Source organism: Onychostoma macrolepis, chromosome 23 (genome assembly GCF_012432095.1).
Source record: "Onychostoma macrolepis isolate SWU-2019 chromosome 23, ASM1243209v1, whole genome shotgun sequence".
Lineage (NCBI taxonomy): Eukaryota > Metazoa > Chordata > Actinopteri > Cypriniformes > Cyprinidae > Onychostoma > Onychostoma macrolepis.
In genome coordinates, this window is record NC_081177.1 from 19,501,618 (window position 1) to 19,643,683 (window position 142,066).

A 142,066-nucleotide genomic window follows, 5' to 3' on the forward strand; every position below is an offset into this window, starting at 1 on the left:
CAAATCAAAGGACCAATCTGATGAGCCACTGAATTCGCGGCATCGCCAGAGGGAGGTCCGATTACCAAAAACACCGAACGGGACGGAGTGGTGGTAAGTAACGTTAGTAGTAAATGTAATGGATTTTACTCTCTGGGCGTCCGAATAGCTGGCGGCGCTACGTGCAAATGTGGAAATAGCTGCGCGCGATCTGGAAGTGTGGGTATAGCTAAAGATGGTTATGAATGTTGTATTGTATATTTTAAAGTTGTTTGCAACCTGTAACGCTAGTTGTTTCACTTGGTAGAATTTTTAAAGAACAAAAGCAAGGCTTCAAAAGGACAAACACCCGAGTGCTTAGTGATGTTTTTATATATAGGTTAAAAGTTTGCAAACGGCATTCGAGTTAAAAAAAAATACATTTATCACGTTACATTTACAAATACCGTTGACGATATAATTTTGTCAAGTTGTGTGCCTCACATAAAAACAATAAGTGTTCACATATTACACAAGGAAAATCTGTCATTATATAACTCTAATTTAAGAAATGTTGTACTTAAGATTATACTTAAAAATTGATTTCTGCAGGGTTTGAACGTATAACATGATAGATAAATAAACAATTGTTTACATACAGCAGTCATTTTAGCAGAACGTTTTATCACCGAACAGTAACATGTTTGTTAAGACATGATTTTCCGCTTCTTTGTTTCCCATGCAGTCTGTGTCCCACTGTGCAGTGTGGAGGAATGGCTGCTGGGAGGCCGCTCGCGCTTCATTGGCCCCTGCATCCTCCCTTTAAGATTTCGCGGCAAATCGAGGGGTGCGCGTGCGCGTGCACGGATGCGATTCTGAGAGATCTTATCTTTCAAAATGTCATTTAACTTTAGTTAAAAAATCGTATTCATCTGGGAGGATTTTGTGTCAAGAAGAAAATGATTTTGTTTGCTGCGTCCTTTTAAACTGATTTTTTTTTTTTTTTTTTTTTGATGGTTTGCATGAACAAACCCACATTTAGCGCATATAGTGGTCTGCGGGTACATTAAAATGTTACTTATTACTATACTCAAAACTATACTATTACTATGATTCAAAAGTTATATTAATGATGTTGTGAAGTTATTGCATACTTAATACTGTCTCTATGCGTGTATCATTGTTAGGGTACTTATCTGTAAACAATTATATTGTCAACGTTTTCAGACTACAGTGTCCACAGGTTTTCAGATTACAGTGTCTCCACAGGTTATGGGAAAATGGTGGTGAAAGTGAAGATTGGAGATGAGAAACACAATCTCAGTGAGCTGCTGGACTGGCTCAATGACATACTGCAAGCCACTTTCAGCCAAGTGGAGCACACCTGCTCAGGTATTTTTGTTACCAGGTTAATTGAAAATGTTGAATGTTAGATATTTTTCGCTAACACTTTTATGGTGTGTTTTTCCAGGTGCCGCCTTTTGTCAGTTGATGCACATCATTCACCCTGGATCTGTTGACATAAATAAAGTGAAGTTCACAGCAAAAGAGAATGCAGACATCTTGGATAATTACAATCTGCTACAGGAGGCTTTCAACAAGGCACATATCAAGAAAGTGAGCAATTAAAAAAAATCACTTTGAAAATGTTTGAAGCAATTAAATTAAAATTCAGATTATGTTGGTAAATTAATGCATCATATAAAATGTGTTTTATTTATATGGCTATGCAGTGATCAACATGCAGTATTTTTAACAGTGCATGTTTTTTCCTCTCTTTTTATAGGAACTAGAGCTGAAATTGTTGGTGAATGGAGACACCCTGAAAACATTAGATTTGCTTTCATGGTTCAAAGATCTTTATGATCTCAATTTTGCAAAGCAGAAGTATAACACTCAGGAGGGTTTTGTTGAACGGGAAGTGGTGTCATTGAAATCAAGCAGAGAGTTTGAAATCTGTAGGTGTTTACTTTTTGAGTTTTTATTATTGATATTGTGATTTTTGTCAATTTTATGACTTTTCCCCCTCTTTTTATTGATAGCTAAGAAGGAAGAACAATCTTCAAGACGCCACAGTCCTGTACAGACAAAGTTTCTAAACCAGAAAATGCTAAATTTTAAGAAGGGATCACATGAGTCTTTCTTCCGGAATCCAGCCACAATGTCTTTCATCAGAAAGTATGGCTCATCTACCTCACCTGATGCTGGATCAAACTTTGCCAGTAGCAAGGATAGTCTAATATTAGGCCAGAAAAGTCAGGAAGACATTACAGCCGTCTTCATTCAGACTCCATACTGCCTTTATTTATTCCATGGAGTAGAGCTTGAGGACGAGAACAAGGCCAGTGTGCTGCTTTTGGGCTTTTTTGACAAAGCTACTGGGGTAAACAAATTCAGACTGCTTGATGTTCTTCATCCAGAGGAAGAGACTGCTGATGCCATCTGCACCTGCATTGTGGAGATGCTGAAGAAGTTTAGAATACCTCTAATGAACATGGCAATATTTTATTCAAATTTCCCAGATCATGAAGATCTTCTCTCAGGTCTGAAGCTGCTGAAACCTGACATTGTGTCTTTATGTGGACTTACAGATATGGCAGGACGAGTGTGTCACAGTGGTGTTGAGAAAATGGAGATATCTGGCCCGATTGTGAATCTCATCACAGAGATCTACAAGCACTTTCCATCTTTTCCAGCTTCTCTACAAGCTTTGCTTGAATATTGTTCAAACATCAGTAATATCCTGACGTCGCAATGCTCTCTCTTCTGGAGAATCATCCAGAAAATGACTTTAGCTTGGTCAGATATTGAGAAATACTTTGAATCTCTGGATGCAGATGAAAAAGTGATCTGTCGTCTTCTTAGTGATCCCAAAATAAGACTCAACATCCTCTTTCTTAGCCATGCTTTGCAACCGCTTTGCGATTTTCAGGAGAATATTGACCGAGGTGTTAGTGTGACACAGCTCCTCCAAGATGCTTCTCAATTAGTGAGATTCTACACAGCGAGTTTCCTCAGACCAAAAGCAGCAGAGTTTTTTCTCAGAAGAGGGAAGACCTCGCTTATACAGGAAACAGTGGGACATTTACCTAGAGGAGAGGTTAAAGTTGGCAAACAGGCTGCTGAGTTTCTCCTGCGACGCTCTGAAGAGTTGACTGACTACTTGGAGACGTTCCACAGTTCTGTCATCTCCTTCTACACGACTGTGACTGTTAATATCGTTGAACATTTACCCTTCTCAGATTCCACCATGAGAAACTTGTCATTAGTGTTGTGTCCAGGAAAAAAGCTTGAAGTGACTGGCAAAATAGTTCAAGATTTAGGTGTCTGTTTTGGGGTTTGCTCAAGCCCTGAGAAAGTCAGCTTACTCACAGATGAGTTTTTGGAGTACCAGTTCATTGATGAAAGTGACACACACCCCGCCGACCAGTCAATGGAGGAGTACTGGAAGACAGAGCTGAGGATTATGGGAAGGACATCAAGTTTTGGGAAATTAATCGTTAGCTTGTTGGCATTGCCCAGAACATTGAAAAAAGAGATAATTTTTGAACAGGTGAGTCACTGAAGTATGAAGAGCTTGAGAGACCAAAATTTCATGTATCTGTGTAACAAGATATCATTTCTCACTTTTAATGTGACAGTGGTTATGAAAATTAATTTAGTTTGTATTTAGGGACCTCTGATGATGTTTAAAATGTCGAGAATATCTTGCGTCCATAGCAATTCACTCAACCGTCTAGAACATACTAGCATGACAGCAAGTTGTAAAAAGCAAACATCTAAAGGTTTGGTTTGTATTTGTGTGTGGTTGTCTGTATACCAGATGTTTCAACAAATTGACTATCTCAAGGAGATGAAAATGGAGGACTTTGAGGAGAAGGATATGGCTGAGGATGATGCTACAGACAGCAGCTCATATAAAAGTGCTCCATCACATCTCAGCCCAGAGACTCAAGGGAGCATCATATCTGGTAATAAGACATGCATATACTCCATAAGGTGCATGACATATTGAGGATCCGATCTGTACTTACTTTGCATCATGAATGCATTTGAATTTCAGATATCATTGACTTAACGGAAATAGATGATATGGCGCCAATAGACGTGGAGGACATTGCACCAATGGAAGTGGATGATATTGTGCCAATCTCTTCTGATTCAGACACAGAAAGCCAAAATAACACAGAAGGTTTCAGACCCTGTTCAGATATACCTACTATTGGTATTTTCTTCTACAGTTCTGCAACATTGAGACAGGTCTAAGTAAAACTTACTTTGCCCTTCTTTTTGCCAGGGGATCTTCCATATGTGTCTGTAATCTTGGATGATGATGATGATGACGATGAAATCACTGATGATGATGACGATTACAACTGTGATGCTGATGATGTCACATGGAATTACGCGGTAAATGTCTGCTCATTGGTTCAGTTCAGTTCTTGATATCTTGATTAAACATTTTGCTTCCTCTGCCAGAAAGGAAAGAAAATACGTCTTCTACACGAAACAATGAGAAAAAAAAATTTTATAATACTTCTGTGCATGTAATCAAAGCTGAAGTGTGAAATTTATGTGCTTTTAACTATTTCTTTAAGGTGAAACAGGATAAAAGTATTTTAACATCAGAAAATGTAGAGCAAGACTTTAGACTCTCCAGCCAATGAGAGCTGTGTTTCTCTTTTTAGGATGGTAGCACAGTGGGTGAGATGGTTTGGGGGCCAATTGAGGGTTTTGGTCTTTGGCCTGGACTGGTTCAGAACTGGGACAGCAAAAAGCCTTGTGGTTCCATGCGTAACGTGGTTTTCTTTGGGAACAGGATGCAATCAGAGGTACAAAAATGACTATGCAAAGTCTTATGTTCAAGCTTTTGGGTATTCTTTTACTTAAATATGTGTATATAACAAATGGTCTATTGCAGGTCCAAGCAGATGATCTCCTGCCCTTCTTTTCATTTGCCAAGTGCTTCTGTTCGAATTCCTTCGCTACAGTAATGGCATACAAAGATGCAATTTTCAGTTCTCTGCAGGTAAGACAAATTTTGTTATTAGTGCTTTATAGTCCATGTACTTGCATGCAGTTTGTAATTTACTCTATTACAGCCTGGAAAAACAGTTTTGGCAATCTAAGCCTAATTTCCAAATCTAAATTTGGAAAAATAAAACTTCCAAATGTTAGTTCAGAAACATCTTTGCCTCATGTGTCTCTAGGTGGCTTCCAGACGCAGTAGAATGTTTTTTTCTCCTGAGACGGACTCTAAGGATGAACTACTTAGAGTCATGTTGGACTGGGCTTTTGGAGGCTTTGAACCATTGGGTCCAGATGGACTTCAACCTCAATCAGAATGCAATAGTATGCAACAAGCACCGGAGGATGCTCTTTGACTTTAGTGCTTTATTCAAATGTGTATCATGTAGTATTGTATGCTCTATTCATTTACTATATGTATTTTTTTTCTTCTTAGACCAGATTTATATGCATCGATCAGTGAATAGGAACATGGCAAACCACAAAGACACTACAGGAAAGTTATTTAAATTAACTGTGTCTCTCAGCAAACTCCCTGAATCCCTGGACCTGCACAGTGGCTCGATAGACCTTGGGACAACAGAAGTTTATAGGAAACGCATGTATTCAAAATGGAATCAGAGATCCTGGCAGACTGTGAAGACCAGTAGAAAACAAAAATACACACAGCGGAATAAGCATCAAAATATTACCCCAAGCGTACATATCGAGTCCAGACAGAACAGCCAAAAAAGACGTATGTACATCATTAATATTTATTGTTGCTGTTAAAATTGTAATGGCAAAGCAAGAAAAAATCTGGTGTTTATTGAAATGTTTTTACAGATCAAATGGTGCATGAATTTCTGGAAAACAAGAGAAACATAGGAGGTAAGACACCCTTTCATAAACATTGCAGTAACTCTTGATAATGAGTGAAGTTCATCCTAACTTTATTTCTCCTCCTCCTCAGAGTTCTGCTTATCATGTGGGAGTACACCTGTCGAAATCATCCACCCACTCTTTGAAGGAAGGCTGTGTGCAAACTGCAAGGTACTAAATATAGTTACACAGCTGTAGTTCTCTCCTCACATGGGTTTTGGCTGTACCAGCAAAATACTAAATATACTAAAAATACTATTACTAAATGTTGCATAAAATCATGTATACAGTCTCATGCAGTACAATACAATCCTTCAGTGATGTGTCTGTTTATCAAATTGTAGTATAATTTCACGGAGACGCTGTTCAGATATGATGAAGATGGCTATCAGTCATACTGCACCGTTTGCTGTTCAGGCATGGAGGTCATTCTGTGTGGTCATGAGAGCTGTTGTCGGTGAGTGTTTATGATATTGGTGATACAAGGTCATGGGTTTGATTCCCAGGGAAAGCAAAATCTGATAAAATGTGTAGCTTGAATGACTTTAAATTTAAATTTGGTGGTCTTCACTTCTCTAGATCCTACTGTGTGGACTGTCTGGATATCCTAGTGGGTGAGGGGACATTTAACCGGCTGAAAAATGTGGACCCATGGACGTGTTACCTGTGTGCACCTGAGAGCAGCTCTGGAGCTTTGAAGCCCAGGCATGACTGGAGCATCCGTGTGCAGGAATTCTTTGCCAACAACAGCGCCATGGAGTTTGTTAGTGTTTGTTTTATGTAGTTCATCATCTTATAAAAATGTTGAATGATCTTTCTGATTTGTATTTGTATTGGTTCCTCCACTGACATTTGTCCTCCTCAGGAGCCCCATCGAGTTTACCCATCAATCCCTGCTAACCAGCGACGTCCAATCAGAGTGCTTTCCTTATTTGATGGTATAGCCACAGGTAAAACTTGACGAATTACTCAACCACTTGTAGTGTAATATACACTTATTATAGTCTGTTCTTGTACTGGTTATGTGGCTTATTTACATACATTTTTATGTTTCAGGATACCTTGTTCTGAGAGATCTTGGCTTTAAAGTGGAAAAATATGTGGCCTCAGAAGTTGATGAAGAATCCATCACCGTTTCTATGGTTAACCATGATGGAAAAATCACTCATGTTGATGATGTTAAGAACATTACGAAAAAGCATGTATGGTTACAAAATAATTTCTCATCTTTTTTTTTTTTTTTCTTGTCTTTAAAGTGTTGGTTTACCCCAAAATGAAAATTCTATAATTTACTCACGCTCGTGTCATTCCAAAACCACAAGACTTTTGGTAATAAAATATTTTTTATGAAATCTGAGAGATTTCTGTTCCTCCACTGACAGTCTCTTCACCCAAAATTCTGATGCTTCAAGATGCTTGTAAAGAGATAAAAAATAAATCCATATGAATGAAAAAATCCCAGTCTTCTGTAGAGAGACAATCACTTTATATGATGAACAGATTTAATTTGGGTTTTTATTCACGTATAAGCATTGATCAGTGAACGTAACCAGAAGCTCAACTATTCCTGCTTGACTAGTGAGACCAAACCTCATTGGTTCTTGTGGAAGTTCAAACCTGTTGGTGTGACCTGCAAGAAAGAACCTCATTTTATTTGAATGCTGTAAACATTCATATGGATTTATGTTTTGATCTGTTTATGAGTGTTTGGAAGCGTCAGAGTTTTGGGTGAATAGACTTAGTAGAGTGACAGAAATCTCTGAGATTTGATTAAAATGTTTTAAATGTTAAAAACCTCTCTATGCTAATTGAGATTTAATTACACATCTGAAGAAGACTCCTCAGCAGTCTGCCCATTGAATGTTTTTCTCTTTCATTGTTCAGATTGACAAATGGGGCCCATTTGATCTTCTCATTGGTGGAAGTCCTTGTAATGACTTGTCCATAGTCAATCCTGCCCGGAAAGGCTTGTATGGTAAGTCAAGATTTAAAGTTTTGTTAAACATGCTACTGCTGAGCAGGCTCAGTGCTTGCTCTCATGTAAAAACAGGTAACCGTTAACATCATTCATTGCATCTGAGATCCTCTTTACTCTCTGCAGAGGGCACAGGGCGGCTCTTTTTTGAATATTATCGGCTTCTGAATGTTATGAAACCGAAGGAAGATGACCCACAACCGTTCTTCTGGCTGTTTGAGAACGTGGTGTTCATGGAAACCCAGGTTAAAGCTAACATTTGCCGCTTTCTGGAAGTGAGTGTTCTTCTTGTTGGATAGAATTTTCATAAATACTCTTAAGCAGTTTACTGTAAATTTAAAAAGCTCTTATATTCTATTTAATATTTCTTGAATCATAGCCTCACATTTTAAAGGGGTCATGAACTGCCTTTGTTTTTTGTTTTTTACTGTTCTCTCAGATCCACTTATGTTATCAAAATTTTTACATTAAAAAACATCATAATTTAGAAGTAACAGGCTATTTCCTGTCCTGTTTTTGACCCCCCCTCATCAGAACGTTCTGTTTGAATAGGTGTGGCAGATTATAGACTCGGAAGTAAACGCCCACTGCTATGATTGGCTAACAGTTGTGTATGTTTGACAGCATACATTCATTCCTCACAGATGGACGCTGCTGTGATTTAGGTCAAAAATGCATAAATAACTCGATACATATCAAACGATCTGTTTAACAAAGCAATCATGACCACTTAAAGGCACAATATGTAAGATTTATTTTATTAAAATATCCCAAAATCACTAGAACTGTGTTATATACAGTATTTTGCTGACTTGTGTACTTGGATTATCCCAAATGTTTCGAAAAATGTTTAAATCCAGAGAAATGGCAATTTTAAATAGTGGCTCATCCCTGGTCATTTGTCGCCTGCCAATGACCTCATACACCCTCTATTTTGTTTTGTAGAAAACATGGAAACACCAAAGACGCTTTAATATGTTATGCGTTTTATTATACAGGTGACGACCGCACAGAGTAGCATTATAACAGAACTTTCAAATGTATCTAGTATGATAAAACAGCGCTGCTTTAAGCCACATACACATGACCGGAAGGAGCGGAAGCGGAAGCTCCACTGCTTTCGAGTCGTGTCACACTCGTTCAGTGGCCTCGTTTCGCTTCGATGGCTTTCAGCCTCACCCTGCTTCATACTACGACGTCAATAAATCTTGAATACATTATTAGCTCATCCATGAACATGATTTCTGCCCGAGTCCTGTCGGATTGCATCAGCTGTGGGGATGAAGACGACCACTCCCATGATTCCACACTCAGTCAGGCCGTCATCAAACTACGCCTTTGTTACTTTGATTGTTTTGAATACGCGCCCTCTAGCGGCAAAAACTTGCATATTGTGCTTTAAGTGTAACTGTTTTCATTAGTGTTGTGACATTACTGTCGGATCCGATATAGTTGGCACAGCATCCTCTTTTAGTTTCAAACTTTTTGAAAATCCTGCTTCGTATTGTCTTGTTTGTAAACAAATCTGCGGTAAAATTAAGTGAACAAAAGACCAAGTTTTTACTGATGGGGCTAAACCTTCTGCGGAGGCGGTGCTTATCCACACTATTGCATCATGGAATAGAACATTCCAAAAGCTGTTGTTTTGGCAGACTGCCTTCAATATAAGCTGTTTTGAGTTCTGAAACTTACAGGATGTATTTATATTACAATGACTTCTTATATGTCAAAAGATCAAGGGAATTTTGGTTTCTCAGTTCATGACCCCTTTAAAAAAAATACTTGGTCTCATGATGTAGTAAGTGTGTATGTGTTTTTTTTTTTTTAAGTGTAACCCTGTGCTTGTTGATGCTGTGAAAGTGAGTCCAGCTAACAGAGCAAGATACTTCTGGGGGAACATACCTGGCATGAACAGGTGCGTCAGTTATATTCATATGAATAACACACCCGCTTTTTTTTTTACCTGGAAAATACACTCAACTGTGTAAACTAAAGTAAATAAATATTTAATACATCATTAATTTTATTCTGTTTTGACCAGACCAATCATAGCATCTCAGAATGATAAACTAAGTCTTCAGGAATGTCTGGAGCCTGGCCGCACTGCAAAGGTTTGTAATGAGCTTCTAACCAAAGATATGCAGTATATAGTTATTGTAATGATATCACTAGTGATGAGTTCTGAAACTGTTATGTACTGTTTTGCTTGTTTTGCAGTATGAAAAAGTTCGCACCATCACCACACGACCAAACTCGCTGAAGCAGGGCACCAATGATGCCCATTTCCCCATCACCATGAACGGAAAAGATGACAATATATGGATCACAGAAATGGAGAAGTAAGTTTTAGTTCTACACTTAGCTATAAATAAAAACGAAAATACAAATATGTATTTTATTTATGCTGATTCTGACACTTTCACAGAATATTTGGATTTCCGAAGCATTACACAGATGTGAAAAATATGGGGCGTTTGCAGAGGCAAAGAGTGCTTGGGAAGTCCTGGAGCGTCCCTGTCATAAGACATCTTCTAGCACCTCTGAAGGATTACTTTGCTTGTGATGAGGTCCCCTTGAAATGAACACATTGATGATTTTAATCTTTTTCTGTCAGTGTGAAAAGACTCAGGGACATGAGAATTTGTTGCTTTTAATTGTTTTACCTTTTTTAAAACTAAAATGGTATACTAACTAAGTGAAGAATTGTTTGGAAAAATGGATGCTGGGATTCCATTTTATTGAATGTTGCATCAAATCACGTCACTTTTTAAAAATGTAAATTTCTTAATTTGCAATCATGTTTAGCTACAAATGGAGTAACATATTTGATGTGGGATTGAGCAAAATGAATAAACGTGATGAGCAAAATGAATAAATGTGTGCAGTGCCCTGTGAATTACCAAGATTACTATGGTGTATAAAATAAAGAAAATGATCAAATAAATTAAATGTTACAAAAACAGTAATTCTCCACAGGACATCTTTGCCCCCGCATTTTTAATTATCTGGGGCCGTATGTATAAAGCCGCTCCAGAGTAAAATTTTCGTCCTAAGTGTGTCAAAATTCTAAGAATGATGTAATTTTACTCTTATTCCTAGACTTAAGAATAAGAGTGATTCAAAAGGTTCTTAAGTGTTAAGACTAGGTATCAGCTCCTAAATTATTTAAGAGAGCTGAAGAGGTCTCCTAACCTAGTTAGGAGCAGCAAAGAGGAGGAGACAAACACTTTCCAATGAAAATATGACACATTGGACATTTTTTTTGGCTGGAAAATTGGACAAATGCAACAGTGCACCGGTGATGGCACTGTAAGCAGGGTCTTACATATTGTGGCACTAATCCCACCGAACACAACAGTGGCCAGAAGCGATGTGTGGATTTAAAAAAAAAAAATGTATGACCCCACATTTCACTTAAACCATTAAAATACAAAGGAAAAAAAAAAAACACTGTCCAGTGTTGCCAACTGCTTTCAATTGAAAGTAGCTAAAACTGGTCATTTAATGTTGCTAGATGACCTCATAAAGGTGAGTTCACTGATCTATATTTATATTTATTCAGATCAGTGAACTTGTCTTCATGACGTCATGGGAGAATCTAGGAATGTAAGGTTTGTCCAACAAATTGAAAAAAAAGTCTCTAAAGGAATGAGGAAGTCACTAAATCTAGTGACAAATCACTAAATTGGCCACATTGGCTCACTGACTACAACACAAGTTATTAGCATAATTTCTTTGTATGACAGCATGGCCAAAAATTACGGCCGCACAATTTGGCATGTTTCATTGCATTATCACAAATAAAACAACTGACTCTAAGAAACTATGCAATACGCTTACAAAATCCAGCACATTTTTTTTTTTTTTTTAATTAAAGGTGAAGATGTCAAATTTCTTAGGCCGGACATCACCTTGGCCACTACTATTATGGCAGTTTATTGACTTTCCAACTGACCGCCAAACCGTATTGCAAAAACAAGCCACTTTTATGAGGATTGTGGGCTTTCCTGGAGGTGTTAGAGCCATTGATATACAGTAACTCATGTTCACATCATTGCTCCAACTGTTAACGATGAGACATACCAATAGAAAACAAAGCATCAGTAATAATTTGTGAAAATTTTGCACAATGCAAAGCATTTTAAAAAATACATTTAAATATTAAAATATTTCAGTGTCTTAATGAAATGATTTTATTGTAGTTACATTAAATGATTGGTGTTGTGCTGCTGACTTCACATAAGCAGGCTCACTATTGGCTGATTCAGAGGTCGTGGGGGGCCATTTTGTGTTGACATCATTGTAGTCCTTAGTTCACAACACTTAAGTGTCTCCTCAATCAACACTTAAGAACCAGTCTTAGACTTTACTGAAAGTTGCTTTTAGCTTCTTTATAAAAGTCTCCTACTCTTAGAAAAGTCCCACTTTTTACTAAGAATTTTTTAACACTTAAGTCAAAGCTTAAGACTATTCATAAGAGCATTTCTGAGAAGTTTTATACATAGGGGCCCTGGAGCATTATGTCACTAAGTGGCATTTATGTCCTGATCCTTGGTCATTTTTAACCCTGATAATTATTATTGTACAATGCAATAACTAAAGTAAAAAAAAAAAAAAAAATGTTTAATCTTAGTTACTTATTCAGAGTTTTCAGATATTTTTAGTATTTAAAAAGCCTTATGTGAGTTACTAACTGGTACCAAATTAAACGAAAGTCAAAGCGACTTTTATTTTGAAACGCAAAGACAGAAGCGTATTTGGATGGACAGTCATGGCAAAGTCTTCCACTGTGTAAGTAGACCTTTAGTCATATTTTACAATATTAAGAAGAGAAGTAAGGGATAGCAGTATGTGTAAAGTGTTTACATAAATGTACCATGTGGAGGAATGTATGCTGTTGGAAGGCCGCTTTCGCTTCATTTGCAGCAGCATCCGTTTCCTCTGTTTTAAGTTTTCGCGGCAAATGTTTGAGGACCTGTGTGGATATGCACAGTAACGCATTCTCAAAATATTATTATCTTCCAAGTGTCACTATTAAATTGTAGACATACCAGTTGTAAAGACGTCTTCATTTGAGAGGGCCTCGTTCAAAAAGAGAACATCTTTTCGGTTTGTTACTTTTCCTTTCAGCATTTGATGTGGTGTGCGGGTTAACGTTTTCATAATTTCCGCACATTACACACTGACTGATGATAGTGTATACAGCGCTAATTGATCTAAGGTCAAAGTGCAAAAGCGTGAAATGACCAGATGTCCGACGTTTTAGCCTAGCCGAATATAGTAAAATAGGGTTCAGTGTAGTGAGAAGCACAACAATCGTACTTTCTCCTGTCATCCACAGAATACTTATAATTTAAAAATAACTGTACGTTAATTACTCTTAACCGGCTTACTAACATTAGTTTATCGATGTCTTTATCAAATAACTACTTAAATGTAACGTTATGGGACTAAATATGTGTTTGTGATTTCAGAGAGATTTTAGTTTTAGAATCCAGATCATATTTTGCAGACTAACATTACATACAATTTCTCTGCAGGCTATGGAAAAGTGTTGGTGAATGTAAATATTGGCACTTGCTCAGTCAAGTGGAGCTCACCTGCTCAGGTATTTTTATTTCCTAGCCAATCACTTTTTGAATTGCGTGAAGTTGGGTATGAAAGTTAAAAGATCTTCCACAAACATTAAAAAAAAAAAGGGGAAAAAAAGAGACCCATTTCATCTTAAATATGAAAGTCTACATGGTGTGTTTTCTCCGGTTCAGTCTGATGTGATTCCCCTTTGAATATGTTTATATAATTAAGACACTTTTGAGTTTTTATATATTTATATTATTATTATTATATTTATATTATTGATTTATAATGCAGTTTTTAAGAATAATTATAATATGCAGTGATCAATATAATTTTTTTAACCCCTGTGTTTGTACCTCTTTTTATAGGAATTGGAGCAGACGTTGGTGAATGGTAACATCCTGAAAACATTAGATTTGTTTGTGATCGCAGAGCTTAAAATGCGTAGGTGTTTACTTTGAGTCTATATTTGTTGATTAAGCATATTGAAAAATGAAATATGGTCATTGGTCTTGTAAACTTAATGCCATTTTTATGACTGTTTGTCATTCTTCTTATAGCTAAGAAGAGGAGACGTTCATCGAGGCTCAAACAGCCAAAGAATCCAAACCAGAACATGAAAAATGCTAAAAAGAAATCAGATAATTCTTTCTCCTGCAATCCAGCCACAATGTGTTTCATCAGAAAGTATGCCTCAGCTGATGCTGGATCAAACTTTGCCAGTGGCAAGGATTGTCTAGTATTAGGCCAGAAATACTGGGAAGACATTACAGCTTTCTGCAGTCAGACTCCATACTGCCTTTATTTATACCATGGAGTGGAGATTGAGGACAAGGAGGCCAGTGTGGTCTTGTTGGGCTTTTTTGACAAAGTGGCTGGAGAAACCAAGATCAGACTGCTTGATGTTCTTCATCCAGAGGAAGAGACTGCTGATGCCATCTGCACCTGCATTGTGGAGATGCTGAAGAAGTTTAGAATACCTCTAATGAACATGGCAATATTTTATTCAAATTTCCCAGATCATGAAGATCTTCTCTCAGGTCTGAAGCTGCTGAAACCTGAGATTGTGTCTTTATGTGGACTTACAGATATGGCAGGACGAGTGTGTCACAGTGGTGTTGAGAAAATGGAGATATCTGGCCCGATTGTGAATCTCATCACAGAGATCTACAAGCACTTTCCATCTTTTCCAGCTTCTCTACAAGCTTTGCTTGAATATTGTTCAAACATCAGTAATATCCTGACGTCGCAATGCTCTCTCTTCTGGAGAATCATCCAGAAAATGACTTTAGCTTGGTCAGATATTGAGAAATACTTTGAATCTCTGGATGCAGATGAAAAAGTGATCTGTCGTCTTCTTAGTGATCCCAAAATAAGACTCAACATCCTCTTTCTTAGCCATGCTTTGCAACCACTTTGCGATTTTCAGGAGAATATTGACCGAGGTGTTAGTGTGACACAGCTCCTCCAAGATGCTTCTCAATTAGTGAGATTCTACACAGCGAGTTTCCTCAGACCGAAAAAAGCAGAGTTTTTCCATAGGAGAGGAAATACCTCGCTTATACAGGAAACAGTGGGACATTTACCTAGAGGAGAGGTTAAAGTTGGCAAACAGGCTGCTGAGTTTCTCCTGCGACGCTCTGAAGAGTTGACTGACTACTTGGAGACGTTCCACAGTTCTGTCATCTCCTTCTACACGACTGTGACTGTTAATATCGTTGAACATTTACCCTTCTCAGATTCCACCATGAGAAACTTGTCATTAGTGTTGTGTCCAGGAAAAAAGCTTGAAGTGACTGGCAAAATAGTTCAAGATTTAGGTGTCTGTTTTGGGGTTTGCTCAAGCCCTGAGAAAGTCAGCTTACTCACAGATGAGTTTTTGGAGTACCAGTTCATTGATGAAAGTGACACACACCCCGCCGACCAGTCAATGGAGGAGTACTGGAAGACAGAGCTGAGGATTATGGGAAGGACATCAAGTTTTGGGAAATTAATTGTTTGCTTGTTGGCTTTGCCCAGAACATTGAAAAAAGAGATCATTTTTGAACAGGTGAGTCACTGAAGTCTGAAGAGCTTGAGAAACTAAAAATTTATCAGATATCTTTGTGACAAAATTTGATTTCTCCAACCACTTTTACCCACTAGAACACTTAGTCTGAGAAACTATGCTTGACTTCCTTTAAATGCTTGTAAAATGAACTTGTTCAGAACTTTTAATTTAAGTACATTTAGTGGTGTTTGTAGAGGCAAGAATTTTATCTGGCATACAAAAATGGGTGGAGAAAAAAAGCCTACCTATGAAAGTATGCAAATCCATATCTGTGAACCATAATATTGTGAGCTTGAGCTATTTTGACATGGACAAGTAAGGAACTAACTAGCAGTGACCTAGCAAATGGATAGCAACATGCTAACAATCACCCAGACCACCTTACCTCCATAGTAATGAACAAGCTTTACATAAACAAACATCTAAAAGTTAGTTTTTTGTGTTTGTGTGTGGCTGTCTGTATCTCAGATGTTCCCACAAACTGACTCAAATCTCAATGAGAGGAAAATGGAGGACTTGGAGGAGAAGGACATGGCTAACGATGATGTCACAGACAGCAGCTCATATAAAAGTGCTCCATCGCATCTCAGCCCAGAGACTCAAGGGAGCATCACATGCGGTAATGACACACAGGTTGTTGTAGCGACCTTTAAAGCTGAAAAACATGTTAGTTTAACTTAACCGTATCTCTGAATAAACTCCCTGAATCTCTGGACCTGCACAAAGGTTTGATAAACCTTGGGAAAACACGTTTACAGAAAATCCATGCATCTAAAATGGAATTGTAGCGACCTTTAAAGCTGAAAGACATGTTAGATCATTGGAACTTGACAACAAGGTTGTTAAAATACTATCGAGGAACTGATCTCCATCTGCTTTGCATCACATTCTAACAAATATGTTTGATTCTCAGATGGCATTGACTTATGGGACGTGGAAAATATTGTGGCAATGGAAGTGGAGGATACTGTGCCAATCTCTTCTGATTCAGACCCAGACAGTCAAAATAACACAAAAGGTTTTATGCCCTGCTCAGATATACCAGCTAGTGGGATTTTATCTATTCTGAAACTCTGGGACATGACCCAAATCAAACTCTGTCTTCGTTGCCAGGACATCATCCAAATGTGTCCATTGATGATGATGACGACGACGACGACAAGTACAGCAGCAGTGATGACGATGACGATTGCAGCAGCATTGATGATGATGTCGTATGGACTGAGGTAAATATGTAATTATTTGCAGAGAAGGGTGTTGTTTTGTTTCTGGATATCATGATTTGAACACACTGTTTATCTCTAGCAGAAAAGAAAAGGAATTATCTCGCATAACAATGAGAAAACAAACATTCCATACCAGGTAACTTCAACATTTATAAAATGAAAGAGATTTTAATTACATTTGTGCTTGCATTGTAGTAAAAGATTTCTGCACCGTAAATATCACCAAAGCATCATAAATGCATTATAACGTGTAGGCCATTTGACTTATTTACTGTGAAAGGATTTATAGTCATATGATAGCTTTATTATGAGATAGGAGAAAGTATGTTAACAAAAAAATACTCCCATCATCTTTATAGTAATCTGCTTTATTAGATTTCAGACTATGTCTAACAACTTCTGTGTTTTTAGGGGGTTACAGTGGGTGAGATTGTTTGGGGGCCCATTGAGGGTTTTGGTCTTTGGCCTGGACTGGTTCAGAGCTGGGACAGCGAGAAGCCTTGTGGCTCCATGCGTAAAGTGATTTTCTTTGGGAACAGGATGCTGTCAGAGGTACACATATGAGTATTCAGAGACTTTTGTGCGAGCTTTTGGGTTTTGCTTTTATTTACTCAATATGAAAGATCATGTGATGAATATTTTTCTGTTGTAGATCCAAGTAGATGATCTCCTGCCCTTTTTTTCCTTTGCCAAGTGCTTCTGTTCGAATTCCTTCGCTACAGTAGCGACATATAAAGATGCAATCTTCAATTCTCTGCAGGTAAAGCAAATTGTATTTTGCTAGTACCATTGTTTTTAGTGCTCTAAGATCCATTTACCTTGGTGCAGTTTAGTGTGACAGTGTTACAGTCTGGAAAACCAGTTCTTGGAAGCAGTCCCAGCATTTTGCTGTAATTTCAGATATAACATTTTTGTTTACTCTTTAAAAAATCTTGATTTCTGTTCCTAAAACTGCTAAGACCTAATAATTGTCCATGCAAGTATGTGAAGACACACACAAACACTTGTAGACATGTAAGAAATGGTTTATACATGTTATGGTCTAGGTGGCTTCCAGACGCAGTAGAATGTTTTTTTCTCCTGAGACGGACTCTTTGGATGAGTTGATTAGAGTCATGTTGGACTGGGCCTTTGGAGGTTTTAAGCCATCAGGTCCAGATGGACTTCGACCTCATTCAGAATACAATGGTATGCAACAGATTAGCACTGAAAGACACTCTTTTATGCACTGTTTTAGTGTGAGGACTGTAGTATTATACTTCAAATTTGTTGTGTATTTACTGTGTTCATCTTTTTTCCTTCCTTAGAACAGCCTTTTATGCCACGATCAGTGAATGGGAATGTTGGATCCTCTCCAAACTACAAAGACCATCGAGAAAAATTATTTAAATTAACTGTATCTCTGAATAAGCTCCCTGAATCTCTAGACCTGCACAAAGGTTCGATAAACCTTGGGAAAACACATGTTTACAGAAAATTCATGCATCCAAAATGGAATCGGAGATCCTCGCAGACTGTAAGGACTTGTCGAGAACAGAAATATACTTACAGGAATAACCGTCTAACTCACTACGAAAGTATGCAGGTTGAGTCCAGACAGAACAGCCAAAAAAGATGTATGTGCACCATTGATATTTATTAAAGCATTATGTAAACTTAAAAAAACAACAACAAAAACATCAGTTAACCTGGTGTTTATTTGAATGTTTTCACAGATGAAATGGTGCATAGATTTCTGGAAAACGAGATAGACATTCAAAGTAAGAAGCTTTTTCATAAACATTGCAGTATCTATTGATAATGAGTGAAGTTCATCATAATATAATTTCTTCTCACTTTCAGAGTTCTGCTTATCATGTGGGAGTACATTCGTTAACATCATCCACCCACTCTTCGAAGGCAGCCTGTGCTTAAAATGCAAGGTACAGTGAAATTGCACTGTTGTAGTTTTCAGTGATCCAGTCAGTGAAATTAGGATTGTCAAGTTTCTTACTGACAGACACCTGCTCTTTTTTTAAATGGTTTGGTTCTTTCAGCTAGTAACAGTTGTATAAAATCATCTGTATAAAACCATACCCAGCACTCTGCATAAAACTAAAATCCCTTTTAAGGCAAGTCAGTTCCCTCAGCAAGCTTTTTGGTGTGAGAACAGCTACTGCCTGAATCATAAAGTTCACTACTTTAGCTCAAAAAGCTAGTCCAACTAATGCTTATGTGCATGAATTAAGAGTTAACAAACAGGCAAATGGGTGTATGATTCTGATTCTGATGTGAACAGCATTACATAGGTAATAAACAAGTGAAGTGGGACCACAACTAAGCTTTACAGTTTTTCCAATTAATTTTTCTTAGATCTCTGACAAAGCTTTGTTTGTTTGTTTGTTTGTCAGTTTAATTTGACAGAGACATTGTACAGGTATGATGAAGATGGCTATCAGTCGTACTGCACCGTTTGCTGTTCTGGTATGGAGGTCATTCTGTGCGGCCATGGCAGTTGTTGTCGGTGAGTTTGTTTGTTGATCACAAAACAGTCTACAAAATTAAAAAGGACTTGTTTTAGGTTTTAAAACAAAGAATCATTATACATTTGAGATTCTGCACTATTTCTCTGACTCCAATCAGATAAGTAAATTTAATCATGTTTATGCATGTTAAATGGTGCTGTGATGCAGGTTAACTGCAAATTGGACTCAATCGATAATAAAATTTGCAAGGGAAAAATATAAAATTAGAAATACACAAAGTGTAATTATTTTCACAAGTTTTGACCCCAATCTAATTTGGTCTCATTCTCTAGCTGCTACTGTGTGGACTGTCTGGATATCCTAGTGGGTGAGGGGACATTTAACCGGCTGAAAAATGTGGACCCATGGACGTGTTACCTGTGTGCACCTGAGAGCAGCTCTGGAGCTTTGAAGCCCAGGCATGACTGGAGCATCCGTGTGCAGGAATTCTTTGCCAACAACAGCGCCATGGAGTTTGTTAGTGTTTGTTTTATATAGTTCATCATCTTATAAAAATGTTGAATGATCTTTCTGATTTGTATTTGTATTGGTTCCTCCACTGACATTTGTCCTCCTCAGGAGCCCCATCGAGTTTACCCATCAATCCCTGCTAACCAGCGACGTCCAATCAGAGTGCTTTCCTTATTTGATGGTATAGCCACAGGTAAAACTTGACGAATTACTCAACCACTTGTAGTGTAATATACACTTATTATAGTCTGTTCTTGTACTGGTTATGTGGCTTATTTACATACATTTTTATGTTTCAGGATACCTTGTTCTGAGGGATCTTGGCTTTAAAGTGGAAAAATATGTGGCCTCAGAAGTTGATGAAGAGTCTGTTACAATTTCTATGGTTAACCATGAAGGAAAAATCACTTATGTGAATGATGTTAAGAACATTACGAAAAAGCATGTACGATTACAAAATCATTTTTTCATCCTCTTGTTTGTTTTCTGTTATTAAGTAATAAAATCTCTGTGCACATCTGAAGACGACGACTCACTCTCATTGAGTTTATTCTCTGTCTTTGTTCAGATTGACAAATGGGGCCCGTTTGATCTTCTCATTGGAGGGAGTCCTTGTAATGACCTGTGCACGGCCAATCCCAACAGAAAGGGCTTGTTTGGTAAGACACATCTGATGCATGTTCCACAAAAAATAATAAGCACTTTCTTGATCTGGCAAAGTATAATCTGATTGCCTGTCTTTATTGGCAAAAAGGTTGGCAAACCTTGTCTTTATGGAGCTGCATAAGCAAAAATTTGAATAATCAAAATGAACACATGGTTCACACGTCAAATGTAGGGATTTTGTTGAACTACTGAGCAGACTCAACTCTTGATCTCATGTTAAAACAGATAACACAATTTGTTGCATCTGAAATCCTCTTTACTCTCTGCAGAGGGTACAGGGCGGCTGTTTTTCGAATATTATCGGCTTCTGAATATTTTGAAGCCTAAGGAGGATGACCCACGGCCGTTCTTCTGGCTGTTTGAGAACGTGGTGTTAATGGAAAACAAGGTTAAAGCTGACATTTGCCGCTTTCTGGAAGTAAGTTTTCTTCTTTAGTATGTCGGATAGAGGTTTGCTAAAGGCTCTCAGCAATTCTTATAAATTTAAAAAGCTTGTATGTTAAGTCTATGAGATTTTTCTTGAAACTTGGGATCAGATTTTAAAAGAATGTTTAGTCTCATGGTGTAGTAAGTGTGTTTGGTTTGTTTTTAGTGTAACCCTGTGCTCATTGATGCTGTGAAAGTGAGTCCAGCTCGCAGAGCAAGATACTTCTGGGGGAACATACCTGGCATGAACAGGTGCGTTAGTCATTTCATATGACTATCACACTGACTTAAGGCATTCAACCATGTAAATTAATTAAATGTGATTTTATGATCTTGTTTTATTCTGTTTTGACCAGACCAATTGTAGCATCTCAGAAAGACAAACTGAGTCTTCAGGAATGTCTGGACCCTGGCCGCACTGCAAAGGTTTTCTCATGAGCTTCTAACCAAAGATATGCAGTACATTATAATTTCAATGGCATCATTACATTTGATTGTGAGTGTTGACGCCATGTAATTTTACCATTTTGCAGTATGAAAAAATTCGCACCATCACCACACGGCCAAACATACTAAAGCCGGGCACTGATGACCGGCATTACCCCATCATTATGAATGGGGAAGCTGATAGTCTGTGGATCACTGAATTGGAGAAGTAACTTTTACTACTTCTGCTATTTCAGCTTTATGTCTCATCAAATTCATTCCCAATTATGTTTGATTTATGCTGACTCTCACACTTGTCTTTGTCAGAATATTTGGATTTCCGAAGCATTACACAGATGTGAAAAATTTGGGGCGTATGCAGAGGCAGAGAGCATTGGGGAAGTCCTGGAGCATCCCTGTCATAAGACACCTTCTAGCACCTCTGAAGGATTACTTTGCTTGTGACTAGGTCCCCTTGAAATGAACTGAAGTTTATTGTGCATTTCTAATCTTTTTCTTTATGAGTAAAAAGACTCAGGGACACAACAGTTTGTCACTTTTCATTGTTTTAACTAAAATTTAGAAACCTGGTAAATGTGTGTAGTGCTCTGTGAAGTGCCAAGATAATAAATCCTGTTTAGCTTTGTTTTGATTTAAGAACTAAATATTAATGTTGACCAGTGACTGAAATGAAGAGTTTATTAATTCAGGCTTTTTAATTTAATTTGTTGTTTGTTTTTTGTTTGTTTAAGCTCCCTGGTTAGTTTAGTACTTATTTAAAATAAGTGAAGTGTCTATTTGTATCAAATGTTAGATAGGAGAATAAAAATAGCGGTCACCAAGGAACGTTTTTTTTTTAACTCCACAGTTTAAATATCTGCAGCATTTTGGCTCAGAAGTTATTCTTACAGGGCTGTTAATTGTGTTTATTGCAATCACCATGGTTTTAATAATATTTTGGTTTTTATTTTCAATAAAAAATTAGCTTATTTCGAGGGTATTTGAGAGTCTTTACTGGGGCTTTGAATGAGGACTTTTATTTTGATATGTGATTGGTAGAAGCGTGTTCTGGATGGACAGCCACAGCCATGGCAAATTCTTACCCGTTGTAAATTTACGATGTTTAGAGTACACGTTAAAAGTAGTTGTATTTGTGAACCGTTTACATAGTTAAAAGTAGACCCGTTTAGGTTGTTAAGAAACTAGGTATCTATCTTAATGTCAAAATTCGGTCAGTCAACACAATCTGAACACTTGTTGTGCTGTGCTATGCTTTAAGAGTTCTTATGAAGGCATTTCATTTAGAAATCATGCTTTTGTATACATTTCATCCCGTAACGTGTGTCATTATCAAAAATGTTGACCTCTCGACATAAATAAAATGTTACAGAAGTTTTGAATTAAGACCAATATTTTATAATAAAAACTGATGGTAAGTATTTAACAACATCGTGGAATTGTTACTAATCATAAGGACAATACGAATTGTTTTCTTTTGTTTAGGTTATTTGTATTATTTATTTCACAAAAAGTGACTTCTCATAAAATATTTATTTTCTAAGATTATGACCCCAGGATCTCAAAATAAATTAAACAGGATTTTAAGCCTGTGACCCTTGGGGAAATATTTTTCAGGGATTTAGTTCATTTTTGTATACGTGTGTGTGTTTGGAAAAGTCATGTTTGTCACCATATTTTGAAAATGACCTATCTGCCAAATACATAAATTAATTTCCATCTTAGTAGAACTTGTGTACACGAAAAGCATTGTGTAGCTTAAGCAATTTACAAGATGTTTACCTTTAAGTATTTTATAGGTAACACAAATCCATGTTGAAAACTGATTCGATCTTTGATCTCCCTGAGGTATTCTTTGCATGTATGCTGCCTAATCCCCACTGAAAACTGAATAGTATTTATTAATAATTACAGATACTTTGATGCCAGATGCTGGAAAACAACTTGTGACAACAGCAATGTCCACAATTAAATGTGTGGTAGTTGGAGATGGAGCCGTGGGTAAAACCTGCCTTTTGGCTTCATTTACAAACAAGTTCCCATCAGAACCAACAGTAAGGATTTTTTACATTTATGCATGCAATAGTATTGCTCTCTTTGGTATGTTTATCTTGACTGGCTTAAGAAAGAAAAGAAAAAAATACAACCCATGTGCCTATTATCAGTGATAACTGCTGAATAGACAGTTACCCCATCCCAGAAATCCCATCACTTGCAACACATCGAATGTGTGAAATTCATCAGGGTAGTGTCAATTCAATTGCTTTGTCATGTTTTACTTTTCTTTTTCCTCTCAGGTGTTTGATAACCAAGCTGTGACTGTAATGGTTGATGGTGAACCGTATACCATTAGATTATTTGATGCTGCAGGTATGATAATACTATCCGTGAAGCATTGTCAACTTATTTAAATGCGTCTCAACATTTGGCACGAACTGATCCTGACACATCTAAATATATTTCAATATTTTGTAGGTCAGGATCAATTACGACCCTTATACTATCCCCAAACAGACGTCTTCCTAGTTTGTTTCTCTGTAGTTTCTCTGTCCTCCTTTGAAAATGTCAAACAAAAGGTGAGTCTTTCAATGATCTGTCAGTCATGTGGAATAACGTGTTTGTTGCTAACAACAGTTCTTTTGTAATGCAGTGGGTGCCTGAGATAACTTATCACTCTCCGAAAACCCCCTTTCTGCTGGTTGGAACTCAGATTGACCTTCGAGATGATCCTGTAACTATTGCAAGGCTTTCAAAAAACAAACAAAAGCCAATCAAACCAGAGACAGCTGAAAAACTAGCCAGAGACTTAAAGGCTGTGAAATATGTTGAATGCTCTGCTCTAACGCAGGTGGGTATGCTTGTCACTGTGCTCGGTTTATAAAGCCAAGTTTTAAATGTTTTTCTTTATTTGTATAACAAAGCAATTCACTTTTTTCCCCTTTGTTACAGAAAGGACTCAAGAACGTATTTGATGAGGCGATATTAGCAGCTCTAGAGCCTCCAGGATCCCAGAAGACATGCAAATGTGTGGCTTTATGAATTGGACAGAAGACAAATCTGGGTGTAAATTAATAGGATTGTTTTATTTTTGTACAGGTTTTTATCAGGAAAGTAACAGTAGCTTTTACTCAACAGGTTTTTTCCCCCTATCTTTTACCTTGGTACTCATATCACATAATGAGATGATATATGTGCAAATTTTACTATAGTGCCTTGAAGACTTTAATGACGCTTCACAACAAAGATATTCATATATGGTAGGGTAGAGTGGGTTAAGCTGTGCCACTTTTTTATTTAATTTGTCTAATAAGGAAGGAAAATTTTGAAGTAAATACTGTAATTTATGTCTGGATGTCTGTCATCAGCTTAATTTAGAAGACTTTACAGAGCCATGTGAATATGTCTTGTCCCACATTAGGGGTAAGTTGTGTTATGTCAAGTTGAGTCACTGGGGAATATCTGAGAGATTTGAGTTTTAAATAAAAATCTTCCTTTAAAAATATCTATATTATTTCAATGTGGTGAAAACAATATACATTGCCACTTTGCCAAAAAATATAGCCTATACCGTTTTAAATACCCAAGTGTATACATTTTTAGACTAAGATAAAGAGTGAATAAATGATCAAAATCACTTTTTCTAATGTTATTTCTCTAACATGTGCAGTTGTATAAGATTGGCTCTTTTTAAATATTTGGTCACATGATGAAAATTAATTAAGGGGGCCGATACGTCTTTCCCACTGCTACATTTTAGCTCACTCCCCCAATACTTTAGTTTTAAGCAATACTTTCAAACAGTAGCAGTTGCATATATGCATTTGAACATATTAAAATAAGCATTCAAAAACGATGACAATGTGGATAGAGATAAAGTCATGTTAGGGGAACATGTCTGAAGTTCTTAATGATGGCCCTCCTTATCAGTGTTGGGCACATTACTTTAAAAAGGTAATTAGTTATAGTTACTAGTTACTGCTCACAAATAGTAACTGAGTTACATCATTATAAAAGTAACATCATTATAAAAGTAACTAATTACCAGGGAAAGTAACTATTGCGTTACTTTTTTTAAAAAATGTTCAAATGTCAAATAACTTTGGATGCCCCCAATATTAAATACCGGTATGTTAAATTAATGAAATAGACATTGGACAAAAAGAATAAATTATTATTATAAAACATTGTACATTAATCTACACTATTTATCTACTGACACTTAGTATCAGTCAGTCAAGCATTATAATATAATATTATGATAATTTAATATTATATGATGATAGAACTTTAGTAATTAGAATAACCAAGTATGAATGCATATTTGTCATCAATATAAAACGTACTAAGGATTAATGAGCTGCTGGGTTCATGAATATTAATCACGCTCTCTGCGTTCGCTCGAATTGATTTGCTGAAATCAAAACAGGGACGATAATAGGTGAGCGCCAGCCAATGAGATTGTCGTTTGCGCATTAGTTCCGCCCACTACCACAGAACCCGGCAGTTCTTAAAAGCTGAAGGATTCCAAAGGAACTCCGTTATTTTGACAGGAAAATACAAGAAAGAATGTCGTTTACATGTAGCGCGTCAATTCTGTATGTTATGAAAGACTCTCTTGCTCTGTATGTTTCTTTGCGCGCGTGTATGTGAGAGAAAGCGACGGCGAGCCGTGCGCCTTCACACTAGAGTTTATGGTACATCAAATACAGCTGCACTGCGCATCCATTCAGATGAACTGAAAAATTAAATTCTAATAATATAATATTGTAACGCCACATTTTATTGTCAGTAACGGTAATTAATGACAGAATTTTTATTTTTGGGAGAACTATCCCTTCTCAGTGTAACACAATGTTTGAGCGATAATAAGGCATTGATAAATAAGAAAGGAGGGCCAAGAGGCCTTTTTAAATATAAATCAAGTTTTAGCTGTTTATATGTAGTCCAAAAATAAATACAAATACAGAATGATCATGATAGAGACTTCAAATCGCATGCAACACTGAGACTTAAGTTCAGTTACATATAGCAGCGTTTCTCATAGCAGAACAAATTCAGACAGTAAAACACTATCTCTCTTCAGCTGGACAGATCTCCACACTACTGTTAGTGACCCGTATCCCATACCAGCCTGCCCAAAACTGTGTATCCTTCCCACCATGAGTGAAACGGATAAACCGAACCCCAGGTCCATAATTCTTAAAGACATGCGTCATCTGAAATTAATAAAAAATATATATATGGTGAGAATGACACAGTTATTTTATGAAGTTTGATTGATCATTTTCTTTTCTTCTACTCACTTCACACCACTTCTGATCATTCCACTGTGGAAAGAAAACTGGTTCAGGGTCAAAGGTACTGATGGGTCTCTTCTTCTGATCAAGCAGCTCCACACAGATCTGATAGACACTTCCACAATCGCAGCGTGGTGCGTACCTGCACCACACAAAACATTCTCAAATTAAACTTTATTAACTGGCATGATATATTAACCACTGATACTGTATCATGAAATCAGAGTTTGAGTGAACACTCACCAGTCTGATATTTTGATATGAGGTTGCAGTTGATCCATGAAAGCAGCGCTATAGCCTTCTTTCCTCAAATCAATCAGCTGTTGCTTTAAACATAACCTGAGGACAAAGTTTATGGTTGACAAAGAAGGCCTCAGCTATTATCTCTTTGGTTTAATACATTTATTTTAGGTTTGACTTATCAACTGAAGAATAGGTTGTATCAAACTTACCAGTATGAAGTGACAAAGTATTTTGAGACTGTGCAATTTGGGATTTCTACCGAATTATCTTCTACTGTCCAGCAGTCACCACCATTCTGTACAATATTCCATCCACTGAACTCCTCTAATCAGACCAGCAGAGAGGAGCACATAATATAAATGGAGCAAGTGACACTGGCATTACATTTTCAGAAGGGAATAAGGTGGCAAACGAATAGTGTTAAAATTAATCATTTAAATACTGAGTGAATTTAGGGTAATTTCACTTCAAGTGGTCCAATGAACGCTGCTTGACCATTACCTCTGTGTATTGTTATTGCAATACCAGTATTTTTATTTCATTTTATTTTATGTGGTTTAACCACAGTGGCCATCATGGCCCACAACATTTGCAAATTGTTGATCAATATTGCTCAAGGTTCAACATTTAGTGTCAATTTACAATGGGAAGGATTTGAGTCTCAGTCATAAATAAGTATAGCATGCATGCAGAACATTTCAGTTTTTTTTTTTTTTTTTAATGGGAGTGAGAAAGTGTGGAAAAAGTGCAGTTTCTTAACATTTGGATGTTTGCAGAGGCCCCCTAGTGGTCCCTCTCTAGCCCCCTGCTTTAAAGCCACTGTTTCAGATCTCATTAACAAACAAAAGCTATGGTGTGTCGGTCAATCACCTCCATAATTACTGTAAAATACTGTTCATTTTTATTATTTGTTGTGTTCATATTACATTCCTATCTAACAGTACAGTACTGTAGGCTTTCCCCCAGATTTCTACTAGCTCTAGGTCTGTAACCAGCATAATCTCATACTCTTAATTTTTACAGCAGAATGCTATCATAGAGGAAATGTATCTGTGAAAATTTCAGCTTCCAGTTTGGTCCCCCACCAGAATTAATCAACTTGAGGGAAAATTGAGGGAAGTTTTTATAAAAATGGCACTTTCTCACACCTTTTTCTGTATTTTTTCTTATTATGTGCTGTAAAGATCTGTTTTTGTACTAATGAATTACAATCCTAAACTAAGATATTGAGGTTTGTGTAAACATCCCTGTAACCAAATTAGCTGTGGGCCAATAAACATGATGGTCACTGTGCTTAAACCAAGTTTTAAAAAAAAGGTCAAACCAAAAACTTTTATATATTAAAATGCACAGTATAAAAAAATTGGTATTCATTTTGAGATTTATGAAAGTTTAACGTTTTTATTTTGGGGTAACTATTTCTTTAAATGTCTTTTAAAAGTCTGGAAAATAGTATAGTAGAACATGTGAAGACGAAAAATAAAATGTTCTAAAAAATTCTACCACTGTGATTCCCAAAAGCCACCAATGGCTTCAATGATCAACTTAGGTTGGCGATGCTTCTGGGAAATGCAGTCCAGAATATGAAGTGTACTGCTTCTTTAAAATATTACACATTTTCAATTTTGTGGCTCACCTTCTGCTCTGGGATTCTTGAGCAAGTTACGTCGTTTCTTAGTTAAGAAGTAAAACAAGCGCCAGTCATCTGGTGGTCTGGAAGCATCACATGGCTGGATCCCCTCTCTCCGACAGCGCACTCTCCAGTGTGCAGCACTGTCCACCAGCTCCTTCCACTCATGACACACCAGACGACAGACTCGCACCACCTGATGAGCAGGCAGATTCAGGAGGATCTCCTCAACCACAGCTAGAGGAACATCTGCCTGCAGACCTGAGCACTGACCAAGGAAGAAAGATTCAGTTCTAATCCAGCTGTGGAACATGGGGCGAATTCCAAACAGAAGTGAGCATCCCTATGCCCTACTCCCTTCGAAGGGCAGAGCCCTTGAAGTGTGTTCTTTAAAGGGTGTAGGGCATTACTGTCTCGTATAAGCGTTTGGAACTCCCTTGGTATGTAAAGTCAAAATAAACCTCAACTTTGCTTTAAAATGCATCGCAAGATCTCCTAAGTGAAGATCACATGATCACAAACGGAAATCACTTCCGTGAAGTGACCATCGCATGCTCCCTTCACTAACGGACTTCTGGAAGGGCCCTTCGTGAAGGGAATCAGTTGCTCACTTTCGATTGGAACGTCCCTACACATGGCGTCCCCTTCCCGAAGTGCCCTTCAAGGCCGCAAAAAAGCCGTTTGGAATTCGCCCATGGTTGCAGGTTCTTAGCTGGTCATCAGCTACCATGTTCCACCCTGACCATTTTAATATGGTATGACCATCTGGTAGATTGCTGCTCCAAGATGATCTACCAATCACAAGACAAGTCAGTCCATTTCAACTAGCATTTAATTTCATGCTAATTCTATGACAAGTAAGGGATAATCAACGGCTAGCTGTGCATTAAACGATTTGAATGCAGGACGTGGAGGCGAAGAACCACCCGACGCGCAGCGGTTGCCTCCGCGAAGTGCAATCAAATCGTTTAATGCACAGCTAGCCGTTGATTATCCCGTACTTGTCACGTACTTATGCCATGGTCATTTGCCAGCATTCACATATTAAAGATGTTAATAATATTTGCGCTGCAATATTTGACCGGAAGGATAAAAATGACGGTTATTTTCGTCTGTATTACTATTTAACTGTAACTGTATGTTACTATGGTTACCAATGTTTATAGGAAGCGTATTAATATAGAACGTGATTAAACTGACGTGGAACTACCTGTGCAGTTCAACGAATTTAATCAACACCTGCCAGCCAATCAGAATCCAGTATTCAGACAGACCATGGCATAATTTTATGGCTATAAGTTAACTGAAGCCATGCAAGAGCTCGACAACTTACTGAGTCTGGTTTTAGTTTAAAGTCCATCGACGCAACATGAAGGTGTGCGCTCTCTGACTGACCCATCCTTGTTTTTGATATGGCATTTGATTGATATAACGTTAAGTCACTTTAGCACGTCTGGACCTGCGTGTGGAAACACGGAAGTTATGTCTCATAGTCTGACGATGTTGCAGTAAAAACCTGAAACACAAATAATGGTAGCTACCATCGCATTAATTATATGCCATAATACGTTCTTCTAAGCATTGATAATCACATGTTTACCGGGATCCCAAACCGAAAGTACTGTTACCGGAAGCGACGTGGCCCCGCCCATATTTGCACTCTGACCAATGCAATATGAGTGCAGCAAGAGAAGTGTTATGAGAAAATCACACACAAGACGAGTTACTATTACCTGTTTTGAGAAGATCCATTTGATAAACCGAATTACCTTTCTCTCTCTCAGTTGAAGATATAATGTGAACAAATATGAAAGACTATCGCTTTCCGAAAAATATTACTTCATTTTATTAAAAAAATAGGTTTCTGAAATCACATTGTAATAATGTTTGGAAATGAATTAAAATCATTTTGATAAGCAGTAAACACAGCTGTTTGATTTGTTTGTAAAGTATAATTTGCTGAAGAATTCTTGCTCTTTATTTTCTTTTTTTTTTTTTTTTCTATACACATTTTATCCATGTATATCGTTAAAATCAATTAGTAAAATGAATAGATATGTTTTGGAGTGAAGTCTGCAGAGGTGAGCTCTTATATAGAAGTCTCTTCGTGGAGGTACAATGTTATCACACTTCTGGCTGCAGAATAAACGAAACACATCACATGCACTTCTGTAAATATGGTATTTTTTTATTATGGCTTCAATGATTGGAAACATTTGCAAAGATCGCAAAAGCCCTTACAGTTTCATTCATTTCCTTTCCACTGTATACATTTCTTACATTCATTTACAACTGTTACAAATGCAAAATTTGTAGGCTATAGCAGATAAATGAAAAAAGGATATACAATAACTCATCTTATCAAATACTTTAAACATGTAATCTTACTGCAACACATTAAAATGAACTGCACCTCGAAGTCAGTAGGAAACCATAAACCTCTGGATTATTTGCTGCAGGTATGATGTTATCTGTACTGGTTCTGCTTAAACAAAGTCCTCAAGTGTACAATAATAGGTCTCTTTTAATACTTCTCTCTTTTAACCAAGCACCAAACCTTTAAGCTTCGTTTTTTAATTACGTTTCAAAGCTTCAGTGTTGAACATACCATCACTCACATGCAGTAATTTGGAATCATTTATTGCACTTATGTAAACTGATTATTCTATTAAGTGAAATCATTTCTAAAAGTGCATGTGTATGCCTGTATTTAGTTGCAGACTAATATATATATATATATATATATATAAACACTATCTCTCTTCAGCTGGACAGATCTCCACACTACTGTTAGTGACCCGTATCCCATACCAGCCTGCCCAAAACTGTGTATCCTTCCCACCATGAGTGAAACGGATAAACCGAACCCCAGGTCCATAATTCTTAAAGACATGGGTCATCTGAAATAAAGCAGAACAAATAAAGAGACAATGAAGCCTAGACTGTTAGTTTGATTGTAGGGGAATAACTTGACTGTCAGTATAATGCTACTCACTTGACACCACAGCTCATCATTCCACTGTTCAAAAAAAACTTTCTCAGGCTGAAAAGTACAGATAGGTTTTTTCCTCTGATCAAGCAACTCTACACCGATCTCATAATGACACCCGCAATCAAAGCGTGGTGCATACCTGCAGAGAAGGCATTACTTAAATGTGCTTTCATATTAGAACCTGTTTTGTAAGTAACACTAGTACTGCATTTAAAGGGACAGTTCATCCAAAAATGAAAATTCTGTCATCGTAACTGTGGAACACAAAAGAATATGTTCTGAAAGTCAACAGGGTCCAAATGACACTGGAGCACAGTCCAAAAACAAGACGGTTTTCAAAATATTCTTTATGTTCCAAAGAGGTTTTGGACATGTTTGGATTTTTTTTTAACAAAGTTACAATTTATGCAGATTCTTGCAATAATAATAATTATAATAAAACTATAGCAATAACATAAAAATTTAAATCTGAATATGATGACCTAGATGGAAGGCTCATTCACAGAAAATGTATTAAATTCATCACCAAAAGAATGAAATTCCCCTCCTAAGATACAGAAGCATGAAATGAGTTTGAGTGAATGCTCACCAGTCTGTTATTTTGATATGAGGTTGTAGTTGATCCATGAAAGCATCACTGTAGCCTTCTTTCTTCAAATTAATAAGTTGTTGCTTCAAACATAACCTGAGGACAAAGTTTATTGGTGATTCATGAGTGGATTGGCTTGCTGATTGATTGATAATCATCTATTGACCTAATAACTGAGCTAATAAATAAGCTCAAAACGTTCTTATAAGATTTAAAATATCAAATGCACCAATAAGATGTTACAAAACATTTTGTGACTGTCTCATCTGGAAATGGTTTCCTATTTTCCTCTGCCACCCAGCGGTCACCTCCATTCTCTACAATCTTCCATCCTTGAAGTTTATCTAATAAGAACATCAGAGAAGAGATGTTAACTAAAACAAAAATTCCCACGTTAATAAAGACATTACCTTAAATTATATGTCTGCACTATGTTTGTACTTTCTGTACTCCTGACACCAAGACAAATTCCTTGTGTGTTTAAACACACTTGGCAAATAAAGCTCTTTCTGAAGACACTTATTGTTCAAACGTATTTATGTAAATCAGGGTTATTATTAACTAACCCTAAAATTTAAACCATAAAAAAAATCATTACTTGATATATAACAAACATTAACTGAAATAAAATATAATATATATTTAAAAAAAAACATTTTATTTCAACTACTTGCAATGGCAACCTTTCTCATTTTCATTTAGTACTAAAATAAACTAAAACTGACATACTTAATAAAAACTGTACAGACATCAGAAAAACTTCTAATAATGACAAAAACACAGAACAAAATTAGTACAACTTCAACTAAAATAAAAGCAGTAAATATAAAAATAAAAATTCATTCAAAATATTTATAAAAACTACAATAGTATATCAGAGATATTGATAAGAATCACCTTCTGCTCTGGGATTCTTGAGCAAGTTACGTCGTTTCTTAGTTAAGAAGTAAAACAAGCGCCAGTCATCTGGTGGTCTGGAAGCATCACGTGGCTGGATCCCCTCTCTCCGACAGCGCACTCTCCAGTGTGCAGCACTGTCCACCAGCTCCTTCCACTCATGACACACCAGACGACAGACTCGCACCACCTGATGAGCAGGCAGATTCAGGAGGATCTCCTCAACCACAGCTAGAGGAACATCTGCCTGCAGACTTGAGCACTGACAGAGAAAGAACGATTACCTTTCAGTTCTAATCCTGTTGGAAAATCCAGCAATGGAACATGGTTGTTAATTTTTATCTAGTTGTCAACTACATTCTTCCTAAAAAAAAAAACATTTAATTATTTAAACATTTGATTAAACTGGAATTACCAGCTGGTAACTGGTTTATTGCTGGTCTACCAGCTTGAACCTATAGAAACCAGCTACCACGTTCTGCAGAATAAAATAAAAATAATAAATATAGCTAAATCCAGCATAGTTGGCTGGTTTAAGGTGGTCTCCCAGCCTGACCAGCTAAATAAGTGATCAAAACCCCTTTAAAACCAGCCTGCAAACCAGCTATGACCAGGCTAGGAGACCACCTTAAACCAGCCAATCTTAGGCTGGTTTCAGCTGTTTTTTTTTTTTTTTACCCCCTTCACATCTATTATCTTAAGATGGACTTTCTAGCTCCATAGAAAGTCTATTTCTACGTTAAATGTCTGGGCCAGTTTGATTATGACCATAAGCAACTTACTGCGTCTAATCTGGGTTTCTTTGAAAGGACATGAATATGCCCGCTCTCTGACCGACCCATTCTTGTTTTTTGACATATTTGTCTTTTATTAGACATGTTTCCGGGTCTGGACTTACGGGTGCAAACACGGAAGTTACGTTTCATAGTCTGACGCACGATATTACACTAATCCAACGGAAACACAAACAGTAGCTAACGTTACTTTGCGTTATATTTCAGACCCAGACATCGTTGTTTTATCAGTGATAACGACTCTAGCTGCGGCAGCACTCTAATCTGTTTCTGGTAAACCGGAATATGTCTGACAGTACGCGTCTTGACGGCTCACACCAGCATTTCCGTTACATACATACTTCTTTCCGGTTTAGAGATTCCATTAGTCTCACGTTTCTCAATATGCGTTCTTGTCTGTACTTGTGTTCTTGTGGACTTGTGAAACGTCATCAGTCGTCGCCCAAGTACTGTTCCAATTCAAAGTTCACATCGAGCCAAGTACAGTTCAAATCCCCGGATGTGTTCTTGCTCCGCCCCCTTTATCAAGGATGCATCCGGGGAGTTGGCAACACTGGGTTGTGACTGAGGCCAAGATGGACGGAAGTGGAGTAGAGTAGAGTCCGGAAATGATCTGGATTTGGAGGACATAGATGGCGGGGGAAATGAAAGGAACAGAAGTAGTAAGTGGACTTTAGTAGATAAGCGGAAGAGAAGAAAAGAGTGGAGCCAAACATCAGGAACAGAAAGTGAGAGAGAATGTCATCAGCTAAGAACAAGAAAGGATGAGTTTAAGGTACTGGTGAAGTTTATGTCGGAAGAAGCAAGTAATTTGAAACCTTTGAAATTGACTAAGTCACTGAAGGAAATGGTAGGGAATATTGAAAGTGCTAAGATGTTGCGAGATGGAAAAATGATAATATTCTGCAAAGACAGTAAACAACAAAAGGCTGCTCTTGGGATTAAGACTATATTAGGGCAAAAGGTATCTAGTCAGGTTTTGGGAGAAAAGAAATGGATGAGAGGAGTTATCACTGGAATACCAACGAATGTATCAGTAGATACGATTAAGACAAGCATTTCAGGAGCAAAAGTAATAGATGCGAGGAGGCTGAAATATACTCGAGACAAAGAGAGGATGGACAGTCTTTCTGAAATGTTACATTTTGATGAGGAAAAATTGCCGGAAAGCTCATAAATCCCAAAAATACTAAAAATACTCTATGTAGTTCGACCTTACATTCCACCCCCACTAAGGTGTTTTAAGTGCCAAAAATATGGACATGTGGCTATAGTTTGCAGAGGGAAGCAACGCTGTGCTAAATGTGGGGGGGATCATGAATATGGAAAATGTGAGGAAGGTGTGAAACCTAAATGCTGCAATTGCGGGGGAGAACATAGTGCGGGGTATGGAGATTGTCAGATCAGGAAAAATGCGGTGAAGGTTCAAAATGTTAAGATAACAGAAGGAGTAACATAAGCGGAGGCAATCAAGATAGTTCAGATGAGAGGAAAAAAGGAAGCAGCAGTAGAAACAGTTGCATATTCGAGAAGGAGAAGTGAGCGTCCGAATCAGGGAAAAGAAAATGAAAGTAAGTTCATGACTGATAAATTGGCATTTGTCACGTTCATCGTAGAAGTAGTTAACTGCTCGGCACAGACTGGGAGTAGAACTGAAAGAACAAGAATAATCTTAAGAGCGGCAGAAAAGTATCTAAATGTAGAAGGAATAATAGTAGAACAGATAAATGAAAAACTGAAAATGCATGCTACTAACCCCCAGATAGTATGTGGAGGTTCATAATGGTATTTTTAATCTTGCAGTGGAATGCAAGAAGTTTAATATCAAATGGACAAGAATTAAAAAAATGGATAGATGATTTTAAGGTTAAACCTCAAATAATATGTGTACAAGAATCGTGGTTAAAGCCTAATTTAAATTTTGTGGTTCAAGGATATGAAGCAGTAAGCAAAGATAGGACAGAAGGAAATGGAGGAGGAGTAATAACATTCATTAAATTATGAGTAGCATATAGGGAGGTTAAAGTGAATGAGGAATATGAATCAGTAGTGACTGATGTAAGAAATGCTAATCAGAATATAAGATTTATTAATTTTTATAATCCGTGTAAAAGATTAAATAAAGATTTGCTGAAAAATATTGGAGGAGAGGATAATATTAACATAGTATGGTGTGGTGATTTTAATGCTCATAGTACTTTGTGGGGAAGTGCAAATAATGACCAAAATGGGAATGTGATAGAAGAAATTTTAGATTGAAGTGACCTAGTGTGTCTAAATAATGGGAGTATAACAAGATTAGATTTAGTGAGAGGAAGTAATTCAGTTTTAGATTGAACTATTGTGTCTAATAATTTAGCTAGGCAATGTGAATGGGAAGTTTTAGATCATACTAGTATGGGAAGCGATCATTATACTATAAAATGTAGTATAGGAATAGAAAATGAAGTATGCCAAGAAAAGAAAATTCTTAGATGGAGGTTTAAAGCTGCAGATTGGGATAAGTTTAAGGATGTATGTGAAGGTAAAATGATAAGTACAAAATTTAATTTTGAAGATGTAGAGGATACTAATAATAAAATAAATATGATACTGTGTAGTTCAGCACAAGAGATAATAGGGAAAGGTAAAGGGGTAAGAATGAAAAAGGCTGTACCATGGTGGACAGAAAAATGTAGTGAAGTAATTAAAACCAGAAACAGAGCTTTAAGAAATGTTAAAAAATCACATTCTTTTGATGATTTTATAAATTCAGGCAGTGGTAAGAAAAGTAGTAAGGATAACTAAAAGAAATTACTGGAGACAATTCTGTGATGAAATTGGTGTAAATATAGATATAAGTGATATGTGGAATATGATTAGGAAGATGGGTGGGAAACAAATGTATAAAAGTATTCCAGTTCTAACAAAAGAGGGTAGAAATATAATGACTAATGAAGAAAAGGCAGAGGAGTTAGTAGAAACTTTCATTAAGATTCATAGTAATAATAATATATTGGAAAGTATGAAAGTACAAAGGGAACAAATTTTGAAAGAGAATCCTAATGTGCTGGTTCGAAAAGTGCCATCTGGAGGCACATTGGATACAGATTTTACAATGTATGAATTAAAGCAGGTGTTACACGGGGTGAAACATACATCGCCAGGAAAAGTTGAAATATGTTATGAAATGATAAAACATCTTTCAGATGTATCTCTGAACATTATTTTGGAGTTTTTTAATAAGATATGGGAGTTGGGAAAAGTCCTAACTTTCGCTTCACATATTAAGAAAGTAACAAATAAATGTAAAAAGGGAATAAATATTTTAAGATGTTTGGCAGGGGTAGATTGGGGTGCAACCCGACAGGCATTGCAAAGAGTATATTGTGCAATGATTAGACCTATGATTGATTATGGCAGCATAGTATATAGTTCGGCATCAATATCTACAGTATGTTAAAGTAAGTAAGTGGTATTCAATCTCAAGCACTAAGAATAGGAAGTGGGGCGTTTAGAACATCGCCAGTCTCAGCGATGCAGGTGGAAATGGCGGAGTTGCCTTTAGACCTCCGGAGACTTAAGTTAAAGATGGCATACTGGTGTTCTGTTAGGGGGCATGTAGAAACCCATCCAGTCAAAGATGTACGGTATTACAAAAATGTTGGGAATATGAGTATGTAAATTATAGTAGTTTTGGATGGAATGCCGATGCAGATGCTAAGAAGATAGGAATTAATGATATAAAAATAAGCCCAACATTAGCAATACCAATAATACCCCCTTGGCTGTTCCAAATGCCAATGGTAGATTTCCAGTTGCATTTTGAAATAAACAAAATGGAAAGGTGTATGCCTAAAGAAATAGTAGTGGATCAATATTTGAAACAAAACTATTTCAATAGTATTCAAATATATACTGATGGGTAAAAAAATCCAGATTCTGGGTATACAGCAGCTGCCATATTTATACCCTATTTTAAATATAGCGCTGTTAAGAGGTTATCTAATGATGTATCTGTTTTCACAACAGAAATGATGGCAATTCTATGCAGTGGGTGGAAGAAATTAATCCTATAAGTGTAGTAGTTTGTTCAGACTCATACTCAGTATTAAACAGTTTAAGTAGTGGTAAATCAGCAGCTAGACAGGATATACTCTATGAAATTGTACATAATTTATATAGAATAAATCAAACAGGAGTAAGAGTAGAGTTTCTATGGATACCTGCCCATGTAGGCGTAGAAGGGAATGAGGAGGTAGATAAACTGGTCAGCATTGAGAAAAGAAGAGATTGACATAGAAATTCCTTTAAGTAAAACAGAAGTAAAAGGTATTATTAAAACAGCAGTTGGAAGTATGTGGCAAAATGTATGGAATAAAGAGTCAAAAGGGAGACACCTATTTAGTATTCAACATAAAGTGGGGATGGAAAGAAAGGTATATGGAAACCGAAGAGAAGATATTGTTATAACCAGGATCAATATAGGACACTCTAACATTAATTATTCATTGCATATAATAGGAAAAAGTGAGTCAGATTGCTGTAATTACTGTGGAATAACAGAAACAGTTGAACATGTGCTCTTACATTGTGAGGCATATAACCGTCAAAGAAAGCAGTTTGTTGAAAAACTAAGAGATAAGGAAATCAGTGACATTTCAGTTAAGAATATATTTCAGAATGCACAGAAACAGTTAAGGGTGTATGATTTTCCTATTAAATATTTGAGAGATACTGATTTGATTAGAAGAATTTAGTTAGTTTGTTTGTTTGTTTTTTCCCCTATTTATTTATTTTATTTTTTTTTTTGTTTAGAATATAATAGTTGCGTTCATCAAGGCCTCACCACTCCATCCCAGGTGGCGGAAATGCACCTTAAGCTGGTTTGCCAACCGCCATTAAACGCAAAAAGAAGAAGAAGTGACTTGTGCGAACTTGAGGCAGCCAGGTATCCCGGAATGCATTTCGCACCAATCAGCGAGCATTAATGGCGGAGGGGAAAATTTTGCAAAATTTCAAAATATTACTGTTATTGTGTCATGAAATGTCATTCTAAGAGTATTTCAGGCGAGAATGTAGTTGTTTAAAACTCAAATCTGCGGTTTATTTATAAAGATTTTTGAAAATTATTTGAAAATTTGTTTCGCCGATTTCGGAGACGTGAGCTCCATGCGATCACCGGGCGCTCAGTGCTCATATGTTTCATAAATTATTTATTTATTAATCGTAATACAGCGCTTACTTTAAGGTGACTGAATTGTTTGCTTTTGTCTTTATTTCCTATTACATAAGTCTCTTATACTTTATACTTTTATGATGGCTATATTGTTCATTAAAACTGACATTTAACAAAAAATGCAGAGTTGTGCTTGTCATATTTAATTTTATTATACATAGTGAGAGTATGTGCACATATTAAACCACGTATATTAATGTTTTATATTTTTAAAATGAAAACGAAAAGAGGGTTGTATTTTATATTTTGAAGAAAACGAAAAGGCAGTGGTGTTTGATATCATTTCGTTTTATTGTAATGAGTGTATGCGTTTACATTTTTGTGGCTATTAATATTTTAAATGAAAACAAAAAGAAGCAGTGGTGTTTAATATCGTATTTCGTCGTATTGTAATACAGTGTAGATAACTTAGGCGAGCTGACTGACGTTATCAAGTACGCTGCTGTTCCATTTGTAGAATTACCGGACTTGTGTCCTTCCATCCTCAGGAGTGCGAACTCCCGAGTCGAACTTGCGAAGTCCGAACTACCGAGGACGCAAGTCCGAACTTTGCGTACTTGGTATTGAGAAACGGCCCATGATTCTGGTCAGAAAATGAATATATTCCTTAGGAATCACGTGTTGTTGTCATAGACTGTAAAACAAAAACAAAGAATGGACGTAGTGTCCGTGACGTCACCCGTAGGTTCCTGAAGCGTGTTTTTGAAGCTAATCGAATTTCGATAATCAAAAATGAGCAAAAAGGCGGGACTTGGGTGGAGCTGGTCGCTGAAACCACGCCCACCTAACGCGACAGTGGTGACAGCAGCAGCAATCCACCTGTCACTCAAGTGGCCACGCCCTTAATTATGCAGAAGTTTAAGGCTTAATATAATTTAAAAGGATGAGTTATAAAAAAAAATCCACCCCCCACACAGTTGTCATGAAGGGCAAAATTAGCTATATAGACCAAAACCACTTTTTGTACCAGGCTGTAAACTTTTTTTTTTTTCTGCTGTAAAGTTGGGTATTTTAACATCTATGGGACTGTCTATGGGACTGCAGTTTAAGTCACTTCCGTGTTGGGTTCAAGACAGAGACCCAAGAGACCAAGATTTGTTGATATTGTGAGTGCGCACAAATAAAAGTAGACCCTTTACAGTTCCGAATGATGTATTACTCTTACGTTTATGAGCAAAAATTACGGCGTAATGCAATTGATTGCGCTGGTGCCTCCATGTCCTGCGCTGTAGCTTCGACTCTCCACACAAACTATTGGATACAGCGCACATTTATCTAGGTTTAACGTTTAAACATTGTTATATATGCTTGAACTGTTTTAGTACAGGCCTATCTATAGATTTTATTTTAGGCAAGTCGTGATGATTTGAGAAGGCTAAATTGATCAAACATAGGCTATGATCAGCCTGCCGGTCTGCTGCTGGCCGTTACTTTAAGAAAGAAAAAACTTATTTAAATATAGTCACTTTGTCATTACATACAAAACTGAACTATTTTAATAGCTGAAACAGTATTATCTGATTTGGGAGAAGGGAGAAAAAGACGGGCTCGACTCAGGCTGGTAATTCTGTTAAACTGTCGGACACTATTGTGTTATTTTACTCTATATTATGATATTTACTGAATACGGTATTATCTTACTTAAAATTAAACAAATTAATGACATAAGGGTCATTAATTATTACTTACTATGGTGCATGGTATACTGTCATCTGGTGGACAAAGAAATGAAGTTCATCTGTTTAGCTGTAGTTATTTAGCCGCTGGTTTATGTGTGGATGTACAACAGTTCTTTTGACAACATGCTATATTTGAAGCAATAACAATTGCAGTGCAAGCTATTAAGTGTGCTGTCAGTAAATTAAAGTAAGATGCTTGGTAGCAGCTAGACTACAATAAATTACATCAGAGCAATATAATAATGGTCTAATAAATAAATCAAGCTGTGTTTAAGTTTTAAATGTTTCATTCAAAAATTTCTAAATTAATTTTAACAGTGTAATATACAGTGTAGCATATATATATATATATATATATATATATATATATATATATATATATATATATATATACACAGTTGTGCTCAAAATTATTTATACCCATGGTAAATATGATCAAAGGCGGCTGTGAAAATAAATCTGTCATTAATCCTTTTGATCTTTTATTTAAAAAATTTACAAAAATCAAACCTTTCATTGGAGAATAAGGGAGAGAAATCTCATTATGAAATAAGTTTTTTCTAATACACATTCATAATCTCATTATGAAATAAAAGTTTTTTTCTAATACACATACTTTTTGCAACCTCCTTTACATTTACATTTAGTCATTTTACAGACACTTTTATCCAAAGCGACTTACAATTGGGGAATACATAAAGCGATTCATCTTGAAGAGACAATCAGACAGAGGAAGTGCTCGTAACACCAAGTCTCAGGCATTGTTCAAATAAGTACAAGCTAGCAAGGGAAGGAATAAATAAAGAGAAAGTTTTTTTTTTTTTTTTTTTTTAAGTTTAGATGAGTTTTCAGCTGTTGCTTGAAGATTGACAGGGATCCAGCACACCGGATATGGGTGGGAAGATCATTCCACCAGCCAGGAACGGTGAACGAGAATGTTCTGGAGAGTGATTTTGAGCCTCTCTGTGATGGTACCACGAGGCGTCGCTCACTAGCAGATCTCAGACTTCTGGAGGGGATGTAGATTCGTAATAGTGAGTGGAAGTAGGCGGGTGCTGAGCCTGTGGTTGTTCTATATGCAAGCATCAATGTCTTGAACTTGATGCGAGCTGCAACCGGTAGTCAGTGCAAGGAGATAAAGAGAGGTGTAACATGGGCTCTTTTGGGCTCGTTGAAGACCAGTGGTGCTGCTGCATTCTGAATCATTTGTAGAGGTTTGATTGTGTTTGATGGAAGTCCAGCCAGAAGAGCATTGCAGTAGTCCAGCCTAGAAATGACAAGGGCCTGGACAAGAAGTTGTGCAGCATGCTCTGTCAGAAAGGGCCTGATCTTTCTGATGTTGTGTAGTGCAAACCTGCAAGATCGAGCAGTCTTTGCAATGTGCTCTTTGAAGGTCAGCTGGTCAAGATATCTTTTGCCTCTGAGTCTTCACCTATAATGCCTGATAAGTTTGGAGAACATCTGACAAGAGATCAGAGACCATTCCTTCATCCAGAATCACTCCAGACCCTTTAGATTCACAGCTCCATGTTGGTGCTTCTTCTCTTCAGTTCTCCACTCATTTTCTATAGGGTTCAGGTCAGAGGACTGGAACGGCCAGCAGAAGCTTGGTTTTGTTCTCAGTGACCCATTTTTGTTTTGGTTTTGATGTTATTGTGTTATTTTACTTAATATTATATTTACTCAATATGGTAATATCTTACTTAAAATATGACGTATGTTCAAGAATGTAATCCATGTACTGATCAATATGCTGAATTATTCCAATACTGGATGTCTTAATACAGATTGTGAGTCTTAAAGGGCCATGCATTGGGCAGTACTGGTATTTTCCATTGGAGTGTACTGGTGAACTTAAATAACCCAATGAACTTTGGGTGATTTCCAGAATATGATAGGAACAGGTAAACAAGCTTGATGTATGTCTTATGGGATCACGTCCAACCAATAGGAGGCCGTAAAATAAAAGTTTTTTAAAAATGGCGGATCTGGCCAAATTCCACCATTAAAAAATGGACCAGGTGGGCTAGTAATAAATTGTGGCAAACCAGACAGGAATAGCCAATTAAAAACTGGAACTACTAATTTTGGGTAGAAAGATCGGTATAAAATGGATCCCCCGACAGACAGAGATTTCAGATGCGGTGACCGTTATCTCGGCTTTGTTACTTTGTTTAATAAAGTCTTATTTTGACATCTGGAACTCTGCTTTTCGAGCTTCATTGATCACATTGAAGAAATCTATCATTGCTGGCTCCGAGACACAACAATGTTTGTTTGTGGATTATTGTATGGTTGGAAGATCCAACCACGGCCCATTATCAGATTTCTAGCATGGACAGTGAGTTTTTAATTTTTTATATGTTGGTATTTAATTGAATCAATGATGCCATGTATCTAAACAAGATGTCCATGACCTCCAGCAGAAAAATAGGCCCACAAAATTAATGATACAGCAGTATATTTAATTGTACACATGGGGTACTTTTTTTATCCCTGTGTGCACCAAACCCATCTTGAGTGTTTGCTGCAAAAAAAGGGGGGGGGGCTTTCTGACCCCAAGACTCAACTAAACTCTACAATTCTCCAGCTGTGATCCTTGGAGAGTCTTTGGCCACTCAAAATCTCCTCCTCACTGTACATTAGGACGATATAGAACAGGGGTAGGCAACGTCGGTAATGGAGTGCCGCTGTCGAGTTTAGCTCCAACCCTAATCAAACCTGAACAAGCTAATCAAGGTCTTCAGAATTACTAGGGCTACAGGTGTAGAAGATTTTCATTCATCTTGAATTAATATAATACATAGAATTATGCCTATTTGTATCTACTATTATCTAATATAATACATAGAATTATGCCTACTATTATCTGGTTTGACTGTGTTGAGCAACTGTCTGTTAAGGGCTGCAGTGAGCCTAGAATAGAGTGAACTTTTCAGGGCCAGAGAGTCACTCATATATGGAAAGAATCTAATCAGGACCTAGAAATGCATACATGACAGAACTCATATATGGTAAAAGATAACTGTCCAAAAATACAACGATGCATATATGGAATGCTGTGAAAACTTCAGGATGTATATATGAGTTTGAGACAAGACTCAATAGTGCTGTTCGAACATCTACTCGGCCTTTTGTTAACTTGTTAATAAAGGTCTATCTGAATTCAAAACCTCCTTAGTGCGATTTATTCTGAACAAGAAAAATTCACAACACAGGCAGGTGAGGTTTTTTTCAGGCTTAGAAACTAAAAACCCCCTTTCTGCTGGTTGGAACTCAGATTGACCTTCGAGATGATCCTGTAACTATTGCAAGGCTTGCAAAAAACAAACAAAAGCCAATCAAACCAGAGACAGCTGAAAAACTAGCCAGAGACTTAAAGGCTGTGAAATATGTTGAATGCTCTGCTCTAACGCAGGTGGGTATGCTTGTCACTGTGCTCGGTTTATAAAGCCAAGTTTTAAATGTTTTTCTTTATTTGTATAACAAAGCAATTCACTTTTTTCCCCTTTGTTACAGAAAGGACTCAAGAACGTATTTGATGAGGCGATATTAGCAGCTCTAGAGCCTCCAGGATCCCAGAAGACATGCAAATGTGTGGCTTTATGAACTGGACACAGATGCATCATCAAAGACAAATCTGGGTGTAAACCAATAGGATTGTTTTATTTTTGTACAGGTTTTTATCAGGAAAGTAACAGTAGCTTTTTACTCAACAGGTTTTTTTCCCCCTATCTTTTACCTTGGTACTCATATCACATAATGAGATGATATATGTGCAAATTTTATTATAGTGCCTTGAAGACTTTAATGACGCTTCACAACAAAGATATTCATATATGGTAGGGTAGAGTGGGTTAAGCTGTGCCACGTTTTATTTAATTTGTCTAATAAGGAAGGAAAATTTTTAAGTAAATTTATGTCTGGATGTCTGTCATCAGCTTAATTTAGAAGACTTTACAGAGCCATGTGAATATGTCTTGTCCCACATTAGGGGTAAGTTGTGTTATGTCAAGTTGAGTCACTGGGGAATATCTGAGAGATTTGAATTTTAAATAAAAGTATGAAAAATATTTATACAGAAACTATCTTCCTTTAAAAAATATCTATATTATTTCAATGTGGTGACAAAAATATACATGGTTTTATACATTGCCACTTTGCCAAAAAGTATATACCTTTTTATATACCCAAGTATATACATTTTCAGATATAGAGTGAAAAAATTATCAAAATCATTTTTTGTCATGTTATTTCTCTAACATGTGCAGCTGTATAAGATCGGCTCTTTTTAAATATTTGGTCACATGATGAAAATTAATTAAGGGGGCCGATACGTCTTTCCCACTGCTACATTTTAGCTCACTCCCCCAATACTTTAGTTTTAAGCAATACTTTCAAACAGTAGCAGTTGCATATATGCATTTGAACATTAAAATAAGCATTCAAAAATGATGACAATGTGGATAGAGATAAAGTCATGTTAGGGGAACATGTCTGAAGTTCTTAATGATGGTCCTCCTTATTAACACAAAACATGAATGACTGTTGAAAGGGTTAGTTCACCCAAAAAAGAAAATTCTGTCATTAATTACTCGCCCTCATATCGTTCCAAACCTGTAAGACCTTCGTTCATCTTCGGAACACAAATTAAGATATTTCTGATGAAATCCAAGAGCTTTCTGACCCTCCATAGACAGCAACACAACTGACATGTTCAAGGCCCAGAAAGGTAGTAAGGACATCATTAAAATAGTCCATGTGACATCAGTGGTTCAACCGTAATGTTATGAAGCTACGAGAATACTTTGTGCGCAAAGAAAACAAAAATAACTACTTTATTCGATAATTTCTTCTCTTCTGTGTCAGTCTTTGACGCCCGTTCACGAGAGTACCATGACGTATGCTCATGCATGAACAGAGGTTTGGAACGACATGAGGGTGAGTAATTAATGACAGAATTTTTATTTTTGGGAGAACTATCCCTTCTCAGTGTAACACAATGTTTTAGCGATAATAAGGCATTGATAAATAAGAAAGGAGGGCCAAGAGGCCTTTTGAAATATAAACAGCTAAAACTTGATATGTAGTCCAAAAATAAATACAAATACAGAATGATCATGATAGAGACTTCAAATCACATGCAACACTGAGAGATGCACTTATAACTTTCATAAAGGCTTTTAAGTTCAGTTACATATAGCAAGTCAAGTTTATTTATATAGCACATTTCATACACAGTGGTAATTCAAAGTGCTTTACATAAAAGGAAGTGAAATAGTCATTAAAAATAATAATAACAAGAAATTAAAAATAATAATAATCACAACAATAAAAACAAAGTGATTTAAAAATTGATTTAAAAAGAATTTAAAACATTTAAGAATAGAAAGTGATTATACATAGTGCAATCAGTTCGGACGTAGCACAGTGCTCATTTAACAAATGCACAGCTAAACAGATGAGTTTTGAGTCTGGATTTAAATGTGGCTAATGTTTTAGCACATCTGATTTCTTCTGGAAGCTGGTTCCAACTGCGGGCAGCATAATAGCTAAAAGCAGACTCCCCTTGTTTTGTGTGAACCCTTGGTATTTCTAACTGACTCGATCCTAATGATCTGAGTGGTCTGTTAGGTTTATATTCAGTGAGCATATCTCCAATGTATTTAGGTCCTAGGCCATTTAGAGATCTATAAACGAGTAAAAGTACTTTAAAATCAATCCTAAATGTAACTGGAAGCCAGTGTAAGGACCTGAGGACTGATGTGATATGCTCGGATATTCTGGTTCTAGTCAGAATCCTGGCAGCAACGTTCTGGATGAGCTGCAGCTGTCTAATGGTCTTCTTTGGACCATTACAATAGTCCACCCTGCTGGTGATAAAGGAATGAACAAGTTTCTCCAAGTCTTGACTGGAAACAAAACATCTAATTCTTGCAATGTTTTTGAGATGATAGTATGCTGATTTAGTTACTGCTTTGACATGACTACTAAAACTAAGGTCTGTCTTCAGAAACACCCCATGATTTTTGACTTGCTTTTTAGTTGATTGACCCCTAGAGTCAAGGTATGCATTCACCTTGAGAACTTCATCTTTGTTTCCAAATGCAATGACTTCAGTTCTCTCCTTGTTTAACTGAAGAAAGTTCTGGCACATCCAACTGTTTATTTCATCAATGCATTGGCAGAGGGAGTCAATGGGGCTGTAGTCATTTGGAGATAAGACTAGGTAAATCTGGGTATCATCAGCATAGTTGTGATAAGCAATTTGGCTCTTTCTCATTATTTGACTTAGTGGGAGCATATACAGGCTAAACAAGAGCGGTGCAAGGATTGAGCCTTGTGGGACTTCGCATGTCATGGACGTGCACTTAGACTTATGCTCTCCTATACTCACATAATAACCTCTCCCTTCTAAGTATGACCTGAACCATTTGAGTACCATCCCAGAAAGCCTGACCCAGTTTTCCAGTCTCTCTAGAAGTATGTTATGATCAACAGTGTCAAACGCAGCACTAAGATCTAGTAGTACCAGAACTGATATTTTGCCTGAATCAGAATTAAAGCGAATATCATTTATTATCTTAATAAGCGCGGTCTCTGTGCTATGATGTGCTCGGAGACCAGATTGAAAATTGTCCAGGTATCCATTTGAGTTTAAGTAGTTGTTCAGCTGATTAAAAACTACCTTTTTAATAATCTTACCTATGAAAGGAAGATTTGATATTGGTCTATAGTTGTTCAACATTGTGTTATCAAGATTGCGCTTTTTCAGAAGGGGCTTAACAACTGCAGTTTTCAGGGAGTTTGGAAAAGTCCCAGAAAGAAGTGAAGCGTTCACCACTTCTAAGAGATCTGCTTCTAAACAGTTAAGCACACTTTTGAAAAAAGATGTGGGAAGTGTGTCAAGATAGCATGTTGACAATGTAAGGTGCTGTACTATTTCTTTCAAAATTTTGCTATCAATTGCTTCAAAAACGGACATAGTCACTTCTTTTTGAAATTGCAGTAAAATCTGTGTGACCTCTGCATAACTAGATATGCCAATCACCTTTCTGATATTATTGATCTTCTCAGAAAAGAAGGAAGCAAACTCATTGCATTTACTGTCGGAGAGTATTTCACTGGGAATTTGACTTGGGGGGGTTTGTCAGTCTCTCCACAGTAGCAAAAAGAGTGCGAGAGTTGTTTAAGTTACTGTTTATAAGGTTTGAGAAGAAGGTCTGTCTAGCTGTGGCTAGTTCCACATTGAAAGCATGAAGGCTGTCTTTATACATGCTATAGTGAATTTCAAGTTTTGTCTTCCGCCACATCCGCTCAGCTTTTCTGCATTGTCTTTTCATACTCTGAACTGCTGTTGATTTTCTCCATGGTGATTTTTGTCTGCCATTCTTCTTGCAGACCCTTGCCGGAGCAATATCATCAATAACATTCTTAACTTTTGAGTTAAATGAATCCAGGAGAAGATCAACAGAGTCTGCAGAAATGCTTGGTGTTAAAGACATAGCCTTCATAAATAGCGCACTAGTGTTCTCGTTAATGCATCTCTTTCTGACAGAGACAGATCTAGATTCAGTGGTAACAGAGATCAATATATCAAAGAAAATACAGAAGTGATCAGATAGTGCTACATCCTTAACAACAATGGATGAAATGTTTAGACCTCTACTGATGAGTAAATCTAGAGTGTGTCCACGATTGTGTGTGGGTCCATGCACATGCTGGGTCAGATCAAAAGTGTTTAAAACAGTTATAATTTCTTTTGCAGTTTTGATTTCTGCATTATCTATCTAAACAGTCAAACTCTGAGGAAATCATTGATAACAGTTCTGTGAACTCTTCAACAAAGGCTGGTATTTTGGAGGCCTGTAAATAATGATAAACAGAATGCGTGGAGCACCTTTCAGCACAATACCTAGGTATTCAAAGGACAAATACTGACCAAATGACGCTTGCATTGATAAACATTTTTAAATAGAGCAGCTACACCTCCACCTCTCCTAACAGTCCTGCAGACACTTGTAAAATTAAAGTTAGGAGGGGCTGTTTCATTGAGGACTGTTGCACTGCAGCTGTCTTCAAGCCATGTTTCATTTAGAAACATAAAATCCAGGTTGTTTGTGGTTATTAAATCATTGATCAGAAATGATTTATTTTTTAGTGAGCGAATGTTTAAAAATACTAACTTGATGGAATTACATTTTGTCTCTACAGCAATCTTAGATTGGTGCATTAAAGGCCGCAGATTAGATGGGTCAGCCATACGGCTTGAGAAGGCCTTAGACTTTCTATCACGTGATAAAACAGAAATATAGAAGGCTACAGGCACACTGGGTTCCCACTTGTTCTGTGAACATTTGTGAATGTTGCTACTAATATAGCAGGGACCCGACACATATCACTGAGAGCTGTTATCAGTTGTTTTTGGTTCACCTACAGCCGATGGAGGAGGGTTTGGGCCCTGGCGTTGTGGCAGCGGTCGGAGAGCAGAACAGGAGAGCGGTAGCAGAACAAATTCAGCGATAATAAGGCAGTGATAAATAAGAAAGGAGGGCCAAGAGGCCTTTTTAAATATAAATCAAGTTTTAGCTGTTTATATGTAGTCCAAAAATAAATACAAATACAGAATGATCATGATAGAGACTTCAAATCGCATGCAACACTGAGACTTAAGTTCAGTTACATATAGCAGCGTTTCTCATAGCAGAACAAATTCAGACAGTAAAACACTATCTCTCTTCAGCTGGACAGATCTCCACACTACTGTTAGTGACCCGTATCCCATACCAGCCTGCCCAAAACTGTGTATCCTTCCCACCATGAGTGAAACGGATAAACCGAACCCCAGGTCCATAATTCTTAAAGACATGCGTCATCTGAAATTAATAAAAAATATACATATATGGTGAGAATGACAGTTATTTTAGTTTGATTGATCATTTTCTTTTCTTCTACTCACTTCACACCACTTCTGATCATTCCACTGTGGAAAGAAAACTGGTTCAGGGTCAAAGGTACTGATGGGTCTCTTCTTCTGATCAAGCAGCTCCACACAGATCTGATAGACACTTCCACAATCGCAGCGTGGTGCGTACCTGCACCACACAAAACATTCTCAAATTAAACTTTATTAACTGGCATGATATATTAACCACTGATACTGTATCATGAAATCAGAGTTTGAGTGAACACTCACCAGTCTGATATTTTGATATGAGGTTGCAGTTGATCCATGAAAGCAGCGCTATAGCCTTCTTTCCTCAAATCAATCAGCTGTTGCTTTAAACATAACCTGAGGACAAAAATGGGTGATTCATTTGTGGATCAGCTTGCTGATTAATTGATAATCATATATTGACCAATAAATAAGCTCAAAACGTTCTTATAAGATCTCAAATATCAAATGTACCCATAAGATGTTACAAAACATTTTGTGACTGTCTCATCTGGAAATGGTTTCCTATTTCCCTCTGCCACCCAGCGGTCACCTCCATTCCGTACAATCTTCCATCCTTGAAATTGATCTTATAAGAACACCAGAGAAGAGATGTTAACTAAAACAAAAATTTGCACGTTAATAAAGACATTACCTTAAATTACATGCATGTCTGCACTATGTTTGTACTTTCTGTACTGGAAGCTCCAGACACAAAGACAAAGCTCTTTCTGAAGACACTTATTGGTCAAACATATTTATGTAAATCAGGGTTTAATATTAACCAACCCTAAAATTGAAACCACAAAAAAGATCATTGATATATAATAAACATTAACTGAAATAAAATTTTAAAAACTTTTATTTCAACTACTTGCAATGGCAACCTTTCTCATTTTCATTTAGTACTAAAATAAACTAAAACTGACAATTAATAAAAACTGTACAGACATCAGAAAAACTTCTAATAATGACAAAAACAGAACAAAATTAGTACAACTTCAACTAAAATAAAACAAAAACAGTAAATATAAAAACAGTAAATTCAAATAATCTATAAAAACTACAATAGTATATCAGAGATATTGATAAGAATCACCTTCTGCTCTGGGATTCTTGAGCAAGTTACGTCGATTCTTAGTTAAGAAGTAAAACAAGGAAGCATCACATGGCTGGATCCCCTCTCTCCGACAGCGCACTCTCCAGTGTGCAGCACTGTCCACCAGCTCCTTCCACTCATGACACACCAGACGACAGACTCGCACCACCTGATGAGCAGGCAGATTCAGGAGGATCTCCTCAACCACAGCTAGAGGAACATCTGCCTGCAGACCTGAGCACTGACAGAGAAAGAACGATTACCTTTCAGTTCTAATCCTGTTGGAAAATCCAGCAATGGAACATGGTTGTTAATTTTTATCTAGTTGTCAACTACATTCTTTCTAAAAAAAAAAACATTTAATTATTTAAACATTTGATTAAACTGGAATTACCAGCTGGTAACTGGTTTATTGCTGGTCTACCAGCTTGAACCTATAGAAACCAGCTACCACGTTCTGCAGAATAAAATAAAAATAATAAATATAGCTAAATCCAGCATAGTTGGCTGGTTTAAGGTGGTCTCCCAGCCTGACCAGCTAAATAAGTGATCAAAACCCCTTTAAAACCAGCCTGCAAACCAGCTATGACCAGGCTAGGAGACCACCTTAAACCAGTCAATCTTAGGCTGGTTTCAGCTGTTTTTTTTTTTTTTTTACCCCTTCACATCTATTATCTTAAGATGGACTTTCTAGCTCCATAGAAAGTCTATTTCTACGTTAAATGTCTGGGCCAGTTTGATTATGACCATAAGCAACTTACTGCGTCTAATCTGGGTTTCTTTGAAAGGACATGAATATGTCCGCTCTCTGACCGACCCATTCTTGTTTTTTGACATATTTGTCTTTTATTAGACATGTTTCCGGGTCTGGACTTACGGGTGCAAACACGGAAGTTACGTTTCATAGTCTGACGCACGATATTACACTAATCCAACTGAAACACAAACAGTAGTAGCTAACGTTACTTTGCGTTATATTTCAGACGTCATATTTCACGTCGTTGTTCTTTTTCTTCTTCTGGTGTTAATGGCGGTTTGCAGACCAAATTGAATGGTGCATTCCCGCCACCTACTGGATAGGAGTGTGGAGCGCATAATGATTGCGAGGTTGGGAACCAATACCACAAATGACAATGGGGAGGGGACAGTGAAGAAAAAAAAGAAAATTTAAATACAAAAAAAAAAAAAAAACTAATTTAATAAATTTAATTTAATTTAATACTTTAATTGAATTCATTTAATACTGATGATCTTACATTCTATTGATCAGTTTTGTTTCTTTTAAGAAAACAATTCATGAAATGCAATTGATTGTGTTGGGCCATTTCCTAACAGAACCTGAGGTGACAGATTATTTATACCCAAAGAACTTAATGCTTGAATAAGTTGAGATCTTGCTCTTTCATACACATCACGTTCTATTGATTAAGCATGACCACATCTATCACAATTTCCATTTTCATACTTCCCCATTCTATACAGACATTGATTCAACAAACAGTATACGCATTCTTGACATTAAAACGTCATCTTTTCTATTGCCAAACTTTCTTCTTTCTGTCTACCTTTTATTCCACTATCCCACTCCTTCTGCCATTTCTTTCTTATTTCTTTTGCAATTAACCCTTTTACTTACTGTTTTACTCATTTACACTTTAATGTCAATTTGTGCATGTTTCAAAGCATGTTTAGCCAGATAGCCTCCTCATTTCCTTCCACACCCATATGTGATGGTACCCACATGAAGTTCACTATAAGTCCAGATTGTCTTATTCTAAATAAACCCTGCATCACTTCAAATATCATATCTTGTCTTGTTGTTGCAATTCCACTTAACAAGCTATTTAAAACTGAAAGGGAGTCTGTGCAAATTACTGATCTTATTGGTTGTACTTCTATCCACTGAAGAGCTAGATATATTGCTATAATCTCTGTAGTAAAAACAGATATATGATCTGATATTCTTTTTGATATTTTGACTTTGAATTTGGGTATGTAAACTGCTGCTGCTGTTATTCCAGATAGGGTTAGGGTTAGGGTTAGGGCCATCCGTGTATATTTGTACTGTGCTATAATATGTTTGTTCAATGTATTGCTGCACTGCTATATTTGTTAATATACTTTTTTCCTTATTATGTTTTTCTTTATATAGTTGAATATCCACTACAGGCACAGGGAAAAGCCAAGGAGAAATTGCTGAAGTTGGCACAGAAGGAGCTATATCAATGTCACACCATCCCATACTCTGAGCCTCCTCATTGGCAGTCCAACCAAAACTTGTCAGTTTTTTATACTCATATTCCCAGCAATCCTTCAGAACTTTCTTAGCTGGATGACTATCTAAATGACCTTTTATATTAATCCAGTACCCCATCTTTAACTTGAGCCTTCTAATTTCCAGAGGCATTTCACCCATTTCTACTTGTACTGCTGTTATTGGAGCTCCACAACATATTCGCAGTGCTTGTGATTGGATTGCCTCAATCTTTAAAAGTTGTGATTTAGATGCAGAACTGTACACCATATTACCATAAGCAATAGCTGCTCTTATCAGTGCACAGTATATTCTTTTAAGAGACTGACGACATGCTCCCCATTCAACTCCTGCCAAACACCTCATTACATGTATTGCTTTTTTGCATTTGTCAACCATTTTCTGGATATGAATTCTAAAATTCAGTTTAATATCCATCCACATTCCGAGAAATCTAATTACTGACATCTGCTCCAATTTTAATATTCATACTTGGATTGGTTTTCCTTTTTGTAAAACAAAACCTGAGTTTTTGATACAGAGAAGCAGAAACCCCACTCCTTAGCCCAATTCTCTACTATTTTAACAGCAGTCTGCATACACTTCTCCACATGCCCCACATTGCGCCCCCTTTTCCACAGCGCGCTGTCATCTGCATACAAGGACCTTCCTATACCCATGTCTATCTGTGTAAATATATAATTAATCATTAGATTGAACAGAATAGGACTACTACTAACGCTTCCTTGAGGTGTTCCATTCTCTACTGGATAAATCGTGAGAAAATGCAGAACCCACTCTAACTTGAATAGTTCTTTTAAACAAGAAACTCTTGATCCAATTGTACATTCTTCCTTTTATTTCCATTCTTTCTAATTTAATTAAAAGTCCCTCTTTCCACATCATGTCATATGCTTTTTCAACATCGAAAAATACTCCTACTAACACTTCCTTGTTAACTTGTGCCTTTCTTATTTCAGCTTCCAGGCAGAACACAGAGTCCATTGTGTTTCGCCTAGGGATGCACCGATATGAAAATTTTGGCCGATACCGATAACCGTTAATTCTTTAGAAATGAAAGCCGATTACCGATATGTTGGCCGATAAATCTAAATCCAAATTTAGATTTAGCTTTTCCACTGTCTGATATTACTAGTCTATCGTTATATACTAAAACAGGCATATTACCATTTCTTTGTTTTCCTCCCATTTTTCTTATCATACTCCATACTTCAGTAATGTTAATATCTACCTCCAATAGTTTCTCTCTCCGAATGACTCTCCTCACTATGGCCTGTGCTCTTTTATAATTAATAAATAATTAATAAAATATAATTAATAAAATCATTATAGTTAAATTATCTTCTTACTCTCTTAAGTGAAAAGTTCATTTATTTCTTTTACTTATTGCCTTACTCCTCATTCCACCATGGAATGGCTTTCCTCCTATTACCAGCCTTCTTCTTTCCTATTACCGTACTTCTTCAGCAGTACTCTGGAGAACTTCACATATTTTATAATTAAAAACTTTTACATCTTCCATAGAATTATTAAATTCAGACATTCTGTTATGACATAACTCCTTAAATTTTTCCCAGTTGGCTGATTTAAAGTTCCACCTTGGCATTCTTTCCACCACAGTTTGTGCTATATCTAACCCAATTGTACTACTAATAGGAAAATGATCACTACCAACTGTACTTTGATTTATAACTTTCCAATCACACTTTCCAGCTAAACTTTCAGAGACTAGTGTCAAATCTAACCTTGATTATTTTCCCTGTGACAAATCAACTCTTGTTTAACTTCCATCATTGATACATACTAATCCTCCCCAATCTAGCACGTCTTCTAAAATCATTCCATTATAATCTGTGTTAGTACTCCCCCATAATGAGCTGTGTGCATTAAAATCACCCCACCACTTTATGACTTATGGATATTGTCATCACCATTGTACCACCACATGTTTGACTATTTACTGTCTGACTATTTACTGTTTGCATCTTAAGCCTATCGTTTATCATATCTACCGTAACATCTTCAAACTCCAAGTACTTTTCAGCAGCTCTTAATGCTTTTTATTCTCTCGGTCCTGCTTTCAGTTTGGGCGGAGCAGTTCACCACATCTGCTATGAACGTTACAAATAGACTCACTTCGTTCTCTTTACTTTGCTCTTTCGACATTGTTTTTTGTTGTAGTTCTGTTGTCCTGGTTTCTATTACTTTGGGTGTCTGTTTTACTTTCTTTAGAGCCTCAGCGTATGAGATTCCTCCAGCCACTCTGACATTTTGGACTTTCACTGCATTTTTCGTTACTTGACATCCTCCATATCCTGCACTGTGCTCTCCTCCACAATCACAGCATTTAGGATTAACATGCTCGTGATCCCCTCCACATCGCGCACATCTCTGCCTCTACACACTGCGCTACATGACCGAACTTCTGGCAGTTATAACATCTTAGCGGCGGAGGAATGATCTTACACAAACTCTAAATATACTCTCTCGGGTAATTTGTTCTCATCAAAGTTTATCACTACTGAGAGACTGTCTGTCTTTTCATTATTTCTGATGCACTTGAGCCGTCTGACATCATTTACTGCTGCCCCAGTTATATTGTATTTCTTTTGATTTTCTCAATTGAAACATCAGTTGGAATCCCCGTTATCACACTTTTCTTCTGGGATTGAGCATACAACCGTTTCAGAGGGTTAATGACATTAACAGAGTCAGAAGCGAACTTCAGAAAATACCTTATATTCCTCTTTCCTCCTCTTTGCCTGGTGATTTCCCTTTTCACTGTCCGTTTCTGAAATTTGTACCCAGCTTTTCTTTCTTTTCCGAGTATCTACCACTTTCCATTTCTTACTTGAATTGCTTCCACTATTCAGATCAACCATTTCATCCTCCATTTCCGGTGTTACGGTTTAACTGGTTTCCGTGTTATCTGGTGACCAACTTCCTGGGTCAGGTCTCCGCTCCAGATGTGATGGGACGACCGCAGCAGATTCGCCGATTCTGAAAGCTCAAACTGACGTGATATTAAACTGTCTAATAAACGCACACTTGCTCATTACACGATTTTGGTATTCTTGTAATGATTACAAATTAATGGTATGATCGCCCGTAGAGGCTGAATTACAGAAAGAAAGAAAAAAATGTCTGTTTGGCAGGGGTTTCGAACACGTGCGCTAAAAGCAGTCGCGCCTTGAGACGCCAGTAACGAAGGCTCTGAACTACCGAGCAGCACTGATTCAACTCCGGAGTTTTGGATTCAAATAGGATTTTACTTTTGGCGTGACATTATGTAGCTGGTTACATCAAGAAAATGTTCCCGTGTTAACTTGTGACCTGTGTTTACTTGTTATGAAAATGAATATTATAGTATAATGACATTTTATGGTTTGTGATGTTAAAGTATATTTCATTGAGACAACTATATATAGCCTAAATTTCTGGCTACTGTGGTTTAATTACAAACGCTATCGTTAAACTATTTACTATAGTAAAAACATGGTACATTTTCTTCAGAGACTAGCTGATGTCTCATTTGATTAATTTAAAAACTTTACGTTATTTCCACGTTGTTTTCGCCGTTATTTTCTTGTAGAAATACTTTGGAAACATGTGACTTGATGTATTATTTGATTGTAATAGTGAATGAAACGTAAACGTTATATTCTAGAAACGCTGCTTATTACTTTGTAAACGTGTTAACTTGTGCTTTGCATTCACTAGCTGTTTATTATTATTATTATCCTATAACAGTATATAAAATATTAACTTTTAGAATTAATCGGCTATGAACGCAAGTCACAAGGTAACACGTTTACAGGCTATCATTTACAGTTGTGCTCAGAATTATTCATACCCTCGGTAATACGATCAAAGAAGGCTGTGAAAATAAGTCTGCATTGTTTATCCATTTGATCTTTGAGGCTTTAAACAAATTTATGACATAAGGGTCATTAATTATTACTTTCCCGCATGGTGCACGGTATACTGACATCTGGTGGACAAAGAAATGAAGTTCATCTGTTTAGCTGTAGTTATTTAGCCGCTGGTTTATGTGTGGATGTACAACAGTTCTTTTGACAACATGCTATTTTTGAAGCAATACAAATTGCTGTGAAAGCTATTAAGTGTGCTGTCAGTAAATTAATGTAAGGTGGGTGGGGCTTGGTAGCAGCTAGACTACAATAAATTACATCAGACATCAGTGCAAATAATAATAGTCTTATAAATAAATCAAGCTGTGTTTTTTGTTTTAAATGTTTCATTCCAAAATTTCTAAATTCATTTTAACAGTGTAATATACAGTGTAGCATATATATATATATATATATATATATATATATATAGTTGTGCTCAAAATTATTCATACCCATGGTAAATATGATCAAAGGCGGCTGTGAAAATAAATCTGTCATTAATCCTTTTGATCTTTTATTTAAAAGATTTACAAAAATCTAACCTTTCATTGGAGAATAAGGGAGAGAAATCTAATTATGAAATAAATGTTTTTTTCTAATACACATACCCTTTTATTCAGTACTTTTTGCAATCTCCTTTTACATACATTTAGTCATTTTGCAGACACTTTTATCCAAAGCGACTTACAATTGGGGAATACATAAAGCGATTCATCTTGAAGAGGCAATCAGACAGAGGAAGTGCTCGTAACACCAAGTCTCAGGCATTGTTCAAATAAGTACAAGCTAGCAAGGGAAGGAATAAATAAAGAGAAAGATAAAGTTTTTTTTTTGTTTTTTTTAAAGTTTAGGATGAAGTCAAGTAGTGTCGAAAGAGATGAGTTTTCAGATGAGTTTTCAGCACACTGGATAGGGGTGGGAAGATCATTCCTCAAGCCAGGAACGGTGAACGAGAATGTCCTGGAGAGTGATTTTGAGCCTCTCTGTGATGGTACCACGAGGCGTCGCTCACTAGCAGATCTCAGACTTCTGGAGGGGATGTAGATTCGTAATAGTGAGTGGAAGTAGGCGGGTGCTGAGCCTGTGGTTGTTCTATATGCAAGCATCAATGTCTTGAACTTGATGCGAGCTGCAACCGGTAGTCAGTGCAAGGAGATAAAGAGAGGTGTAACATGGGCTCTTTTGGGTTCGTTGAAGACCAGTGGTGCTGCTGCATTCTGAATCATTTGTAGAGGTTTGATTGTGTTTGATGGAAGTCCAGCCAGAAGAGCATTGCAGTAGTCCAGCCTAGAAATGACAAGGGCCTGGACAAGAAGTTGTGCAGCATGCTCTGTCAGAAAGGGCCTGATCTTTCTGATGTTGTGTAGTGCAAACCTGCAACACACACACACACATACAGTGCCATGAAAAGGTTTTTGCCCCCTTCCTGTTTTTTTTTTATTTTCTTGCATATTTGTCACACTAGTGAAGATCAGATCATCAAACAAATTTTTAAAATTACACAAAGATAATGCAAGTAAATACAAAATGCAGTTTTGAAATGATGATTTCATTTATTAAGGGGGAAAAAAGCTGTCCAAACCTACCTGGCCCTACGTGAAAAATTAATTGCCTCTCCTGTTAAATCATGAAAGAACTGTTAACCACATTATTTTAGAAAGCTGAGTTAAATTTCACTAGACAAACCCAGGCCTGATTACTGCCAGACCTGTTGAATCAAGAAATCACTTAAATAGAACCTGTCTGACAAAGTGAAGCATGTTTAAAGAGCAACACATTATGATCTTAAGAAATTCATAAACAGATGAGAAGCAAAATAGTTTACATGTATCAGTCTGGAAAGAGTTATAAAGCCATTTTTAAGGCTTTGGGACTCCAGCAAACCATGGTCAGAGCCATTATCCACAAATGGAGAAAACTTGTAACAGTGGTGAACCTTCCCAGAAGTGGCCGGCCTACCAAAATTACTCCAAGAGCACAAAGACGACTCATCCAGGAGGTCATAAAAGAACCCAGAACAGCATCTAAAGAACTGCAGGCCTCACTTCTTCAATTAAGGTTCATGATTCAACAATAAGAAAGAGACTGGGCAAAAACAGCATCCATGGGAGAGTTCCAAGGCAAAAGCCACTGCTGACCAAAAAGAACAGAAAGGCTCGTCTCACATTTGCCAAAAAATATCTTGATTATCCCCAAGACCTTTGGGCAAATATTCTGTGGACTGATGAGACAAAAGTTGAACTTTTTGGAAGGTGCGCGTCCCGTTACATCTGGCGTGAAACCAACACAGCATTTCATAAAAAGAACATCATACCAACAGTCAAACATGGTGGTAGTGTGATGGTCTGAGGCTGCTTTGCTACGACCTTTCTACGACTTGCCATAATTGCTGGAACGATGAATTCTGCACTCTATCAGAAAATCCTGAAGGAGAATGTCCGGCCGTCAGTTTGTAACTTCAAGCTCAAGCACACTTGGGTTATGCAGCAGGACAATGATTCCAAACACAACAGCAAGTCCACCTCTGAATGGCTCAAGAAAAACTAAATGAATGTTTTGGAGTGGCTAAATCAAAGTTCAGACTTAAATCCGATTGGGATGCTGTGGCATGACCTTAAACAGTCTTTTCATGCTCGAAAACCCTCCAATGTGGCTGAATTAAAACAATTCTGCAAAGAAAGTGGGCCAAAATTCCTCCACAGCAATGTGAAAGACTCATTGCCAGTTATCGCAAATGCTTGATTGCAGTTGTTGCTGCAAAGGATGGCACAACCAGTTATTAGATTTAGGGGGCAATTACTTTTTCACGTAGTGCCAGGCAGGTTTGGACAGCTTTTTTCCCTTAATAAATGAAATCATTATTTCAAAAGTGCATTTTTACTCAGGTTATCTTTGTGTAATATTAAAATTTGTTTGATGATCTGAATCATTCAAGTGTAACAAATATGCAAAAAATGAAAAAAACAAACAAACAACAAAAAAAAACAGGAAGGGGGCAAAAAAATTTTCACACCACTGTAGCTGTCCAAGAGTTGTCCGGAAAAAAATCCAGCCACGTAGTATGAAAAATAGAGACATTTAGTCCCCTTCAAAGGTGATTATATTTTTGGGAAACGCCAGAAGTTGCAGGGCACCAAATCTGGGCTGTAGAGACATGATGCATGGACATCACCAGCTGCCTATAGCTGTGACCGTTTTCGTCATATTGCATCTCTCATCTCGTATTCTTCATATTACATGGCTGGATACTTTCCGGACAAGACTGTAAAAATGTCAATATAATATGTATGCCAAATTCTGTTGAAACTCTAGATGGCACAGGCTGATGGGTTGTTAACACAAACTGATAATATTGACAAGCTGATTGGTTCATGTTGTATACGCAGCCAATGAGCTTACTGCTTTACATTTAAATGGCTGGTCAGCATTCACTAGAGCAGTTCGCAGCGCGCTTTCAGAGTTCCTCTGAAACCCTCCACCTCCCCCAGCTCCACCTGAATAGATCTGCTAGGGGTTATTATATATGCTATTTCTGCTGCAACAGTATGTATTAAATACTCACACAGCACCATATCGGCATATGTATTGGCAGTATGTAGCAAGTTCCTGTACTTGCTTTGCAGCAGCAGCAGCAATAATCTACAACAAAAGCAATGACCAAAAGCAGCAGCAGCATATTTCGCCAAGACCAAATACATTATCATTGTCATATCGATTACATGCTAAAATCTTCAGAGTTGTCATGATAGAAATATGTGCATATAGTATATTGACATTTATACAGCCTTAATTATGTGAATCATCTTCAGCTCTGGGATTTTTAGCAAGTTACATATTTACTTATAGTTAAGAAGTAAAACAGGCGCCAGTCTTCTGTAATGGACTTGTAATGGAGCAATTTTGTAAGGTATTGTATTGCCATGCATCTTGGGGAATGCCAAATTTATATTATTTAATTTGCACATTTACTTAATATGACCTCGAGCTGTTCTGGTTAAATTTTGCAATGAAAAATAAAATGTATTCATTTATCATTTATTACTTATTGATTTATGCTTCTTATATTAATCCTTATCATATATTCATATTCAGATATTTACTCATTACTATTATCATTTATGTTTTATTTATGTTCATATGTAGGCCTAATATTTCTAGTATTCTCTTAAATGTTATGCACATTTTAAATAAAAAGCAAGTCATAAAAACATGAAACAACACAAATTAAAGTCTATAAAATTAAAGCTTATATAGTGCCCAAAAACACATGGTAATTAAAATCATGGCCAGATGGCCATAATGAAATAAATGCTAATTTAAGATATATTGTAATGAACTGTTATCACACCAGAGAATCCAATGCCATGTCATAATGTTTCAATCTGCTTTCTAGGAAAGAAGATAAAGTTACTCAGAAAAGAAAGGTTTAAAACACCTTGCAACATGTCCCAACCTGGCATCAGAAATAATAACAATCTCGTTAAGTAATGTTGCGAAACTTGGCCAAATGTTTTTTGAAGAGGGACTAAAGCCACGCCTACCTGTCAACAAGTATCTATAAGAAGAGCCAGAAAAACTAACGGGCAACTCTTTTCCTCGATAACTGAACGATGGCCAACAGTAGTGGGAATACACTGGACAATCGCACAGATGAGAACATAGCCTGCGCGACAGAAAACGACAACACTCAGTCGGTATGATACATTTTTTTTTATTCTTTGTAAACATTGGAGGGTTTGTTTTGATGGTGCAAATAACAGTAATTTAAAGCGCTTTGGCATCGAGAAACAATAAGACTATGCAAAAGAGCAATAAGACTATGCTCGTTCTAATGCTGATTAATATATATATATATATATATATATATATATATATATATATATATATATATATATATATATATATATATATAATTTATTTATTTTAATATATTTTTTATAGAATATTTTTATTTTTTTATTTGTATTATATTTAAGAGACATGTTGTATTTAAAATTCAACATTTGTCGTGTTGACTTTGAAATATAACACTATTTACGCACGTGACATTGATGCTGGGGATCTTGGTTTCACGAAGAAAACCTCAGGCATCCCTTTATCCAGGAAACTGTGCTATGCCATTGGAGGAATGCCATATCAAATGACTGGAAGCGCCAGGGGCTTTTTCACGCAGATCTTTCTGTTGGATGTTGTTAAGGTGCGTATAAATGAATACAAGATGTGCATCTGTCAGTAATGAATGCCATATATACCATATGTTCTATGTACAAATTCAGCTTCACAGTGGCCTACCACACACACATTTGGAAAAACATGAATACATGGAATATATTAAATCTATAGGAGTGAAGAGACCTCGTTATATACTTTGACTTTAATTTGTAAGTGTAAGTGTTTAGCACAACAATATCAATGTTATTTGTTTAATAGTAAGTATTGCTAACATAATTTATATGATTTGCTGGCTGTTCAAATGTCTACTGTGCCACATTATGATTACCTTTAAGCTGAATATAATATGATCTACTGTATCATTTAACTGAGCTTCAATTTCCATTAAAAAGATAGTAAGTAAAAAACAATAAGACAGTAAAATATTATTTATAATGTACTGATATGTTTTTCCTTGTTATATTTACTCTTATTCCTATCATCCAATGGCTTCAAATGTCCTTTTGAGGATGGTGTATCCCTAGTGGTTAAAGATCTAGGCTGGTGAATGAAAAGTTTCGAGGGATTTGTGAGAGATAATCACTGTGTGAACTGCGGCTTATAAAAACACACAACAGTATTTATAAAATGCAACTCTTCCTCAATTTGCATGCCATGTTCAACACTATTTTACTAAATTGTTAGCACCGGAAGCATGTAAAAGTATATTAATGGGAATGTGAAAGATCTTGAGAAAGTTAATATATTATGTACTTCAACAGCTTGGTAGAACATTGTTTTATGTGTAACTGAATTTTGTACTACAAAATAAATTCTGTTGCAAAAATGGGACACAATAAGTATGTCAGAAGAGACAGTCATTTTCTTCTGTCTAAATGTTTGTTATAGATGGGAGCTTTCTCTGCATCCATCATTCTCTTCCTTGGTCGAGCTTGGGATGCTATTACGGATCCTCTGATTGGATATGCCGTGAGCAAGAGTGGCCGGACCAGAATTGGCAAATTTATTCCTTGGTGAGTGTACTGGTTTACGTCACACTGGGTGTGAAGATCTTTCTCATCATTCTGCTCATCCACTCTCTTTATGCAGGATTGTGTTCACAATGCCACTTGGGGTCCTATCATACGTTATGCTCTGGTATACCCCACAGGACACCATGTCCCCTGGCTTCAGTTTCGGCTGGTACTTCATATGGTCCTGTCTGTTTGACACCTTCATGAGTGTAAGCCCAGTACTATGTGCCTATAGTTTTCTGTTGTTTTACACATTCAAGGGCATTTCCTGCGTAGGGGGAAGACTAAATTTAAATTAGTTTTGAATTGCAAACAAATATACAGTGACACTATAGTTCCTACTTCTTTCCTGTGAAGTACTCATGGTGAATATAGTAAATATAGTACTCACCACTGCAGTTTTCCAACAGCTGTGTTTGCTTATGTAATGTGTTATATGAGTCATAACTGTCTCCAAAACATTGAATTCTCTCTCTGTCTTGTTTAGTGCTACCATGTACCATATACTTCCCTAAACATGTTTCTGGGGGGGAATGAGAAGGATCGAGACTCAGCCACTGGTTACAGTAAGAAAATATAGCCGTATATGGCAGTCATTGTTTTCCAAGCACCAATAGCTCATGTAGTCAATTAGATTGTGGCAAGTTGATAGAATCGCAGTGTATCTTTCTAAATGTTTATGCAGTGTCAACTATCTTAAATCTCTAATTACACAAGAAACAAGAAATACAGGCCAATTAGATATTATGTTCCACATCAAAAATATATCAGCCAATATCTGTGAAACAAATGAATCATAAATCTGTTAATGAACTTGATTGAACTTCCTTCATTGCTTAGAGCCCTGACAATTATTACTGTTACAGTCAGATCCTCTACAATCGTTTTCTATCCAACACAGATCTAACAACAGATCAAAATCTCGAAATATTCTAAATTCAAATAATCAGTTGTGTATAACTAACACCATTCACGTGTGCCATTCATAACTGAATTGATGGAATACCTTTTATACTCCTGAATTTGAATTGGATTTGAATTGGGATTGCACATGGAAGAATTGCTATTCAAATGTTCATACGGAATTTGAATTAAAATGAATCGGAATTCAAAGACAAAAAAAAAAAAAAAATGATGAATGTTGGTTTGTCATAGTCGTTGTAAGTTTTGAAAAAACAACAGCTAGGTAGATCATACTTTCTTCTAGTCATCCTTTTTTATTATTATTTGTCAGCAGGATACACAGGGGCGGTTCTAGACCACAGTAACTGGGGGGGCCAGACAGGGGCCACTTGTGCTTTTAGGGGGCACAGTTTTAAAATTCATCCTAACCTACTTTAAGTATTATTAATTCAGTCATTTTTCACCATGTCATGTATCATTGCAATCTCTAGAAGTAATCTATAACAATTTCAACTAAAATGAATATTTCATCATGTTTCATTTATTTTGACAAATAATTTTGTATGTCAGGAGCATCATTCTTTAGGGGGCACGAGTGAGGGGGCGGGGGCTCTAATGCTTGTCATATGACCAAGCGGCAACCTCCCGCTCTCTCTCGTGAAGCCAACACGGAAGTGACTAAAACTGCAATTCATCGACTGGCCGCTGGAGGCTGGTTGCAAAAGGGAGTCAATCCCATTGACTCTCCATATTAAAATGCCCAACTTTACAGCAGAAAAAAACATGTTTACAGCCTGGTGCAAAAAAATGATTTTAATCTATATAGCTAATTTTGCCCTTCATGACAACTGTGAGGGGGGTGAATTTCTTTATAACTCATCCGTTTAAATTATATTAACCCTTAAAGTTCTGCATAATTAAGGGCGTGGCCACTTGAGTGACAGGTGGATTGCCGCTCTGCTGCAGAGTGTGAAACTCGCTAGTGCGAAACTTAGAAAAATGGCTTTAAATATTTGTATTTGTACAGAAAAAAATAATTATAGGTAGGACACTGGGAATCTGGCAATTGGATGTTTTAATGAAAATGATCTCAAACTTGATTTTTACGATATATTGATATTGTACTCAACTTTTGCACTGTCTGCAGTGAGATGTCACACCAAGGCAAAAGGCAGTAACTTCCACATTATATAGGGTGCTGATCACCATTTACAGAATCATTTTAGTAACATCTGGATAAAATCTAGTGATCATTGGCTAGGCTATAACATCTAGAAATGTGATTCTTTTTTTTTTCTGACCATAACAACCAGACAAATAGTTAAACGTGAGTGGATACCGTTTTGCAACCAATTTATTTGCAATGTTCGCTAACATTAAAGGATGCAAGTCATACTTAGCCTATTGTTTTTACATCGAACTGAATTAAAATAGCTTAAGAACGACTTGTGGATTGATGTGAACGCCAGCAGGGATAATGCTCCGAATGATTGTGAATTAAACATCTCCGGTGGCGTTCATTGCAATGGATTTTGTCGACTTACAAGAAAAGGAAAGAAAATGATTAAATTGCCAACAGTTATTGATTTTATGTGTGATACGCTGTCACGGCATTTGAGGATCACGTACAGAAGTGTGCAGCCCCAGACTGACACGGAATGAATAATCTGCATTATAAAAAATAAAAAAAAACTTAATTTACGATTAATTATTGTTGCCAAGTTATCGAATCGTTATTGCTTACAGTGCTTTGTTATATGGAGCAGTTTGTTAGATCGCGATCTAATTTGTTTGTCTAATGAAGTGCCGACAGATGTATAAAAGTACACAAGTTACACCAATTTAAAATGGCAGACTTTATTGGAAAGTAAAACAAAGTCAGAATACCGTCTAGCTCCAGGGTGGCACAGTACAGACGAACGAATGCAAACAAATGCAGAGCACCGTAACTTCATTTGAGCGTTCAAAAACAAATCAAAGAGCTGTAACGGATGTTATACTGTATTCTGCCTTGGTTTCTCCGGGGCTTTTCTCCATGATACTTAAACACATGATAAAGGTCATAATGTCCCAAAATGATCAATAACTGTTTTGTCTTTGCACGGCAGCACTGCTGTCACTATAGGGGCGTGGTTTCAGCTCAGCTTCACCCACGTCCAGCCTTTTTGCCCATTTTCGATTATCCGGGAGTGACGCGCGTTGACGCGTTTCCAAGATGGCGGCGGTCGGCTCCGCCCACTTTAGGCTTAAAAAATGCTCTTCAGAAACCTACGAGTGACCTCACGGACACTATGTCCATTTTTTCTACAGTCTATGCATATGACACAGCAGCCACAATACCACTGTATAACTGATATACACTGTTAGACATTTCAAAAGGTTTTTACAGTAACTTACTGGCAACACTGTGCCAGTAAGTTACTGTAATTAAGATTTACAGTAGCAAACTGTATTTGATTTATCAGTATACTACTGTAATTCATTCATTTTAATATAGATTTCATTAGATTTTATAATTTTTATATAGAATTCAATTTATTTTTACTCTACATAGGTACTACTGGCATTCAATTAAAACAGACACAATAATTACAAAATATCAAATTCTTTATTTAAAACATTGCATGTATAACACTTAAAAATACAGACTTCCAATGCTGGAACAGTGCATCTTCACCATTTCTCCTGTCTTAGGATGTTTTGCAGTGCATTATGTTGTGTCCTCTGGATTCATCCTTACAAAGAATCTTTAGGCAACAGAAACATAATGGGGGAAAAAGATAAACAGCCAAAGAATACATAGCCATCTGCAAAACCCAGGTGCTGCTCCAAAACGTGGCCACCATCTTTGCTCACCATCCACTTTGACAGAAATGTCTTCTCTGAAAAACAAGTAGAAGAAATAGCACACTTTTAAAAGGCAAACCTCATATAGAATACACAAACCTCTCAAAAACATAGTTGTTCTCTTACCATGAATTATTAGTCTCAGGGTGGCTGGCCTGCTCGTGTCTTTCTTGATGCTTCATTGCAGTTGCCTTTAAAACACAAATACAAAAAAATGCAGTAAATCTTAAATTCCATTAAAAACGATAACAAACTAATTCTAAAACTAGAAAGGCAGCTAGCCATAAAACTAGTTTAAACTAGCTAACATATGATTTTATTTTCTCAGGCTACTGGCCAACATTAACTAACACCTGAACTAAATTTCACATTAGTTAACCTAATGTTAATATAAGACAAGCGTTGCTCGTTAAAAACAATTTTAATTCTGTAACTTAATTCAACAAGCTGACAAAAGTCGTTTGAAACTACATCGCAGTTTACCATGGTAAAGTTCTGTAACCGCCATGTTGACCAGTAAATGTTACTATGGGTTAAACTGGCGTGCAAAAATCTGACACAAACACGCAGACAAACGTACATATATTTTTACCTTGCTTGCTGGTCTTATTTTCTCGTAAGGTGCATCGACACACAGTGCAGATGTTCTCCGGAGTTCTCCCACTCTCGCAGGTTCATCCCCGGGAAAAACCCGCGGCGCTGCTTCCGAGTCTTCCTCGGACGCGAGTGGCGGGACGAGGCGCGACTCAATAAAAAAGCAATATAGAACCACATAATCTACAGTGGATGCGGACAGTAATGTGATGCCCCGGTATATTTCTGATGTACAGATGTACTACAAGCGCTTGCGCTGTTTCTGACACAAAGTACAAACGGATTTTCCAATCATCAGAAGCGATGTAACACATCCAGTAACGTTAGTCAGTCCCAAGCTGCTGCGGCGTTGTAGACACGGTGCAGGGCAAATTGTGTCAATCCAAATGTAAGAAATGAGGAAAATAAAACGACCTCAGTATAATGGCGCCAAAGAGACCGTTACAGTAGTACTGTACACAGCAATTTTAAAAAATACAGTAAGTCTCTGTATGTGGGGTCTGACGTCACAGAAAATTCCCATGATGCAAAGGGTTTTACAGTTATTTACTGCAAAGGGAATTTGCAGTATTACACTGGGTGATATACAGTAAATAACTGTGGAAATTACAGAAATGTCTAACAGTGTAGGCTTATGTATTATCATTTTTTTATTTGAAATATTCCCAAAATATATCATGAAATATCTCGATTCTCAAATATGTGTAAGTAAATGAATTTTGCACCTTTATAGATTAAGTTGATCTATAATGGGCAATAGGCAAAGTAGCCTAATATTGTAATATTAACTTTGCATAAACTTTCCTTTTTACTTAAGTACCAGATGTCATACCATAAAATGAGTATCATACCATAAACATATTATACCACTGACTTTGTATTTTATGTGGATTTAATTAAAACATTGTAAGTTACTAATTAGCCCATAACACTTTCATTGCACAAAAAGAGCAAAGAACATTTATTATCAAAGAACATTTTCACTTCAGTTCAGCGGGTTCAAACACTCTAAAAAAACTCCCATAATAATCTCTAAAGCTGTTTACACTGTGAAATTAATATCTTACTTACATTCGTACATCTTCACTTTGTTATTTCTGAGGAGAGAATTCACCAGAGAATTCAGTCAGCGAGCGACCCCCACCCCAGTACCGCCCCTGAGGATACATTGTAAATAGAAAGCAGAAACTTGGATTTATAGGATATTATCTTAACTGAAATCTATTTATAAAAGAGAAAAAAATGTCAAGGGCTTTGTTGTCTCTCACGATACAGGAATGGGCATGGAAGTGTTTGCTACACTGGCGGGAGCTGCCATCCAGGGTCAGATAGTGGGGGTGCACCATGCCAAGAGGACACACGTCTGCAGTTTACAGAACGACACGGAAGGGCCTTCTGGGAACCAGACTGAATCGCTGGATGACAAATCTGACACTCTACAAAATACAGTGAGGCACAGAGAACATCCTATTACTATGGTGTCAAGCACATATGGATAGTGGAATTTGTTATTAGTTATTGCTTGTGAAATGGCCACACATATTGACTGTGAACTGTCAAGGCAGCTGTTTTTTCTAAATGAATAATTTAGCCGTTTAGAGGATAAGATGCTTCCTTGCGTGTTGAGCATATAGGCCCTTTCTCTGGAACTGTTGTACCAGAGAATGCAGTTCCTCCAGATTTAAATATCATAAATATCATACATTAAATATGATGTTATAAACCATATACCGCATGTCTAAACTCAGCAACCAAGTATCTTTTGTTATATTACCAGTTTTTGATGTTGCCAAGTTTTAATTGTGCAAAGTGTATGAATATCCACTACAATTTAAAAGTATGGGGTCAGTAAGAATTTTTTTTAATGTTTTTGAAAGAAGTCAGTAATCTTCACCAGGGTTGTATTTATTTGATCAAAAATACAGTAGAAACAGTAATATTATGACATATTATTACAATTTAGATTTTTGATCAATTTAATGCATCCTTACTAAATAAAAGTATTAACTTTAAAAAAAAAAAAAATCATTCTTATCCCAAACTTTTGAACGGTAGTGTCATTTGTCTATTAATTTCTACAGAGAACAGCCCATTTGACTGGTGCACTAGTTATAGGAATGCTGTACTTCCTGTGCTGCCTCGTGGTTTTTCTTGGAGTGAAGGAGCAGTTGGGTAGGTCCAGATGAGTTAACGTTAAAATTTCAGATAAATCTCTGATGTTGTGTTTACCATATGTTCCTTTAGCCTTCACTAAGTGTACCATGCACAAACATATACGTAACTATCGCTATAATTTTCTTGACCAAATGACTATGCAGTGACTTCTTGACTAATGATTTGCATATGTCTACTTCTTACTTCAGCCCCTCTGAGTAAACTGGACCGCTTAAATGTCTCATATCTAACTGGAATGAAGATGGTGGTGGGACACACTCCATATGTGCGGCTTGTATTTGGCGTCCTCTTTGCTTCATTAGCCTTCCAGGTCAGAAGTTTTTCTGAATTATTTGATAGCCATAGAGTTTTAGAGACTCTAAATGGATTTTATTAAGTATGACAGATGTCAAGATGATAAAAGTATTTATTTCAGATGGCTCAGGGAAATTTTGCCCTCTTCTGCACTCACGCAGCGAATATGGGAGCATATTTCCAGCATTTTGTTCTCATACTATTGGTAAGGGATTTATAATTTCAAATTATTATCAATAATATTATTATATGAAAGTATTAATATTATTTTAATATATAAAATACAGCACTGAGCTATTTTGAGCTGACATATAAAGAAAAGAAAAAAAGAAAGTCAGGTTAATTTGTTCATAATAATATTTTTTACTTGACCTATAATTTAAAGGGGTCCTATTATGCTTTTTCACTTTTTGAATTTTAGATCTACAAAGTTACAAATCTCAAAGTCTACTCCAAAGGGAGATATTTGTTTTTAAAAAAATCCCTTTTCAAGAACTACAACCAGCGGCTCGTTTGGACTACAAAGTTGTTTTCCTGTATTCAGGGCTGGACTGGTAATCGGGCATACCGGGTATTTTCCCGGTGGGCCGACAGAATTTTTTCTTACATTTTTTTGCCAAGGACCATCACGCAGGGACTATGAGCAGCCAGTTTGGTTTGTCTCCTGTATTGACAGCGTAAACCACCCAATCACAATGCGTTATAGACGGAGCCTCCGCCTATATAAAGAACGCTCCACCCCAACTTCTTCCTCGTCGGCTTTTCCCACGTTTTCACTGCAGCTTTATCAAGAACAGGCTTGCTCTGCTGTGAGTGATGCGGCGTAAAGAGCCAGACAGGAGGAGGAGAGGAGGGCAATTGAATCGGTAAAGTGCTTGATCGGGACTCGCAACGGAGGCAGGCATCTATCCTGTGTGCGCGCGCCATTAGTGCAGAATACACAAACACTTTTTAATAAAACGTAAATTCGTCCACCGCGATTTTTTGGCCAAGTCATGTCAAGTGTGTTCATAGAGGTTTCCAATGCAAATAAATCTAGATTTAAATTCGAAAAGACACGATATTGTCAGACCTGACGTTTTTTTTATTATTATCCAAAACAACTATTTGCAATGATACATATCTACACTACCAGTCAAAAGTTATTGAACAGTAAGATTTTGAATGTTTTTTTTTAAAGAATTCTCTTCTGCTCACCAAGCCTGCATTTATTTGATCCAAAATACAGCAAAAGCAGTAATATTGTGAAATATTTTTACTATTTAAAATAACTGCTTTCTATTTGAATATATTGTAAAATGTAATTTATTCCTGTGATCAAAGATGAATTTTCAGCATCATTACTCCAGTCTTCAGTGTCACATGATCCTTCAGAAATCATTCTAATATGCTCATTTGCTGCTCAATAAATATTTATTATTATTAATGGATTCTTTGATGAATAGAAAGATCCGGATTAGCATTTATCTGAAATAAAAAAGCTTTTGTAACATTATACAATACACCATTCAAAGGACTGGAGTCAGTATAATTTTTGTTTTGTTTTTTTGGGAAAGAAATTATGGAAATTAATACTTTTATTTAGCAAGGATGCTTTAAATTGATAAAAAATGATGATAAAGACATTTCTAATGTTACAAAAGATTTCTATTTCTATAAATGCTGTTCTTGAGCTTTTGAACTTTCTATTCATCAAAGAAACCTGAAAAAAAAAAATATACTCAGCTGTTTTCAACATAATAATAATAATAAATGTATTTTGAGCAGCAATCAGAATATTTGAATGATTTCTGAACGATCATGTGACTGGAGTAATAATGCTGAAAATTCAGCTTTGATCACAGGAATAAATTACATTTTAAAATATATTCAAATAGAAAACAGTTATTTTAAATAGTAAAAATATTTCACAATATTACTGCTTTTGCTGTATTTTGGATCAAATAAATGCAGACTTGGTTAGCAGAAGAGACTTTTTTCAAAAGAAAAAATAATGAAAAATCTTACTGTTCAAAAACTTTTGAATGGTAGAGTATATCATATATATGGTGGTGGGCCACCAGGACCAAAAAATGCCAGGGCCGATTTTTTGTCCCAGTCCAGCCCTGCCTGTATTTGTGATATCACAAAAATAACTCCGCCTAAGGAAATTCGAGTGGTTGGCGGGAGGGGAGGGGCGAGGTCGTGGTTAGAAGAACCATAGACATATAATGGTTCTAAGCCTCGTTTTTATATCACTGTATTTTTGATGGAAACCGACTGTCTTCAGAAAATTTTGGATGTCATTTTCATTTCATCTTGCATGTAATGTCTGATAAAGCAGCGTTTGTGAGCGGAGCTCTGCTTTGTGTACAGCGTTACCGGGGAAACCTTGCTCTCTCCGGCTCCAACAGCGCCTCCCGCTGGCAGAGAGTGAATTTGCATATATATGCCGCCACAAATAGTGCGACTCTGTGGGACTATGGTATAAATAAATTCAACTGTATAACAGTTTCACTGCAATTTATGTTATAATGTTAGAATTAAAGAACAATAAACATAATACATATTCTGATTGGTCAGCAGCTGTGTTTTATTCACGATACAGCACATCTATGACCGCTTCACCCAACAGTTCTGTGTATCACTGAGCAACACTCTTAGCAACCACCCTTAGCAACATAAACAATCATTAAAGCTGTTCCATATATTATGTATTTTGGCAATATTAGCTGTTTGTTATTTATTTAATGAAGTATGAGTGACCCCTGCTGGCATTATGTTGCATCTTTCATCTTTAATTTTGAGACCCCGCCCTTCCCTGTGTTGATGTGTGCGCAGCGCGCGTCTGTGTGAAAGCCCAGTTTCCGAAGTGAGGAGGGAATATATATTTATTAGTTTTCTTTTTCAGGTATGATTCTGTATGTCTATATGTCCATCATTTTACACTGTAATGACACTTGCAAACTCGCCCTGTGCCGCGAATCGGTCTGTTTTAAAACTAAAAAACGGAAAACACCTTTTCTCATGCTGAGTGATTAGTAGATGTATGTGTGAGAAAATATCATATATGGTGTTAAAAAAATAAATGACAGCGGATGATAAGAGTTCATATTCTCTGTTTTTATTTAAGCTCCATTAGATGAGAGGCATGTGCCTTTTAATGTTGCTGTCAGGAACTATTTTTAAGTGGAAGGACAGCATTTAACGAACTTGCTTCAAAAGTAACAAAGTAATTTTTTACTGTGTGGTAATCGTTTTATAAAAGCAATAAGGTACTAGAGGCCGTGCTGTATCGTGAATAAATCACGGCTGAAGGGCGTTGTTAGGCACGACGCGATTTATTCACGATACAGCACGGCCTCGAGTACCTATTGCTTACATAGTAAATGCAGTTAGTTTTAAGCTGTTGTTGACATCCTGTCTAAAATGTGATTTAGTCAAAAAAACAACAACAATAAAGTTACCACTTTAATATCTTGCAATATCCGTGCTTGCAAAGGTTCTGCGCAATCCTCTTGTTCAATATTCTCGGGTCTGAACATAGACTGTATAAAAACATGGACGTAGTGTACGTGACGTCACCCGTAGGTTTCTGAAGAGCATTTTTGAAGCCTAAAGTGGGCGGAGCCGACCGCCGCCATCTTGGCAAGCGCGTCACCACGCGTCACTCCCGGATAATCGAAAATGGGCAAAAAGGCGGTACATGGGTGGAGCTGTTTACTGAAACCACGCCCACCTAGCTCGCCAGTGGTGACAGCAGCGGCAATCCGCCTGTCACTCAACTGGCCACGCTCTAATTATGCAGAACTTTAAGGGTCAATATAATTTAAACAGATGAGTTCTAAAAAAATTCACCCCCCTCACAGTTGTCATGAAGGGCAAAATTTGCTATATAGATCAAAATCATTTTTTGCACCAGGCTGTAAACATGTTTTTTTCTGCTGTAAAGTTGGGCATTTTAACATGGGGAGTCTATGGGATTGACTCCCTTTTGCAACCAGCCTCCAGCGGCCAGTCGATGAATTGCAGTTTTAGTCACTTCCGTGTTGGCTTCACGAGAGAGAGCGGGAGGTTGCCGCTTGGGGTCTGAATTGATATAGAAATATTGACAAACTTGCTGTTTTGGCAAGGGGCGGGGCAGTACTGAAACGTCTAAGCCGTTCGCCAATCACAACGCACTGGGACAGCTAACCAATCACAACACATTTCGTTTTTCGGAAGGCGGGCCTTCATCAAACTCGGAACTAATTGAGCCTTTTGTGCCAGGCTGGGGAGAGAGGTGTTGTAATAATGTAAATTATGTGAAAAATAATGCGATTTTCGAACCACCAAGCATGAGAGCATGTTCTAGTCCACCCCCAAAACAAAATCAAGACTTTGTAAAAGAGCATAATAGGACCCCTTTAAATGTTACAACATGAAGCAAATTAAATCATACATAATAAATTACAACATTTATACTGTATTAAATCACAATATTGAAATGTTTTTGAATTGTCTTACCTTTATCTTACAAATGACATCTAAAATTATACAATAATCAGACAACTACCCATTTTTAATTATGTAGCATTGTATGTTTTTCATGGTGTTCTTTCTGCTCTTGTATAGACAGTATCCACAATATCCATCCCAGTGTGGCAGACAGTATTAGTTACAATAGGCAAGAAGACCACCATATTCATCGGCTTATCAGTAAGCACCGCTCTTTGTTATTGGTTGCTTTATGGCTGCACAAAAATTTACATCTGTTCTTGTTTGCACTGCTTCATTCATCTTTCTCCTCTTTTCTGCAGTTTTTTATCCCAGCCCTAATTGTGATATCCCTAGTGAAAAGTAGTTTACCCGCCTTCATTATTATGTCCATGTTAGCTGGCACGAGTCTGGCAGCCTTCTTTCTACTCCCTTGGTAATGTAACCCTTATAAAATATCTCCTCTTCATTGTTGAATTCCTCACTTCACCAAGACATACTCCACACAATTATTATCATATATCTTATTATCATAATCATATATGGATATATATGGCCATATTAACTTTGTCAAACTACTGTATATAACCAGGTTGTTTATTTATTTTAGGTCAATGTTGCCAGATGTAGTGGATGACTTCAAAGTCAAGAACCCATCATGCCAGGATCTAGAACCATTGTTCTACTCCTGCTATGTTTTCTTCAACAAATTCGGGGGAGGCATGTCTGTTGGAGTCTCTACTTTGGTTTTATAGTAAGAGCTTCCTCCAATCAGATTTTTCACATCTGTGCACCACAAATTTTTGGACCCCCTTAAACCTACAGCTTCTGTGGTTGATTCATGTGAAAGCTTCATGTGATGTTCTCCTTCCCTAACACTTCAGCTTTGTAGGATACAAGCCTGGTGCTTGTAAACACAATCCAGAGGTCATATTTTCACTGTGGCTGCTCTTTGCACCTGTGCCAATCTGCCTGCTGCTCATCAGCTTGATGATTTTTTGCTTTTATCCCATCAATGAAGGGCGACGGGGGGAAATCCAGGATGCATTAAGGAAAGCAGGGTATGTGTTTGTGTATTACCTTGAAGGCTTTATTTTGCGAGAATAACTGGCTGAGTTGAGGAGTCATGAATGATACATTCATTCTTTCTACATATATTTCTCATCAAAAAATAGTGCAAAAGCAACATCTTTCGCACTCACAAAAGGCCAAGGTTCATTTTAAGTCTTAACATTTATTTTCAGCACTGCGCAATATGTTCAAATATATCTGCACAATATGTCTTCATGTTCTAACACTGTGTTCCAGTTTTGCATAAGTTGCAATAACTATTAACTGTGCCTGTTTTATACAGGACAGAGACCAGCAGGAAAGGAGAAGAAGAACTGCACCTATGAAGTAATCATTAACTATGTAATATGAGGATTTCACTACTTTTGTAACATTCACAAGTTCTGGAACTGTTAATAATGAACATACTTTGTTTTTATCGTGCATGGTGACAGTTTCTCAATAATTCTTTGGAGGGATCCCAAAGCCATTTAGAAATTTCACTGTGATCTTAGACACCTGAGGTGAATGAAGGAGATATTCAAAACACGCAGTTCTGTGGGGCCTCAAAACCAGAATTGTGAAACATTAGTGGTCTTAAAGTTGCAGTGTGCCATTTCTGAACCATATCCAGACGATTGTGTTGCTGTGTATAAAGTTAAAGGAAATCAACCAACGAATGTCTTACTGATAATTGTCTCTGCATCAGCACATTTTCTCAGAAGCGGTAATAATGATAATGATGTAAAAGTGTATAAATAAACAGCCATGTGTAAATATGTGAATGGCCTTTTATTGCCATAACCGCACAGCACCATCTTGTGGCCAATAGTCTTAGGCCTTAAAGGGATAGTTCACCCAAAAATGAAAATAACCAAACAGTTTTGGTTACCAATGACTTTCATTGTATCCATTTCATGCCAAAATACATTCGTCTCTGTTTCAAAGAAGAAAGAAAGTCACACAGTTTTGGAACAACATGAGTTAAAGGCAGCAGAATTTTTATTGTTGGCTGAACTGGCGTTTCTGTTGGGTGACTTGATAAGTTTTTCATGGAGGGAGTGTGGGATGTGGATATGTGCGACTCTTGTCACCCACATTACAAAACTACAGATACAGTGAGTGTTGAGAGCATGTTATGTAACAGGGACTTCACAATGAGCTGGAGGATACAGGAGAGGTGAAAATCTGCGGTCTTAAACCAGTAACTGCCTGTGTTTTCCTGTTTTCATGCTGTGTGCTTGTATGCATTTGCTCTGGGATTCTTGAGGAAGTTACTCCCTTTCTTAATTCTAAAGTAAAACAGACACCAGTCCTCTAGGGGTATGGAAGCATCACGTGGTTGGATCCCCTCTCTCCGACAGCGCACTTTCCAGTGTGCAGCACTGTCCAACCAGCTCCTTCCACTCATGACACACCAGACGACAGACTCGCACCACCTGATGAGCAGGCAGATTCAATCTCATCCAATCATACTGTGTATTCAACAAATGTGTCCATTTAAGCTATCTAACTATGTCCCCTAGATGCGTACCCAAGTATTTATTGAAAATTAAATGTCTAAGAAGCTAGGTCCAAAATAACATTTCACACTTGTTTTGCACACTCACACATCGAAAAGATTTCCTGTTATCTTTCAGCTCATTGAAAACTCAAGCATGTTAATAAGGCATCAGAAGAGGAAAATGACACTCTTGAATAGAGAAAGCGAATAAAATGACTACTAATAATAATTACGATAAATTTCTGTATTACTTTATGGCTGGGCCAGAACCAAAAACTAAGCAACTTGCCACATCTGATCTGGTTTCAATGTCCTTCAAAGCAACACAAAGCCTTGTTTTTTTGATACATTTCTCTTTTATGAGATACTTTGTGCATCTGGACCTGCGTGGAAACATGGAAGTTACATCTCAAGTTGCTCAGAGCTTAATTCCTCCCCATTTCTCCTGCATTCAACACGTTGATTACGAGAACCGATTGTTTTACCTCAACGATTTTGGCTTCAACTTTCACAGTATTTTGGCTTTTCAGTGTAAATGTCACCATATCCTATAGAATAAATGACAGCAAGGCATGTTAGATTTTGCATGGCAAAAATGTTAGATCAAGTCTCCACATTAGAAATTTCAGATCCAACCCCAGATGCAGGATCTGTTTTGTCTTTTATCCAAAATCCAGCCAGCAGAGCTTTGATATACCCAAAAGCTGTCTTGTCTGATATGGCAAACCAGTGTTTTGTCTGGTATAATCAAGACTGAGAAAGCCAGAGAAGAGCAGAAGCAGGAGATAAATTAAAACAATGGTAAAAATGAGCAGAGTTTATTGAATAATCTTAGTTATGTACATTTCAATGCTCAAGTTGTACAATTTGTAGCTCTAAGAAGTTCCCAGTTTACAAGTTGTAATTATGAGTTCTATAAAGATGTTTTACAAATTGTAATCTCATAATTACAGTAATTACAACATGGCGTGAATGTGTTTTCATGTGCACAGCAAAATCTCCAGTGTTGAAATCTTACTGTTAAGGACTTTTAGAGTAAAGTGTTAAGGTTGTGGTGTTGAACTTTAGGGGATTAACACTAGCTAGTGTAAACAGCACCCTCTGGCCGGTGTAAATATGCAGAGAAACTCTTATAACACTCTGTTGAGTGTTGAGTGTTATTAGTCACATCCGGGACATTTCAAGTATAGGGCCGTTTCTCAATATGCGTTCTTGTCTGTACTTGTGTTCTTGTGGACTTGTGAAACGTCATCAGTCGTCGCCCAAGTACTGTTCCAATTCAAAGTTCACATCGAGCCAAGTACAGTTCAAATCCCCGGATGTGTTCTTGCTCCGCCCCCTTTACCAAGAATGCATCCAGAGGTGACTTGTGCGAACTTGAGGCAGCCAGGTATCCCAGAATGCATTTCGCACCAATCAGTGAACGTTGCGGAGGGGAAAACACTAAATTTTCAAAATATTACCGTTATTGTGCCATGAAATGCCGTTCTAAGAGTATTTCAGGCGAGAATGTAGTTGTTTAAAACTCAAATCTGCGGTTTATTTATAAAGATATAGCGCCTATTTGAAAATTTGTTTCTCCGATTTCGGAGACTTGAGCTCCACGCGATCACCGGGCGCTCAGTGCTCACGTATCCGCCGAGAGCAGCCTCACCGCGGCTAGTCCTTCTGACATTTGCCGCTGGCTCTGATGTCTCTGTAGTGGTTAAACATGAGGTAAAATTTGTTTTGGTTAAATCTAACAGACAATCTTAACTCTCACGAATCTATTATTTCTTCCAGGTCATATCGTTTTTGTTAAGGTGACTGAATTGTTTGCTTTTGTCTTTATTTCCTATTACATAAGTCTCTTCTTTATATTTTTATATATTGTTCATTAAAACTGACATTTAACAAAAAAGGCAGAGTTGTGCTTGTCATATTTCATTTTATTATATATAGTGAGAGTATATGTGCACATATTAGGCTACCTAAACCACATAATAATGTTTTATATTTTTAAAATGAAAACGAAAAGAGGGATGTAGTTTATATTTTGAAGAAAACGAAAAGGCAGTGGTGTTTGATATCATTTCGTTTTATTGTAATGTGTGTATGCTTTTTACATTTTTGTGGCTATATAATATTTTAAATGAAACAGAAAAGAGGCAACGCTGTTTGATATATTTCGTTTCACTGTAATATGTGCGTTCCCTGAACTACATTTTTGCGGCTATTAATATGATTACATGAAAACAAAAAGAAGCAGTGGTGTTTAATATTGTATTTCGTCGTATTGTAATACAGTGTAGATAACTTCCCAGATAGCAAACTGACATAGAATCAACGTCGATTTTTGGTTGTAACGGTCAGTATCGATCGTCAATCAAATTTCGATGTTGAATCAACGTTCATTATTTGGTCGGTACATCAGAACGTTATTACGTCGAAAATAAAACATCGATTCAACGTCGAAACCACGTTGGCTTATCAACCGACACAGCCGACTCATCTGATCGAAATCATAACGTCTGATACAGGTTGAAAATTGGTCAGAGGAATCGGAGATCTGCGCCTGCACTCTCACAGAGTGGAACAGGCCTGAAACTGTACCCGGGCAACTAAATAGTTTTATTCGTTATTTTATATTTATCCGTCTGTCTCTAAATATTAGCGGAAGATGAAAGCTTTAAAAACAATGAATGACAAAACATTTTAACTCGAGCTTTGTCGAATGTTTTGTTATTTTTTTCTGCAGACATTTTTTACACCGCTGGCATGTATAGGATAGGCATTATCATTTTAAAACTCAAATAGCTTCAGTTTGAAGTTATAACTGCATCTGTCTCGGGTGTAGACTGGTGAATTATGTTAATAAACCTATGTGTTCTAGTAGGTCTAATGGCCCATATTCAGATGTTTGTGTGGAGTGTGGAATGCAGGACGGGCGGCCGCGAGATCACTTGCATTTTTTTTTTCCTAATAATGAAACGACATCGGTTCGAAACTCATAATAGGCCCAACTCATATTAATAAATAATTAAAATTACTACTTTTTTCCCGACACATTCATAATCATTTGGCGACTTTTTCCTGTGCTTTGTGGCAAACTTTATGCGTGCTTGAGCGCGGAATTAAGGCTCACTGTGGATTATAAACTTTGGATAAACATGCGATTAGGCCTAGTTGGCTTAAATGAACGACTAGTTAAATTGTTGGGGGCAGCTCTATTAAATAGCTACCCGTCTCCGCTCTTAGAACTGTCAAGTCCATAACGGAGAGATCACGTTGACTAGGCTACATTGATTTTCCTCTGAAACACACACACACACACAAAAAAATGTATGAATAGACAACCTTTCTACATCCGGCAGATATTGCTGCTTATGGCTTGTGCATTGTAAATCGTACAAAATAGCCTATGTTATCTCCCCAAAAACTCGTATATAAATAAATAATATAAAACACGTTTATAGACTGATTCTTTTTTGAAGTCTAGACTCTATTTTAGGGAATTTAGAAAAATATAAAGAGATGGTTCAACACAGGTCTAATAGCCTATTTATATGAGAATTTATGTTTTGGCTGCGAATGTCACGTCAATAAAGCGGGAATTGCTCTAATGTGATGCTGGTCTTTGAAATACAGGTACTTCCTTTTTTTGTCCAAAGTTGTGATGCTAGTTTTTGAAACACTGTATTTTTTTTTTTTTTTTTTTGCAATTTCAAAACTGTTTTTGTGAACGTTCATAAAATATTGCTTCACATTTTCATTCATTTACTGTTTTTTTTTTTTTTTTTGTTATTTATTTATTATAAAGAATCTAGTTAGGTGTGTTGATCTGGCCCTCTTAACTGACCAAGTTTCTCTTGGACCCTTAGAGAAATTAATTGCCCACCCCTGGTCTACATGCAAGCAGGCTTTCTAATAAAATAAGGTGGTTGAGTGTTCATTAAAAATAAATATATATATTATAAATATAAATATAAATATATATTTTATATATATAAAAGTGCTGCTTTATCCGACAATAACGTGCACGGTGTCATAGAACTACATTTAAATAAATTAAATGTATGATTTAATAATAATTTAATTAGATTTAAGTTATTTATTTATGCAATGTTCTAATTTTATATGATTATTTATGTAAATTCTGCGTGACTGTGACGTGTTTTAATGCGTGCGTGCTGAACGTTCGAGCCGCGTTGGTTCAAACACTGGAGCGGAGGGAGTTGCCATGGAAACGGAGCGGCAACACAACGACTGACAAGCAGGAAGCTCCGATTCTCGCTGCTGTTTTTACTGTTTTCGGTAAGTTTAGTTGCTAAAATCTCACAAATATTAAATACAGTTATTCCTGACGCCCCTCTTGCTTGTATTTGACTCGTTTCTGGTGAAATTAGTTCATAGAAATGGTTTAGTGTCTTCGAACAAGTCCGTTAGCATCTTAGCCATTTTCAGAGGACGTAAGGTTAACATTAGGCTAACTCCATAGACAGCTCTTATTGAATGTTTGGGATTTTATTCACATCTTTATGTGTAGATGAGAGGTTTTGACAGTTCTGTAAAAGTTTTGCTGGTAATTTTTCAGTGGATGATTGGAAATAGGCTCATTTATTTAACCTAAACATATAGTCTACTCTACACTGTACCGTTAATCGGTGACGTCACTTACATCAGCGGGACAATTAACTGAATCTAGTTCAAACGTATTTTGATCTCTCATGGTAAACAAATGTTGATAAAAAACTGTTCTGTGATTTCAGAAGAAAAACAAAAGCACGGCAAGATGGGAGGCTCCAAGATTTCACAATTTCTGAAGGGAGCCGCAGATGGAGAAGTAAGGAACACAAGTGAACAGGTGAAGCTTCTTAAAATTTTAAGAGGGCTTTGACATCCACAAATAAGAAGTATGAGCAATATTAAATAAATAAACCTAGAAGCAAATTATGTTAAAAGAATGTTTTCTGTATATTCTTCTTTCTCTTTTCTACATTTCACCTGCTCTAGCTTGGTTCCTTGTAATAAACCTGGCTGGCATTGTATACTAAATATTGTTGGCTCTGTGACAAATTGCTTCTTATGTTCCTACATTTTTCCATGTTGATGGCCTGCACCCCAGACTCAGAGCGGACCTCCTGTCGGACAACATCTCCCAGGCACAATGAACAATATGGTTGGTAAGTTAACCTCAAACATGCACTAATGTTCAAAATTCAGTCTCTTATGCTCACCAAGCCTGAATTTATTAAAAAATTCAGATAAAAAAAAACAAAAAAAAAAAACAGTAGTATTACAATTTAAAATAGCTGTTCTCTGTGTGAATGTAATTTATTCCTGTGATCAAAGCTGAATTTTCAGCATCATTACTCCAGTCTTCAGAGCCACATGATCCTTCAGAAATCATTCTAATATACTGATTTGCTGCTCAAGAAACATTTCTGATTATTATCAATGTTGAAAATAGTTGTGCTGCACAATATTTTTGTGTGTGTTTTTTTTTCAGGATTCTTTGATGAATAGAAATTTCAAAAGAACAGCATTAGTTGAAACAGAAAACTTTACACTCATTTTTGATTAATTTAATGCATCCTTGCTGAATAAAAATAAGAATTTCCTTTAAAAAAAATCCTGATAAAAATAAACAAACAAACAAACTTTACACTGTTAAAACATTCACACAAAAATACAACTCAGCACAGGTTACATTCATATTTGGGTCATTCTACAGAAACATCCACTTTTGGTACTTTTGGCAAGATGTCTTAAAATGTATTTCTTTTTTTAACATTTAAACTTAGACCACATTATTAGATTACCTTTTTACATTATGAATACACATAAATGACAGCTTAATGATTTTAAAAATATTTTTAGTAGATTTATTTAAAGACCACATGTAAAAAAATAAAAAATAATTGTCACTGGTGTTACCTTTGTCAATTTTAGAAGTTTTTATGAAATATTATTTCTCGATTTATTTCAGCACATGTAGTCAGTTACATGAAAACAATGATAATGCAACAAATAAGGAGATTGTTTTATTTATTTTAATCAGGTTTGTTAAAAGTGTGATTGAATGATGTTAGTACATTTGTGCAACCATGTATTTGTTATAACAATGAAAATATTTTTTTGGGAAAAAACAGTTATAAACAAGTAATGATGCAATCCTTAAAATCTTAACTCTTGAGTGAAGCAGAATTCAATGGATGTAAAATTATTATCGTGACACATTTTATGTAATGTGACAGAAAAAAAACACAATAACACCAGTGACACAATGAATCACCAGTGACATACATTAGACCAAAGATACTTATTCTTCAACTATAATTAATAGATGAGACTAAATTGTTACGTTTAGCAATTAGTGAAAGCAGTTAGTAAAGAACATAAACATAAACTGATCTTCACTGGTGTAACCCATAAAGAAGGTGACACCAGTGACAGTAACACCAGTTACAGTTTTCATGAAAATGCATTTTGCAGAATGTCTGCTGCAAGGTATCAAACCACATGTTGTCAGTCATGGTATACTTACTAAATTAAGTAGTTTAATCCATTTGTATTCCAGATTTTGAGTATTCTCAAAATAAAGCACTTTCCCTCTGTACATGGCTGTTGGGACGAGCAGTTTTGTGGTGCTTGGAATTCTTTATAATTAATTAAAAACAAATATTGCCACATTGATGGCTCAAGAAGGTTTAATTGATCAAATAACATATTGTTTCAATTTAAAATATATAAAACAAGTTGTAACCCTAAATTCTTTTCAAGTGTTATATTTCTGTAAAGGCTAGGGACAGAAAAATGTACATTTCTATAGAATGACCCATTTATCAGAAATGCTTCTTTGGTAAAATCAGCATATTAGAATGATTTCTGAAAGATCATGTGACACTGAAGTTTGAAGTAATGATGCTGAAAATTCAGCTTTGATCACAGCAATCAATTACATTTTAACATTCACACAAAACATCTCATAACCTTGCAATTAAGTTATATTTGATTAAATAAATAATCTTTTGTCTGAAATAATATGAACAGCAGCTATTCTAATCTTTCTCCTTTTGCTTTCCTGTTTATATCTCGGGATGTCCATCCCAAGGTTACTAGAGATTACACCAGTTCCAGTTTGGATCCAGCCTGGCGTGTGAAGACGCCAACACTCAAAGACTTCAGATGATGGCAACTAGATGAACATACAAAGCTGCCAAATAATCCTTATATTGTAATCATTGCCCTAAAAGGTAAGTTTGCAGATTTTCAACCAGCTTTGTATTGTTACAGTGTTGGTAATATATGTAAATGAACAAGGTTTACCTGTTCTCTGAATTACTTGTATAGAGATTTCACCATTTGTGACCTGTGCTGGCAAAATGAGCAAATTTTCAAATAATTGTCACTTTTTCACTTTTCAAAATGATATACGAGTTGTTAGAATCGGACGAAAAATTACTGCGCTACACCCGTTTGAAGTCGATAAAGATAAAGCATTTTGAGAAAAACTGATTTAAAGTTTTCTGAAGGTTCCAAAGCAAAATCACCAACATTAATTATTTCCTCCCAGTTCTTTTCTTAATAATCATTACTAGATTAATAATCACAAAATAGCCATTTTTTTATTTTATCTTTGTTGTTATTAATATAAATCAATGCAAAAAAATAAAAGATTATATATATATATATATATATATATATATACATACATATATATACATGCGCACACACACACACACAGGAAAGAAACAAGTAATGTATTACTTTTTTCATTTTACATCTAAACAAAAGCATTCAAGTAAGTAAAACAAATAATCAAATGTAAAAATCACTTTAGTGTGTTTATTATGAATGAATTGATTACAAAAGCAGTTCAGTCAAGAGCAGTGAGTGATTCCTCTTTTCTTTTATTATTAGATTAGCATTGAGACAGACGGCCTGTATATTAGACCTACTGTAATGAAAGGATATAATGTCACACATCTTATGTTTTTACCCAACATTTCCCCAAATGTTCACTTAAGACATAACAGATTATTTTTGCATGAATACTTAAATACTGTAATTCCGTGTATGTGTGTATATTTATCGGGATCACACGCCATCAGAAGCGCCGTTAAGCTTCAGATGACAGTCAACACGAGATGCGGCGGAGAAAAGGTACTCCTTTCAGAAAACATGTAAATAAAGATATATTTAGATGTTTAAATACTATTTAGAGCATTGGGATCGCTAGAAGAGGGCTTAATGAACTAATTTTTGTGAAAAACTCAAATTCGACCAAAATCAACATCTTTCACTTCTTTTGCCTGTAACTCGAAATTAGCTTGTGTGCATTCCGACTCATTTTGCCAGCACAGGTCACATTTATTAGTAAGCAAAACTCTGCCAAATAATGCAAAATGTTAGGAGGTGATTGTATGTCTCATTTCTTTTTCCTGTGTACTATAACTTCTGAACAGGTACTAATACTTCTTTGACTTGTTTGAGAAGATTTAGATGGAGGGTTTAGCTGTGTTTCTCCCTTTTCTCTATTCTATTCTATTCATTTTTTTATATACTAATTATTAATCAGTTTAGAAATCTTTTTACCACGTTTACTAAGGAGCACTTTGGGACTGAGTATGTATTTATGATGCAAATGTAAATGCCTGTAAACTAACCTAAAAAGCTGTTACATGCCTTTCTCATAAGGTCCCGCCTGTTAGCAATGCTAATATTATTTAGCGAACGACTTCATTAAATGATCCACTATGAAAAAACTGTTTTATCAATGTACTTTTAGGGAGAAACTTGTCAACAAATCTACCTCACAGCGCATCAATGAAAGCAGTTTGGCAATTACAGACGGGCGTGTTGGATCAGGGTTAGATCTGAATTCTGCAGGTGGGTAGATCTCCAGGAACAGGATTGGCAGTCCTGTTATATTGGTTATGCATGATGGATTTTGAACTGTACTGTTTCTCCCTTTTCTCTATTCTATTCTATTCTATTCATTTTTTATATACTAATTATTAATCAGTTTAGAAATCTTTTTACCACGTTTACTAAGGAGCACTTTGGGACTGAGTATGTATTTATGATGCAAATGTAAATGCCTGTAAACTAACCTAAAAGCTGTTACATGCCTTTCTCATAAGGTCCGCCTGTTAGCAATGCTAATATTATTTAGCTTAACGACTTCATTAAATGATCCACTATGAAAAACTGTTTTATCAATGTACTTTTAGGGAGAAACTTGTCAACAAATCTACCTCACAGCGCATCAATGAAAGCAGTTTGGCAATTACAGACGGGCGTGTTGGATCAGGGTTAGATCTGAATTCTGCAGGTGGGTAGATCTCCAGGAACAGGATTGGCAGTCCTGTTATATTGGTTATGCATGATGGATTTTGAACTGTACTGTTTCTCCCTTTTCTATTCTATTCTATTCTATTCATTTTTATATACTAATTATTAATCAGTTTAGAAATCTTTTTACCACGTTTACTAAGGAGCACTTTGGGACTGAGTATGTATTTATGATGCAAATGTAAATGCCTGTAAACTAACCTAAAAGCTGTTACATGCCTTTCTCATAAGGTCCCGCCTGTTAGCAATGCTAATATTATTTAGCTTAACGACTTCATTAAATGATCCACTATGAAAAACTGTTTTATCAATGTACTTTTAGGGAGAAACTTGTCAACAAATCTACCTCACAGCGCATCAATGAAAGCAGTTTGGCAATTACAGACGGCGTGTTGGATCAGGGTTAGATCTGAATTCTGCAGGTGGGTAGATCTCCAGGAACAGGATTGGCAGTCCTGTTATATTGGTTATGCATGATAGATTTTGAACTGTACTGTTTTTATTGCAGGTTTTCTGGATTCCCAGTTGAAGACATCAGTACATCAGATGTTGGCCTGGACAGCTGTATCTACAGTACACCACACTGACCTCTGCTTTTGCATAGATGGCTGACTACTACCATAGTATTATTGGTATTATGTTCTAAGGCAGAGGTACTCAAGTTCAGAGGCCAAGCGGGCCGCATTTAAACTACATATTGCTATAATATAAAGCACAAATTACAATTTGCATCATCAGACTTTATTTAAGACAATATTTGCAGATTTACTGATTTAGAAATACAGTTTATTACTTATCTAAGTCTTGCTTGTCCTTGTCCTATTTAAAATAAGACTGAGCATGAAATAAATATTATTTTATATATATATATATATATATATATATATATATATATATATATAATTTTTATTTTTTAAAGTAAAAATCTGGAACAAAAAATTTGATTAAAAGTTTGTTTTGCTATATTGAACAGAGTAGCCTATTGAACAAACTCAAAATGCTAAAACTAAAAACATTCTTGAGCAAACATAGTTCACAAAGTACTTTAGGAAGAAGTAGTATTATTTTTCATATTTATATTTTTAAAATAGATATCACTATTCTCCCACCATGATTCTGAAAAATGTAATTTACTAGAGTTTCTAGAAAAAAAATTGCTGCTGTCTATTTATAGAATACAATATTCAACCAACTGATAAAGTGAAACAAATGATTCATAACTCATAACTTCATGACTTGCTCATGAAGACTTCACTTGTTTCATTCCTGAATGAATCAATGTTTTTTGAACGAATCTCAGTTTAAGTCACTTGTCTCCACCTGCTGGCGTTATGTTGTAATTGATACAATCTTTATTAGAATAAATAACCTTTTTGAAAGTGAAGATGCTTCAATTTTGATCGCTTCTGTATAACGATACAAAAGACTTTGTAAAGGTGTTTCACATAAGTAAACTGCTCTCTCTGGATCAGCGCGAACGCAGATTTGAACGTTACATTGTGATTTAAGGCTTTAATAGACATATGAATCCTGTCATTTATGAACAAGATTGCGTGGGTGATTGAATCTGTTCGCGATCTGACTATTTATTTAAATATCCAACAGTATACGACAATAAACATACGACGCGATATGGTTTAACTGTGTTCTTCCAGCCATCTTTGGTATTTTCATAATATTTATAATCCTTCATTGCACATAATTTGTGCTGTGAGACAGACTTTCACGTGCGCTTTGTGTTTGTTTGTCCTGAAGCTCGATTATGCGGCTGCGGTTAAATGCACTTGCATTTTCGAATATTTTATCTGAAATTGATGTACACACAGTCAGTTATGTTTTCAGAGCAGAACAAAACATCTGCTATATCGAAATAGATCTGTGCATTAACTAGCAGTCATTAGAGTATTAGTAGTATGTCTGCTAAATATATGCTAACACTTTCTTTTGATGATTCCCCAACAGACAAACTGACTATAAGTAACTTTGCAAGTACGTCAACATTCTACCGACCCTAACCTTAACCTAAGCCTACTAATACTCTAATGAGAGTTAGTTGACATGTAGTTGCAAAGTTGCTTATAGTCAATAGACTAAGGGGACCATCAAAATAAAATGTAACCTAATAAATAAACACTGCATTTTTTTTCAGTTGAAATTATTAATTAGCTCACATTAAAATTAATATTAGCCTCACAGGGAACACTCAAATAACACTCCACACCTAACCACTTACAAGATGTACTGTAGTAAGATACTATGCAGATCTTAAATAATGTCAAGATATATAGTCCATTATGTCACGGCCCTGCTGGTGGGCCCTGGTTGGCCACCAGATGTCACTGTGTGTGGTAGCACATGGCTTGTTGTTTGTTGTTGGTACCATGTGCTCTCCTGTCTATTGTCTGACCCCGCCCTCCTTGTTATCTCATTATTGTTTCAGTTACTTCACCTGTGTCCTCCTCGTTTGGCTCCCCATATAGTCTCCTGGTGTATGCAGTCCTGTGCTGTTACGTTGTTTGATGTCGGATGTTTCATGTCGTGTGTGGGTTTGTTTGCTTGTGCTGTGGTCCTCTGCCTGCCTGCCTGTTTTTCCCCTTCGGGGTGGTTTTTGTTCATTTTTTGTTGTTGCACTTTATTATTAAAAGACCCACTTTCTCCTGCACTTGAGTCCTCGCCTCATCTCTCGACCGTCCGTGACAGAACGTAACAGCCAAATGAGGACTCAGCGGAGAATGGGCTCACACCATCCACCAGCCTCTAACGTCAGCAGCCCCTCTACCAACGCATCCTCCAGTTCCAGGCCCTGAGCTCCCTCCGTCAGCAGGGCACTGATGTGAGGAAGTTTGCCCTGAGGTTCTGTGGTGCAGCAGAGGGTTTGGGGTACAATGATGCGGCCCTCAAGGACCTTTTCAATAGTGCCCTTGAGGAGCCCTCAAATGGTGGAGGATGAGGGGCTGGACCACCTGTCGTTTGGGGAATTTGTGGAGTTCCTGGCATGTTCCCCAGCTAGGGTAGCTGGAGTGCCTCAGGCAGTGCTCGCCCGGCTGCAGCACCTCCAGTGGTGGCCGACAAAGCTGCAGAAGCTGCAGGGCCCCCAGCGGCAATCAAAAGGGTGTCAGAGGCCTCGTCTGCCGCACCCAATACCTCCAGCCCGCTTCCAGAGCGTCCCGGGCTGATCTGAGCGTGCAGGAACCCCCACTGATGTCAATGCGAGCGGTGTGGTCTGGTCGCGCTCCCGAGGCGGCGGTACCCGCTCAGGTTCCTCCCGAGGCTGCGGTACCCGCTCACGTTCCTCCCGAGGCGGCGGTGTCCGCTCACAAGGCTCCAGCGGCGGTGTCCGCACACGTTCCTCAGGCGGCGGTGTCCGCTCACAAGGCTTCAGCGGCGGTTTCTGCACACGTTCCTCCAGCGGCGGTGTCCGCACACGTTCCTCCAGCGGCGGTGTCCGCACACGTTCCTCAGCGGCGGTGTCCGCACACGTTCCTCAGCGGCGGTGTCCGCACACGTTCCTCCAGCGGCGGTGTCCGCACACGTTCCTCCAGGCGGCGGTGTCCGCACACGTTCCTCCAGGCGGCGGTGTCCGCACACGTTCCCAGGCGGCGGTGTCCGCACGTTCCTCCAGCGGCGGTGTCCGCACACGTTCCTCCCGAGGCGGCGGTGTCCGCACACGTTCCTCCAGGCGGTGGTGTCCGCTCACAAAAGGCTCCCAAAGCGGCGGTGTCCGCACACGTTCTTCCCGAGGCGGCGTGTCCGCTCACAAAAGGCTTCAGCGGCGGTTTCCGCACACGTTCCTCAGCGGCGGTTTCCGCTCACGTTCCTCCCGAGGCAGCGGTGTCCGCTCACAAAACTCAGCGGCGGTGTCGCTCACAAAACTCAGCGGCGGTGTCCGCTCACAAAACTCCCAGCGGCGGTGTCCGCTCACAAGGCTCCCGAGGCGGCGTGTCCGCTCACAAAAGGCTCCCAAAGCGGCGGTGTCCGCTCACGATCCTCTCGAGGCGGCGGCGGTGTCCGCTCACAAAACTCCCAGCGGCGGTGTCCGCACGTTCCTCAGCGGCGGTGTCGCTCACAAAACTCCCAGCGGCGGTGTCCGCTCACAAAACTCAAGCGGCGGTGTCCGCTCACGATCCTCGGCGGCGGTGCCGCTCACGATCTCTCGAGGCGGCGGCGCCGCTCACGATCTCGGCGGCGGCGCTCACGATCCTCTCGAGGCGGCGGCGCCGCCACGATCTCTTCGGCGGCGGCGCCGCTCACGATCTCTCGGCGGCGGCGCCGCTCACGATCTCGGCGGCGGCGCCGCTCACGATCCTCGGCGGCGGCGCCGCTCACGATCTCGGCGGCGGCGCCGCTCACGATCTCGGCGGCGGCGCCGCCACGATCCTCTCGAGGCGGCGGTGGCGCTCACGATCCTCGAGGCGGCGGTGTCCGCTCACGTTCCTCCCGAGGCGGTGTCCGCACCACGTTCCTCAGCGGCGGTGCCCGCCACAAAGCTCCTGAGGCGGCGGTGTCCGCTCACAAGGCTCCCGGCGGTGGTGCCCGCTCACGATCCTCTCGAGGCGGCGGTGGCGCTCATGATCCTCACAGGATCCCAGCAGCGGTGGCTGCTCACAAGGTTCCTGAGGCGGCGGTGGCCGCCACGATCCTCACAGGATCCCAGTGGCGGTGTCCGCTCACAAGGTTCCCGAGGCGGCGGTGGCCGCTCACGATCCTCCCAAAGCGGCGGTGTCCGCTCACAAGGTTCCTGAGGCGGCGGAGGCCGCCATGATCCTCACAGGATCCCAGCGGCGGTGTCCGCACACAAGGTTCCAGGCGGCGGTGTCCGCCACGATCCTCCCAAAGCGGCGGTGTCCGCACAAGGTTCAGGCGGCGGTGTCCGCACACAAGGTTCCAGGCGGCGGTGTCCGCACACAAGGTTCCAGGCGGCGGTGTCCGCACACAAGGTTCCCGAGGCGGTGTCCGCACACAAGGTTCAGGCGGCGGTGTCCGCACACAAGGTTCCCGAGGCGGTGTCCGCACACAAGGTTCCAGGCGGCGGTGTCCGCACACAAGGTTCCCGAGGCGGCGGTGTCCGCACACAAGGTTCCCGAGGCGGCGGTGGCCGCTCACAAAGTTCCCGAGGCGGCGGTGGCCGCTCACGATCCTCACAGGATCCCCGAAGCGGCGGTGTCCGCACACAAGACCCCTGTCTAAGGTATTATTATAGCAAAACTGAGCACCTGTGACAGTGGAATGTGTAGGTGTAAAGAATAGTCACACGTGCGTATTACAGGTAGTAAATTTACAGTCACAGAGAAAAGTTTTTTTTTTTTTTTTTTTTTTTTTTTTTTTTTAGGAGTTCCAAATGTTTTTTTACTCTTTCTCTCTAACAAACACAACACAACAGTTACATCATTTCAAATTCTGAGATTCAAATCATATTCTACAAATCACAAATTAAGAAACTTATGTGAATGTGGGGCAAAACACATTCACACACCCGAATCAAAAATGTGAAGTCATGAACAAATTTTGCACATTTGCATATATACAGTCATAGTCAGAACTATTGGCACCCTTGGTAAATATAAACAAAAGTCTATAAAAATAAATCTGCATTGTCAATCCTTTTTAATAAAAGATCAAAAAGTGGGTGGGGGGGAAGCTCATTGGGAGTAATTTTTTTCTCTCTAATACACATTGGCATGATTAATGGCACCCTTTTATTCAGTACTTTTGCAATCTCCTTTTGCCACAATAACAGCTCTGAGTCTCTCCTATAATGCCTGATGAGTTTGGAGCTCACCTGACAAGAGATCTTTGGAGAGTCTTTGGCTACTCAAACCATCCTCCTCACCTTGCATATAGACACACATCCTCTTCGAGGCAGATCTGTGGCATTTTAAACAGTACATATTTATTTTTACAGACTTCTTCGATCATATTAACTAAGGGTGCCAATAATTCTGACCACAACTGTAAAGTAGAACTTTTATGTGAGATCTCACATGACATATCAGAATGTGAGATTCCACTTGCACGCTTGATTAGAATTTGAAATTCGATCAAACTGAATAGAATTGAACTGAATAGAATAGGTAAGTGATAGCATTAATTGGTCAGGTGTTGATGAAAAAGATGCGTCTTTAGACGTTTTTGAAAATGGCTGCTTGAATTGAGATGGGCAGGTCATTGCAACATGAACTTATCTACAAATACCACAGTTAAATTCTGGAAAAATGAAATATAGCCCGCATAAATCTGGTATAACAGCCTGTGAATTTCGTAATTTGTGATTTGTAGAATAGGATTTATGCACCTGCAGTGAAGATTTTGAGAAGGTTTTGTTGGTTTGAGAGAGAAAGAAACAAAATACAAGTTTGCAATTCCTAAAACATTTTCTTGATGACTTTACTGAAATATTCTCTACAAATACAAATTCCACGGTCGCAGGTGCTCAGTTTTGCTACAATAATTCTAGACACAATAGACATGTACTGTATGCAAATATAAAAAAGGGACATAAACAACTGAATATTCAGGGATGCAAACTTATCACCTTTAAGTGAAAATTGTAATTTTGAATCTAAAATAGATCATTTGCGTGATTTGTGTAGATCCAGAGTTTTTAAAAGTGTGAGTAGTAAGTAGTAAAAGTAGTATTGACTCATTTTAGATACCTGCTGAAATTGACTTCTTTCAAATGCTCCTGTGTGTATATTTGTGGTTTGGAATTAGTAAAATGTGCTTAGAAAAAAAATATATATAATCCGAATATTGACTGGCTATCGACTATAATGCACGCTCTGTATAATCCATTCACAAGTGGAATAGTGACAACCGTATTTACCCAATTACAGGAGTCAATCTGCTGAAACATTCTGCGAGTCACTTCTTAAACTGCTATGATTGAGATGATAGACTAATAGACTAGCAAAAGCAAAATTTAGCAGCTTCAACATTTAGATAAAAACTTGAAGCACTTTTTTCACGTCGTTTTTTGTTTAAAATAGACCTATATGATGTGACAGAAATCGTCCACTAACTAGCAGATGGCATATTTTACATGTTATTTACATTAATGAAGATTAGAAATGTACATTTTACATAAAATGTTGTCATTTTATATGAAAATATACAAAATATAATATTTTTGATGCAATTAATTAAAAAAGTACCCCCCAAATGCTGCACAACTTTAAAGAAACTGTAATTATGGAGTGATATTACATGTATAAAAAGCAATTAAAAATTAACTTTGTGTATGACTGATATTACAATTGTGGGTTAGGTATAAAATAACTTTTTTATTTATTTTTTTATTTGTAACTTGACACTATTTAAATTTGCCTATAATTTACTTAATACCTCTTTGTGTGTATTTGATTGTAAATGTTATATGGTTTGTGCTAATCATGTATTTGTAACTGTTTACAAGCTGTATTGTATAAATAATAAAGAAATTATGACTGAATGTGATGTGTTTAGTATATTATTAATAAATTATTACATAATACAGGCTAATTTATCTATGAAGTATGCGAGATTTCTAAAAGGAGCAGAAAACGTTTATTGTATAACGTCGGTTTACCAACTGAAATCAACATCGTTTCAACGTTAGTGAAGCAAACCAATGAGATCGATTTTATGTTGAATACCTGTTGATTCTATGACGTCGTTTCAACCAACCGAAAATCAACGTCGATTCAAGGTTAGGTGAGTCAACCAATTGCGTCGATTTTCCGTTAGATTTGAATGGAGCGCCTGACGTCGGATCAACATTACCCCGATGAGCAAACTGATGCCGGATCGACGTCGGAGATCAACGTCGTTTCGACGCCACGAGAAACATCGATTCTACGTTGATTCGATGTCAGTTTGCTATCTGGGTTAGGCGAGCTGACTGACGTTATCAAGTACGCTGCCGTTCCATTTGCAGAATTACGGACTTATGTTCTCCTGTCCTCGAGAGTCCGTACTCCCGAGTCGAACTTGCGAAGTCCGAACTACCGAGGATGCAAGTCCGAACTTTGCGTACTTGGTATTGAGAAACGGCCTAGGTCTCTGCAGCAAAGTAATGGGAGTTACCAGATCGGGGCGTTTTTTGACCATGTTACTTGATTGGCTGACGTCATAGTGACGGTAGGTTTAGGGGTGGGGTTAGGTCAGGGGGATCATTTTGATTGCATGATTTAGAAACACCCAGCAGCTTGAAAATGCCTAGCAATTCAGAAACACCTACTTTTGCTCTGCAGAGACCTCAATCTCGGACATTTGCTCGTGTGCGCGCTTGACCCATCTGGAATATTTTTCACAGACGCCATTTTCTTAGACTCGCGATGCGGAACCAACATGATCTCACAGAATTCCGTGTAATGTTCACGGACTTAATTAACCCCGAATCTGTGGTGGCATCACGGAATCGCCGAAAATTCCGTGATGGGCTGAGTAGCATCTGCCTGCAAAACCGGAGGCTGCATTTTTAGGAACGCAGTCCTAGGACCGCATTTCTTGGTTTTTAGTGACAACGCCACCTACCGAGTTAGAGGACCAGCGAAGATGGATGACAGTCAGAGTGTGAGTATCAAATGTGAATACATTTTTATTTGTTTAACATTAAAAACAGTTGTGATGCATTTCATTTGAAAGTTAACGTAGCCGAAGTGATCGTGATTTGCTAAATAGTCTTGAATGCATAGCCATCATATATTAATGCTGTAAAATGAATTGTTAGCATGATAAGCCTGTGTTGAATTACTGGCAGCACAATAAACTGTAGCACGTTCGTTGTGAAAGCTTGTTAATTACTCATTGTTTTTCCATTTTAATTGTTAAAATAATCTTAATGTTTTAACTGTCACGTGCTCACAGTCAGCCTGTTTAACGTTACCCCACACAATATGAGTACTTCTCTTCATTTTGACATGGTTTTATAATGTTGTTTGAGACATATGACATTTTAATAGTCAGACATAACAGAGAGGCCATCATAATAATTGACTGTTAAAATACCACGTGTTAGATTGTGTCATTTACTGTGTACTGTACTCTATATGAAGTGCTTTCAAGTATAAATAAATTGGTCAAGTATTGGAATTGTTTCTACACGATGTCCAATGTATCCTTTTTTAAGCATTAACAGTATTTCTTTTAACCTAGCAGTGATTATGTTCTCCATTTACTATTTCAGTGAAGTGGAAGAATTGAATAGGGTGATAGAGAAACAACTGAGAAAAGAGGGGAGAGCATCCAGGTGGTAGGTAGTGCTGCTGCTGCATACATCACAACGTGTGCTTTAAATATTTAAAGTCATGTCAATAATATGTTATTTCTATTCAGATTTCTTGCATCTCTCTCTATTATTTTTTTTCTCAGTTCAGATGGGCTTTATTGACATGAATGTTTCAAGAACCTTTGTTCCCACAACATCAAAATGAATGTTTTCCAAATCTTTTAACAGTATGCAATAATAGTATTATGAACATTAATTGGTATGAAGATTGATATAATTATTTTTGGATCGTATATGTGTGTGCGCTCTGTGGTAACTAAGATCTTTTAAATATGAAATTTAAAATTAGACAGTAGAACATGTTCTTATTTCATTCACTTCTCTCTCTTTCTCTCTCTTATGAGTCAGTGAAGACGTCGTCCATGAAGTTCTTTCTATGTGGTTCACGTCATGAACAAATTAGTTTTTGTGTGTTCAAGTTCAACTGTTGTAATATATTATTTTATAAAATATACACAATCTTAAATCTACCCCAGAGTCATCCTTGTGTCTTCCCTCTGTACTTGAAAATGTGGTTGATCTAGTGACTGAAAAGACTATACCATGATTCCTTGTTTATTTTACACGAGTTATTATATTATGCTACTTAGACCCAATGATTACTCAACATTCCTAGGAACCTGGGGCCGGATTCACGAAAATCTTCTTAAGAAATAAGTTAAGAAATTTCTTAAGATAAATTCCACGAAGTTCGTAAGAATGTTCGCAAGTGCAATTCTTGAAAAATTCTTAATAAGTTCTCAAATATATTCTTAAGAACATCTTAATATTTTTCTTAAGAAGAAAATGACAGTCTTTATCTGAGTGAAGACATGATGCACTGATAAACTCACTGCGCTTCCTGCAGATTACCATATAATAATCATAATAAGCAAGCACACTCTTTTTGTCGCGACTTTGACTGGCGCTCAGCTTCACGTTTTTAATGCGGCGTGTTTTTGAACAGCCTGTCTGTCTCAAGCTGCAGCGATCTGTTTGATTCGTTTTTGTGCTGTGCTTTTGCGCTCTCATCCGAGTGAACGCTTCCGGTTTGTGTGTCCGCGCTGCTACAGCGAACGCGTACTGTGTTCGGCACATTCATATGCGCTGCATACTGCCAAAGATTATGTCGTATTTATAGGCTAAAATAAAAGCGTCCAATTAAAGCTTCCTATCTGACTTGTTTTTGTAGAGTTGCTACTGAGTTTTGAAGTCAGAAAAATAGGCTAGTCACACATAGGCTAGTCATTCATGACCGATCATTGTTTACATTATCAGTCATCGCTGTCTCTTCAGAAAACTCGCGCACATCCCTATTAATAGTCCTACTGTGTATTATATGTAGCTAATGTTGTTGTAATGCTTAAATATAACAATTAATTTGAAATAACCCAATAAATTTATTAAATAATTCTTACTGTTTTGGATTTAAGACAAGTCTGGGGCTGTCCTAAATTTAAGAAGTTATTTACGGTGATTTTTAAGAAGATTCTTTTCAAGAATTTGAATTCTTCTTAGGTTTTGTCTTAAGAACAATCTTATGAAAAAAGATAAGAATATTCTTAAGAAGAATTTTTGGGAATACAAAATATTCGTAACTTTTTTCTTAAGTTAAAAAATAAGAAGAAAATGGCAGTTAAGAAGAAATTTCTTCTTAAGAATGTTTTGTGAATCCGGCCCCAGATTTAATTGCAATAAAGAAAATAGTATTTGGGTGTAATAAAACTTTTTAAAAACTCTAAAATTCTAATGTTAAAACTGGGTGGAAATACTGCCTTAGTGGCACTTTTTTCAGTCCTCCAAAACTAGGGTCCTGGAAATGCGTTCCTGGGACTGCGGTTCTCCGGCTCGGTAGGTGGCGCTGTCACAAAAAACTAGGGTCCTGAAAGTGCGGCCTCCGGTCTCCGGTATAGACCAATTTCCTGTTAGTAAACATTGTGATGTTTTTCTGTGGGCAGAGCTTCGGTGGTGGTAGAAAGATTCCCCTGACCGCTTCACTAACGCTAGCTATGAAGTCTGTTAGCTTGTTTTTTTAACAATAACTTGAGAAATTCCGATTTTACCTGCATATAAGGGCTGCATACCTGCATACTGTCCGGGACTGCGTTATTTGAAAAGGTTAACTTTAACGGACGAAATTGGCCGACCTGTACTCAGTCAAAGGATGGAGGATCTGACAGGATTAACTTTACCTCCGCTTGAGTGACTCGCATCTAACGTGTAGTAAAGAGAAACTCACCGTGTATCTATGAAGATGTAATATATGTTTAAATTTCAGCAGGCAACTATTTTTACAGCTACATTATTATTCCAGCCACAATTACTCATAACAATGTATATACAATTACACATGATTAAGCATATAAATCGTCCGTTTGTTGTTTTACACACATGCACACAGACATTATTTCATACACGACATAGTACTGAGATCCATAAGAAATATTTAGACGCGCCCATAACAACAAAAGACAATACTTTATTGAACCTTTTCTGATAAGAAGTGTGCGCCTGCAAACGCGAGCTTTTCTGATGATTTTTCTGTCCAGTCCACTCTTTATCTCGTTTAACCACAGCTGTCGTCCTTTATTTTATTTATTTATTTATTGTCTGGCAGTGGCAGCAGCGTTAAAATTTAAATTTCAATATTTCAAAATTCTGACTTTATTCTCGCAATTCCGAGATTATATCTCACAAGTCTGATAAGAAAAATCAACTGGTCATTCTCTCTTTTGAGTTATATCCCACACATCTGGCTTTTCCCCTCAGAATGGACAAACTCGCTATTGTTGAGTTAAATCGAGTTATAAAGTCCGAAATACGAAATATAAAGTTGGAAAAAAAAAGTCTCAAAAAAGAATTGTGAGATAAAATAGGTAACGTGATGCAAATTGGTATAGGTTTAAATACTATTTCATGCTGTAACTGTAGGACAAATATAATGTATTCCCTATGAACTGTATATGTGAATATTATGTTGACCAATTGTTTAAATCAAATTCATGCTTTAAAAGTAGAGTAATCATAGCAGGTTTCATTCATTAGTCTGTCCGTTTAAACTTCTGCGTTTAGCTTCAAATGGCGTTTTTGACGACAGTATTCTATAAAAAATTATTTGCATTCCGATTCTTTTTTTTCTTTTTCTTTTTTGCATTCCGATTCTGACATCCAAAGGCACAACAGTACATTTTATCTCTTATTCTGTGGATCTTTCCCGTTTCACTCCGCTTGTTACCATGTGTTTCTGCCACCACAATGCGCGCGCAGCTGCGTGTGATGTAACTGTGACGTCTACATGAAATTGGTCTATTGCTATACAATATAGATTGTAATGCCTTAAGTTCAAAATTGCCACCTTAACACGGCCAGAACGTGCGCGTTGAGAAACACGTTCAAATATGTCGTCTTAATGCGGTCAAACTGTGCGTCTTTACACGCACCAAATAAACGCGGCAAAAATCGACGCCTTAACACGGCCAAAATGTGCGTGTCTATACGTACAAAAGAAACGCGTTTAAATTTGCCGCGTTAACGTGGACAAATTGTGCTTGTAGACACGGTTAAATTTCACGCGTTCCGTTTGAAGACTTTTGGCCCCGACGGCCTTCCATATATTGCAGACGGATAATATTGTGGGGGATGGGCTCACAGAAAGCATCAGCCGTGGTCCACGCACGGATTCACTGGTTCAACACCAGCGCTGCATCGGACTACGTAAAAAGAGTGACTCCGATGCAGTTATATTTTGTATATAAATTTATACTTTCACTGGAGTACCTGACCCCACCCCTACCCTAAACCTACCCACTTCTGAACAATAATGATGACGATAAATTTCCCTTTATCGCGTCGGGATATTGATGCTAAGGGTTTCCTATTTAAAGTGTTGAACCATCCGTGCGTGGAGCACGGCTGATGCCTGTCACTGACTTGCATTGGTATTACTTCTGTGAGCCACCACAGATTCGGGGGTTGATTAAGTCCGTGGTTATTACACGGAATTCTGTGAAATCATGTTGTGCGGAACATATGAGGACGGAAAACAGCGAAATTAAGTGTTTAATCTTAATCACAATATTTGTTTTGTAATATCATATCGTTTTATAGCGATATTTATGAGGTGTATGCGCCTAAACGTTTTTTAAAGACATTTCTTCCACTCGCGAGGCGGACCAGACGAGGACGTTTCTTTTTAGGAAACGCCGAAAGTTAAGTGTTTTATCTCATTTATATTTCACAACATCATATTGATTTATAGCGATATTTGTGTGATGTGCACTCCTAAACCTTTCTCAGAGAGACATTTTCTTTCACTTGCGATGCAGAGCGGACGGGGGAGTTGGTCTTCTCAAGGAAGACACTGAATGAGTTAAATTGTTTGTCAGTTAAATTGATTTTGTGCCCTCACAAGTCTTGGAATATGGCACACGAGTCGCATAAACTACTTGAGACACTTCATTATCTTTTTTTTTTAAAAGCATGAACGTGTTTTGTGTTCAGCAAATGTGAATCATATAGTTTTGGAATTACAATTTTAAGTTAACTGTTCCTTTAATATTGTTACAGATGGTTCATGCTGGTTTAACAGAAAAATCGAAAGGAGATGATGTGCTTGAAGAGTATGAAGCCACCAAGGCATTAAGTGGGATGAGAAGTGTTTACACATACCAGAGACATGGGTAAGCCACAATTGCATATTTTAAGATTATTGATTGTCATGCTTAATTTTTTGATTATTAAACAATAATAATAAAGAGTCTGATTTCCTTCTAAAAATGTTTCTTAAAAAAATGCATCAAATGTAAGTTTTTGGTATGCTTGCATTGTTATTTATTTATGTGCTGTCCCATTTATGTGCATTCATTTTGGTAGGAGGAGTCCAACCATAAGTGAACAGTAAATGTTTACTTGTACTCATGCCTTTCCACAGATGCCATGTATGACTGTTGCAGTTGATCCATGAAAGCAGCGCTGTAGCCTTCTTTCTTCAAATCAATCAGCTGTTGCTTCCAACACAACCTGAGGAACAAGGTTTATAGGTGATTCATATGTGGACTGGCTTTATAAATTTATTTGGAAATGAAATGGGCTCAAAACTTTCTTGAAGGATCCAAAATATCAAACATACAGATGTCACAAAACATTTGGTGACCTTGTTGTCCAGAAATTTAGGACTACGTCTATATTCATGTGCAGCCCAGCAGTTATCCACATTCTGTATAATATTCCAGCCTTGAAGTTCATCTAATAAGAACATAAAAGAAGAAACACTGGCTGATGCATAAGTTCACGTATTTATACAGTATGTACTCAGTTGTCATATCATGGTTGTGTAAGCTTAATTATGTGGCTCACCACCTGCTCTTGAGCAAGTTACGTCGATTCTTAGTTAAGAAGTAAAACAAGCGCCAGTCATCTGGTGGTCTGGAAGCATCACGTGGCTGGATCCCCTCTCTCCGACAGCGCACTCTCCAGTGTGCAGCACTGTCCACCAGCTCCTTCCACTCATGACACACCAGACGACAGACTCGCACCACCTGATGAGCAGGCAGATTCAGGAGGATCTCCTCAACCACAGCTAGAGGAACATCTGCCTGCAGACTTGGGCACTGACCAAGGAGGAACGATGAGAGGACATATGCAGATGTAATCTACTTCCCCCAAGAAAGTTTAGAGTAATAGTAGTTTGTGTTCCATGAAGAAAGGTTTGGTTTGGAACGACATGTATGGATGAATTAAATATTGTTTTACAGTAAAACTTTTACTTAGCCTATGTGTGAATTGCACTCCACTCTAGCCAGTTAGGCTACATCTTGCATATTTACAGTAAGATATGAGTTTACTAAATATAAAACTTACCATATCACAGAATGAATAATTGCTTGAACAAACACAATAAACAAAAAATGATACATAATGGCTAAAATAATTATGTAGGGAGTTTTGATCTTCAGTGACACAAGAATTGATAGCATTTATTGTAATAAAAGATTGTTTATTTCGATCTTTTGAGAAGTTTGAAGTATTAACATCAATATACACTAAATACTTTGACCATACTTTCTCTTTCTCTTTTTTTTTTTTTTTGTAATAAACAGTGGCAGCTGCCACAGAATTGCAGGAATTGCCGCTGCTCGATGCCATTGCCGCGACTTGCTCCCTTGTTGGAAAGATTTTGCACTTGAAAGCATTAGACACTCACCATCTTCTGCTTTAACAACCGGCTGATTGTTGTCAGCTCAGCCTAACTTCGCTAGTAGACTTTTCAGCTAGTGTGGAAATCCAGGTTCAGGAATCGTGGATCAAACCGCTACTGTTTTCTCACAATAAACTTGGAATGACAGGAAATGTCTGCTATATGTGCTCAGCGAACGAGTACACTCCGATAACAGTAAAGACTGCCTAAATTTGACGATGCATTAAAAAAAACTAATATGAAATGCGTAAGTCATTCTAAAATGAGGATTTCCTGAGTCAAACATGCACTAAACTGTTAAAAAAAGTTTGGCATGGTCATCAGTAGTGATGACCACGGCAGTGGTTTTTATAGCCTACTTTTCCTCATTAAATAAGATTTGTTTGAGGTGATCACCGATCAGTAGCTTCGTTAATGAAGTGTGCCTGTGTTGGAATTCAACAAACATTGGAATAGAATTGCTGCCATGTAGATTCTATAAAATCAGAGAATTTAGAATTAGGTACCATACTGGCAGAGAATAGCCTACGTACGTTTGTTTGACTGACTGGACTTTCGTCTTTGGATCACTTGTCGATAAATTTTTCACTACAATTATTTACCAGAGAGAAAAATAATACATTTGTTTAACTAATATTGCGAAACTTGTTCTGGGTTTTGGGTTAGGGTATCCTCAAATGCTTTCGGACTAAGAGGAACAGCCACGCCTACTTTGCAACAAGTATAAGAAGCAGTAGAAACTTATAACTGGCAACTCTTCCATAACTGAACGATGGCCAACGATAGTAGCAGTGTACTGGACAAACAAACAGACGACAACATCTGTGCCACGGAAAATGACGACAATCAACCGGTATGACATTTATAGAGAATTCTTTATAAACCGCAGGTTTTGATTATGTAAATTATAACTTTTCAGCATAGAGGAAACTAAAAGATGTTGCAAATTTTAAACAGTTAGCATTTGAGAATAGACTAATGCTTTATTTCTCGTTTTAACGCTGAAATATAGCATCATTCACAAAATCGTTCACATGAGAAGTTGATGCTTACGTGTTGATCTTGTGCAGAAAAATCCAGGCATCCCTTTATCCAGAAAACTGTGCTATGCGGTTGGAGGAATGCCTTATCAAATGACTGCAAACGCCAAGGGCTTTTTCATGCAGATCTTTTTACTGGATGTTGTGAAGGTAAGAGAAAGGATAGAAGCTGTGGTCTTTTAGCAACTGTCAGTGGTGACCATATTGATCAGAACCTCTTACATACTTTATGTCCTATAAAAGTTTCACACCAGCCTTTCACACACTTCGTATGAGCAAAGAGGTTGTGTTACATACATTCTTCACAACTTTTGAAGAAAGTATTAGAGAAAAACATGTGGTTTTTAACACTACCACACCTATTATTTTGATAGAGATCCAGGAAATCACTCAATACAACTGTACAAAATGCACATATGACTTACATTATGATTTGTTGGATTTTTACCTGTGTAAATGTGTCACATGATATTCTGTGATCACTTTTGAACTCAATATAATGGAATCTGCTGTATCTCTTAACTGAGCTTCACTTTCCATTAGAATATAAACAGAAATATGATAGTTTTTTAATAATAACATTTTTATAATATCCTGATATGTTTTTCACCTTGTCTTATTTGCTTACATTGCTTATTTTGATTTTCCATTGATTTCTAATGTCCCTCTGAGAGTGCTGTAGCCCTAGTGGTTAAAGATCTGGGGCTGGTAAATGAAGGTTGTAGCATCAAACCCTGTGCATTTACTTTCCTTGTGGGCTGTTTGTGAAACACAATCACTGTGTGATCTGTAGTTTTAAAAACTTAGAACAGCTGAGCATTTATAAAATGCATGAGGCTCCATCGTGTTCCACATTAACTCTTCCTGAATTTGCATGTTATGTTTGCATGCCACATTCAACAGTGTTTAGCTGAACTGTTAGCACAGGAAGTAAAATGAACATGTGAAAGGTCCTGTGAAAATTAATGCACTGTGTATTTTAACAGCTTGGTGGAACATTATTTTATATGTAACTGCATTTTCATACTACAAAGAAGTTTTTGTAACAAAAATGGGGAACAGTGAGTTTTTAAGATAAATTTTCTTCTGTCTATATTTTTGTTATAGATGGGAGCTTTCTCTGCATCCATCATTCTCTTCCTTGGTCGAGCTTGGGATGCTATTACGGATCCTCTGATTGGATATGCCGTGAGCAAGAGTGGTCGGACCAGAATTGGCAAACTTATTCCTTGGTGAGTGTACTGGTTTACGTCACACTGGGTGTGAAGTACTTCCTCAACTCTGTTTTTAGATATTTCACAGTTTGACCAGAGGCTGCTTATGCTTATATTACCGGTTTTGAGCATATAAACGATAATATACTGTACTCAAATGGATTCTTTTAAAAATGCAGAATCTGCAAAATTGTGTGTCACATGTCTGCTCTGTGCTCAACTTCGCTCTTTATGCAGGATTGTGTTCACAATGCCACTTGGGGTCCTATCATACGTTATGCTCTGGTATACCCCACAGGACACCATGTCCTCTGGCTTCACGTTCGGCTGGTACTTCACATGGTGCTGTCTGTTTGACTCCTTCATGAGTGTAAGACCACTATTACCGTTATCTGCCCACTGTGTTAACTGCTGTTTTACCGATTTAGAATAAAAGATGTTTGGCTGTTAAGGACATTTCCTGCATAGGGGGATGTTTAAATTTTTTATTTTTAACAGAATATTCAATAATACACTAGAATGTACATTCAGCATACATTACAAACAAATATACAGTGTCACTATGATGCCCAACTCATGGTGATAGCATACTTTACTCCAAAGTTAAATATAGTACTCACCACTGTAGTTTCCAGACAGTTGTTTGCTTATATAAAGTGTTATATGATTCATAACTGAGCAATTTTCCCTGTCTCTGTCTTGTTCAGTGCTACCATGTGCCATATTCTTCCCTAAACATGTTTCTGGGGGGGAATCAGAAGGATCGTGATTCAGCCACTGGTTACAGTAAGAAAATATAGCATAAATAGATGATTAGGTGAAAGGATTGACGTAGAACACATATCTTGTGTTCTAGTCTTGAATCTCCACCGATACTGTAAGTTAGAGTTTGATGAAACAGCTTACAAGTATACATGCTGTTTTCAAAAAGGACAACTGGAATGAAATAACGAAAAATTAGCCATACACACTGATGCAAGATTGCAATTAAAAGGGTAAAATATCAGTATGGCACCCTTCATCTATCCTATCTATCTATTCATCATCTATCCTAACCTGAGTTTGATTGGGCCCAAGGGGCCCTGTCTGGTCTGTATATTATCCAAAAAAGGTCCAAATAATAACTTAAAAAAATAATTTTCAAAAATGCACAAAGAAAAAATAAATATAGAGTGTAAGTAATGTAAGTAAATAAACTTTGAATGTTGGCTGAACAAAATCTTGTTTGAAAGGTTTTAAAAAAGTTTAAAAGCTAGAACATTTGAAGGTTTTACAGAGAGAGAGAACAATAGGTCTCTGTTATCCATGATGATAAACTTCCAGAGATAGTGGAAGTAGAGAGCAGAAACTTGAACATATAGGATATAACCTTAACTGAGATCTGTTTCCTATATAAAAGAGAAATGTCAAGGGCTTTGTTGTCTCTCACGATACAGGAATGGGCATGGAAGTGTTTGCTACACTGGCGGGAGCTGCCATCCAGGGTCAGATAGTGGGGGTGCACCATGCCAAGAGGACACACATCTGCAGTTTACAGAACGACACGGAAGGGCCTTCTGGGAACCAGACTGAAACGCTGGATGGCATATCTGACACTCTACAAAATACAGTGAGGCACAGAGAACATCCTATTAATGTGTATAGTGGAATTTGTTTAGCTATTGGCTTTGAAATGGAAAGTATTCCAGCAAAGTTTTAACTGAATATACATTGTGATTTGTCTTTTAATTTCTACAGAGAAAAGCGTATTTGACTGGAGCATTAGTTTTGGGAATGCTGTACTTTCTGTGCTGCCTCGTCCTCTTTCTTGGCGTGAAGGAGCAGTTGGGTAGGTGCAAATGAGTTAACATGAGTTAAAATGCTACCATCTGTTGTTTGGTGTACCACATGTTCTTTCAGCCTTTGCTAATTGTGCATCAGTAATTTTTAAACATATGCATAAATAAACTGCCTGGCCAAAAGAAGTTGCCGTTTGAATTTAAACAGCAAATACTTAAGAGTTTATGTTTGGATATTTATTGCAGTGCTTTTGGCATGTTATATGTTTCCTTTTAATTTCTTAAACAACCATGTCGGAAGACGTATTTCATGACCAGATTCCAGGATGTCAGTTCCAGATTTATCAGATTGATCAGGCTCAAAGTGTGAAAGAAGGGTTCAGTGAGCAAGAGGAATCATTTTCATGTATGAATTGGCCATCACAGTATCCCGACAATAACCCCATTGAAAGTTTGGGGATTTTGGAAGACTTTACAGAGTGGTTTGCCTCAGGGTCAGATAGTGGGAGTACTCCCATTGTCAATATAAGATCTCCGCTAAAAACGAATGCAACGCTTGGTAGAAAAAAAACTTTCATAACAATGCAACTTGTGCAACTTTTTTGGCCAGGCAATGTATTTGGCCCATTGACTGAATGCAGTGACTTCTTGACTAATGATTTGCATATGTCTGCTTCTCACTTCAGCCCCTCTGAGTAAACTGGACCGCATAAATGTCTCCTATCTAACTGGAATGAAGATGATGGTGAGACACACTCCATATGTGCGGCTTGTATTTGGCTTCCTATTTGCTTCACTAGCCTTCCAGGTCAGAAGTTTTTCTGTTTAAATTATAAATATATTTTAATGGTTGTTAAACATAAAAATGCCAAAAGAGCATGTTTGTATTGCCTTGAAAAATGCCCAGGTGTGTATAATAGTGTTGACATTAATATTTGTTTCAGATGGCTCAAGGGAATTTCGCCCTCTTCTGTACTCACGCAGCGAATATGGGAGAATATTTTCAGCATCTTGTTCTTGTATTACTGGTGAGGGATCCATTATTTCAAAGGGTATTGTAAGAAATACAATTTCTACCTGATCTGATCTATACAAATAAATTTTCATAACCTTATGTAGCCAGGTTTCTTGAGTATTTAAAAAATAAATTATATATATATTTTTACATTTTACTTTTAATTTTTGTAATTTATTATTATTATTATTTTATATTTTATGACATATGATATGACACATTATATTATAGTCATTTAATTGTATAATTATATTATATTAAAGCACAACATATTAAACATTTTTGAACAGTCTCACATTTGTTACAAATTACTTGTAAAATATGTAATCTTTTCTTGTGCAGACATCAGCTACAATATCCATCCCAATGTGGCAGGCTCTACTGGTCAAAAAAGGCAAGAAGACCACCATATTCATCGGCCTATCAGTGAGCACCACTCTTTGTTTCTAACAAGATTATTCATGGCTGCACAGAAAGGAAATGGGAGTGCTATTACAACTACAATTTATATTTGTTTGTAAAGTTAACATTAAATGCAGCCCTTCAGCATGTCTTTATGCTGACATTATATATATTTTTAACTGAAATAGTTTCCACTTTTTTTATCACTCTTTCTCCTCTTCTCTACAGGTTTATATCCCAGCTCTAATTGTGATATCCCTAGTGAAAAGTAATTTACCTGTCTTCATTATTATGTCCATGGTAGCTGGCACAAGTCTGGCAGCCCTCTATCTACTCCCTTGGTAATTTAACGCTCATGTAATCTCTCTTTTACTGCTAAACCCCTCGCTCACCAACACATACACCAGCCAATGTTTTCCTCATGCAATACTGAGACATTACGCTAACCCAGATGGTGGTCAGCTGGGAATTAGTTGTACGATATGTTCATCATTATAATGTTTGGTCGATTCAGAATGACATCATACTGAAATTCATCAGACCAGGCAACCTTTTTCCAGTCTTCTGTTGTACAATTTTGGTGAGCCGAGGTCTTAGCCTCAGTTTCCTGTTCTTATCTGACAGGAGTGTCCTGTAGCCCATCTGCGTCAAGGTTGGACGTGTTGTGCATATCAGAGATGCTCTTCTGCATACCTTGTAACAAGTGGTTATTTGTGTTACTGTTGCCTTTCTATAAGCTTGAACCAGTTTGGCCATTCTCCTCTGACTTCTGGCATCAACAATGCATTTTTAACCACAGAACTGCCGCTCACTATGTTCTTTTATTTGGACCATTCTCTGTAAACTCTAGAGATGGTTATGCAATGAAAATTCCTGTAGATGAGTAGTTTCTCAAATAAACCAGCCCGTCTGGCACCAACAACCAGTGCCACATTTAATGTCACTTAAATCACCTTTTTTTTCCCATTCTGATGCTTGGTTTGAGGTTCAGCAAATCATCGTGACCATGTCTACATGTCTAAATGCATTGAGTTTCTGCCATGTGATTGGCTGATTAGATATTTGCATTAATGAGAAGTTGAATAGGTGTACCTAATAAAGTGGCTGGTGATTTTATATATATATATATATATATATATATATATATATATATATATATATATATATATATGTATATATGTATATGAAACATGTATGACATGTATATAGTGTATAACCAGGTTGTTTATTTATTTTAGGTCAATGTTGCCAGATGTAGTGGATGACTTCAAAGTCAAGAACCCGTCATGCCAGGATCTAGAACCATTGTTCTACTCCTGCTATGTTTTCTTCAACAAATTCGGAGGAGGCATGTCTGTTGGAGTCTCTACCTTGGTTTTACAGTAAGAGCTTCCTCCAATCAGATTTTCACATTTGTGCACCACATCTTTTTTCTGAATCCCCCTAAACCTACAACTTCATGTGATGTTCTCCTTCCCTAACTCTTCAGTTTTGTAGGATACAAGTCTGGTGCTTGTAAACACAATCCAGAGGTCATATACTCGCTGCGGGTGCTCTTCGCTCCTGTGCCAATCTGCCTACTGCTCATCAGCTTGGTAATTTTTTGCTTCTATCCCATCAATGAAGAGCGGCGACAGAAAATCCAAGACGCATTAAGGAAAGCAGGGTATGTGTTTCTGTCTGTGTACTTAGAAGACTGAAGGTACTGATCCGCCTGAAGGTGTTTATTCAGCTCAGTCATGTGACATTAATGCATTCTACAGAATTTAAAAAAGATAATGGGACAGAAGCAGTGCTCATATCAAAAAGAGCGTTTTGTTTTTTTCTGGTCTGTCACTACAACTTCCATTATTACAGAAGCAACTTCTTATACACTAAAGGCCAAGATTCATATTACTTCTATGGAAATTAAGTCTATTATATTATGTTCAGGGATGTCTTCATGTTCTCACACTGTGTTTCAGTTTTGCATGAAATGCTTGACAAGCTGCAATAGCTGTATTAACTGTGCCATCACTGTGTGTTATCTTGACGTACACAGGACTGTGACCGGTTTGAAAGAAGAAGAAGAACTAAGCCTATGAAGTAATGAGTGGCTTTCACTGCTTTTGTAACACTGCTGAACTGTTGATCATGACCATTCTCTGTTTTCACCTCAGTGTAAAGGCCTTTTCATTGGGCATTGTGAATATTTTTCAATCCTGCTCCTGGGGACCCCGACCTTATTTAGGAGTCTCACTAATCATGCACAATTAGCTCAGGTCAGGGAGATCTCTACTAATGAGCTGAACCTCTACTAAAGAGATGAATAAAAGAGACAATGAAAATGTGCAATGCTGTTGGGCCCTCAGGACTAGAATTGTGAAATATTACTGCACTTAAAGGTGCAGTGTGTAATTTCTGCACCATATGCAGACAAACAGATAATCCTGCATCAAACCCATATTAAGCTGATTGTAAAAAGTGTTTATATCAACCAGTGAATAAATGGCTTACTGATAACTGTTTCTGCATATTACAATTTTTTAAAATTACTTACACACTAAAGGTTGTAGGCTACTTGAGGCACAATCTTCAGACCAAGTCTGCAAAAATGCTAGGCACATTATCTGTTCTTGTTTAATTTGCGAAAAACTGCTATTTAAATGCCACAATTTTTTTTCCAACTGCTTACACACAAACAGTGTGTTGCCAACTTAGCAATTTTGTTGCTATAGATTTAGCAACTTTTTCTTCCAAAAGCACCTAGCAACAAGTTTAGCTATTTTTTATATTTATTTGGCAACTTTAAGCAACTTTTGATAAGTGACACAAACAATAAAAATGCATGCATTTTCCACCTAAATTACACAAAATTACAGACTTCTCTTATCGAGTGTAGCATACTACTAATACACTGCTTAAAACTTTAATTGTTTAGAATGTGTAGTTTTACTAGCTATTAAAAATGTAAAACTTAAATTGTAATCGTTCAAAAGTGTGTACGTTTATTAATTCATTGAATTATTGAACAATTAAATTTTGTATTTAAAATAGTTATATTTTAATATTATATTAGCATTTATATTATTTTACGAACAAATCTAAATTAACATATATAAAATATATTTTTGACTGAGATTTGATGTAGTGACAGAATTTTGCATCGTGATTACGTAATAACATCATTGCGCAATGACATCACAACATCATTTAGCAACTTTTAGCAACAAATCGGCCTTCCTTTAGCAACTTTCCCTGAAAATTAGTTGGCAACACTGCACACAAAATCGTTACTTGTCACACAATTTCGGAAGCCTGACACTCAAACACCAGAACAACACACCAAATCTGTAAAACAATACACTAATTCTCAGCCTTTGACTCAGTTTTCAATTTCATAAAACACTTTTTGCAATACACAACACACAATTCCCTAACAGGAATTAAGGCAAAGGTGTTTGCAAATGTTTGCTTTTGAGATGTGTTTGTGATATTCTGAATGCAGTGCTTCGTTTAGCAAGAGATGTGAGGCATTTTTGTGTGTGCAATTCTTGGAGGCAAATTTTTGAAAATGTAAGCAGTTGAAAAAAACTGTAATTACTGATTACCTACACCCAATGATCATGTGTGAAAACAGTTATACATGATATACATAATGTAAGTCTACCTATTACAAAATTAAATGTTTTGTGAAACAAATAGTAAACTGTGTGAATATATAGGCTACTGAAAATGCATCCAAGTCACCTTTTAGTATCAAATTCTGCCGTAAGGCAGCTCTAGTATGCCAAGACTGTCTCAAGTAAGTCAGTGTTGATTCAGTTCAGTTCAAGGATGCTTTTCAAGTTCTGCAGTGCTCGTTGTTAAAGTTAAAATTGGTTTTAAACTCAAATAGTATATGATTTTTAGTCGTCTTAGTATGTTGTCTTTAGGTCTTAGTATGTGCTTTCTCTGCTTATGTTCCTTGGGCTTGGAATGAATTGCAAAATGTAATTACACTTCCAACATTGAGTACTTTTAAATGTCTTTTGTATAATGTTTTAAAGGATACCTGTAATTGTTTTTCATGATCAGATTTTATTTATGAATTATGATTGTGTAATTTGTGGTACTGTCTCTGTGATTCTTTTGTATGAAACTTTATGTGCTGCCGTCTTGGCCAGGTCTTACCGGAAGAAGAGATAGCAATATCTCAATGTGATTTCCTGGTTAAATAAAGGAAATAATAATAACTGTAAAGCTCACCCGTTGTGTATATACAGTGCATTTTTGTACATACATGTACATGTGAGTGCTATGTACAGTGTACATGTCCAGTGCACACTGAATAATCAAAAGATACAAGATAGCAGTGTTTTACATTTGTCATATCAGTGTGTAGTTTGGCATGTCTGTATCTTTTTATGTGTACTATGCAAAAATACATTTTTTTTTTTTTTTTGTAAAAGTTAAAATAGTTTCGAAGGAAGTGTTTGCCTTCGCAGGAGATGAATACTGCTGTGTGTGCCTGTTTTGTGTGTATTAGACTTTAGAGAAAAGAGCCATAGGCTAGTTTCAGAAACTGTAACAATTTAAAAAAAAAAAAAACCTATAAGCTGGGAGAGAGTATAACGTTGAAAGCATACACACAGCTAGTCTAAGTGTTTGATACAGCACTTTTATTCCACAATGATAATGATGTAAAAGTGTATAAATAAACAGCAACGTGTAAAAACGTGCATGGTCTTCTGCATTGCATCGCGCCCCCTTGTGGCCGTTTATCATGTGTTGGGCAGTGTTGCCAACTAATTTTCAGAGAAAGTTGCTAAAGGAAAGTCGATTTGTTGCTAAAAGTTGCTAAATGGTCATTGCGCGATGACGTCATTGCGTAATCACGACGCAAAATTGTGTCACAACATCAAATCTCAGCAAAAAATATATTTTAAATATGTTCGTTTTGATTTGTTTATTTTAGCATATTATTTAAATAATATGCATAGTATAATATTAAAATATAAATAACTGTATTTTTAATATATTGAATTATTGAACACTTACACATTTTTGAATGATTACAATTTAAGTTTTTTTTTAATAGCTAGTAAACTAGAAATACTACACATTCTCAACAATTATGCTTTAACAAAGTCTCTTTCAAGGATTTGGGCTTTAAGCAGTGTATTAGTAGTTAGTTAGTATGCTACACTCTAAGAAACGTCTGTAAAAATAGTGCACAATCTACTATGTCAATATGAAAGAATTATGGTATTGTTTTTTTTACCTGCATTTTAAATTACATATTGTGTTTTCGGGTAACAGGTTTACAATTAATAATGTCCTGGAAAATTACTAGTATCTTTTCTATTTTTCTTACAGTGTAATATTTATTTTAATATAATTTCGCAGGTACAAGCTACTAACAAAGTCTATCAAAGTCTATCATGAATGAACAATTATTCAACTGTTATTATTGTAAAATTTAAGGATTGCAAATAGCAGCTAAGTCAATTCATGTGAGGTGTGTACTGCTAGGCATCTTTAGTTTCCTCTTTTTGTGTAATTTGGATGGAAAATGTGTGCCTTTTTATTGTCTGAGTCACTTATCAAAAGTTGCTAAAAGTTGCCAAATAAATTTTTAAAATAGCTAAATTTGTTGCTAGGTGCTTTTGGAAGAAAAAGTTGCTAGGGTAGTCTGGAAAGTTGCTCAATTTAGCAACAAAATTGCTAGGTTGGCAACACTGGTGTTGGGTGACTTGACATGTTGTTCGTGGAGGTGGATCCGTGCTACTCCAGTCAGTCACCCACATTACAACACTACAGATGAAATGGGTGTTGAGAGCATGTTATGTAATAGGTACTTTAAAATGAGCTGGAGGCTGGGGGACTCATCTATCTTTTCTTTTTTGTACTCAAAATAGCATTTAAAAGTAGTTATTTGCTTTTTAAAACATATAGGCTAATTGTATTTTTCACTCACTGGGCATAACAAAGGAGACGGGTCACATTCGTCATCAGCAGGATTTATGTTAAATTAGTGCGCTGCGATTGGACCCTCTCCTCGTTTCTCGCGGCGGTCATGTGACCCGACAGCATCGCTCCTCTCCGCCTGCAAACAGCTGTGAGCGAGACAGTGTGCAGCAGGGCTCTTCAGAAACATACAGTACACGAGCGGGACAAAATGGGAGTGGAAATCGACACCATAACCCCCGGAGATGGTAAAATCACCCGAATTCAGCTTCTATCTTGTAAAGTACCGTATTATTTGTTAAGTTGCGTGCGTTTAACAGCGTTATGTTATTGCTCTGTCTCCTGCTCCCTGTTTCTCCTCGCGCTGCTTTTATTTACAGGGAGGACTTTCCCCAAAAAAGGACAGACATGTGTGGTGCATTATGTTGGTGAGTTGCATTTCGGATGTTATTTTGGTGGGTGTACTGATGTTGTGTTTTTGTGAACGAATGTGGATTTTTGTATATGGAAATTTATAATTACTGGCTTTAATTTAGAGAAAAAAGGTTAATGCATATTTCCAAACAACCCGTGTTAAAATTATATATAGCCGAAGAGTGGATAAAGATACGGTACAATATACAGAGGAAGACAAATAAAGCCGTTATGCATTATTAGTTGTGCATTGTTTGCACGCACTGGCATTTGTCCGCAGACATAATCCTCATCTGACAGCTGAGACTGAACAGATTTTACAGACATTCGCGTGATTCAGTCTTTGTTGAACAGCGAGGCTGGCGGCGTCGGATAGATGGATTATCACTGTCTGGACTGAGTCGACCTCTGGGATGTTGTGATTGGCTTTTAATCGTTCAAACTAACTAAGAAATCCTATTCTGTCAAGTAGATAATTTGATGATTAAATAGGCAACTTAATCGAATTTCGGAAAGTTTTTCATACACAGTTGAATCATTATTACAGTTGACAAACTGTCTGCCATCTTGCATACGCTGCTTGTACTTTATGCTAGCAACATTGATATAATATTCAACATTGTGCCAAAAAAGCCCACATTTCTGTCATTTTGAACTTTGCATTACATTCTCGTGACCCTTTCTCGATTTTCTTTTTCTTTTTGTTGCATTTTTTCTGCATTTTTCTTGTTTCTGTTTTTTTTAATCCTATTTGACTCTCTCTCTCTCTCTCTCTCTCTCTCCTAAAATTATTTACTTTTTACCAAACCTTTTCTATGATTTCTCTATAATTTTTTTTTTTAAATTTACTAAAGCAAATATACATAAAATAAAACCTGAAAAAAACAAACAACAATGTATGAGAAGGTATGTAGAGCAGGGAGAAAATAATTAATGAAGAAATTGGACTAATTTCCACCTTGTGCTTCAGGGCTTCCATCTCATTATTTTTTTATTACATGGGAAGAAGAGTGGGAGATATTCTAGATATTCTGCCTGTGAACTTGATTTATACTCATATTGAGTCATAGCAACAGGTCAGAAAGAACTATTGTTGTTAAAGAGATTTACTGTGTACAGTATATACATACTTAATAAACAAATAACAAATTCCTGCGTTATTTTGATGAGTGGATCAGTGACTTTCTTCTGCTTGTGTTTATGTGCATATGTTGCTGTATTTTTACCATGTTCTTGAAAGAGGGACATGCCTCATATACTGATCATTTACTGCTATTAAACATGGGTTAGAGAGACAGAAAATCTCCATGATAGAGCAGAACAATAATAAAGTAGCCCATTTATCTGATGCTCTAACCTCATTTCCTGTTTTTCTGGCCTCATCCTTTTCCTCTGAAATCTTCAGGCTCTCTAACAGATGGACGGAAGTTCGACTCTTCCCGTGACCGTGACAAGCCATTTAAGTTCAAGATTGGTAAACAGGAAGTGATCCGTGGCTGGGAGGAAGGTATTTCGCAGGTATGTGATGGTGTTTTGTCCACTCCAAAAATCATATGTAACACTTTTTGAGTTAAATTAAGGTTAAATGATGTCTTAATGAAGCACTACCAAATCCAGTCAGCCTAGGATTGATATTTCAATTGAAAAACAAACAAAAAACATAATTCATGCTGATATTTGTGTGACTTTTAGATGAGTGTGGGCCAACGTGCAACGCTGACCTGTTCACCTGATTTTGCCTACGGTAATAAAGGCCATCCTGGGATTATTCCTCCAAATGCGACCCTCATCTTCGATGTGGAGCTTCTCAGTTTGGAGTGATTTAATGCATTAACAATGCCTTGTGTTGATTTTTGATTATATTATAAATGTTTCAAGTGTCAAAAGATTTAGTCTTAACATTAGAAACTTTTCTTTATGTCAGGCCATATTTTAGTCATTCTTCTCAGAACCAGCTTTATTCAGCATCCCACCCCACAGTTTTGGGCATGTTATGTAAAGATCTGTGCTTTATTTTATCAGAGTTCTCCAACATTTTATCTTTTGCTTTGGTCACATTACATCAGAAATAATTCTTTAGCTCCTTTAATTTTAATCCAACATTCTTCCTGTCTAATTGATACGATATCACCAAAAACCTTGCAATGTCCTTAATCCTGAACTTGAACGCTTGAAGGAACCCTTTAGACTTCTCTTCTCTTGTGACTTTTTCTTACACTGTGATTGTTGTTGGCTTGAGACCAAGTACAAACTTGTTAAAGAATCGGCGACTTTATCCCTGAATAGTAATCCAAAAAAAGAAAACATAAATATATCTTAAAGATGTTATGTTTGGAATATAAACATTTGCATATTTATTGCATTGTTATGCTTTAGATTTAATAAATACATGAATTACATGCAATACTTTTTAATGTAATGTATGTAATTTTCAGTCAGTATTGAATTGTTAGGATTGAACAGGCTCGCTGGTTTTAATTAGTACAAAGAAGCAAAATCTTGAACAATCCTTGTGCCTCCTTGTGTGTTTGACACCTGCCAGAATATCACTGGTTTTGTATATTTACAAAGTGACCATATCAACTGAAATAGTGCCATCGTATTACCTGAAATCAAACTTTATGGTGGGCTGATTAATACAAATAATGAAGTATGAAGTGATAACACTGCTATTTCTGTCAGTTTGGTGAGCAACAATTTTATGTATAGTTTTTGTTTATTTTTTATTAACATGCAGCTATTTGGAAAGGTTTTAAATATGTTTACTTTGTTCAGTGTTTGAGTAGGTGGCGCATTTGGCACCGTAGCAATGGTTGCATGCCATTCTTAGTGCTTAAGTATTTTGTGATCATGTTTCACTGTTAATTGTCGCATCAAATCTCAAAACCAACCATTAACTTGCTAATTATTATCTATAATTGATGAGCACTTTCTGTTCTCATAGAGATGAAAGAATTTGTTTCATTGATGGACAAAGATGTCGGAAAAACAAAATAAGGGGTTGTGGCTTCCTAGCACATCGTGACCTACACTGCATACATTTTGATGCTAAATTATTTGCAGCTATTCATGGATGTTAATGTAGGTTGCACTGCCTAGACAATTGATGTGAATATATTGGATGCAGATACAGTGACAGTACTCTTTTGTATTGACATGGAAATCATTTTTAATTTAATAGAAATCTGTAGACGCTTAAATACTTGAGTGGATGCTGGCGATTTCTGTGATTACAAGTCAAGCATCAAATATATGGCTTTAATATTTCTGTAATGCACTGTATATTTATGTATTGTCTTAAAGACAATAAAATAATTCAAATGTGCTATGAAGTACTTTTACATGTTTTGGAATGTTTATGCTCTTTTATTGGTACTTCTATAAGCTGAAGAGCAGGATACATTTACCTTCCAATTTTGTGGAAGCAGATTTAAAATGAGATCCAACTGTAGGGCAGCAATTCATTTACAGCTGATGTACGGTCCAGCAATTTACTCATTATGGAATCTCTTACAGCTATAACACATAAATCAGAATCAAACCAAAACATACAAATGATTGTAGTCATTTAATGTAGTTACTGGACTAAATTTGATATATTGGTAGAACTGATAACTTGGTATTCCAGCACTGCCATCAAGAAAAAAAATAACTGAACCCAGATCAGTCCTGTGATTTTACAGTATTAACAATAACTGGACTCTGGAGATATTGCTACCATGGTAGTTTTTGGCAGTCAGAGTGACTGTGCTGAAGTTAATGAGTAATAAATGTATAAATAGAAGTATCAGCCCAGCCTCTAACATGAATGAGGTAGCAGGAAGTGAACTGAGCTACTAAGCCAAAGAAATATACACGCACGTACTTTCTCTCAATCACCTCCCCTCTGTTCACTTCACTGCACCAACCTAAAGAGGAAAAGCGTCCCGTTTACTGTGCTCGGCTTGTTTACATTCCTTCCCATCACATTTACACCATTTTTTCAGAAGTCGGTCGTTAGAACGCAGAAAGGTGAGTTAAGACGCGACACTTTTTAATCTAAATGTTGTTATTTGAATTATCGTCAAAGTGATTTTATTCAGTCAGGTATGTGGTACTCGCTGGCTAACCGGAGCTAAACTTAAACGGGCTGCTGCTAACACACTCACGAAGAACAAAGACGTGCTGGTGTTTACTTCGCTGAGCTCGTCATTCAGTTATATTTATTGTATTTGTGTTTTTTAAGGATATTTTGTATCGTACCACCTGGTCATTATTTTTAAGGGAAAGAAATATAACTTTATTCGTGTAATTAGCATGATTGTGCGGTTGCTAACGGAGTTGCCGTGACTAGCTTGAGAGCTAACGTTAAACACAACAAATACAGTCTGTAACAGTCAGACTGCTTTTATGTTGTGTAGTTAAAGGTGACAGTGGCTAAAACCTCAGTTTAGTGTTTAAAACAGATGGCAGGTGCTTTCATCGCCTTGACATTACAGGTTTTGGTTAATTTAGAGCAGAAAATTAAATGTTCATATAGTTGGACATACATTGTTCGGCAGTGAATCACATGTTGATGTTATATTTAGATATTCGCCACGTAACATTCAGACAGCTTTCTTTATGCGGTTTCGTATTTGACGTATTAAATGGTATTAATCCCAAAATGTGTCACTGCTATGAAACCTGGTCCTGTTTTTTTTTTTTTTTTGAGAAACAATTTTTACTTTCGATTATTCCTGTATGTTCAGTCAATAATGGAAGGAACTGAATTATTGATGACAGAATAGAAGAAAATAAACGAACAAACATAGACATAGATGAGTGATGCTGAACAAAGGCTAATTTATAACCTAGTTTTTCCTTTGGTTTTTTTGGTTGAAGGGACTTTCCCATATGAAGACACCAGTCAGCTGCCTAGTATAATCAACATCAGTTCATCTTTGACGTTTATGTCACGAGGAGACTGAGAAAGGGCTTGTAGTAATAATAAAATATTTAAAGCATTTATTTCATGACAGCCCAAAAGCTATGGATGGGATATTTCCACATGGATCCTTTGCCTGACTCAGTCAATAGAGTTACAGACTGTTGCCATGGGAGAGTCGTTTATTATGCTCAGCACTCATTCAGTCTGCCTGAAAATTAGCTTTGCCCATTTCTCCCCCATACCAAAGGCCCCTCACCCACTCACCCGGACAGTTATCCGCTGGCTTTGTCCCTAACTTGAGATTTTTTCTGCAGTTGCACTGAAAGTAGACCATATTTAGGCAGTGTGAAATCATTCTGCTGCTTCTGCTTTATCCTGCATTAGTTTTGTGTGATTTATTCAGATTTACACTGATAGGGTTCTTATAGTTTACAATTGAGTTTTTATTCCGTTATTATGCATCTAAAACTAAAATGATTTGTGTTCACTTTATTATGTACTAATTAATTTTAAAGTCATGAAAATGTAGTATATTTTGTTTCTTCATTATTAATTTTTTTTATTCATGTTTCAGTTTTTGTACAAGTTGGCATGAAATGAAAATTCAGCCTATGCTAATTTCTAAATGTTTGTTATTGATCTTATGCATATCATAACTTAAGCCGGACTCGTCCATTTATTTCTTCCACATAAAATCCGACTGCAAGCAGATCTGTCTCTCAAAAACCCAGCCCTACAGCTTGTTCTTTTTCTATAATTTGTTTTGCTGGGATGTACGTCGTAATATGGAAAAGAAAAATCTGTAACTACTTCATGAAATGAAAATAACACTGATAACAGGTGTTAACCTCAGATGACTTACAGCCTTAGTGATGAGATTCCCAGTCGTTCTGTATTCCTGCTTTATTTATGACACACTTTGTGCCCAGTCGATTCACTTAATTTCATGCGAGTAGCTGAACTAGATACAATAGAGGCACACATGTCTGCGAGAAGATTACTCACTGTCTCCATTAGTCCACTATTTGGAGACATCTCTACTTTATTGGAGTGCTCTTGACAGGAAATAATGGCCCTTTAGTGTCACAGAGACATTTTTATGCGATGAGAAACAGTGTTTGTGTGGAAGGAGCCTGTCAGATATTTTTAGTGCTTGTTTTTGATATTGCGGTTGAAACATCAACAGATGTTTCAGTGCATGTGTTTGCTTTGTGTGTGTTTGTGACGTCAAAAAGCAGTAGGCTATGTGTTGGTTTGCATGAGCTGTTCTGTGTGCACTGGTGTGGGAGTTTATTCATGAGGATGTGGGCGAGAGTTTTCTTCCCCCCCCCCCTATGTTATGGTCATGTCTGTCTGTGAGTGTTTCACAGATTTGTGCGATAATGTGAACGTGTAGGAGCATGTAGTGCTTTAACTTGAGTCTTAAATCTGATGTTATGGAATAAGCAGCTCCAGAGTCTCTTTAATCTGTTTGTAAACCTGTATGTTCCTACATGCATTAAAGAGTTGAATAAGTCTCCAGGCTGTTTGTTGAGTTTCAGTCGCTGGCTGTATTCAAATCAGGCCGATTGTTGCCAGATAGTTCTCGTATCTCATTTCAGTTTAGTTCCTATCCAGTAATCTACTAACTATCTCCATTAGTATGTGGAATGTCTCTTCAGGGAAGTGAGGCAATGTGCCATTTCTCTTATTTGCCAACGTTCAACCATGTCTTCCTACATTTGTTTTCCTGTAACTTGATGTTTCTTGCTAGAAATTAGTTTTTTGAAGACCTATGTCTAACCATATCTCCTGTAGGGCAGTGTATATGTTTACAGCCTTGTCTTTTGTATTTGTGATGCCGTCATGTTTAGTTACACTCATGTTTAAGGTTTCATGATGCGTTTATATTTAGATGCTTTAGGCTTTTCTCGTTGAGCAGGGTTTCTGTCATTTCCTGAATCTGGTGTTTGTTTCTGCTGTCGTGACGTTTACAGTGATCTACAGGCAGAGGTTTATTGGCTAAAATGCACAATACGTCATGTGATCACAGTCATATGATTGTGACTAATGCTAGAATCAATCAATCACATGCTTATATTATATCTCTTGTTGGCCTTTCCTCTAGTAACTTATACTTCTCATATTTTCCATTCCTTGTCATCCTTTCTGTCTTTAAGCACTTTAATTTCTTTTTACTACTTTGGCTTACTCTGTCCGTCTCTCCCTTTCCCTTCCCCTTTCCAGTAATGGATGTGTTCCCAGGAAAGCACTTAATTTCTCATTGCTCTTCCACTGTAAGATGAAGAGCACAGTCAGGCAGTGTTTAATGTTTTATTTTGTTTGGATTTGAAATAGTCAGAGCTTTGGCGCTGTAGTAATGATTTCTGGAGATATGTTATTAGCTAAATGTGGAATTGGTGCTCATGTCCTGCCCTGAGCTCTTTAATCATGAACTTTAGTCTCCATTATAAGCTTTTCATTGTATAATATCAATTGGGTTTGTTACATTACATGTAAGGCAATGTTGTAAATGTCCTGAGTGGTCGAACAGCTTATGATGAATATCTCTGAAATGTGTCCTATGTATTTGTGGTAGTGATGTATTGTTGGATGTTTGTTGTTGTAATTATAATGTATGCTCAGTTGCTACTGTCCTCAACTCAATAACTTTGTATTTAACTTTATTTTTGATGGAAATATCTTGATATTGTATAATTTACATATTTAATATAATACAAATGCAATTATATAATATACAATAAATAATAATGTTAATTGCTGTACTTCAGCAATGCTGGAATGGATAAGTAACTGCAACTTTATTACTGACTGAAAGCTGTTAATATGAAGCTGTTGTTGTTATTAAATATAAAATGTAATACAAATATAATAATAATGCTTGACTTATGCAGTGCTAGAATGGATGAATATTTATGCAACTTTATAGTTGACTGAAACCTATTGATATAATTTATCAAATATAATGCAGATATATCATATTATGCATAAAGTAAATATATAAAAACTAGAAAATTATTATAATAGTATTAATTGTCCACAGACAAGAAGTTTGGTTTAACGTAACAATCAACAAACAAACAAACAGCTAATATAGCAATAAAATCAAACATGACATTTCTCTTACATTATTTAATGTAAGCATTTATCCAGCGCAAATAACATTTCTTTTAACATACACATTTTATCAGTTAATGTTTCATCAAACCAGGGGCATAGCCATCAATTCAGAATTGAGGGGGATAGAAGTGTTAAATGTAATATCAGTTGTTTTTTTGTTTTTTTATGACTTTTGTCAAATTGACAGGTTTTGTTTTTCTTATCTCTTACTTTTAATTAGCCAAGAAATCAAATACACTGTTGCATCATGTCCAATAATTTTTGTATTTTCCTAATGACAATTTTATGATTGGTTTGCAGCCCCTGCATATTCTATACCCGTGATCGCTGGTGTTGCTAGCAACATGCTCTACTGATGAGCTATGGAGGCAAGAATTTTAACCAATGCCACCACAGAGCTATTGCCTGGAAAGTTGTGTTAAAGCAGTGTTTTATATGTGCCCCTTCCTCTGTTGTGAAGTGATAGTTACTCCTCTATCTGAAATCAGGAGCAGTCAGAGTTATTGGAGTTATTATAATTTCTGGTGTTTTATCGATGTGTTTTTCTTACATCGAGGATGACTGTGCAGAAGACACAGATGGACTCGCAGGCGGATTGTTTCACAACGTGAAAGCAACGCAACCACAGAGCTAATGCCTGGAGAGCTGTGACACATCTGTCTGTGTGTGTGTGTGTGTGTGTGTGTGTGTGTGTATGTGAGTGAGAGTGATGGGGGTGTTTGAGAGAATCAAATTCATGAAAGTGTCGGTCATGATGGAGCAGCCTGATAAATTCACCATGTTTTTGTTCCTGGGTTGTCATCTTTGTGCTCCTCCTAATATACTCCCTCATCTGTCCTGTCTAATTAGTATAGGTTTCAATTCCCATGTGAGTCATGTGGTTGCTAGTCATCTGAAAAACAAACAAAGGCAATATGGCTCTATATGATCTTGCTCAAAGTATTATTTCCTGTATTTCAACACTTTTAGCTGCACGCTGCCTTGTTTTCTCCATTTTCATGCTGCGACTGTTGTGTTTTTTTCCAGGATGTCATTGTATCCATCCCTAGAGGACCTTAAAGTGGACAAGGTCATTAGGGTAAGCAGTGTTTTACTGGTATACGGTTATAGTATCTATTAGGGCTGCAAGATAATATGTAAACGAATTGCAATTATTTTGCTAAAAAAAAAATAATATCATGATTATTAATCTTAATCTTTTTCGTTTGGGAAATTTCTTTTTACATTTATTGTGCTTTCACATAAGCACAAATTAAGAAAATGTCAACTCGTACGCATGGTTTAATGTACGTTATCTAGTTTCAAGTTTAATTATATTTACCATACATAAATGTTTTCTGTACAGCACATGTATTGTAGCACAGAGTTTGCTTAAGTGCATTTATTCAGCAGCCACAATCACAAAAAAAACATCAACAGTCAAGATTCATGTTTGGATATATCACGAATATCGTAATATCATAAATGCAAATATATTTAATAAGCTTAAATATTCAAGAGAAGCAGAAATCATGATCACGATTAAAATATGAATATTCGTGTGGCCATAGTATTTCTTAATATTTTGATTCCCCTTTATATTTACTTTTTAGTTAATTTTTATTGATTTTATGTATTTTTGTCATTTTTAATTAGTTTTTTTTATAGTTTGTTTAAAAAAAAAATCTAGGCCTAAATTGTTTTCAATTTTATTAAAGTTTAAAATGGTTAAATTGGTTAAGCTCTCTTGCTTGCAACATTTCTCATCCAATATTATTTCATTTCAATTAGCTAGTGTTTTTTAGTAGTATGTGTTTTATTTTAGGATAACACTGAAGATAAGTTGGTGTTTTTAAAGAACTGTTATTGAAGTAAAGTGGATGTTCACATGTGGTTTGCTCCTCTAGGCACAATCCCAGTTTGCCAATGCCACCTCCAGCACCCCAGCCATCACTCAGGGTGTTTACCAGCCACAGCCTGCCACACAGGGGATGCCAAGCTCAAGTGAGTCCTGGCCTATGCCTCTCTGTCTTCCTTTCTTCGCCGTCTGTCTTGCTTCTATCTACCTTATCATGCCATTCTCTCTTTCATTTCTGAAGTGCTGAGTGAGAGCTGTTTTTATAGAGATGAAAGGCTTGCCAATGTTTCGTGCCATTGTCAAACAGGAAATGAAGACATGCCTTAGGGAATCTGGGAGCAGTTCAACAACCTTCCCTACTTCCTTTTTTCAATCTCAGTGTAAAACAAGCGCTCAAGTTTAGGCCCTCTTATCCAGGCAGCACTGCCTTCCACCTTTGTGCTGTGTGCAGCCTCTCAAGACACTGCCAGGATATTACATAACTAGATTGTTAAAAAATGAGTTTTTTTTTTAAGATGGGGGTTCACATAGTACTGTAACTTGTGCTGTAAAGGTGGTGCCTGAAGCTCACGTTATTATAGACTTTACTTTATTATTTGAAGTACTTTTTTCTATTTTAATATATTTAATATTTTATTACTGTGATGCAAATCTGAATTTTCAGCATCATTCCTCCAGTCTTCAGTGTCACATGATCCTTCAGAAATTATTCTAATATACTGATTTGCTACTTAAATATTTAGTATTATTATCAATGTTGAAAACAGTTTAATATTTTTCAAAAATATGAATATTTAATAATTTTGTGGAAACTGATACTTTTTTTTAGGATCCTTTAAAGGCATCATGAACTGCCTTTGTTTTTTATTTTGTACTGTTCTCTGAGGTCCACTTACAATATTATCAATATTTTTACATCAAAAAACTTAATTTAAAAACTTTAAGACTAACATATTGAAACTAACACCCAAAAAACTTCATTTTTGATTTCACGGGACCTTTAAAAATAAAGTTCATCCACTCTGTCCTAACGTTGGGATCAAAAGTAAGGCAACGCAACGACTGTTTTCTTTTTCCACAATTTATTGTTGTCTTCAGAGCATCTTTATCGTTTGTTTGTTTGTTTTTTTTACGTAGACCTGCACGATCGCCTTTCTTGTAAACACTACATGCGTAAATCGGTGGGCGGAGCTAAACAGACAGTGATGATCTTCTGCGGAGGCGGTGCTCATCCACACTATTGCATCATAGAGTAGAACATTCCACAAGCTGTCGTTTTGGCAGACTGCCTGCAGTATAAGCTGTTTTTAGACTAAAGACAAAGATTTGAGTTCTGAATCTTACATGATGTTTTTATAGTACAATGACCTCTTATGTCACAAGAGCTAGGGAATTTTGATTTCTCAGTTCATGACCCCTTTAATAAATAGAAAGTTCAAAAGAAATCTTTTGGGACATTGTACATGTTACTGTCACTTTTGATCCTTGCTGAATAGAAGTAAAAATTTAGAGATGGACTGGTGTGCTAGTTTGTTTGTGTAGGAACATTTCATAGGTGGACATTTTCCTATCTGAAAGCAGGAGGAAAAGAGGGGAGGACTGTAGTCATGACTCAACTCAGGAAATAATTACTGGATGGAAACTTTCATTGCCGGAATCTGAAACCAGCGACTGGCTGAGTGTCGACACTTGAACTCTCTGTTCTTCCCAGTTCTCTGTTTTTCTATGTTGTGCTTTTTTCGCTTGATGCTGTCATAAAACGCACTCAAACAGACTACATTACTATGCTACTTTGTCGGTGTCATATGGAGAATCTAAACTTCAATATGAATCGCCTTCTCTTTCTCTCCCTCTAGCTCTGTATCCCAATCTGGAGGAGCTGGGAGACTATATGGGCCTCAGTCTGAACAGCGATGAGGTCCAGAGAAACCTTGCACTGGTCCCGGTGGCTAACAATGTAAGTGATTGTCACTGAACACACCTGTTTATTTTTAGAGTTCAGTTCCCTCTAAGTATCGGCACTCATAAAGAAATATTTAATATATGCAAACAATGACATTTCAGTCTCAAATGTTTCCCTAGCAGTGCTGTTACTCGTTCCTGGTTTAGTTTGCTCTACAGCCTGTTTTTCCATCTCTGTCACCGTTGCCTTGTACAATATTTTCTCTGTTAAAGCAGCCAAGAGTAATTGTGTAAGCTTTGAAAAAGAGGAGGAGGCGGTGGTTGTGTATGTGCGTTAGCATCTGTGCTTTTGGGAGTTTTTTTATTTTTTTTTATTTTTTTCTGAATAGTTCAAACTGGCCATAGGGTGTCTTATTCTTTTCAGCATCATTCCTGGAAGCAGAGCTCGGAATGACTCATGCACCATAAGGCCTGTGTTGGAGTAATGCTAATGTAGGCTGCTTTCAGAGAGCATGTTAAAAAGATACTCAGTGTTCATAGTACTGAACATTAGACCAGCATCTCCTTTTTTGCATCTCTTTGTGTCAAGTATCCTCATAGCCCCATTAATAAGGCCCAAATACCTCTTAATCAACAAAAAAACACAAATGTATTAATCTTTTCACTAATACTGGATATCATTCAGCATTATCATTAATATTGTTAGTTACTTTATCAATACTGTGGGTGAAAAACCAACTCGCCTTATAGCTCATTCTATTATCAATATCTTGTTTTGTTCCATAAAAAGAAACCGATGAAACACCAGATTTAATCATAGTTATTTAGTCATTTATTCGCATTAGACATTTGGTATCAGTTACCAAACTGTGTGTGTGTGTGTGTGTATGTATATATGTATGTATGTATATGACTTACCTTTTTGACCCTAAACATTTGAACAGTTTTGTAAATATACTATTGTTAATGTTCAATTAATTTGAATTTTACACCCCTCTTATCACTTCCTGTCACAGCTTCTACTGTCCTATCATAATAAAGGCATAAATGCAAATAGATTAAAATATGTAGAAATTAACATGAACCTATATTAATATTTCTAGTTCATATATTAAGTAACATTAAAATTGAAACTTTATTGTAGTATTTAGGTGTTTCTTAGTTATCTTCTACTGACAACATATTTGTAGGTCATGAATTCGTAATAAGCTTTACAGCTTTGACAAGGCAAAATCGATGTCTTTTAGAGAACCCACTGGATGGAAAGTACCGCATTAGACCATTTGCATGGGCCACAGTTAACTTTTCATGTTGTATAATATGTGAACAATGCACTCGCACGTATGAAAATAAATACAAATTTTCTCTTGCTTGGCAGCAAGTGGCAGTGACAAGTTCAGTGGGTGGCATGGTGCGGCCCGTGACTGGTACTGACGTAGGTATCAGGAGGGCAGAGATTCTCCCAGGTCTTCGGGAGGTCATCATCTGCAAAGACCAGGAGGGAAAGGTCGGACTCCGACTCAGAGATATTGATAATGTGAGTAAAGCTCTTTGCATTAAACACTTCCTCAGAGTCATGATTAGTTTCGTGTTTCATTGTTTTGAGTGTGTAATTGGTATGTAGGTTAATTGGTAATATGTTTTAGGGCAGCACACCCTCATTCTGAGCAGATGTGTCATTCTTATCATCACCAGCAAGTAATGTTTGGTTGAGGTGTTATTATCTATCATGCGTGCCATTTCCTCTTTCTGTAGGGAATGTTTGTCCAGCTGGTGCAGGCGAACTCTCCTGCGGCTTTGGGTGGCCTGCGTTTTGGAGATCAGGTTCTGCAGATCAATGGGCAGAACGTTGCTGGCTGGAGCTCAGATAAGGCCCACAAAGCTCTGAAGGCAGCAGCTGAACAGCGCATCGAGCTCATTGTCCGTGACAGGTCAGTCAATTCTATCTATACAGTATTAAAATACACTACCGTTCAAAGGTTTGGGGTTGGTAAGATTTTTTTTTTTCGTCTCATGTTTGCCAAGTCTGATAGAATACAGTAATATTGTGAAATATAGATACTATTTTATATTTGGAAATATTTTAAAATATAATTTATTCCGGAAATGCAAAGCTGAATTTTCAGCATCATTACTCAAGTGTTCAGTGTCACATGATCCTTCATAAATCATTCTAATATGATGATTTGCTGCTCAAAAACATTTCTTATTTATTGTCAGTGTTGAAAACAGTTGTGCTGCTTAATATTTTTGTTGAAGCCATGACAGATTTTTCAGGATACTTTAATGAACGGGAAATTGAGAAAAATTTGAAATTTAAAATCTTTTGTAACAGTGTCACTTTTACTGTAACTTTTGATTAATTAATACATCCTTGCTGATAATAATAATAAAACAATAAATAATGATAATAATACAAATATTAATAATAATAATAAGCCCACATTAACAAAATGTATGTAACAAAATGTAATGACAAATGTATAACAATATTTGTGTAGATCTTTGCTGCCTCCTGGTGGTTATTTGTTATGGTTGTAGTTGAGTTCAGTGTGAATTGGAAACTTCCTGCTTTAGATCCAAGTTAAGCTGTATTAACAACATCTGTGGCAGTTACCACAGAAATAATTTTGAAATAAACAAAAAAACAAACAAAAACCTAAATTCAGTTACAGTAAGGCACTTACAAGCAGTAGGCTAAACATTTTAAATGCCATTTTAATAATATAGCCACAGAACATTATATGTTGGCATGAGACATGAATCACTTAATGACCAAGTTATATACAATATCTTAATCACACAAAAATGGGGGTCAAGTCATTCATGTAAATATAATCTCACAGATGATGCCAAAAAGGCTCATATATCATATTTCTATTTCTATATTTTGTGTTCCAGACCATTCCAGCGCACAGTCACAATGCATAAGGACAGCTCCGGCCACGTGGGCTTCATCTTCAAATCCGGACGCATCACATCTCTAGTGAAGGATGGTTCTGCTGCCCGCAACGGTCTGCTCACCGATCACTACATCTGTGAGATCAACGGCCAGAACGTCATTGGACTCAAGGTGAGAGGGGTCACGGTAGTTTTTTCAGTATATGCCTTTAAATATGCTGTCAAAGCCACAAGCCAGTAAATAAAATTCTGAGATTTGTGGAGTAAATTGTTTTGTTTTCTGTCTACAGGACACTCAGATTAAGGACATCCTGACCACATCTCCCACTGCCATGACCATCACCATCATGCCTAAGTTTATCTACGAGCATATGATTAAGAAGTGAGATCCAGCTTTCTTTTTATACTCATAAGTGATAAAACACAATGACTTTTTTTTTTTTTTTTTTTGCCATTAATGCATTAAATCTGTAAAGCCGAAAAAATAATAATACTCAGTTTCTTGAACCCTGAAGACAAAATCAAAAAAAAATTGCATCCTTTTTTTGAGTATCATATTTGATACAGGCTTTTCATATAGTATAATATAGCAGAATATGGAGTTCACATTTGAGGAGGAAATGCCATAAAACACCTTCTCAAAATGAGCAAAAATATGACATTTGGTGCAGATGCTGATATTTCTATGGCCAAAATGAAAGATGAAATTCTGAAATTCATATTCAAATGATATTTAAATGCATAGTTTTATAATCAAAGCTTTGTAGTATTTATTATGGGGGAAAACATAATGCAATCTAATACAATGAGATGTACAACTGAACAATTCTCAAAAGCCTGACGCATCAAATGTGATGCATTTGAACTTGTCACTGCAGTATAAATATATCAGTCAGATGAAGGCATGTAGTAGATTGTGTACAACAGAAATGTGCATATTTTATTAGCATTGATTATTATATTATCTTGTAGCCAACCTGTTTACAAAGCATTTGGAAAATCATGAATATTGTACAACTCCAAATTCAGTGTAAATAAATGATTTCTTAAAATGCATTAAGATTACAGTTTGACCTGAACAAAACAGACATCAATAATTGAATTGTCATCTCCTGATCATGACAGCCCTAATCTGTATATTCCAGGATGTCAAGTGGTCTGCTGAAGTCATCCATGGATCACTCTGTGCCTGAGGTCTGAACACAGGAGACCATGCACACCCCCTTCCACAATGCCTACAATCTCTAGCCTTCCCATTGGAGCCTTCCACCACATGGGTCGTCTGTCACTGATTGGATAAACCTCCTCAATCACACTCATTTATAACATGTAAAAACGGCCTTTTTTCTATTTCACTTGTTGGCTGTTATCGTTTTGCCTTCTAGTTCTTGATTCTGTCCTACATGTCATTGTTGCCATTGTTTAATTGTTGTCATATTACATGTTATATAATAATAATCCATTGTCATTATTGAGTATTATTATCTGATTGTTTTATTTTGGCTGGGGGGCAAGGGGTTAAAAACTGAACCTGAGCTTCCGTTTTGAAGAGCATTAGCTTCGACGCTCCACTTTTCAATTCTTCCCACTATGCACAAACACTTTCTTTTTTTTTTATTGAACATCTTTTTATTGAACATCTATATGCCAAGACAGCTGTACTCTGCCAGAAGGAATCCTGGGCCAGAATTTGTAATGCAACAACTCATTTCTTATTGATTTTGAACTTGTTTTTAGGTGTTTAATCTTTGAGAATTTTCTGTCATTATCCTGTAAATGTTAGTGTCTCTAAAAATTTATATACGAATGTAACCTCAAGACTGAAATTATTACAAAAATAAATAATCATCCTGGCGATACCAATGGATCTAAATCTAAATGTTCCATTTCAAAAAAAAGTTTTTGAGATGCTCCACACATTTCCTTGTTTTCAAATGATTAGAAACAAGATTTGAAACAAAGGATGAAAAAACGTCAAAAGTAGTGAGAAGGCTGTGTTCACCATGCCGTTTAATATAGATCCTTTACAGAGAAATGAGGGTCAAGAGCGATGTGCTGCAGTGATGTCTGTACACACTAATATTGCCATTAAAATATTATTCTACACAAAAATATTGAGACACTATGAAACATTACCAGACTTGCAAGACTGGTTCCACTTAGGGTGCTGATACTGTTGGACAATACAGAGACAAAACTGAAGTGAAGATGTAAACATGTCATTAGAATGACCATTAAAAAAAAAAAAAAACTCTATAACAAAAGTTCCTTTGTGAGATCTAATCTTCTAGGCACAGTCGTATAATCCTGCTTAACAGACACTAAACTACTGATGTGTCAGTTTGCCACCAATTTTACATTTCAAGGTTCACTCTGAAAGAAAAAAAGCATGGCTTATCACTTTTGTCTTGTCGGAGGCTATTTCCATTTAACCAAACAATTTACAGAAAATATGCAGTACTAATGTCTTCAAACCCTATTTGAATGTGATGCACATTGTTAAAGAAACGAATTATTCAAATTGCCAGCTTACCCTAAAAAGTGTTACTGGAGAGTAACGATTCAACAACATATGCATGTTACAAGACCATTTGTGGTTACAAAAGTACATTCTAAACAAAAATTGTGCCCGTTGACACTGACATCAAACTTGGACATGTTTTTCTCAATCCTCCCCAAAAATGCTATAAAGCCTTCGATATGGAGAAAAACCTGTCACTTGGCTAGAATGTTCAGACACAATGTAGGGAGAGCCTGTTAACTTCAGAAAATAATTAACAAAGACTTTATTCTGTAGATCCTAATGGAGGATCGGAAGCTTTAAAGCAAATACCGTATTGACCCGAATATAAGACGATGTTTTTTCCTTGGAAATACATCTGAAAAACGCGTTCGTCTTATATTCAGGGTCTAGACTTTGACATGTCAGTAATACACCCACAACAATAGGTGGCGCCAAAAACGCATAAAACGAGTGTGCCATGAAATATGTAATGTAATGCGTGTTGTAAAGATCGCGAATGAAAACAAATGAAAAAGAAAAGCTTACAGCAGCATGATCGTGACTGTCATGTTAGCCTGATGGGACCAAACTTCCTCTGTAAGTGATTTTAATACATAAGACAGTACCCAGATTTGAAGACTACAATAAGATTTCACGTCTACTAATTGTTGTATAATTCAGATGGGCTATTATTTCAATGGTATATCAAAATTTTCCAATGTCATTGTTGGTACATTTTACCAGTATTTACCATACTTTCAAAACAAAAATTAGAATTGGAAAAATATGCAATATGAAAATAATTTTAGAATAAATGTGTTTTACAGAGAGAGAAAAAAAAAAAAAAACAAGATTTGGTTTTCAAAAAGCCTTTTTCCAACAGGTACATCTGGAAAAAGGGGGGTCGTCTTATAATCAGGGTCGTCTTATATTCGGGACAATACGGTAATCTGTGATTATTAATTACCATCCAAATGCAGAAAGAAAAATGAACTGATATTCATATACACATGAATTCTCACATTAAATTGCAAACACTCATACAAAGTGAAAAGAAAAAAAAACAAAACTGTGATATGACAATCCATGACAAAATAGAAATATTACTCAAATTTACCAGCATACAGGGCCAACATACTCATCTTTGCTTGTAATATGGCTTCAAAAAATTCAAGAAAATCTTATCAAGGCCTTATGTGTCATTTCAACAGGTATACAAAGCTTTATATCAGCGTACAACATTTATCCAGCCAAATAACTAATGTAATAGTTATTTATGTACATTTCAATGACAGACAGTAGCAGTCTGGAGGAAACCTCCTATTCTTGGGGTAACAATTGATTACAATCTCATTTAACCTCAGATACATATTCTGATAAGCCAAAAGACAGAACTATCTGAAAGCCACACATTCATAATTTCAACATACACGAGTCAATTAAAAAAAAAAAAATCAGGAACATATATGCCTTCATTTCTTTAAATCTATTGTAAGGTTCTTTAATAAGTGCTCAGTTGGAATGAGGTGAAAAAGTGCAGGGAGTAGACTATAAATTAAAGACATATGCCCACTTACCACCACTTAAAGCACAAATTAAGATTGTCAAGAAGTTAAAAGAATCAATATCAAGCGCTGAAAAACCTTACAGACACCATATCAAATCTGCACAACAGAAAGCGGTAAATTATTTAAATCAGAACTTCGCAAATAGACAACAAATAAAGCCTATATCACACTATACTGTACACAATATCAGAGGAAGGAGGTAGACAGAAAGGCAACAGCTATTTTGAGGGACAGAAGATAAGACAATATGTGAGACACAAATAACTACAGTAGTGATCATCTGGCTGATTATCTGGTACACTGTTGACTGGCAAATCAATCCAGCTGTCACATATACACAAAGCATAAATATTCATGTGAATTTATGAATCAATGTTGATTTTTTGAAATGGTGGTGTTGGTGAAATCTAACCCTGAACCACAAATCCACATGTATGCACTGGCCTTTGGACAGACAGAAACTCACAATCAAGTATACTTCAAGTAGTTGCTTATAAAGTGAATTATAGTGCAATCGACACCCGTCACCTAAGTGTCAGTCAAATAAATGGTCAACATGAATATCATAGGGTACATGAAGTCATTGCCAAATGTTTGGAAAAAGCTGAAAGCAGAGAATTCTAAAGCTTAGATAGTTTTTGCTTTCTTTGATCTTTTTTAGTGGAATTATGTTACATAGTATTTCAGAAATAACATAATTAGCTAACATTTAACAACATTAGTACTAATAGTTTTCTTTAGCAGGGTGTAATACCACATCCGGCTGTAATTATATAACCGTGAACGTGAAAATTAGACCTATTGTTAAAGATTAGCATTTTATCCCAAAACATCTGGCTATGACAGTTTTTTGATGGTCACACAGTGAAAAGCACACAGTGAAACAAAATCATAAAATTCATTTCTGGTGAACAAGCTCCCATGACCCTATTTAAAGTCATTTAACCCTGATCATTGTCCAAACGCTGAATCTTTCTTACTGTTCATATTATTAATTAAAATGCATTACCCTTTTCCTAAATACACAATTTAGCATTCAACTATACAGAGCATTTCTGAACCATCAAACTTTCCCACATAATTGAGCCTAGAATAAAGAACACATTATCTAAAAGACTTCAGATGAACTAAGTATCATTTTGTGACAGCATTTATAGCACTAGGACACTAGTGGTATATGCAAAGCATATAAATAGCTCAGCAGGCGCTTGCCTGGCTCCTTAAGGGGAAAAGATGACTGTTCTGCTCTTATGCCACACAAGCATAAATAATGGAACAGCTAACCACTGAACTCACGACTACAACAATGATGGCCATTAGTAATCCAGGTACTTTGGCTGCACTGTACATTAACACAACACAACACTCGCTCAGATAAATCAATACACACACATACGACACACCCTCTGCGGTGACATTAAGAGGGACGCACAAAAGGACAGTTTCTTCCCATCACTTATTGCGTCTCTTCACTCTAAATAAGGGTAATACAATCATATTAAAGGGGATCTTTTAGTGTCACTCACAAAGCTGAGTTAATGTCATTGTGTCAGTCCATCATTCAGAACATATCATCTCGTCTCTTTACTCAGGGTAGTAGTTGTGGAAAAAGGTGAAAGCTCATTTGAAGTCCTGAACTTCATGAGCATCTCATTTGTAGGTGTAAATACATGCTAGTGATTCCCCTTCCTCATTCTTATCTTGTCTTGGATATAGACCATATAGAACCACAGCATTAAGGTGCTGTGCTCAGACACTATCCTTCCACTGGTTGCCTCAATTCATTTTACATGTGTTAACCACTCCCTAATTGCACATCTGACAGAAGAACAGTGATATCACTGGCTTCAAGGCTTCTCCAGAGAGAAGAGCTGGTCTCATATACTCATTCCCCCTGGACCCCCTCCTCCTGCGGGGTAGTGCCGAAGGCCTCCTCCTCGACGCAGAGAATGGAGGGCCACGGTGCAGCACCCCCGCAAGAGAGAACCAATATGGTATATTGGCTGACCAACACGGTGTGGACCCCGACAGAACCACGCCACTGTGGGGACCACTGGTACGACCACCGCAAGCAAATCCACTAGGAAGTGCTGGCTCCAGTAGTTTTTTACTGGTAAACCACAGCCAGATGACTTGGACTCTGTGTTCGTAGCACTCTCGTCAACCTCATCTTCATCGTCTGAATCTATATTTATGACATGATCCCCTTCAACCCCAGCCTCTGTTAGTACACTACAGGGCTGAGTGGTCTGTGGAAGGGGGTCTCCTTCAGTCTCAACCAATGGCTGCACGGAGCAAGGTGAGGTGACAGGGTTTGGCAAAGGGTCTGTTACAGGTTGAGGTTGAACAGAGTTGGTTACTTGGGATCCAATGGTCTCCGTGGTCAAAGCTGTTGTGGTTAGTGGTAAGACTGTAAGGAGCTCTGAAACAGCTGTCTCCTTGACAGAGGACTCCAACGCTAAAGTCGCAGGTTCTTTTGGAACAGATGCAGTTGGTTCCCAAGGCTCCATTGCAACAGCTGGTGCAGACCTAGTGGAAAAGTCTGTGACGAGAGAAGCAGTGGCAATTGTTGCCGTAATGGCTGATTCTGTGGCTACAGACTCCAGATCATCTCCCTCATCAGACATCCAGGTAGAGGTCGGACTGCATGCCTGGGAGCGGAAGGTGCGCTCAGCAATAGTGTCCAGATCAGAGTTAAAGGATGTACTGGGACCGTGGGCAGGGGCTGAAGCAGGGGCATGGTCGTAGTCAGTTTGCATGCCTTGCTCACGCAGGTGATGCAGGTATAGGTGATGATGCGACAGACATGGATGACTTACACTAACAGTGTTCCCCGTCCCGATCCCACTGCAGCGGAGTGGCACAACTTTAGGCTCGCTCATGCTCAGTGCCTCATAGGTGGAGGAGTGTGGCAGGCGGGAGTACGCATTGAGCAGCGAGGCTGTCTCTTGAGACAAAAACGCAGCCTCCAGGAGCAGATCTGCCTTGCTTGCTCCTCTTCCACTTTCTCCACAGCAAACAAACCCACTGTCCTGCATGCCCTCGCCTGACAAACATGGAATGTCACATCCAGTTTCATTACCGCCACGTTCCTGGCCAGTCTGGTCACTAAGCTTGGTGTAGGTAGAGCTGCGGGTAAGCGAGTGAGCTGGGGAGCCTTCGGAAGACTCCGCCAGGCCCTCGCTGACCTCCAGCCCTGCCCCCACCACCCCTCCACCTGCCAGGGTTTCTCCTGCTTTGGTTGTCCCAATCTGAGCAAGCTCCATGCTCTGCAATAAAGACTCCAGCTTGTGGTTCTGGAGGTTTATGTCTTGGAAGCACTTTTGCACTCCAGTGTCGGTGTCTCCCAGACTGGAACTGACAACATCGACAACCTGCTTAAGCTGCTGGATCTCCCTGCGAGCCTCCTTCAGAGCCAGCTGGGCCTCCACGCGGTGGCACTCCTCTTCAATCCAATCCTCTTGCATACGAGACAGCTGAGTACGCAACTCATCAATCTCAGTGTCCCTAAGGAAGGAGGGGAAAAAGGACAGAGGATGTCAAAAAAGTAAAGCAAGCAAGGAATGTCAAGAAGTGACTGGTGGGTGAAAGACCAAAATTAAAACTGCTGTGTGAAATGTTTTCACTTAATACTTTTTTCTATCCCAGTACAATGTGACTTGCCAACTATATGGCATTGACTGATAGTTTACTTTCTTTGAAAATTGTACTTTCCTTGAACATTGTGACAGTTTAAACATCTGTCTTTTGGAGCTGCCCAACATAGTAACACAATGGCTTCAACAATTGTCTGAGTTTGGGGAAAGACTTTCTATTTGTTTGACCAGTGGGAGAAGGGGAATGTGCCTAGAATAATTAGTCACATGGCCTTTATGGCTCTGGTAATTGACTTAAAAAGTAGTTTGCACAAAACTGAGCGCAGTAAGCAAACATGTACAGGACCAGGCGAACAACTGCCATTGTGATAAATGAGCTATTGGTCAGCATATGTCCTGACCAATAGCTTTCTTCAGAACATTACACAAAGCAGCTTGAAGAGCACATTCAAATTTCCTTGCCATTAGACAAATGGAGGCTGCCTTTAAAATAAACAGTTTAGAAAAGTTATAAATATTTAGATTAAATCCTTAGAATAGAGGGAAATAAATGACAAATTACACAGTCTAAATGCTAATATTCAGCTGTTAGCGACTTGATAGATAATTGTTAGATGGTCTAGAAATCAACCAAGTGCAAATTTGCATAACAATTCTAAAATAAAGGAATAATTTTAATTAACTGCCGCTCAAAGCTGCTTAAAGATAAAATTAATTTCTTCATAGACTGATGAGATCATTAGTGTATGGGCCTTCATTTTATGAATGATTCATGCCTCACCTATCCTGGAGTCTTTCGATGGTTTCTTTGAGCCGTGCTCTGAGGTGTCTGATACACACCTCTTTCTGTTGCAGGGGGGTAAGGTATTGCTCAGGTGGAGGGGGCCGGATACCATGGTTATCATTGCAGGAGGTGTATTTTATGTGACGCCTGATATGGATGAGAAGAGTGATATATACTACATATAAACAAACAAGAAAGAAGAGAAAGGAGCAATGCACCACTGGTCTATGGGTGAGTCGTGTCTCACCTATGGGTTGGGCTTCCGTCACTGCCCTTGCATGACCCTGAATTGCTACTGCTGCTGAGAGAGGCATTTCCATAGGGATCACGGTTACTGACAGGTGCTGGACTCCGTCTGTAGCATAACAGAATCACAATTTCAGAGTGTCACCTTCAAGGCCACTTAGGAGGATGCAGAATGAGGAATAAACAGAATGCACAAACACACACTAACATGAACAAACAAAAAGCACAATTCCATGAAACACAAAATCAAACATGCCTACTTATGGTACAAATTGACTAACATGCCAATATACATACAGTCAACTAGGGGGGAGAACACCTTTTATGGATGTAAAGAAGAAAAAGACACCCAGCTCACATAAAACTGCAAGCACAAATTGCAAAGTAATACAAACAGTTGAATTATGTGCTGAGGCACAGATGACAAATCATGATAAATTTCCATCATGAATCAATTATGAGAAACAAACTGGCAGCTGAACAAGCAGAAATTGACAGCAGAGCCATCTAATGAGGGCTCACTTTGCACACCACAGACATGAAATCATCTTCAACTGTGACACACATATGCAATTCGAGCTTTAAACCCCCAATAAAATCAAAAAGTTGGATTTTATAGGGACATCGTGCTGTGGTTGAAGAGTTTGAATCCATGCTGACATGATGCCACACAGAGAACAAAGAAAAGTGAAGAAAAGAAGAGAAAAAAAATAAAGAAAGAGACAGAAGGGATGATGGAGCGCTGACCGACAGTGGTGTTCCGGGGACTTTGGTGTCAGAAATCCTCTGCTCTGTCTCATTGAGACCATAATGCCTGACTCCATGGGTGTGTAGTCTAGCTCTATAAACCTGCAATAGTCAAAACTGACCCACAAACAAAAAGGGATCATTACACAGGATAGCACACACCTAAAGTTCACCTTAACCTGTATTGTATAAAAATTCAAATGAATGTTTCTGTGAACATTTTCTTGTAAACTTGTTTATAAATATGGGATGAAACTGGGTAGAAGTGCAGCTGTGCTATAAAAAAAGTAATCATCTTCCACTTATACATACTGGGTTGTAAGCTTTTCATTATGCTCTATTTGCATCCACAATATTTTTTTTTTTTTCAGTTTCCTGACAATTATGTATACATCTGTCAAATTCCTGGTTTGATACACCCAATACTAAAATTTTGAATGACTGCAATTTACACAATATTTGGTTAAAGTAAGCAACTTTTGGGTTGATGTCATTCTAGAGTCCATTTCAAACATCCAATTGAAATTAACATGAGATGAAGCTTGTTTCATTACAATCATGAAACTCTGTACAAGAGGTTGCAGATCTGACAGATTATTTGACAGATTGTCTGACTAATTAATTAAGTCAGCAGTCAGGGGAGGAAAGAGAGAAAGATAAAAAGGAGCTTCTTATTAATTCTGGTTGTCAGAAACACTAGCACAGGGCTGGGAAGGATCAGAGCCACTTTGCCACACTTAAAAGAATAACAAATCATGCTGGACATATTATACAAAGGCTTACTAAATTACTTTTGACAGAATTACATTGTTTCCTTCATCCTTGCTGGCATTAAAAGTCTCCTTTATGTAAACGAAAGTGATTCTAACTATCTAACTGATTTCAAGATCTTCTGAACATGCAATTTCATGCTGTATACTGACCTCACATAGCCTACCAAATTCATAAGAGGCAAAATAATACACAATCACCTGTCAAATTCTAGGAGCAATGGATCATGGGGTAGCTTAGAGCATAATGACTCTTTAATCTCCCAGAAATATTCTCTTTTGGGAAAATTAAATCTGGGGTTAGCAGTGCTGAAGGAAAGCACTTCCTTTAGGTGGTGCAGAGTGCTGTTTTTACAGGCATAATGGATAACTTTGAATCTAGCAATAATCTGATATTATTGAACTGATATTTGGTCATTTTTATTTCAATTTTGTGAGTGAGTTTTGAGTAAATATCATTATCAGCAGAAACCACTGAAAACCTTACATCAGTACTAAAATTACTAAAACTAAAAATCTATTAAAGCTAAATAGAATTAAAAAAAAAAAAACTAATAAAAATGATACACACATAAACATGACTAAAACCTACATTAAAATGAAAGCTGAAAATATAAAAAAACAATCTAAAATATTAATAAATAATATAATAGCATATAAACAACACTAAAATAACAGCACTAAGATAAACAGCTCAACATGTTATATAAAATAGACCAATCAAAACAGCACATTTACAATGACAAGCCACTATAACTACTGTCCACCAGGATCACCATTGGTGGGATTTTATAGGTTTGCTGAACTACCTAACCATGAAAGCAAGCCAAGGTCATGGTTAAGGTGAGAGCAAAGCAAAGAAAAGAAAAGAAAAGAAAAGTGAAAGACCCGAAACAAACAAAGCGTGCTTGAGGAGTGATAGAGAAAAAGAGGACTCTGCTATCAATACTGATAGCAAGGAAAAGAAGGGAGAAAGAGAAAAGCAGCCAGGGTAGTTGGACAGACCAGGTACGTCCATTATGTTTTCAGTGATATGGACTACTTGAGGGAAAGTCGGGTAATGTGTAGTGAATATATGCACTGCATTGCCACACACTCATTAGAATCACTGTGAAAACATCACATTCACAGATTATCAATTCAATCACAGCCAAAATGGCTTCTCATGGGACAGGTTTACAGATCATTAACTGATCCATTTGCTCTTCCTCTGAGCCTCTGTCAAAGACCGGAGAGTTCAGTGTAAACTGCCCTCTCAGATCCCCAACATCAGCATCAGTGGTAGCAGGTAATGGGCTGGTTTTAAATTGGTGTGTGAATGGCCAGTGCAGCAGTGTTGACTACTACAGTCATGCCCTACTATAGGGTACTGAATCAGAGTCTCACACAGGGGACGCAGTGGGAGACGACAGCATTTGTTGCAAGCGGTGCTTAGGCTGTAGGGCCTTCAGCAGGTTGAATCTGAGGAAACAGAGATGAGACAGAGGCACAGAGCTGGGCTCTACTGCAATATTACCATTGAAACTCATTGCCACTACTAGTATATATTTTAAAATGATGAAATTATTTGTATTCGGACAGAATTGCACGCAAGACTTGGCTTACACAGGAAATGTGTGGAGACTAAATTTTTAGACGTAACTATTTAATTTATATATCACTGTATAACTGTACAAGTGTGATTCATACAATCACATATATTTTACTGCAGCCGTTATGTAAAATAATGCTAATAAAAGAATGCGAGTTAGTGAGCCACAGCAGCATGTTTGGGCTAATCTTACTCAAAGGTCTAAATTGGAAGATATTCATGATGTTGTCTCTTAGTTTAAAGTTACACTTGACAACATATTTCTGAGATGCACACAATAAAAGGAATTCAAAACTTTTGAACAAGAAATCATGTTCATTGTGTCATAATTTTAAATATGCTTATTAAAAACATTCCTTTATCCATGTGTATGTTGAATAACGTTTCTCCTATAATTTGATTCAATTTGTTAATTGTTTTGAAATCATTTCTGCCTTTCCTTATAAGATTTTTAAACAAATTAATACATTTATTTACCAATGATGCATTAAATTGATCTTTAAATACTTTTACATTTCTACAAAAACGTCTATTTCATAGAAATGCTGTTCTTTCGAACGTTCTATTCATCAAAGAATCCTTAAAAATGTATCACAATTTCCAAAATATATTAAGCAATTTCTGAAGGACTTGACACTAAAGACTGAAGTAATGATGCTGAAAATTCAGTTTTGCCATCATTTGTTCACAGCATTACAGTGTTTTGATTAAATAAATGCAGCCATGCATAAGAGACTTTTGAACGATAGTGTATATTTGTGTGTATGTGTATAATATATCCAAGTACATTGATGTGCTTATAAATCTTTTAAACTGGCCCCTCGGGAAGTTTGTATACAATCTGGCAGTTGTTGGGTGAAAAAAGGTCTTGACAGCAGAGAGAGAAATTGAAAGAGCTAAACAGCTGATGTATTAATGACGGCAACGGAAGAGACAGAGAGAAAGGATTACTGAAGCACTTGAAGCTCAAAAGGTCATTAAACTGCAGCAGAGATCTTACTGTGATTAAGAGAGTTAAACAGCAGCTAGAAGGGTTAGATATTACAGCAAAGCACCAACACAGCTGCAAGTTTGAAAGAATGTCTGTTAGAAAGACTTCAAGAGAGACAAAAGGTGCCATACTTGCGTGATCCAGAGCCAGATCTTTTATTTGAAGGCGAAGACATGGAGTCAGCAGTTCTCTCCCTTCTTTCTCCTTCTTCAGCTGGATCTGTCTTCCTCCCTGTCAACACAGCATGAACAGCTCAGCTGCAGCCAGCCTGAATAAAACACAAGAACACAGACAATGTTGTCAGTTTGACTTGAGGAAATGATGGTTCTATATCAAACCATGTATCAACCCTCATCTCATTTACATAATAACAGTTTCCTAAGGAGGTACATTACATTCTAAAAAGAAATATTTCAGGTTTGTTGCCACACTATAATACTATTAAAGGGGCAGTCCACCCAACAGTATAATTCTGTCATCATTTGCTTACCCTCCATGTCAATCCAAACCTAAATGACTTTCTTTGGTAAGCAGAAAATAAAAGAAGCTCTTTTTTTTAAATGTTGTGTTTTGAAAATGCATTTTTCCATTCATGTTCCATTGAAGAAAGAATAAATGATTTCAAAAGGTTTCACTTTTAGGTGAACCGTCCCTTTAAGATGTCAAATGTTTGCATTTTTTTTCTCTTACAGTATCATGTGAAGCAGATCATGCCATCAAAGTCAAAAGGAAACAAAAGAATCTGTCCATTTCATCTAATCTATCTGATCTCTTCACACTCAGCAGACCTGGCAGCAGCATTGCTTGCGGAGCTGTAATATATTTAACATTGTGCTGACACAGACTGGTTGGTCTCTGACTCTGCGTTGGTGCGAAGCCAGACAACAGAAATAATAGAGCTTTAACTTTCACAATCAGATTACTCAGTGAAATCAAGATCTACCCAGAAGCTTTAAAAAAGTTTTCATTCCTAATACAGCTAGAATATTTCATTTGAGAGAAACGGACAAAAGAGGAAATGTGAAAAGTAAGGGTAAAAAACAGCGATATCTGCCGCACTGGGCATTCTGAGACACATGCTGAGGGAAAAGAGGGATTAATGATCTAAATAATTAAAAAGGAACTGGCACAGCTCAGTATAAGCAACGATACACGGCAATAAGCTCCTCATAATAAGCAACTCAATCCTTTACCATAATGACATGACCTTTCAAACACTTGGGGCTGGTTGGGTGACGAAAATGAACAAAATAGACCGGTGTCATTATTGTCAACGAAA

The 142,066-nt window shown here is 37.1% G+C and overlaps 11 protein-coding genes and 1 long non-coding RNA gene across 33 annotated transcripts in view; 8 read left to right on the forward strand and 4 right to left on the reverse strand.

Annotated features, from left to right (window-relative positions):
* dnmt3bb.2 (DNA (cytosine-5-)-methyltransferase 3 beta, duplicate b.2) overlaps nt 1-10,715 on the forward strand; it is a 13,592-nt gene extending 2,877 nt beyond the window's left edge. For 3 of the 6 annotated variants that reach the window (XM_058762326.1, XM_058762324.1, XM_058762325.1), the window contains 24 exons: nt 1-93; nt 1,228-1,350; nt 1,430-1,575; nt 1,745-1,916; nt 2,001-3,511; nt 3,782-3,929; nt 4,022-4,150; nt 4,256-4,368; nt 4,647-4,790; nt 4,880-4,987; nt 5,169-5,310; nt 5,423-5,722; nt 5,812-5,856; nt 5,939-6,018; nt 6,192-6,304; nt 6,427-6,610; nt 6,713-6,797; nt 6,904-7,049; nt 7,732-7,822; nt 7,949-8,097; nt 9,652-9,737; nt 9,864-9,933; nt 10,040-10,161; nt 10,248-10,715. The exon at nt 1-93 is cut by the window's left edge. In XM_058762326.1, coding sequence (XP_058618309.1) covers nt 1,239-1,350; nt 1,430-1,575; nt 1,745-1,916; nt 2,001-3,511; nt 3,782-3,929; nt 4,022-4,150; nt 4,256-4,368; nt 4,647-4,790; nt 4,880-4,987; nt 5,169-5,310; nt 5,423-5,722; nt 5,812-5,856; nt 5,939-6,018; nt 6,192-6,304; nt 6,427-6,610; nt 6,713-6,797; nt 6,904-7,049; nt 7,732-7,822; nt 7,949-8,097; nt 9,652-9,737; nt 9,864-9,933; nt 10,040-10,161; nt 10,248-10,404 — 4,353 coding nt within the window. In that variant the 5' untranslated portion in view covers nt 1-93; nt 1,228-1,238 and the 3' untranslated portion in view covers nt 10,405-10,715. The other 3 variants (XM_058762327.1, XM_058762328.1, XM_058762323.1) reach the window with 3 other exon arrangements.
* Nucleotides 10,716-12,529: 1,814 nt separating this feature from the next.
* On the forward strand, nt 12,530-22,158 carry LOC131531531 (uncharacterized). Its single transcript, XM_058762348.1, has 24 exons — nt 12,530-12,613; nt 13,363-13,430; nt 13,768-13,843; nt 13,960-15,449; nt 15,918-16,068; nt 16,363-16,467; nt 16,563-16,675; nt 16,755-16,811; nt 17,087-17,227; nt 17,328-17,435; nt 17,722-17,863; nt 17,983-18,291; nt 18,391-18,435; nt 18,518-18,597; nt 19,066-19,178; nt 19,473-19,656; nt 19,759-19,843; nt 19,950-20,095; nt 20,219-20,309; nt 20,586-20,734; nt 20,909-20,994; nt 21,099-21,168; nt 21,276-21,397; nt 21,496-22,158. Exons 3-24 carry the CDS (start codon nt 13,840-13,842, stop codon nt 21,635-21,637), a joined length of 3,933 nt encoding a protein of 1,310 aa, XP_058618331.1. The 5' UTR covers nt 12,530-12,613; nt 13,363-13,430; nt 13,768-13,839; the 3' UTR covers nt 21,638-22,158.
* A 106-nt stretch (nt 22,159-22,264) lies between these two features.
* cdc42l2 (cell division cycle 42 like 2) lies at nt 22,265-24,271 on the forward strand. The gene is made up of 6 exons (XM_058762347.1): nt 22,265-22,399; nt 23,101-23,240; nt 23,484-23,556; nt 23,662-23,762; nt 23,837-24,034; nt 24,136-24,271. Exons 1-6 carry the CDS (start codon nt 22,387-22,389, stop codon nt 24,223-24,225), a joined length of 615 nt encoding a protein of 204 aa, XP_058618330.1. The 5' UTR covers nt 22,265-22,386; the 3' UTR covers nt 24,226-24,271.
* A 1,833-nt stretch (nt 24,272-26,104) lies between these two features.
* On the reverse strand, nt 26,105-30,023 carry LOC131531529 (F-box only protein 44-like). Of its 3 annotated transcripts, none has more exons than XM_058762344.1 (7): nt 29,898-30,023; nt 29,690-29,815; nt 28,363-28,624; nt 26,936-27,050; nt 26,727-26,822; nt 26,490-26,625; nt 26,105-26,402 (listed from the first exon to the last, which is right to left on the reverse strand). In XM_058762344.1, the coding sequence occupies exons 2-7, from the start codon at nt 29,753-29,755 to the stop codon at nt 26,256-26,258; spliced, it is 822 nt and encodes a 273-aa protein (XP_058618327.1). In that variant the 5' UTR covers nt 29,756-29,815; nt 29,898-30,023; the 3' UTR covers nt 26,105-26,255. The 3 variants fall into 3 exon arrangements, with proteins under 3 accessions (XP_058618327.1, XP_058618328.1, XP_058618329.1); XM_058762345.1 differs by having other exon boundaries at nt 29,957-29,984; XM_058762346.1 differs by having other exon boundaries at nt 29,949-29,967.
* A 500-nt stretch (nt 30,024-30,523) lies between these two features.
* LOC131531527 (F-box only protein 6-like) lies at nt 30,524-56,013 on the reverse strand. 5 transcript variants are annotated; one of them, XM_058762338.1, is made up of 6 exons: nt 55,570-55,962; nt 32,835-33,096; nt 32,167-32,281; nt 31,938-32,033; nt 31,352-31,487; nt 30,524-31,256 (listed from the first exon to the last, which is right to left on the reverse strand). In XM_058762338.1, the coding sequence occupies exons 1-6, from the start codon at nt 55,726-55,728 to the stop codon at nt 31,110-31,112; spliced, it is 915 nt and encodes a 304-aa protein (XP_058618321.1). In that variant the 5' UTR covers nt 55,729-55,962; the 3' UTR covers nt 30,524-31,109. The 5 variants fall into 5 exon arrangements, with proteins under 5 accessions (XP_058618321.1, XP_058618325.1, XP_058618322.1 ...); XM_058762342.1 differs by lacking the exon at nt 55,570-55,962 and adding an exon at nt 33,970-34,109; XM_058762339.1 differs by lacking the exon at nt 55,570-55,962 and adding an exon at nt 33,617-33,962.
* Nucleotides 56,014-61,289: 5,276 nt separating this feature from the next.
* LOC131531525 (sodium-dependent lysophosphatidylcholine symporter 1-like) lies at nt 61,290-76,028 on the forward strand. Of its 2 annotated transcripts, none has more exons than XM_058762333.1 (14): nt 61,290-61,442; nt 61,826-61,945; nt 62,809-62,933; nt 63,010-63,142; nt 63,421-63,499; nt 68,553-68,725; nt 69,359-69,449; nt 69,641-69,762; nt 69,868-69,951; nt 74,340-74,423; nt 74,525-74,637; nt 74,812-74,955; nt 75,086-75,262; nt 75,556-76,028. In XM_058762333.1, the coding sequence occupies exons 1-14, from the start codon at nt 61,359-61,361 to the stop codon at nt 75,596-75,598; spliced, it is 1,572 nt and encodes a 523-aa protein (XP_058618316.1). In that variant the 5' UTR covers nt 61,290-61,358; the 3' UTR covers nt 75,599-76,028. The 2 variants fall into 2 exon arrangements, with proteins under 2 accessions (XP_058618316.1, XP_058618317.1); XM_058762334.1 differs by having other exon boundaries at nt 75,223-75,262.
* A 4,729-nt stretch (nt 76,029-80,757) lies between these two features.
* LOC131531532 (uncharacterized) lies at nt 80,758-86,954 on the forward strand. Of its 3 annotated transcripts, XR_009268713.1 has the most exons (8): nt 80,758-81,048; nt 81,504-81,598; nt 81,860-81,917; nt 83,849-83,990; nt 85,526-85,626; nt 85,971-86,071; nt 86,414-86,513; nt 86,600-86,954. It is a non-coding gene; the product is annotated as an uncharacterized LOC131531532 (long non-coding RNA). The 3 variants fall into 3 exon arrangements; XR_009268714.1 differs by lacking the exon at nt 86,414-86,513 and having other exon boundaries at nt 80,759-81,048; nt 81,860-81,913; nt 86,600-86,953; XR_009268712.1 differs by lacking the exon at nt 86,414-86,513 and having other exon boundaries at nt 80,759-81,048; nt 86,600-86,952.
* Nucleotides 86,955-91,783: 4,829 nt separating this feature from the next.
* LOC131531526 (sodium-dependent lysophosphatidylcholine symporter 1-like) lies at nt 91,784-111,206 on the forward strand. 3 transcript variants are annotated; one of them, XM_058762336.1, is made up of 18 exons: nt 91,784-94,641; nt 95,255-95,320; nt 95,705-100,014; nt 100,266-100,374; nt 102,198-102,384; nt 102,602-102,721; nt 103,679-103,803; nt 104,023-104,155; nt 104,493-104,571; nt 105,222-105,394; nt 105,523-105,613; nt 106,250-106,371; nt 106,508-106,591; nt 106,921-107,004; nt 107,209-107,321; nt 108,219-108,362; nt 108,470-108,646; nt 109,022-111,206. In XM_058762336.1, exons 5-18 carry the CDS (start codon nt 102,304-102,306, stop codon nt 109,062-109,064), a joined length of 1,569 nt encoding a protein of 522 aa, XP_058618319.1. In that variant the 5' UTR covers nt 91,784-94,641; nt 95,255-95,320; nt 95,705-100,014; nt 100,266-100,374; nt 102,198-102,303; the 3' UTR covers nt 109,065-111,206. The 3 variants fall into 3 exon arrangements, with proteins under 3 accessions (XP_058618319.1, XP_058618320.1, XP_058618318.1); XM_058762337.1 differs by having other exon boundaries at nt 95,710-100,014; XM_058762335.1 differs by having other exon boundaries at nt 99,902-100,014.
* LOC131531554 (F-box only protein 6-like) lies at nt 100,240-101,393 on the reverse strand. Its single transcript, XM_058762389.1, has 4 exons — nt 101,385-101,393; nt 100,690-100,986; nt 100,488-100,579; nt 100,240-100,354 (listed from the first exon to the last, which is right to left on the reverse strand). Exons 1-4 carry the CDS (start codon nt 101,391-101,393, stop codon nt 100,240-100,242), a joined length of 513 nt encoding a protein of 170 aa, XP_058618372.1.
* Nucleotides 111,207-112,925: 1,719 nt separating the features above from the next.
* Nucleotides 112,926-116,647, forward strand: fkbp1ab (FKBP prolyl isomerase 1Ab). The gene is made up of 4 exons (XM_058763387.1): nt 112,926-113,156; nt 113,289-113,336; nt 114,728-114,840; nt 115,015-116,647. The coding sequence occupies exons 1-4, from the start codon at nt 113,120-113,122 to the stop codon at nt 115,141-115,143; spliced, it is 327 nt and encodes a 108-aa protein (XP_058619370.1). The 5' UTR covers nt 112,926-113,119; the 3' UTR covers nt 115,144-116,647.
* A 485-nt stretch (nt 116,648-117,132) lies between these two features.
* On the forward strand, nt 117,133-129,462 carry sdcbp2 (syndecan binding protein (syntenin) 2). The gene is made up of 9 exons (XM_058763436.1): nt 117,133-117,333; nt 122,378-122,429; nt 123,238-123,334; nt 125,045-125,145; nt 126,469-126,627; nt 126,846-127,021; nt 127,992-128,163; nt 128,282-128,373; nt 129,137-129,462. Exons 2-9 carry the CDS (start codon nt 122,379-122,381, stop codon nt 129,189-129,191), a joined length of 903 nt encoding a protein of 300 aa, XP_058619419.1. The 5' UTR covers nt 117,133-117,333; nt 122,378; the 3' UTR covers nt 129,192-129,462.
* Nucleotides 129,463-129,597: 135 nt separating this feature from the next.
* The window catches only part of snphb (syntaphilin b), a 16,617-nt gene continuing 4,148 nt past the window's right edge, over nt 129,598-142,066 (reverse strand). Inside the window, exons 2-7 of one of the 6 annotated variants that reach the window (XM_058763430.1) lie at nt 140,919-141,055; nt 139,592-139,666; nt 137,436-137,552; nt 136,690-136,797; nt 136,440-136,589; nt 129,598-135,569 (exon numbers count right to left, since the gene is read on the reverse strand). In XM_058763430.1, coding sequence (XP_058619413.1) covers nt 133,940-135,569; nt 136,440-136,589; nt 136,690-136,797; nt 137,436-137,552; nt 139,592-139,666; nt 140,919-140,962 — 2,124 coding nt within the window. In that variant the 5' untranslated portion in view covers nt 140,963-141,055 and the 3' untranslated portion in view covers nt 129,598-133,939. Of the gene's footprint in view, nt 135,570-136,439; nt 136,590-136,689; nt 136,798-137,435; nt 137,553-139,591; nt 141,056-142,066 lie in introns of those variants that run through there. The other 5 variants (XM_058763431.1, XM_058763433.1, XM_058763429.1 and 2 more) reach the window with 5 other exon arrangements.

What these genes read in the sequence shown, in the direction of transcription:
- fkbp1ab (XM_058763387.1), top strand. Translation starts at nt 113,120, where the DNA reads ATGGGAGTGGAAATCGACACCATAACCCCCGGAGATG. An exon ending in CACCATAACCCCCGGAGATG is followed by an intron (nt 113,157 to 113,288) that starts GTAAAATCACCC and finishes TTTTATTTACAG; the next exon opens with GGAGGACTTTCCCCAAAAAA. An exon ending in ATGTGTGGTGCATTATGTTG is followed by an intron (nt 113,337 to 114,727) that starts GTGAGTTGCATT and finishes TGAAATCTTCAG; the next exon opens with GCTCTCTAACAGATGGACGG.
- cdc42l2 (XM_058762347.1), top strand. An exon ending in AGTTCCCATCAGAACCAACA is followed by an intron (nt 23,241 to 23,483) that starts GTAAGGATTTTT and finishes TTTTCCTCTCAG; the next exon opens with GTGTTTGATAACCAAGCTGT. An exon ending in AATGCTCTGCTCTAACGCAG is followed by an intron (nt 24,035 to 24,135) that starts GTGGGTATGCTT and finishes CCTTTGTTACAG; the next exon opens with AAAGGACTCAAGAACGTATT.
- LOC131531526 (XM_058762336.1), top strand. Translation starts at nt 102,304, where the DNA reads ATGGCCAACGATAGTAGCAGTGTACTGGACAAACAAACAGACGACAAC. An exon ending in TTTTACTGGATGTTGTGAAG is followed by an intron (nt 102,722 to 103,678) that starts GTAAGAGAAAGG and finishes TTTTTGTTATAG; the next exon opens with ATGGGAGCTTTCTCTGCATC. An exon ending in GACGCATTAAGGAAAGCAGG is followed by an intron (nt 108,647 to 109,021) that starts GTATGTGTTTCT and finishes TGACGTACACAG; the next exon opens with GACTGTGACCGGTTTGAAAG.
- LOC131531531 (XM_058762348.1), top strand. An exon ending in AAACAAACATTCCATACCAG is followed by an intron (nt 16,812 to 17,086) that starts GTAACTTCAACA and finishes CTGTGTTTTTAG; the next exon opens with GGGGTTACAGTGGGTGAGAT. An exon ending in AGAACATTACGAAAAAGCAT is followed by an intron (nt 20,096 to 20,218) that starts GTACGATTACAA and finishes GTCTTTGTTCAG; the next exon opens with ATTGACAAATGGGGCCCGTT.
- LOC131531529 (XM_058762344.1), bottom strand. Translation starts at nt 29,755, where the DNA reads ATGGGTCAGTCAGAGAGCGCACACCTTCATGTTGCGTCGATGGACTTT. An exon ending in TTAAACTAAAACCAGACTCA is followed by an intron (nt 28,625 to 29,689) that starts GTAAGTTGTCGA and finishes TTCCTTGGTCAG; the next exon opens with TGCTCAGGTCTGCAGGCAGA. An exon ending in CAAGAATCCCAGAGCAGAAG is followed by an intron (nt 27,051 to 28,362) that starts GTGAGCCACAAA and finishes TGGTCTGATTAG; the next exon opens with AGGAGTTCAGTGGATGGAAT.
- sdcbp2 (XM_058763436.1), top strand. Translation starts at nt 122,379, where the DNA reads ATGTCATTGTATCCATCCCTAGAGGACCTTAAAGTGGACAAGGTCATT. An exon ending in AAGTGGACAAGGTCATTAGG is followed by an intron (nt 122,430 to 123,237) that starts GTAAGCAGTGTT and finishes TTGCTCCTCTAG; the next exon opens with GCACAATCCCAGTTTGCCAA. An exon ending in GACTCAGAGATATTGATAAT is followed by an intron (nt 126,628 to 126,845) that starts GTGAGTAAAGCT and finishes CTCTTTCTGTAG; the next exon opens with GGAATGTTTGTCCAGCTGGT.
- LOC131531527 (XM_058762338.1), bottom strand. Translation starts at nt 55,728, where the DNA reads ATGGAGGATGAAATGGTTGATCTGAATAGTGGAAGCAATTCAAGTAAG. An exon ending in CAAGAATCCCAGAGCAGAAG is followed by an intron (nt 32,282 to 32,834) that starts GTGATTCTTATC and finishes TGTTCTTATTAG; the next exon opens with ATAAACTTCAAGGATGGAAG. An exon ending in ATGATGAGCTGTGGTGTCAA is followed by an intron (nt 31,257 to 31,351) that starts GTGAGTAGCATT and finishes GCTTTATTTCAG; the next exon opens with ATGACCCATGTCTTTAAGAA.
- LOC131531525 (XM_058762333.1), top strand. Translation starts at nt 61,359, where the DNA reads ATGGCCAACAGTAGTGGGAATACACTGGACAATCGCACAGATGAGAAC. An exon ending in AGACTCAGCCACTGGTTACA is followed by an intron (nt 63,500 to 68,552) that starts GTAAGAAAATAT and finishes CTCACGATACAG; the next exon opens with GAATGGGCATGGAAGTGTTT. An exon ending in GCCTTCTTTCTACTCCCTTG is followed by an intron (nt 74,638 to 74,811) that starts GTAATGTAACCC and finishes TATTTATTTTAG; the next exon opens with GTCAATGTTGCCAGATGTAG.
- LOC131531554 (XM_058762389.1), bottom strand. An exon ending in ACTTGCTCAAGAGCAGGTGG is followed by an intron (nt 100,580 to 100,689) that starts TGAGCCACATAA and finishes TGTTCTTATTAG; the next exon opens with ATGAACTTCAAGGCTGGAAT. An exon ending in CTAAATTTCTGGACAACAAG is followed by an intron (nt 100,355 to 100,487) that starts GTCACCAAATGT and finishes CTTGTTCCTCAG; the next exon opens with GTTGTGTTGGAAGCAACAGC.